Source organism: Lithobates pipiens, unplaced genomic scaffold (assembly GCF_037356315.1).
Source record: "Lithobates pipiens isolate NorthernLeopardFrog02 unplaced genomic scaffold, aLitPip1_a1.2 Scaffold_1, whole genome shotgun sequence".
In the NCBI taxonomy this organism is placed as follows: domain Eukaryota; kingdom Metazoa; phylum Chordata; class Amphibia; order Anura; family Ranidae; genus Lithobates; species Lithobates pipiens.
Genome location: NW_027507685.1, coordinates 209798289 through 209942467, shown reverse-complemented (window position 1 = coordinate 209942467; position 144179 = coordinate 209798289). Strand labels below are relative to the sequence as shown.

At 45.0% G+C, this 144179-nt stretch overlaps 1 pseudogene across 1 annotated transcript; it reads right to left on the bottom strand.

Moving 5' to 3' along the window:
• Positions 1–46300: 46300 nt before the first annotated feature.
• LOC143982523 (cytochrome P450 2G1-like) lies at positions 46301–140298 on the bottom strand (annotated as a pseudogene). Its single transcript, XR_013274477.1, has 9 exons — positions 140066–140298; positions 125444–125606; positions 113841–113993; positions 108168–108328; positions 86715–86891; positions 84711–84852; positions 71468–71655; positions 57426–57567; positions 46301–48828 (listed from the first exon to the last, which is right to left on the bottom strand). The product of XR_013274477.1 is annotated as a cytochrome P450 2G1-like (transcript).
• Between the last annotated feature and the right edge of the window lie 3881 nt (positions 140299–144179).

Genomic DNA, 144179 nt, shown 5'->3' with positions numbered 1-144179 from the left:
AGCAGTTTTTGCGATTCATCACTGCATCAATTTAACTGACAATTGCATGGTCGTGCGACGTGGCTCCCAAACAAAATTGATGTCCTTTTTTTTCCACAAATAGAGCTTTCTTTTGGTGGTATTTGATCACCCCTGCGGTTTTTATTTTTTGCGCTGTAAATAAAAAAAGAGCGACAATTTTGAAAAAAACACATTATTTTCTACATTTTGCTATAATAAATATCCCCCAAAAATATATAAAAAAAACATTTTTTTTCCCTCAGTTTAGGCCAATATGTATTCTTCTACATATTTTTGTTAAATAAAAAAATCGCAATAAGCGATTATTGATTGGTTTCCGCAAAAGTTATAGCGTTTACAAAATAGGGGATAGTTTTATGTCATTGTTAATAATATTTTTTTTTACTAGTAATGGCAGCAATCAGCAATTTTTATCATGAATACGATATTATGGCGGACATATCGGCCATTTTTGACACATTTTTGGGATCATTGTCATTTATACAGCAATCAGTGCTATACAAATGCACTGATTCCTGTGTAAATGACACTGGCAGTGAAGAGGTTAACCACTAGGTGGCAGTGTAGGGGTTAAGTGAGCCCTGGGGAGTGTTTCTAACTGTGGGGGGCATGGCTGTGTATGACATGTCACTGATCTCTGCTCTGATCACAGGGAGCAGAGATCAGTGTCACTAGGCAGAACAGGGAGATGCTAGTTTACATTAGCATCTCCCTGTTCTTCCTCCCCGCGAGACGATGGCGGGTATCCCCGCAGTGATCGAGCCCACGGGACCCGCGATCTGACTCATGGAGGTCCCGACCGGCGTGAATGTGATAGCACGGTGGCAAATTTAAAGAGACGTACCTATTTGTCTGTCTGTGCCATTCTGCTGACGTACATCGACATTCGCCGGTCGGCAAGTGGTTAACAGCATGCTTAACCACTTGCCGCCCGCCCTATAGGCAATTGACGGTGGCAAAGTGGTTGCATAATCCTGATTGGACGTCATATGACGTGATCAGGATTATGAGCTGCTGCGCGCCCCCGGGGGCGCGCATCGCGGCGATCGTTGTTGTGGGGTGTCAGTCTGACACCCGGCAACTACGATCTCGGTAAAGAGTCTCCGACGGAGACTCTTTACCACGTGATAAGCCGTGGCCAATCACGGCTGATCACAGTGTAAATAGGAAGAGCTGGTGATCGGCTTTTCCTCACTCGCGTCTGTCAGACGCAAGTAGAGGAGAGCTGATCAGCTGCTCCTCTGACAGGGGGGGGGTCTGTGCTGATCGATTATCAGCACAGCACCCCCGAGGATGCCCACACTGGACCACCAGGGAAGCCACCAGACCACCAGGGATGCCCAGCTAAAGGTAATCCTCCCTAGACCACCAGGGATGCCAGTCAGTGCCACAATGGATGCCAATCAGTGCCCATAATGCATGCCAATCAGTGCCCACAATGGGCATCACTGATTGGCATGCATTATTGTTTGGCACTGATTGGCATCCATTAGTACAGTATAACACCAGTGCCGCCTATGAGGGCCCACCTGTGCCACCTATCAGTGCCCACCTGTGCCGCCTATCAGTGCCCACCCATGCCCATCTGTGCTGCCTATCCATGCCCATCTGTGCCGCCCATCCATGCCAATCCATGCCAGCTATCAGTGCCAATTTGTGCCACCTATCAGTGCCCACCCGTGCCGCCCACCCGTGCCACCCATCAGTGCCGCCTATCAGTGCCCATCAGTGCCACCTATCAGTGCCACATATCAGTGTCCATCAATGCCACCTCATCAGTGCCACTTCATTGGTGCCACATCATTGGTGCCCATCAGTGCAGCCCCATCAGTGCCCATCAGTGAAGGAGAAAACGTACTTATTTACAAAGTTTTGAAACTGAAACAAAAAAACATTTTTTTTTTCAAAATTTTCTGTATTTTTTTATTTGTAGCGCAAAAAATAAAAACCATAGAGGTGATCAAATACCACCAAAAGAAAGCTCTATTTGTGGGAAAAAATGATAAAAATTTCATTTGGGTACAGCGTAGCATGACCGCGCAATTGTCATTCAAAGTGCGACAGTGCTGAAAGCTCAAAATTGGTCTGGGCAGGAAGGTGTTTAAGTACCTGGTATTGAAGTGGTTAAAGGGATTGTAAAGTCAGAGGGTTTTTAATCTTTTTTTTTTTTTTTTTTTTTTTTAACAGAAAATACGTTTTATTGCAAAAACAAGAAAAAATACAACAATTTGACAACTTCACCATGAATATTCTTTACATTACAATATTTCATGTAAGAGTAATTAGTAAGTCATTTAAACCACAGTTGTTAGGCAGCAAACAGTCAAATTAATCTTTTGACCTAAAAATAAAGTAATACATAATTCATGATTTTTTTGCGCCTCGTTCTATTCTCCAAATTGTCAAGATGTGTAGCATGTTGGGCAGCAAGCAGTGCATTATGTTTAACATCTCGGAGCAAGAGTTCCATGTCATCCTCCACCATACTAATACGCCCCTCTAGTGCAGACATTCTTTCCCGCAGCTTTTGCATATCCTGTCTGATAAAAGAGACCTCAGCCTTCACCCCTTTAACCACTTTCAGACCGGACCATTTTGCTGGTAAATGACCAGAGGTCTTTTTACACTTTGGCACTGCGCTGCTTTAACTGGTAATTGCGCGGTCATGCAATGTTGTACCCAAACAAAATTTGCGTCCTTTTCTTCCCACAAATAGAGCTTTCTTTTGATGGTATTTGATTGCCTCTGCGATTTTTATTTTTTGCGATATAAACGTAAAAAGACCGCAAATTTTGAAAAAAAATGATATTTTCTACTTTTTGTTATTAGAAAAATCCAATAAACTCAATTTTAGTCATACATTTAGGCCAAAATGTATTCAGCCACATGTCTTTGGTAAAAAAAAAGTCAATAATTGTATATTTATTGGTTTGCGCAAAAGTTGTCACATCTACAAACTAAGGTACGTTTTCTGGAATTTACGCAGCTTTTAGTTTACGACTGCCTATCTCATTTCTTGAGGTGCTAAAATGGCAGGGCAGTACAAAACCCCCCCAAATGACCCCATTTTGGAAAGTAGACCCCCTAAGGAAATTGATAAGAGGCATGTTGAGCCCATTGAATATTTTATTTTTTTGCCTCAAGCGATTGAATAATGACAAAAAAAATTTTTTTTTTTTTTTTACACAAAGTTGTCACTAAATGATATATTGCTCACACATGCTATGGGCGTATGTGAAATGACACCCCAAAATAAATTCTGCTGCTTCTCCTGAGTATGGGGATACCACATATGTGGGACTTTTTGGGAGCCTAGCCGCGTACGGGGCCCCGAAAACCAAGCACCGCCTTCAGGCTTTCTAAGGGCGTAAATTTTTGAGTTCACTTCTCACTACCTATTACAGTTTTGAAGGCCATAAAATGCCAAGATGGCACAAAACCCCCACAAATGACCCCATTTTAGAAAGTAGACACCCCAAGCTATTTGCTGAGAGGCATGTTGAGTTCATGGAATATTTTATATTTTGCCACAAGTTGCGGGAAAATTACAAACTTTTTTTTTTTTATTTTTTTTTTAACAAAGTTGTCACTAAATGATATATTGCTCATGCATGCCATGGGCATATGTGAAATGACACCCCAAAATAAATTCTGCTGCTTCTCCTGAGTACGGGGATACCACATATGTGGGACTTTTTGGGAGCCTAGCCGCGTACGGGGCCCCGAAAACCAAGCACCGCCTTCAGGCTTTCTAAGGGCGTAATTTTTTGATTTCACTCCTCACTACCTATTACAGTTTTGAAGGCCATAAAATGCCAAGATGGCACAAAACCCCCACAAATGACCCCATTTTAGAAAGTAGACACCCCAAGCTATTTGCTGAGAGGCATGTTGAGTCCATGGAATATTTTATATTTTGCCACAAGTTGCGGGAAAATTACAAACTTTTTTTTTTTTTTTTTTTTTTTCACAAAGTTGTCACTAAATGATATATTGCTCACGCATGCCATGGGCATATGTGAAATGACACCCCAAAATAAATTCTGCTGCTTCTCCTGAGTATGGGGATACCACATATGTGGGACTTTTTGGGAGCCTAGCCGCGTACGGGGCCCCGAAAACCAAGCACCGCCTTCAGGCTTTCTAAGGGCGTTACAGTTTTGAAGGCCATAAAATGCCAAGATGGCACAAACCCCCCCCAAATGACCCCATTTTGGAAAGTAGACACCCCTAAATTTAGGGGTACACTAGTGAGACTAGGTAATAAATGGCGGGTGCCCTGAAACTATAAAAAAATAACTAACCAACCAGCGTCACCTGTAACAGTTATATGGTGATCACTGGTGAAAGGGTTAACTAGGGGGCAATTAGGGGGCTTTATGCGGTAGTATATGGGGGTCCCTGGCGCTATAAAAAGCTGCAGCGAACCTAAATACCTACCTGCCTAACTAGCGTCACCTGTGACACTAATACAGCGATCAGAAAAACGATCGCTTATTAGGCTGGGTTCACACTGGAGCGATGCGGGAACGCCACGAATGCGCGGCGGGTTCCCGCATCGCATGCCTCCCGGCGGCAGTTCACACTGCCCTATGCGAACTGCTGGGAGTGTCAGTGAAATGTTACTGACACCCCCAGATCAGTTCGCATATCGCAGTGCGATCTGCAAACTCGGATCGCATGGTGTGAACACCCATGCGATCCGATTCTGCTGCGGGCCAAAAAAAGGGTCCCGTGCGAATTTGCGGCGGGTGCGGCGGGTGCGGCGAATGGCTGAACTCGAATCGCACAGAGATCGGATGTGATTTGCACTGCAGTGCGGTGCGAATCACATCCGTTCTCATAAACCGCTGCAATGTGAACCCAGCCTTAGTGACACTGGCGACGGGGGGTGATCACGGGGTTAAACCTTTATTGGGGGGGTTAGGGGGGTACCTTAGAACTAAAGGGGGCTAACCCTAACTGCCCTAACAGTTATTAGTCACAAATGACACCCGCCGGGTGATCAGGGGGTTAAACCTTTATTAGGTAATAAATGGCGGGTGCCCTGAAACTATAAAAAAATAACTAACCAACCAGCGTCACCTGTAACAGTTATATGGTGATCACTGGTGAAAGGGTTAACTAGGGGGCAATCAGGGGGCTTTATGCGGTAGTATATGGGGGTCCCTGGCGCTATAAAAAGCTGCGGCGAACCTAAATACCTACCTGCCTAACTAGCGTCACCTGTGACACTAATACGGCGATCAGAAAAATGATCGCTTATTAGGCTGGGTTCACACTGGAGCGATGCGGAAACGCCGCGAATCCGCGGCGGGTTCCCGCATCGCATGCCTCCCGGCGGCAGTTCACACTGCCCTATGCGAACTGCTGGGAGTGTCAGTGAAATGTTACTGACACCCCCAGATCAGTTCGCATATCGCAGTGCGATCTGCAAACTCGGATCGCATGGTGTGAACACCCATGCGATCCGATTCTGCTGCGGGCCAAAAAAAGGGTCCCGTGCGAATTTGCGGCGGGTGCGGCGGGTGTGGCGGGTGCGGCGGGTGCGGCGAATGGCTGAACTCGAATCGCACAGAGATCGGATGTGATTTGCACTGCAGTGCGGTGCGAATCACATTCGTTCTCATAAACCGCTGCAATGTGAACCCAGCCTTAGTGACACTGGCGACGGGGGGTGATCACGGGGTTAAACCTTTATTGGGGGGGTTAGGGGGGTACATTAGAACTAAAGGGGGCTAACTCTAACTGCCCTAACAGTTATTACAGTCACAAATGACACCAATGCAAAAAAAAAAAAAAAAAAAAAAAAAAATGACATTGGTGTCACTGTGACTGGGGGGCAGGGGTAATTGGGGGGGTGATCGGGGGGTAAAGGGGGGGTGTGAGTGTGCCTGGCATGTTCTACTGTGTGTGTGAGTGTTTGTGCAACTTACTGATCCGCTCTCCTCCGTGTCGGAACGAAAAATACCGACACGGAGGAGAGAATACATCACTTCCTCTCCTGTGTTTACATTACAGGAGAGGAAGTGATGTCACCGGGGATTTCTATTCGTCGGGAGCGATCGCGAGGGGGTGGCCATGAATGAATGGCCGTCCCCTCGTCCGGGATCGCTCCCGAACGAATACCGACCGCCGCAGGCACCGGGCGGGGGCCCGATCGGGCCCCCGACCCGCGGGAGGCAAGGGACGTACATGTATGTCCTTATGCCTGCCCGTGCCATTGTACCGACGTACATCGGCGTGCGGCGGTCGGCAACTGGTTAATCTCATCCGTGAGAACTGTAATCAGTGTAATGCAGTTAGCAACTGCCAGCCATAACACAATAGCTTTTTAGCTATGGAGAATAATGATCCGAGCCATCACAGATGTAGTACAATATTGTACACTTCCTCCGGTACGTAGATTAGGCAGAACGGGATCTATAGCTGGTCACCTTATGGATAAAACACGGGATCTTTGGCGGAGAGAGCAGTACGCATGTCTGTCTACATCCACTGCTCAGCCACGCCCCTAGGTTTTAATCTTAATGCATTCTATGTATTAGGATAAAAAGCCTTCTGTGTGTAGCATCCCCCCTCAATCCCCCTAATACTTACTGTACCTGAAGTCCCTCTCTGCCCAGCGATGTCCACGAGTGTCTCAGCTGTTCAAGATTCTCCCTCCAATCAGGAGAGGGAGGGGGCGGGGCTGGGTTGGGGCTCTGTGTCTGAATGGACACAGGGAGCTGCGACTCGGCTTGGGTGACCCCATAGCGAGCTGCTTGCTATGGGGGCACTGAACAGGAGGGAGGGGCCAGGATCACAGAAGAGCGACCCGAGAAGAGGAGGATCCACTTCACTGCAACAGAGCAGTTAAGTGTCAGGGCTGGCTTAGCCCTTCTCTCTCTGGCTGGCTGCTCAGCTGTCAGCTAATTGCCAGCTCCCATCTCTCTCCACAGTTACCAGCTGTTCCTTATCCAGCTCGTCTGACCTGCCTACTTAAAGCTATCCAGCTCACTTCATAGCTGCCTTCGCCTTGGTCACATCACAAGAAACCATCTCCTGCGGTACTGTTCAAGACTGGATTGCTGACATCCCTTCTGGCTCCTTATCCTGCTTGCTGTTGCTCTACTTGGATCCCTGACTTCTGGCCTGGCTGATTACCCGATTTTGTTATTGAAATCTGGACTGTCTGACTACTTGATCCGGTTACTGGACTCTGGCTATGCTTTGACTACGCTTTCTCTATTTACCTTTTTATTTTTATTTAATAAACAAGTGTGATTTAATTGTACTTCTGTCTCGGTCTGATTCATGGTTTCTGACAGTAAGTATAAGATGTTTGTTATTTTTATAGAAAGAAAAACTAGACTTTACGATGAATTTAACTTTTCCTATACCCAGAAACACAAGATCTCCACTCATTCCTATCTTATGGCAACTGTACACTTTTCTCTACCCCTCACATACCACAATGTCCGTCATTTCATCCCAAGAGCCATTTTACAAAAATTCAGGAGGAGAAGATTCTGATGCTAGTAGGGATGTCCAAATTCATCTTTTAGAAGTACACAGCAGTTAGATGCCATTAGGAGCCATTAACATTGTGGACCCTGACCTTATGAGCTTCATCTCAGCTGTACCCCTTGTAGTTATATTGTAGAACGCAATCCTTAGGAGGCATTAAGTAATAGGGAGATTTCAATATATGAAGAATAATGTTTGCAGTGTGCTTTCCCAAAAAGGGTTACTCTTTTTGTTAATTTAACTTCTCATGATGTTCCAGAGTTTACTATTGTGCAACATTTAATATTTTACAACTGTAATAGATTAAAATATATTGGCTAATTAGAGGTCGGGAACATTTAGTACTTTTCAGTCTTAATGATGTCTGACATGTGAAAGTGGAGTGCAATAAATCTAGTCTAGAAGCATTCATTTCACCATTGCAAGAATAATTATATGCCAGCAAAATGCACCAAGACTAGTCATATAAGGAACATAATAGTTCTACCTTAACCACTTAGGTTGGATTCACACCTATGGCAGTTTTAGTGCTTTTTGCATTTTGCAAATTTGCACTACAGAACGTGTTCCATAGGAAACCATATTAAATGGACTGTAGTCCAAATCTACAAAATGCAAAAAGCACTAAAACTGCATAGGTGTGAATCAGGCCTTAAGGACTGCCTCACGCCGATATACGTCAGCAGAATGGCACGGCTGTTCACAAGCACGTACAGGTACGCTGCCCTTGAAGGCTGGGTTCACATTGCAGCGGTTACGAGAACCGGATGTGATTCACACTGCAGTGCAAATCACATCCGATCTCTGTGCGATGCGAGTTCAGCAATACAGATAGTATGGCTGAATTCGCATCGCACCCGGCCCAAACTCGCACAGGACCCTTTGCAGATCGCACTGCGATATGCGAACTGATCTGGGGATGTCATTAACGTTTCATTGACACTCCCAGCAGTTCGCATAGGGCAGTGTGAACTGCCGCTGGGAAGTATGCGATGCGGGAACCCGCAGCGAATTTGCGGCGTTCCCGCATCGCTGCAATGTGAACCCAGCCTAAGGCTGGGTTCACACCGCTGTGGCTGGGAGACCCGGATGTGATTCGCACCGCACTGCAGTGCAAATCACATCCTATCTCTGTGCGATGCGAGTTCAGCCATACAGATAGTATGGCTGAATTCGCATCGAACCCGCCGCAAACTCGCACGGGACCCTTTTTTTGGTCCGCAGCAGAATCGGATCGCATGGGTGTTCACACCATGCGATACGATTCCTGTCCGAGTTTGCAGATCGCACTGCTATATGCAAACTGATCTGGGGGTGTCATTAAGGTTTCACTGACACTCCCAGCAGTCCGAATAGGGCAGTGTGAACTGCCGGCGGGAGGCATGCGATGCGGGAAAACGCTCCAGTGTGAACCCAGCCTAAGGCTCGATTCACATCTATGCATGTTGCTTTTGAGCGATTTTGCAGTGCTTATGGCGGTGCTTGCCGCGTTTTTGGACACACGTTTTTATCGCGATTTTGCCGCGTTTTGTGTTTTTTTTTCTTTCTTTTTTTTTACAGTGTGGTTGCTTAGCAACCAAATATATACAGTGAAAAAAAATGGAAAAAAAAAATACGCAAATTGCGGCAAAATCGCGGCATAAACGCGGTAAAAACGCGGTAAAAACGCGGTACTTGCATTTTTGATGCAGGTCCATTGACTTCTATTACATGCAAAACGCTGCATTTTGCATGAAAACCCCAACCCTTTCCAAAAACGCAGAGGCACAAAAATGCAATGATGTGAACATGTTCCATAGGAACCCATGTTAAAAAAATTTCTTTGCATTTCTGCAAAATGCAAAATGCATCAAAAAATGCGCTAGTGCAAATCGCGCCTAAGGCTGGGTTCACATTGCAGCGATGCAGGAACGCCGCAAATCCGTGGCGGGTTCCCGCATCGCATACCTCCCGGCGGCAGTTCACACTGCCCTATGCGAACTGCTGGGAGTGTCAATGAAACGTTAATGACACCCCCAGATCAGTTCGCATATCGCAGTGCGATCTGCAAACTCGGACAGGAATCGGATCGCATGGTGTGGACACCCATGCGATCCGATTCTGCTGCGGACCAAAAAAAGGGTCCCGTGCGAGTTTGGGCCGTGTGCGATGAACTCGTATCGCACAGAGATTGTATGTGATTTGCACTGCAGTGCGGTGCGAATCACATCCGTTCTCATAAATCGCTGCAGTGTGAGTCCAGCCGTGGGTCGCGCTCTCTAGACCCGGTCCTCAGCCCACGGACCCGATCGCCACCGATGTCCCGCGATCGGGTCACAGAACTGAAGGAACCGGGATAGGTAAGGGTAAACAAAGCTCTCCCTGTGCATCCTAGGTGCCTGTCACTGATCGTCTGTTCGTTGTCATAGGGAACAATGATCAGTGATGTCACACACCAGACCACGCCCCCCTACAGTAAGAAACACATATTAGGTCACATTTAACCCCTTCACTGCCAGTGACATTTTTACAGTAATCAATGCATTTTTAATCGCACCAATCGCTGTATTAATGCCAGTGGTCCCAAAAATGTGTCAAAATTGTCAGACGTGTCCGCCATAATGTCGTAGTCACAATAAAAATTGCTGATCACCGCCATTACTACTAAAAAAAAAAAAAATTGTAATAAAAATGCCATAAAACTATCCCCTATTTTGTAGACGCTATAACTTTTGCGCAAACAAATCAATAAACGCTTATTGCGATTCTTTTTACCAAAAATATGTAGAAGAATACGTATCAGCCGAAACTGAGGAAAAATGTTTTTTTATATATTTTTGGGGGATATTTATTATAGCAAAAAGTAAAAAATTGTCACTCTATTTTTGTTTATAGCGCAAAAAATAAAAACCACAGAAGTGATCAAATACCACCAAAAGAAAGCTCTATTTGTGGGAAAAAAAGGACGGCAATTTTGTTTGGGAGCCACGTCGCACGACTGCGCAATTGTCAGTTAAAGCGACGCAGTGCCGAATCGCAAAAAGGGGCCTGGTCCTTTAGCTGCAAAATGGTTTAGGGCTTAAGTGGTTAAAATAGAAGTATGAGTTCATTTTTTTGAACACCGCCTGAACACTTCAGCTTGCTCTCTGCTGAAAACGGGTCACAGGAGTGCAAAGCTAATTGCACTCATGTGATCCATAGGAGCAGTACAGCCAACAAGCTTTGGCTGGACTTCTCTTTTAATGTGTTCAGCTGAGGAGTTAATATTACTTTAACCAACTATGGACATTGGGCATGCTACACACATCAAAAAAAAAAAAAATTGTGTGCAAGTGTACCTAAAAGAATTGAAAGGGTATTCAAATATTGATTTACTTTAGATTATTCTTCTGTTTGTTCACTCTGCATTTTTTAAATTGATAAAGATAAATAAGTAAAAAATATATTTTTGAAAGCATTCTTAATTTACATTATTTATTCACACCTGCCTAAAATGTTTGCACAATACTGTACATAGAGACTAGGGATGAGCTTCATGTTCGAGTCGAACGTACGTTCGACTCGAACATTGGCTGTTCGTCCGTTCGGCGAAGTCCGAACATTTTGGTCTGTTCGCGCCAAATTCGTGTGGCGCTTACGGCCCACAATGCACTGCGATGGCGCAGTGCATTGCTGGCTCATGATTGCGGGGTCACAGTGCATGCTTGGCCAATCGCAGCGCCAGCAGCGAGGAGAGCCATGATTGGCCACAGGCAGGATGCCTGTGGCCAATCATAGCTCAGGCTGTGTAGTGCACGCCCCACACTATATAAGGCCGCCAGCGCGGCGGCCTTGTGTAGTGTGTTGGCGTCTGAAGCAGTGGGTGTTCTGTGTACCTTCAACACAGTACACACCGATCGTTTTCGGCTGATTTTCGATCTTGCTGTTGTGTAGTGGTTATTGTCTGCGTGCCCTGACCGCAGTATACACCGCTATATTCACCTCACCTATATAGCTAGTGATCTATCTTTTATAATAGAGCTTGCAGTCAGTAGTGTTAGGAGATAGTGCGTGCTGTCTGCGTGCTCTGTACCCAGTACATACCTCTATATCCACCTACATAGCTGTTCTCTATTTGAGCCCACTTGCCATCTGCAGGAGTTATTGGAAGTTGTGTGTGCCTCCAGCACAGCACAGTATACATCTGTATATACCCCTTTATCTCTGGTGTTCTCTGGTTATTGTCTGCGTGCCCTGACCGCAGTATACACCGCTATATTCACCTCACCTATATAGCTAGTGATCTATCTTTTATAATAGAGCTTGCAGTCAGTAGTGTTAGGAGATAGTGCGTGCTGTCTGCGTGCTCTGTACCCAGTACATACCGCTATATCCACCTACATAGCTGTTCTCTATTTGAGCCCACTTGCCATCTGCAGGAGTTATTGGAAGTTGTGTGTGCCTCCAGCACAGCACAGTATACATCTGTATATACCCCTTTATCTCTGGTGTTCTATAATAAAGGCATCTGTAGCAGTTAGTGGGTGTTGTGTGCCTCTAGCACAATATACACTACCCAACTGCTTTTTTACCCAACTCCCTTCAGGCCATTACCATGTCTGGAAGGCCAGCAAGGAGAGGCAGACAGGCGCGAGCCGATAAAAGAGGGCAAGCAGGCTCTGTGTCTAGAGACAACAGTGCTGGTCGTGGACGCGGTGCATTGTCATCAGCACGTGGCCATGGGACACGCTTGTCCTTCTTTTCGGCAGCTGGACATGTTGAACCGCAACATGCCAACGACTTGGTAGAGTGGATGACCAAGCCCTCTTCATCCTCCTCATCCTCTCTCACCCAGTCTCAGGGTACTAGCAAAGCAGCTGCCAACGCATCGTCTTCCCTCCTCTCAATGTCATCATCAGTGACTCCTTCCCTAGACCCACCAGGTCCTCCTGAGGAGTCTCCTGAACTCTTTGAGCACAGTGTTGGGTACATGCTCCAGGAGGATGCCCAGTGTTTTGTGGGCTCTGATGATGACACTCAGCTAGAGGAAGGCAGTAGCGTGAGCGCAGAGAGAGGGGATGCTCAAGAAGGACAGCAATCTGGCAGTCATGTTCCACAAGCTGCAGCATACTGCCAGGTTTGCTACAGCGATGAAGAGGGAGGGGATGATGAGGGCACTGACTCCACGTGGGTGCCTGGAAGGAGGGAGGAGGAGGAGGAGGAGGAGGAGGCACATGTCCAACGAGGCAGGATGCCCTCCGGGGGCCAGCTTAGGGGCAGCACACCGACTGAATCACACCGCAGAGCTCCGCCTGTGCAGAGCCTCTGCGCGTTATTCTAAAAGTTCTTTGGTGTGGGCCTTTTTTGAGACGAGTGCATCAGATCGCACCGCTGCTATTTGCAACATATGTCTCAAGCGTATCTCACGTGGCCAAAACATCAGCTGCTTGGGCACCACATGCTTGACCAGACATATGTTGACCTGCCATGCAGCTCGTTGGCAAGCGTACGTCAAAGACCCACACCAAAGAACAAAGCGGACCTCTCCTTGCTCCTCATCAGCTGGCATCTCCAACCCCACTAGACCTTCAGTCCTCTCTGAAACCTGCTCTGAGAGGAATGAAGGTGTAGAATTAGGTGTGTCACAGCCAAGTGCTTCCGGGAACTCTGCTAGCGGTACACCCACGTCCGATTATAGCAGGCAAATGTCCCTGCCCCAGCTGCTGGACCGGCGGAAGAAGTTCACTCCCAGCCATCCACATGCCCAGCGGTTGAATGCTAGCTTGGCTAAATTGCTAGCACTTCAACTGCTGCCTTTTCAGTTGGTAGACTCGGCCCCCTTCCGTGAGTTTGTACAATGTGCGGTTCCTCAGTGGCAGGTCCCCAAACGCCACTTTTTCTCACGGAAGGCGATTCCGGCTCTCTACCGGCATGTGGAAGGCAATGTCCTTGCCTCGCTGGACAGGGCGGTCAGCGGTAAGGTGCATATTACCGCTGACTCATGGTCCAGCAGGCATGAACAGGGACGTTACCTGTCTTTCACGGCCCATTGGGTCACTCTTCTGGCAGCTGGGAAGGATGCAGGACAAGGTGCAGTAGTGTTGGAGGTTGTTCCGCCACCACGCCTCCAAAATGCTACTATTGGTTGTGACACACCTCTCTCCTCCACCCCCTCCTCTTCTTCTTCCTCCATGGCCTCTTCCAGTGCTCTGTCCTCAGAACCAGCGGTGCTTCGTAGGCGTTCCAGGGGCTACGCAAGTAAGCAGGCAAAATGATGCCATGCCGTCCTTGCGCTGGTTTGTTTGGGGGACAGGAGCCACACTGGGGCGGATGTTTTGTCAGCTCTGCAGGGGCAGGCCGAGAGGTGGTTGACGCCACGCCAGCTTAAGCCAGGAATGGTGGTTTGTGACAATGGCACCAACCTCCTCTCCGCCCTCCGACAGGGACAACTGACCCATGTGCCCTGTGTAGCTCACGTCCTTAACCTGGTGGTGCAGCGGTTCTTGGGCAGGTACCCCGGCTTACAGGATGCCCTGAAGCAGGCCAGGAAAGTCTGTGTGCATTTCCGCTGATCATTTAATGCCTGTGCTCGGCTGGCTGAGCTCCAAAAGGAGTTGAACCTGCCCAAGAACCGCCTTATATGTGACATGCCCACCAGATGGAACTCAACATTGGCCATGCTGCAGCGGCTGCACACGCAGCAGAGGGCCATCAATGAGTACCTGTGCGACTACGGCACCAGGACAGGGTCAGGGGAGCTTGGTTTTTTCTCACCACGCCAGTGGGGCATGATCAGGGATGCATGCACTGTCCTGTCACCGTTTGAGGAGGCCACAAGGATGGTGAGCAGTGACAGTGAATGCATCAGTGACACTGTACCTCTTGTCCACCTCTTGGAGCATACGCTGCATGGAATAATGGACAGGGCACTTGAGGCAGAACAGAGGCAGGAAGAGGAGGACTTCCTTGCCTCTCAAGGCCCCCTTTATCCAGACAGTGTTCCTGCTGTGCCACCCATCACACAGGAAGAGGATGAGGAGGAGGAAGAGGAGGAGGAGGATGATTGTGTCAGCATGGAGGTGGAGGCTGGCACTCAGCATCAGCAGCAGCAGCAGTCTTGTAGGGATGATTTACAGTCCCAAGAAACACGTGGACTTGTACGTGGCTGGGAGGAGGTAGCTGCGGATCATGTTGTCCTTAGTGACCCAGAGGACTCCGGACCGAATGCCTCAGCTAACCTACGCTGCATGGCCTCCCTGATCCTGCAAAGCCTGCGGAAGGATCCTCATATTCTTCGGATCAAGGAGAGGGACCATTACTGGCTGGCCACTCTCCTTGATCCACGGTACAAGGGTAAGGTTGCCGACCTTATCTTGCCATCGCAGAGGGAGCAGAGGATGAGACATCTCCGGGAGGCCTTGCAGAAAGGTCTGTGCAACGCGTTCCCAGAGACTTGGAGGTTACAAACTCCTGGTCCTGGACAATGTGTTGCTGAGGCATCGGTCAGAAGGAGCGGTGGAGAAGGTGGCTGTCTGACTGATGCTTTCAGACAATTTTTTAGTCCGCAGCCCCAAGGTATGATCGGTTCCAGCACCCATCGCCAGCGTCTGATTTACATGGTGCAGGAATACCTAGGGGCAAGGTCAGACTTGGACACCTTTCCCACCGAAAATCCTCTGGCTTACTGGGTCTTGAGGATGGATCACTGGCCAGAGCTTGCACAGTATGCAATTGAGCTACTGGCCTGTCCTGCATCCAGCGTTCTTTCGGAACGCACCTTCAGTGCTGCTGGTGGCTTTGTTACAGATCACAGGGTGCGCCTGTCCACCGAATCAGTTGATCGACTGACCTTCATCAAGATGAATCAGTCTTGGATCACCCACAGCTACCAAGCACCTGAAGCTGATGTAACAGAATAATTTTTTTTGAAATATCACATCCCTTCAAGACTGCCTATGCTGATGCTGAGTGACTGTCCTGTTATGTTGATTGTCTATCCTCTTCCTCCTCCGCTGATATGTTGGAAGAACATTTCTGGTTCTGGTTGATGCCATCAGCCCAATTTTTCTGCCCCTGTTTAACAGGGGTGTTTAAGTACAATTTTTGATGCAATGCTTTGCAGCAGGGCTAATTCCTGCAATCAAACAAGAGTATATGGGAGAGGTTGCAGTGTGGTGGCACCAGCACCAGTGCCTAAGGCCCAATTTTTCTGCCCCTGTTTAACAGGGGCGTTTAATTACAATTTTTGATGCAATGCTTTGCAGCAGGGCTAATTCCTGCATTAAAACTAGAGTATATGGCAGAGGTTGCAGTGTGGTGGCACCAGCACCAGTGCCTAAGGCCCAATTTTTCTGCCCCGTTTAACAGGGGCGTTTAATTACAATTTTTGATGCAATGCTTTGCAGCAGGGCTAATTCCTGCAATAAAACTAGAGTATATGGCAGAGGTTGCAGTGTGGTGGCACCAGCACCAGTGCCTAAGGCCCAATTTTTCTGCCCCTGTTTTAAAGGGGCGTTTAAGTACAATTTTTGATGCAATGCTTTGCAGCAGGGCTAATTCCTGCAATAAAACTAGAGTATATGGAAGAGGTTGCAGTGTGGTGGCACCAGCAGCAGTGCCTAAGGCCAAATTTTTCTGCCCCTGTTTAACAGGGACATGTAATTACAATTCTTGATATAATATTTCACAGGAGGGCCCCTTCCTGTGCCCACCCAGAGTAACGGTGAGGACTTATAGTGTTGTGGCACCAGCAGCACAACCACCAAAGGTCAATTTTTCTACCACTGTTCAACAATGGCATGTAATTACAATTCTTGATATAATCGTTCACAGCAGGGCGCTCCAGCGCCCACCAAGAGTCACTTTGAGGGCTTACAATGTTGTGGCAAAACCAACACCTTGTTCCGCCATTTCTGCAGAGCATATAGGGCAGGCCCCTACTTTCAAACATCCAATTTACAAACATCTCCTACTTGCAAACGGAAGGAGACAAAAGCAAGTGAGATGAAAAAAGATGGACGACAAAACAAATTATACAGGGGTGATAACCCTTCCCTATGTTTTCCAAAAAGCTTAAAAATCGTTTTTTTGACTGGAGCTAGACTTTAAAAATGTACCAGTTGAAAATTACAAACAGATTCAACTTAACACAACAAACCTACACAGTCCCTGTCTTGTTTGCACCGCCTGTATACTGCTGTTCTGAGTATATAGGGCCTGGGGGCCACACGCATTTCCTTTTTTTAATATGGGTACAGGGTTCCCCTTAATATGCGTACAAGACCCAAATAGGCTGGTAATGGGCAGGGAGGGCTACCCATGCCATTTTTCTCAATGATTTTCAACCATATTGCAGGAACCAGATATAACATTAAAACCGCAAGCAGTTTTAAATGGTGTTATTTCCGTTTAATGTCATTTTGTGCAGGGACTGTTCTAAACACGGGAAACACGTGGCACTTCACAGGCATACTACAGACACCCCCCAGGCACCATATTTAAAGGAATATTTCACTTTTTTTTTTCACTTTAATCGTCATTAAAATCAGTGCTCCCGCCAAAACGGCCATTTTAAAAACATTTTAGGCATTGACCCATGTCCCCTGGGGCAGGAGCCAGTTTCCCAAACCCTTTTTAGGACAGTATCTTGCATATTAGCCGTTAAAAATAGCACTTTTCATTTCAAACGTTCGAGTCCCATAGACTTCAATGGGGTTCTAACGTTCGTACGAATTTGGGGTCCGTTCGAAAGTTCTGGTGCGAACCGAACCGGGGGATGTTCGGCTCATCCCTAATAGAGACAGCAAAATGTTGAAGTCAGATATGTATTTTATAAATTAGAGCACTTCACATATTGTGCATAAACCTTATTAATACAAAGAAAATTAACAACCTGCTCCACACTATCACTGGGAATTTCAGGGATGGGTTTTTCATTGTCCTGAGTCTCTTCTGGAGCAGGGCCATCTTTAGCGCTGGGCAAACGAGGCACCTGCCCTGGGCCCAATGTTTATAGGGGGGCCCGTGCTGCTACCCATGAATTGGGGCCCCGATTAAGGTTTTGCAGAGTGCACAGAGGACACGGGAATGCTAGCCATCTGAGAGGGGGCGGGGCCGGGAGCTCCACAGACGCTCCCACTCTGATCACTGGCTCTCACTACAGCTGCTTTCTTCCGAGCATTCAGGCTGCACGGGGGGGGGGGGGGTCAGAGCGTCAGTGGAGCTCCACCCCCTCTCACCTGACTAGCGTGGGACTACAACCTCCTGTGTCCTCTGTGCACTCTGCAAAATCTTCATCGGGGCCCCAATTCATGGGTAACGGGGCCCCCCTACAAAGCATCAGTGGAGCTCCCGGCTGTTGTAGTGAGAGCAGAGAATGGAAGCCCCGTCCACACACCTCTAAATGTATGTAGTGAGTTTGGCTGGCCAGGTATGTCCTTACACCCATAAAATTCCTGACTGCTTAAACCGTGAGCTGTGTTATTCAACTGTAAAGCTGTGCGTTGATGAAAGTTCTCTGACTATCACCTGTATAATGTCCGCAGTCTCTGATTGTCTCCTGTACTATGTCCGCTGTCCCTGATTGTCTCCTGTAGTATGTCCGCAGTCTCTGACTGTCTCTTGCAGTATGTCCGCAGTCTCTGATTGTCTCTTGTAGTATGTTTGCAGTCTCTGATTGTCTCCTGTAGTATGTCCACAGTCTCTGACTGTCTCTTGCAGTATGTCCGCAGTCTCTGATTGTCTCTTGCAGTATGTCCGCAGTCTCTGATTGTCTCCTGCAGTATATCCGCAGTCTCTGGTTGTCTCCTACAGTATGTCCGTAGTCTCTGGTTGTCTCCTGCAGTATGTCCCCAGTCTCTAGTAATCTCCTGCAGTATGTCCGCAGTCTTTTGTAATCTCCTGCATTATGTCCACAGTCTCTGGTAAGGATGAGCCAAACACCCCCCGGTTCAGTTCCCATCAGAACCTGCGAACAGACCTAAACTTTGTGTGAACTTTAGAACCCTATTAAAGTCTATGGGACTCGAACGTTCAAAGTCTAAAGTGCTAATTTTAAAGGCTAATATGCAAGTTATTGTCCTAAACAGTGTTTGGGGACCTGGGTCCTGCCCCAGGTGACATGTATCACTGCAAAAAAAAGTTTTAAAAACGGCTGTTTTTTTTGGGAGCACTGATTTTAATAATGCTTAAAGTGAAACAATAAAAGTGTAATATTCCTTTAAATTTTGTACCTGGGGGGTATCTATAGTACAAAGTGTCATTTCTGCAGGAAAAAAAGTAATTTAAAATCACTCGCTGCTATAATGAATTGTCGGCTCCCCATAATACAGAGAAGTCATTGAAAGTCATTGATAAAAAAAAAAGCGTGGGGTTCCCCCTAAATATCCATACCAAACTGAAGGGTCTGGTATGGATTTTAAGGGGAACTACACGCCAAATAAAAAAAAAAAAATGGCGTGGAGTTCCCCCTAAAAATTCATACCAGACCCTGTATCTGAGCACACAACCTGGCAGGCCGCAGGAAAAGAGGGAGGGACAAGAGAGCCCCCCCCCCCCTGAACCGTACCAGGCCACATGCCCTCAACATTGGGAGGATGCTTTGGGGGGTCACAGACCCCTCAAAGCACCTTGTCCCCATGTTGATGAGGACATGTTGATGAGGACAAGGGCCTCATCCCCACAACCCTGCTCGGGGGTTGTGGGGGTCTGCGGGCGGGGGGCTTATCACAATCTGGAAGCCTCCTTTAACAAGGGGACCCCCAAATCCCCCTGTTTGAAATGGTAAGGGGGTACAAAAGTACCCCTACCATTTCACAAAGAGAGTGTAAAAGAAAAGACAAACACACTTTTGAAAAAGTCCTTTATTAAAAATAAAAAAAAAATAAAAAAAGATTCCAGCGGTGGTAATCCACTCTTGCTATCCAGGATGATCATCTCTCCGGGGTCCAGCGATGGCTGATCTGATCCAGCGACGGGTGATCTCTCCCTCCAGTCCAGCACAGTCTATCCATCCTCTGTCTCCACTGGTGGAGACACTGTGGGGATCCCGGCAGCCTGACATTTCTTATATGAGGAGGGCGGGGCCATCTGTCACCTGACCCCGTCCCCTTTGACGCAGGGGGGAAAGCCTGGCTTCCCCAATGACGCATGGGTGACCCCGCCCCTTCTGATGTAACAGAAACCTGGATACACAGGGGAGGCAGGCTGGCAGCGGTGTGCCATGCTGTGCAAAACGATACCTATTATTTCACAGCCAGCAGGGAGGGGCAGGGCCAGAGTGCCAGTGATGCTCTGACCCCACCCCATGTAGCTTGAATGCTCGGGACTTGAAAGGCTGCGGGGTAGGAGCTGGAGTGGGAGATGCTGAGTGGGCAGCACTATGAACTCACCTGCGGAAATAGCATTGTGGATCGTGTCATGGTGAGCCCAGCTGACCGAAGTGCTTGGAATGCCCGGGGGATACTCCCTCCTCCGCTTCTCCTTCTGCCTTCTTGATTGGTATAGGTGAGTCCCATGCTGGAGGTGGGCACATAGACAAAAGTTTACATGCACTGTATCTCCACTGGAAAAGGGGGTACTACATGGATGTAATAATGGTGCTGGGGGATATCAAAGGTGTATGGGGGGAATGGCGAGGGGGGATCTGGGGTGTATAGGGGTAGCAATGCTTGGGTGACTATAGTGCTAGAGGTATCAGGGATGTAGAGAGGCCACAGTGTACGGGTATCAGGGATGTAGTAGGGTTACAATACAAAGGGTATCTTGGTATATGGTAACAGTCCTGGGAGGACTATCTAGGATGTAGAGGGGTCAGAGTGCTGGGGGATATCTGGGGTGTCGAGGGGTCAGAGTACTGGGGGGATATCTTGGATGTAGAGGGGTCAGAGTGTTAGGGGGATATCGGGGGTGTAGAAGGGTCAAGGAGCTAGCTGCCATAACCCCAGTATCCCCGTGTTTAGCCGGTGGTCCGGTACAAGATAAAAGTGGTCTCTGCGGCGGATTCGCCGCAAGATCCCTTTTATCGGAGGCGGAAGAGGGGCGTCCCTCTCGCCATGATCCGGTGCCCTCCGCCACTTGCCAAAGCCCTCAGCAGCGGCAGAAATGATCGTGTCTGTCCCTTGGGCTGACATGGAGACGAGTGAGGGGAAGATGGCCCCCACCCATCTCCATGACGCTGCGTCAAAACGTTGCTTCCTCCCATAGCTCTTAAAGGGTCAATTTATTTTGTTTCTTTTTTTTAAATGACAAAATTTTTTTTATTTTTATTGCATTTTAGTGTAAATATGAAATCTGAGGTCAATTTGACCCCAGATCTCATTTAAGAGGCCCTGTCATGCTTTTTTTCTGTTACAAGGGATGTTTACATTCCTTATATTAGGAATAAAAGTGACACATTCTATTTAATTTTTTTTAAAACTGTGTAAAAATAAAAAGTAAAAAGGTGAAATAAATAAGAATTTTTTTTTTTTAAAAGCACCCCGTCCCACCGAACTCACGTGCAGAAGTGAACGCATACGTGAGTAGCTCCCGCATATGAAAACAGTGTTCAAACCACACTTGTGAGGTATTGCCACGATCGGTAGAGCGAGAGCAATAATTCTTGTCCTAGACCTCCTCTGTAACGCAAAACATGCAACTGGTACAGTTTTTTAAATGTTGCCTATGGAGATATTTAAGGGTAAAAGTCGCCATTCCACGAGCAGGCGCAATTTTAAAGCGTGACATGTTGGGTATCAATTTACTCGGCGTATCATTATCTTTCACAATATCAAAAAAATTGGGCTAACTTTACTGTTGTCTTATTTTTTAATTTAAAAAGTGTATTTTTTTTTAAAAAGTGCGCTTGTAAGACCGCTGCACAAATACGGTGTGACAGAAAGTATTGCAATGCATTTTATTCTCTAGGATGTTAGAAAAAAAATGTATAATGTTTGGGGGTTCTAAGTAATTTTCTAGTAAAAAAAAAAGTTTTTAACTTGTAAACACCACATCTAAAAAAGAGGCCCGGTCTTAAAGTGGTTAAAACAGCCCTAGGTACCATAGGTTAAAATTTTGCAAGCCTGTGAAATGGCAGGAACATTTCACAGGCGTGCACAATTTTAAATGTTTGGTATTTATTTACTCAACCCCACATCATACTTGTATTTAACCAAAAAGGTTTGGTATTATATTGTGTTTGTATGCACTAAAATTCATTTAGGTCTATTTTTTTCTGAAAAATTGGGTAAACAGCTGCGCAAATATCACATGACATACACAATTGCAACAGCTACCATTTAATTCTCCAGGGCCTCTGCTTTCAGAAAATACACTATATTTTTGAGACGCCTGCCTTTACACACATGTGAAATTTAATGGCAACCCAGTCTTAGTTCGTAGGGTTCAATATTGAGTTGGCTCACACTTTGCAGCTATAGCAGCTTCAACTCTACTGGGAATGCTGTCCATAAAGTTTAGGAGTGTGTCTATGGGAGTGTTTGACCATTCTTCCAGAAGCGCATTTGTGAGGTCAGGTACTGATGTGGACGAGAAGTCCTTGCTCGCAGTCTCCACTACAATTCCCCCCAAAGGTGTTCTATCGTGTTGAGGTCTGGACTCTGTGCAGGCCATTAATTAAACTGTGATTGTAATCAAGTTATCCTCCCATTTCTGGACAGATCCCCATTTATTTCATCCTGAAACCAAACTAATCAATCACTTTCTCATCTCCTTTCTAACTATAAATTGATTCTTGGAGAGAAAACAACCAATCAAATTGACCACTTGTTTCTGATGGCAGGAATGTTGCCAGAAATAATTGCATCTAATATTATCCCTATCCCATGGTCTGACCCAGGGGCGTCGGTAGGGGGTGGCTAGGGGTGGCTGAAGCCCCGAATGTGACCCTGAAAAGCCCCGAATCTTGTAAAATCATTTTACAATTATTAGCCCAGAGTCCCCATGGCACCGCACTGCACATGAGCGAGAACTGGAGCGAGCGTCGATGGCGCCGCACTGCGCATGAGCACACCGCATGTATCAACTTCATGTCCCACCGGCCGAGTAAAAAGGAGCGAGCAGCGGCAGGACGTGCGTGACGTCGATACGCGTTGGGTCACACACGGCACGCATGGCATTTAAAAAAGGCAGGACTTGAGACAAAGCACGTGCATTCACACTAGGCAGCGTGTGAGCGCGCCGGGCGGGTGGGCTGAAGGGAGCTGGACTGCTGGAGGCCTGGAGCAACAACAAGTGACACTGACACAGACTGAGACAGCACAGCTGCAGCTGTTGCTGACATCGTGCATTGCTGACTACTAGACTCTCAGAGAGCACTCACTCTCACTCACTGGCAGTGGCCGCGGCGCCCGCAGGACTAAGGTAAGGAGCTGCTGGATCTGGCAAGATGACACTCTCTGTGGCTGTGGCAATCACATGTGACAATTGTACCTCAAAATGGCTTAATTAATCTGACTTCAACTGGGTAGCTGCTTGATTCTTAAATCATGGATCTGACTTTAGTACTTCTTGTACAATCACATGATTGTATAGTGTATGGTCCAGATCACCACATTACCTTAGATTGTACAGTCAGATTGCATAGCTTATGGTCAGCTTTCTTTAGGCTAGAAACTTTTGATTGAAAAGAGATTTGTCTGCAAGTGCAACATTTTTTTTAAGTCATATCAGTATAGAGGAGCCTAGAGCTCAAAAGATCTTCCTGTACCTGCATGTGGATTGTGGATGATTAACCACCTATTCCCAGTGTAAAGATCTAAAGGAAAATAAAAACACTTCTTTGAATGTCTGCAGGGTTGGTTCACGGGGCCACGCCACATTCAATCCAATTTTCTGCGTTAAACGCATCATAGATAGTAGGTTAAATGGTTTCCAATGGCATAGTTCACACGAGTGTGTTCCTGTCCAGAAAGAAAAGTAGAACATGCTGCATTTTTTCTGTACTGAACTGCCCGGGAAAAAAACACATCGGAGCGCACATGTCCTTATTTAGGGTGAAGAAAAAAAAGGGAAAAAAACGCACTGGAACACATCAAAAATGTACATGCAGAAACCTCTGTGAACTGCGTTTCTATGGTGTGAACTGGCCCTTAGGGCTCGGCTCGCGTTCCTGTGTGGTCCCACATATCCAGGTTTTGTACTGGAATGCAAAAACAATTGTGTGGTTTGAAGGCTGCACCGGAATGGGGTATTATTGGATTCCAAGATGTCTTTGGGGTTCCATTAACAGTTGGCACCCGCACGTTAGAGCTGCACGATTAATAGGTAAGAATCGAAAATCAAATCTTTTTCCCTTCCCGATCTTGAAAACAGCATGTCACGATTTTTTCTAACAAGTTCCTCTTCTCCAGGCCTGGCCGGGCGGGCCTTGTCTGGACTAGTCTCTCAGAGTCGTATCCTCAATCATACCTGCTGCTGTCAGGTGGTGGACACGGGACACGGTCATCATGCTTCATGAGATGGGCGCACTACAGGTAACTATATGCAATTGCATTGCATTCATGGAGAAAATGCTGATGTCTGATCAAATGTATGTTAAAACAAAATCCTATGTTATAGTCAAATTTAAATCTCAGACTGTGTTTATGAAATACCATAAAATATATTTTTTGATTGCTTTTGTCTTTTTCTAATAGTATTTTATGTGCAACATACAATCAACATCAAAGTGTTTTTTTTTTGGAATGACAGCTAAATGCATGTCAACAATGCATACGAATTTGCAACAACAAAACAGGTACAAATCATTCTTTCTCCTCTCTCTCACTCTTTTTCTCTCTTTCTCTCTTTCTCCTCTCTCTCTCTCTCTCTCTCTCCATTTCTCCCCTCTCTCTCTCCATTTCTCCCCTCTCTCCCCCTTTCTCCTCTCTCTCTCTCTCCCTCCCTTTCTCCTCTCTCTCTCTCTCCCTCCCTTTCTCCTCTCTCTCCCTCCCTTTCTCCTCTCTCTCTCTCTCTCTCTCTCTCTCTCTCTCCCTCCCTTTCTCCTCTCTCTCTCTCCCTTCCTCCCTTTCTCCTCTCTCTCTCCCTTTCTCCCTTTCTCCTCTCTCTCTCTCTCCCCTCTCTCTCTCTCTCTCCCCCTCTCTCCCTCTCCCTCCCCCTCTCTCCCTCCCTCTCTCTCCCTTTCTCATCTCTCTCTCTCCCCCTCCCTTTCTCCTCTCCCCCTCCCTTTCTCCTCTCTCTCTCCCTTTCTCATCTCTCTCCCCCTTTCTCCTCTCTCTCTCTCCCTTTCTCATCTCTTTCTCCCTTTCTCATCTCTTTCTCCCTTTCTCCTCTCTCTCTCTCCCTTTCTCATCTCTTTCTCCCTTTCTCCTCTCTCTCTCTCTCTCTCCTTCTCAATTAAAAAAAAACTCCAACCCTGTGTGTGGTTTGTACATTGCATAATGGTTTTTGTCCAAACACAATGCAGCTGTTGACAGCTTTCTGCTTTCCCTTTATCAGATGTTGATCAGGCTGAGTTGCTGGGCATTGATGAGGCTGAGCCTGAATGGAAGAGACACCAAAGAGTCAAAAAACCCCTACGACAAAGTGGTGTAACACCGTTAAAAAAAATCATGAATGTGCCTAAATAAAATAAACATTTGGAAAGCTTTGAATTGGGCCTTAAATAATGAATGCCTACATATCACAAAATTATATTCACCTTTTAAGAGCTCAAAGACCTGAAACAGTGTGGGCCAAGCAATTTTCAAATTTCTAGTGGGATGTTGGCAGCACACTCTTGCAACCACTGCAGCAGCCTGTAGTGAATAGTGGGGGTATACTTTTTATATACAAGAAGAAACTAATCTCACTAACAATAAATACACATATGAAGTTAAAAAAGACTATGTAAACATGGATAAAAAACATATACCAAGTTCAGGAAAGCAAACTCTAAATTCGAAATAATTTCTTCATAGGATATAGATATCAGACATTTTTTCAGCAAAAAAGGGTCTAACACAGCTGTCAGGACCTGGACTTTAACCCAGGACCCCCGCTGTGTCTGGCAAGTAATCTTCTCTCTGAACTATCTGAGATGCTGGACAGTGCCTTGTCAGATCCTTTAGACAACCCTGCCTTGTACCTTGATTTCAGCTGAACCTTGAACTCTTTGCTCCTCCCATGAACTTCCTGATATAAGCCATGTCTCTGCACTTCCTCCTTGCCAGAATATTGTGCTATCTCCAGCCTGTATCTCGCTCCCGTCTTCCCTGCTGCCGTTTATATTTGCTACTGCACGTTATTGACCCTTGGCTTGTTCCACGACTACGCTGCTGCCTGATCCCAACCTGCAACAACTCGTTACTGACCTTTTGGCTTGCTTACTGACCACGCTTCTGTTTGATCCTTACCGGCTCATCCGCTACTGAACCCCGGCTTGCTCACCTCCTGGTGGGGCGATCCTGAGGACCGCGACCTGGTACTAACACGCAGCTAAATCCATCTCCACCATCTGGAGCTCTGGTGAAAACCGGTTAGTATTTAGACTCCGCACCTCAGGTGAGCCTGTGTCATCTGCCAGGGTGACTGCCTGTGTTCCTATCCTGCTGGTTAGTGGTAGTCCTGCAACTGCTATAGCAATTGGTCTTCGAGCCTGACCCCTGATTGTGACAGAATATTCTGGCCCAAAACATGGAGGCCGCTATAGCAAATGCTGTGGCTCTGTTCAGGCAGCAAATTGCAGAGCTGCAGGAGTTCAGTGTCACTTACCAAGAAAAATTCTCCGTACTGGAAGGTGTGGTGAAGGAGCAGCACAAAGAGATCCGTGCGCTGAGAAAACAATTGCTGGATCTACGTTCCTGAGATGATACTAAAGCACATATGCCTCGCCCACCCAAGTTTAATGGCGACCGCCATCATTACAGAGGTTTTCTTAACCAGTGTCGCATCTATTTCCAATTGCGACCCACTGCATTCATTTCTGACAGACAGAAGGTAATGTTTGTTATCAACCTCCTGACTGGGGAAGCACTAGCCTGGGCCTCCCACTATATCGAACAAGACAGTGCCATGCAGAATAATTTCCAGACTTTTGAGGATGCAATGAATCAAGTTTTTGATGATCCCAACTGCTGCGCTATGGCTGAAGCAAAGTTGCATAGTTTATGGCAGGGTAAACGCTCTGTTGCTGAATACACAGCTGAATTCAGACGCTGAATGGCAGATACCACTTGGAACCCAGCAGCGCAAAAAAGTCACTTCCGCCAAGGGCTTTCTGAACAGGTAAAATATGAGCTTGCCAGAGTAGAGACTCCTAATGATCTTGAAGCCTTCATCCAACTATGTATCCGAGTTGATCAGAGGCTTACAGAAAGGAGGAAGGAGAGGCTGGGAATGTTTGGAAGTAATGGTGGCATGCATTTCCCTGCTAGTCAATTTGTTCAGAAGGATCCAAGAGTTTCTCCAGATTCTGACACAGCTGAACCTATGCAGGTTGATGCAATTAAGAGATCCATTTCTTTTTAGGAGAAAGAAAGAAGACTTTCGGAGAACCTCTGTCTACATTGTGGAGACTCTGGGCATTACGCAGTTAACTGTCCTAACAAGGTTAGAAGAACAATTGCGGCGACTGATGTGATCCTGCCTGAACAAATCAACTCTATTACCCAGTCTATCTCCCCATTGATTCTCGAAGAAAGTAAAGTAAATTCTCCACTGTCTCATTTTGTCATCCCTATTAAGCTTATTTCTGAAGGCCATGAAATCCCCTGCTCTGCTATGCTGGACTCTGGGGCTGGAGGAAACTTTATGGACATAGAGTTTGCCCACCGCAATAACATTCAAGCCAGAAATACATCTGCTCCTATTGAAATGGAGACGGTTGATGGTTCACCCTTATCCTCAGGACCTGTTACCCATAAAACAGTTCCTCTGGTAACCCAGTTTGAGGCTGACCATCGTGAGACCATCAGCTTTCAGTTGATCACATCACCAAAATTTCCCATCATTTTGGGCATTCCTTGGTTCTCCACTCACAATCCCTCTATCAACTGGGGAACACGGACCATAGATTTCACATCTTCCCACTGCAAGGAACACTGTAGGGAATCTTACCAAACAAGTTCTCCTCTGGTCAAGGAATTGCAAGTTGGTGTGTTAACTACCCAGTCATATCACAACTTGCCTCCACAATACCATGCGTTCTGGGATGTCTGTGATAAGAAAAATGCAGTTAAATTACCTCCTCACCGCCCATACGATTGCCCCATTGAGATGCTCCCAGGGGCTGAAATACCTTTTGGCCACCTTTTTAATCTGTCAGAACCTGAATTAAAAGTGTTCAGGGAGTGGCTTGATGAAAATTTAGATAAGGGTTTTATTAGACACTCAACATCTCCTGCAGGAGCAGCCCTATTCTTTGTTGAAAAGAGACTCCACCTTGCATCCATGCATTGATTACAGGCACATAAATAAGGTCACTATTAAAAACCGTTATCCACTGCCCTTTATCTCAGAAATGTTGGAAAGGCTTCGTTCTGCCAAAGTGTTTACAAAACTTGACCTACGGGGGGCATATAACCTGGTCCGTATTCGTCCAGGAGACGAATGGAAAACCGCCTTTAGAACCAGATATGGACATTTTGAGTCCTTGGTCATGCCTTTTGGTCTCTGCAATGCCCCTGCGACCTTTCAACACTTCATAAATTATGTTTTTTGAGATCTGTTGGACCAATTTGTCATTGCTTATCTGGATGACATCCTTATCTTTTCCGATAACCTGGAAGAGCACCGCAGGCATGTTTGCACTGTCTTTGAAAGATTAAGGCAGAATCGACTTTACATCAAACTGGAGAAGTGTGAGTTTGAACAAGCCCAGATCCAGTTCTTAGGGTATATTATTTCCCCAGATGGAGTGAGCATGGATCCCGAGAAGATTAAAGCAGTGTTAGATTGGCCTGCCCCTGGAAACATTAAGGAAATCCAACGATTTGTCATGTTTGCCAACTTTTACAGAAAATTCATAAGGAACTAAGGTGATAGCTCCAATTACCCAACTAAAAAAGAAAGGGGTGTCCTTTGTGTGGTCATCTGAGGCACAGGCTGCTTTTGGAAAGTTAAAAACTCTTTTTACTTATTCACCAGTATTGGTACATCCCAATCCTGAATTACCTTTTATAGTGGAAGTGGATGCTTCAGACTCTGCCATGGGCGCTATCCTCTCTCAACGACGTGGTGAAAAGATGCAGCTTCATCTTTGCACTTCTCTCGTTTAATGTTTTCAGCTGAAAGAAATTATGATATTGGGAATAAGGAGTTACTGGCAATTAAGGAAGCATTTTCTGAATGGAGGCATTTGCTGGAAGGCGCTAAGCATCCTGTGACCGTTCTCACAGATCATAAGAATCTGGAATTCATTCATTCTGTCAAGAGATTGTCTTCTAAACAAGCACGTTGGTCATTGTTGTTTTCCAGGTTCAATTTTATTATCTCATATCGACCTGGGTCAAGGAATGGTAAGGCTGATGCCTTATCACGAATGTTGTCTGGACCTCTCCAGGAAAACAACTCTGAATACAGAGTCCTTGTCACTACCGTGGTAGAGAGGCCGAGATGCTGAGAGGGCTCCCCTTGCGGCCGAGTGCAGTGCAACCCTGGAGATGGCACAGGGATGCAGTGCCCACAGTAGCACAGGTTGCCGGGTAGCAGCGGTAGATGGAAATGCTGAGCAGACCAGTCTCTGGAGGCAACTGTGCAAGAAGTCCAAGGCGGGGTCAGGGTCAAGCCGAAGGTCAAACACGGGAGGTCAATCCGGAGGTAAGGAGGATGGATACTGAACTGGATACCAGGAACGGAGGTCAGAACAAGCCGAGGTCGGGTGCCGGGAGCAGACAAGGAGTATCAGGGACAAGCCAGAAGTCGGAGCCAGGAGAGTAATCGGGAGCAGGTCAAACAAGCCGGGTCGGTAACAGGAGATCAGGTAGCAGATATCACAGGCACGGGTACACAGGAAGAGCTGAGGATAAACCAGCAATGTGATGCTGTCAGGTGAACGTTTAAATAGGCACAGCACTTGAATTACGTCGTGAGCGTGCCACCGCGTTCGTACGCCTACGACGTGTAACGTAATGCGTTCGTACTACCCGGCGCACACGTACTCGATCGGAGGCTCCATCAGGCGTTCGTCTGGGAATCATATTGCGTCTTCGTGGGCGCTGACGCGCGTTAACACGATCGCGTCCCACAAGGTAACTCCTATTTCCCTGACAGTGCCCCCCCCCAGGGGCAGCCTCCGGATGCCTAAACGAGCCCATTTTTCAGGATGAAGACATCGAAACCTGTGTATGAGTCTAGGTGCGTGTACAAAACTTGCAGGTTCCCAAGAATTTTCTTCAGCCGAATACCCCTTCCATTTAATTAGAAATTGAATTGTCCTACCTCTCCGACGACAATCAAGGATAGATTCGACTTCAAATTCGGTTTCATCACCAACCTGAACCGGAGGCGGGGGCACTTCTTCTCTACCTGAAAAAGGACTGGAGATGACACGTTTAAGAAGGGAGACATGGAAAACGGGATGAATTCTCATAGAATTAGGCAAAGCAAGTTCGAATGCTACAGGGTTAACTATACGTCTAATCTCAAAAGGGCCCAGGAACTTGGGTCCCAACTTCCGAGAAGGACATGATAGCTTTAAGTTCACAGCAGAGAGCCACACTTTGTCCCCTATCTTAAAGGCAGGGTTAATTCTCTTCTTCTTATCATAATGTCTTTTGTATTCCTCCTGAGCCTTCTTCATGGTATCCTGGAGCAACTGATAGTTCGTTTGGATGAGGTTTACTCTGTCCTGAACGGCTGGGACCGTAGATTCAGGAATGGTGTTGGGTAAGAACGAAGGGTGGAACCCGTAATTTTCCCAAAAGGGCGATTGGTTGGTCGAGGCATGCACTGAATTGTTGTACGCGAATTCCGCGCAAGGGAGCAGGGAAGCCGAAGTGAAGGCTACTTCTTTTTTGGACCAATCAATCCGAGGATTGTGTGCCTGAAGCCACGGGATTCCTAGAATGACAGGGAACATGGGAGAACACAGGACGTCGAACTTGATAAACTCCCGATGACCAGAATCTGTGATCGTTAGGATGGGTCTTGTTTCCCTGGTGACATGGCCAGAGCTAGGTAGGGAGCCGTCGGCCAGACGGACAGTCAGCTTTTGTTTCTTCAAGAGAAGCGGGAGAGCAAGATTTTTAGCCAGGGTTGAGTCCAGAAAGCAGCTGCAGGCCCCAGAGTCCAGTATCGCCTGTAAGTGGATCTCCTGACCTGACATCGTCAATGTGACAGGAAGGGCGATGTGGGTTGAAGCGGGTTTTGTTACCTGGAGATGACATGGAGTGCAGAGAGAGGATTTACTTGGCCTGATGGGACAGTGGTCAATACGATGTCCTGATTCCCCACAATAGAAGCAGAGATGAGCCTGACGGCGGCGAAGCCTCTCTTCAGGAGTCAAGGGAGAGCGGAACGGGCCATTCGGAACAGAGGATGCCGCTGGGCAGGCCGGAGGTGGAGCCTGGGTAGAGTTAAAGGTCCAAGTGGCTTCAGACCGGCGTTCGCGTAGGCGCCTATCAAGCTGTGTGGTAAGTTGGATGAGTTCCTCAAGTGTTGGGGGAACCTCCAGTCTGGCTAGCTCGTCCTTGAGGACCTCGGACAACCCCATCCGGTACTGATATTTCAAAGCTGCCTCATTCCAGCCGACATCTGCAGACCAAGTACGGAACTCTACTGTATAATCTTCTGCAGGCCGCTCGCCCTGGCGGAGGGAGTACAAGGTTGCTTCGGCTGTAGTTGTCCGAAAGGGATCATCATATAGGCGGGCCATAGCTTGAAAAAATTGATCCAAGGTACTAATGGAAGAGCTGCGTTGCTCTAGTAAGCCGTGAGCCCAGGTCTGGGGATCGTCCCTTAGTAGTGAGATGGTAAACCCCACTTTGGTCATTTCAGAAGTAAATGTCTGAGGCTGCAGAGAAAAGTACAAGTAGCATGAGTTCCTGAAGGTTCTAAATTTTCTTCGGTCCCCATGAAAATATTCTGGTGCAGGGACTCGTGGCTCAGGAGAGGTTGAGACTATAGCGCTAGGATCTTGGCCAGAGAGGACAGATGGCTCAGGAGGGTACTGCAGACGTGCTTCCAAACGAAGGTATTTCTCTTGGAGACCCTTAATCGCTGGGGTCAGGGCCATGACTTCCCGTAAGATGGCCTCTATCGGGGAGTTGCCTCTGTCGGCCTCTGACATTTGGCTGGTTTATACTGTCACTACCGTGGTAGAGAGGCCGAGATGCTGAGAGGGCTCCCCTTGCGGCCGAGTGCAGTGCAACCCTGGAGATGGCACAGGGATGCAGTGCCCACAGTAGCACAGGTTGCCGGGTAGCAGCGGTAGATGGAAATGCTGAGCAGACCAGTCTCTGGAGGCAACTGTGCAAGAAGTCCAAGGCGGGGTCAGGGTCAAGCCGAAGGTCAAACACGGGAGGTCAATCCGGAGGTAAGGAGGATGGATACTGAACTGGATACCAGGAACGGAGGTCAGAACAAGCCGAGGTCGGGTGCCGGGAGCAGACAAGGAGTATCAGGGACAAGCCAGAAGTCGGAGCCAGGAGAGTAATCGGGAGCAGGTCAAACAAGCCGGGTCGGTAACAGGAGATCAGGTAGCAGATATCACAGGCACGGGTACACAGGAAGAGCTGAGGATAAACCAGCAATGTGATGCTGTCAGGTGAACGTTTAAATAGGCACAGCACTTGAATTACGTCGTGAGCGTGCCACCGCGTTCGTACGCCTACGACGTGTAACGTAATGCGTTCGTACTACCCGGCGCACACGTACTCGATCGGAGGCTCCATCAGGCGTTCGTCTGGGAATCATATTGCGTCTTCGTGGGCGCTGACGCGCGTTAACACGATCGCGTCCCACAAGGTAACTCCTATTTCCCTGACAGTCCTGCCTCAAAAGAACTTTCTAGGTGCCACAAGTTCTAAAGCACTCTTGAGTCTCCTCAAGGAAGGGTATGAGAATGACCAACGCCTCAAAAATCCTCCTATGGACATCATCCTTGAGTACAAAAATGGCTTCAAGCACATCTCCTCTATGTACCTGAAGTTGCTCGGGTTGAAGTCCTCAAGTTGGTTCATGACTCCAAACTTGCTGGACGTTTTGGAGTTTCTAAGACAGAGGAACTTTTATTCCGTTCCTTTTGGTGGCCTGGGTACAAAAGAGATGTCAAAGGTTATGTAGCCTTGTGCCTGGTCTGTGCTCGCAATAAGACACCCCGAGCTTCTCCTTTGGGGTTGCTCCAGCCACTCCCTGTCCCATCAAGACCATGGGGATCAATTTCTATGGACTTTGTAGTCAATTTACCCCCCTCTAAAGAAATGACCACCATCTTGGTTGTTATTGACCGCTTCATGAAGATGGCTCACTTTATACCAGTCAAGGGGGTACCCTCTGCAGAACAAACTGCAGAGTTGATGGTTTGAGAAATCTTTAGACTACATGGAATTCCAGAAGATGTTTCTGACAGAGTACAATTCACTTCAAAATTTTGGAAAAGCTTTTGCTCAGCTCTAGGAGTAACAATTAATCTATCTTCTGCTTTTCATCCTCAGTCCAATGGTCAGACAGAGTGGACCAATCAAACATTAGAGCAGTACCTGCAATGTTTTGTTAATTACCTTCAGGATGACTGGGTGGACTATCTTCCTACAGCGGAGTTTGCTTATAACAATTCTAAACATAGCTCCACCTCTCAGACCCCTTTTTTCCTAAATACTGGGCATCATCCAGCTTTTATCCCTGATCTCCCTATCTCAACTCCGATTCCTGCTGTTACCAACAGATTAACTGCTTTACAGGAGATCCGGGATAAATTGATCGAGACTTTGAAGGAAACTCAGGAAAGTTACAAAAAGGCTGCAGATAGACATCGCAGAGCACTTCCTACCTTTCATGTGGGTGATAAAGTTTGGTTATCTACTAAAAATCTAAAGGTTCATGTTCCATCTGCAAAGTTGGGACAAAAGTTTGTGGGACCTTTCCAGATCTCGGCCCAGATCAACCCAGTCGCCTTTTGCCTAAAACTTCCAGCCAGTATGAAGATTCACCCTGTGTTTCACATATCGCTACTCAAACCTTTTCACGAAAATACTTTTTCGGGAAGAATTCTTCCACCCCCTCCACCTGTTAAGGTACAGGGAGAAGAAGAATATGTGCTGGAGACAATTCTTGATTCCAGGATCTATAGGAACAAATTGCAATATCTGGTTCAATGGGAAGGATATGGGCCAGAAGAAACTTCTTGGGAGCCTGAGCAGAATGTTCATGCTCCTAGATTAACAAGAGAATTCCACCAGAGGTTCCCTCACAAACCGGGCCCTAAGACATCCTGGGGGGAGGGGGAGTACTGTCAGGACCTGGTCTTGAACCAGGGACCTCAGCTGTGTCTGGCAATGAATCTTCTATCTAAGCTATCTGAGATGCTGGACAGTGCCTTGTCAGATCCTTTAGACAACCCTGCCTTGTACCTTGATTTCAGCTGAACCTTGAACTCTTTGCTCCTCCCATGAACTTCCTGATATAAGCCATGTCTCTGCACTTCCTCCTTGCCAGAATATTGTGCTATCTCCAGCCTGTATCTCGCTCCTATCTTCCCTGCTGCCGTTTATATTTGCTACTGCTCGTTATCGACCCTTGGCTTGTTTCACGACTATGCTTTTGCCTGATCCCAACCTGCAACAACTCATTACCGACCTTTTGGCTTGCTTACTGACCACACTTCTGTTTGATCCTTACTGGCTCATCCGCTACTGAACCTAGGCTTGCTCACCTCCTGGTGGGGGTGATCCTGAGGACCGCGACCTGGTACTAACATGCAGCTAAATCCATCTCCACCATCTGGAGCTCTGGTGAAAAACGGTTAGCACTTAGACTCCGCACCTCAGGTGAGCCTGTGTCATCTGCCAGGGTGACTGCCTGTGTTCCTATCCTGCTGGTTAGTGGTAGTCCTGCAACTGCTATATCAATTGGTCTTTGAGCCTGACCCCTGATTGCGACAACAGCAGAAGAAGCTGAGCCTGAGTCTCATGAGCCGTGAGCAAGGATCAAGTATCAGAATGTGATGACAGTATTTTACTTGCAGAGAAAGGTACTTCTAGTACCACAACAGATACAGAAGTGGGTGATGGATCCATTGATATGACTGCAGTTTGTGATGTTACTGATCTAGGAGATGTGGATATGTTTGTATTCAGCCTAAACTAAAGCAATATCCCTATGAGATGTTTGGTTCACAAAAGCAATCATTCCAATTTCAGTGGTTTGAGAAATATACTTGGCTAGAATATTCATGTAACAAAAATACTGCATTTTGTTTTGCTTGTAGAATTTTTGCCCCAAAATGCAAGAGGCACAATCTGAACGCATTATTAACCACACAAGTTTTTAAAAATTGGAAACGTGCTTTAGATTCCTTTAAGGAGCATGAAAGAAGTGCTCTTCACAGGTCTAGCATGTTGGCATGGGCAGCTTGTAAAGATTATAAACTGCGTGGAAATGTTGTAGAACAAATGGAAAAAGCTACCGAACTTCAAATTCGAGAAAGGCGAGAGTATCTAAAACGAATAGTTGCAACCACAGTGCTTCTTGCCAAGCAGGGTATATCATTTCGAGGTCATTTAGAAGGAGAAGGAAGCCTAAATAGAGGCAATTTCAAAGAGTGCTTATATTATTTACGTAAATTTGATCCTTTCCTTCTAAAGTACAAGCCTCCAGGCAATGCTACCTATACTTCACCTTCATCACAAAATGATCTCATGCAGTGCTGTTCAGAAGAAGTAACAAGTACAATTGTTTACGAGTTAAAGAAATCTGGAATGTATGCCATAATGGCAGATGAAGCAAGGGATAAAAGAAAAGAGCAACTTGCTGTCTGTGTACGCTATGTTGAACCTGACACAATTGCTGTAATCCTGGGATTTTCCACCACTACCACTTCTGCCTGTGATTCCGTTGCCGACCTCTGCCAGTTTTACCGACGCTTCCTTGCCTGCTGCTATCACCTGTCTGCTCGCCTACTGACCCGGACCGTCCGACCCTGCTCCAACCTGCTGCCTGTTCAGTGTTCTGCTGTGCCTGTGGTTCCTCTCATCGGCTCCTGTAGCTGCTGCTTGCATTCCTCAGCTCTTCTATCAACTTCCAGCCGTCCAGCCATCCAGAGGGATCTCTTCTCCGCTATCAGTCCCAGCGGCCCTATCCAGCAGGCACTCCTACCCACTGTGCTCTCGAGACCGCTGTTCCCATTCCAGTGGCTCCTGAACCAGCATTGTAAGAGAGGTCTCCTTCTACAAGTCGGGCTTCAACACCAGGTACCTAACAAAAAGAAACAGTACAGCTCTCAGAGACACGTTGGTCTTGCCAGATACGTTCGATTAATGCCCTAATACACAACTTTCCAGCTGTTGTCCAGTGTCTTAAAGAGGAGAAATCTGCCATAGCCACTGGCTTGTTGATTAAATTGCGTAAGTTATCAATGTGGTACTGCCTTTTTGCGTTTCAATTGTTACTGGCTACCACAGAAGGTTTCCATAAGTTTCTTCAGAAGGAAAACCTAGATTTGTCTACTGCGTTAGAGTATAAAAAAGATGTTTGTACTTCATTAAGATCTGTAAGAACCAATGCCAAATCTAGAGATATACTTCAAAAAGCTGTTTCTTTGTTTGACATTGACACTGAGAATCCACAAGCATCCAGGCAAATTAAAAAAAACAAAAATCTTGGAAGACTTTGTGTATGAAGCCAGACCAACACCACGTGATCATTTGGCAAGTGAAGATTATCTTAGAACAAATCTTTTACCCTTGCTTGGACCGAATGCGCTTTGAACTTGACCATCGTTTCTCTAGCATTAAAGAAAATTTGGTCAAGGGCATTGAGGCATGCAACCCACTTTCTTCATCTTTTCTGTCAGAAGACATAAAGACACTTGCAGAACATTACAAAATGTGTCTGCACTATGAAGAAATAGTTGTTGCTAAAAACTACTTTAAACGCAAAAAACAGGAAGGGGCGGTACTAACAGTACAGCACACTTGCAAACTTTTGGATCCTTTAATGTTTCCAACGGTTAAAAAAAAATCATGCAAGTTGTCCTAACAATTCCTGTGAGCAGCTTCTCTTGCGAAAGATTATTTAGTGCTTTGAGACGTCTTCATACGTGGCTCAGAGGTACAATGGGGCAGTCAAGGCTTCATCATCTTGCAGTTCTTTCAATTGAAAAAGGTGTTTTGGAATCTGAGTCTGATGAATGTGTAATTGATCATTTTGGTAACAAACAATCACAAAGGCATACTTTGGTTCTCTCAAGAGATTAGCCATTGCAAGCACACTTCAGCTGCCTCCGTAAATATAATTTGCTCATGAAACTGTAAGATTCTAAACTATACCTATAGGAGGGTAGTTCAAGAAAAAAAGTTAATGGTGGTTGGCTTTTTTGGATGCTATGTACAGTATCTCACAAAATAAGTACTCATACACTCATTTCAGGTGACAACACTGAAGAAATTTCACTTGGCTACAATGTAAAGTAAAAGTAGTGAGTGTACAGCTTGTATAACAGTTTACATTTGCTGTTACCTCAAAATAACTCTATATACAGGCAGCCATTAACGTCTAAACCGCTGGTGACAAAAATGACTTTATCCCCCCTAACTTAATGCAATTGTCAACATTGGGTCCAAAGTCCTACTTCTTTGTAACTTCTTTGGCCGACCATTGGCGAGGCCTGATCTGAGTGGAAAATCTGTCCTGCTAAACCGCTGTATGGTCTTGCCCACCTTGCTTCGGCTCAGTTTCAGGCTATTGGCAATCTTGGAGCCAAGGCCATCTTTATAGAGATCCTCAGTTATTTCCCAAGAGGTGCCACTATGGCATGTATTTACATCCCCAAGGTCCTAAACCTGAGACCTTGTTATAACACTAAGGACTAATGAATCACATGAAAAAGGGGGGGGGGGTGGCAAATTGGGCCCAATTTGGACATTTTCACTCTGGGGTACTCTTGACAGTGGTTTAGACTTTAATGGCTGTGTATTTGAGTTATTTAGAGGGGACAGCAAATGTACACTGTTATACAAGCTGTACACGCCCAAATTGTAGCAAAGTGACATTTCTTCAGTGTTGTCAGATGAAAAGATAGAATAAAAGATTTTCTAAAATGTGAGGGGGTGAACTTAATTTTATGAGATGCTATATGTACCCCTTTATTGCAAAATTATTTCCTACAGTAAAACAATGTCTGAACAAGTACAATTGTTAGTGAATTTAATCGAGAATGTATGCAATAGTAGCAGACAAAGCAAGGAAGGGATAAAAAGAAGGCAGCAATTTCGTATCTGTGCTGCACAAGCAATGTTCAACCTGACAGCACAAGTGCTGTCCCATCTTTCAGTTCACAAAATCCCAGGAAATGTGCAGATCCAATAACAGAATCTTCAAAAAAGATTCTCTGGTGAGTTATTTTTGTAGACAATCTCTTCTCTGTCTTGCTCAGACATTAAAAATTAGTTACTGAAAAAGGAATATTGTAATACTATACTACAGTTTAAAAATGATGGCACTTTACAGTACAGTTTTCTATATGGTTAACGAGTTGTAATTGTAGTTTAACTACAAAAAATTGTTTGCATTTTTATTAAGTTTTAAACTGGTGTATTTTCAACTCATAAAGCACCTTGCACTTTTTTTTTTTCGTTTTTCCAGAAACTCCAAATTGTAGTGAACCAAAATATAAATGGCAAAGACCAAGCTATGACTACTAGTACTACAGTCAAGTTGGAGAATTTATCCATATTGGTTATTTTTAATTCGATTTTGAGTTTTTATCTTTGCTATCGTTTGGAGTTTATTGATGTTATGTGTTAAATTAGTGTTATAACAAGTGTCTTAAATATCGATTGGTTTGGACTAATATAAACCCATGCCATGTTTAGGGTATTCTGTCCTTCCAGTATACCTCTGGGTCTGACCCTAAAAGTGGGATAGCTCTATCTACACTCTTTAAAGATATACTATAGGCACCAAAATAACTTTAGCTTAATGAACCATTTTTAGTGTATTAATCATGCCCCTGCAATCCTGCATTATGTATCAATGCTCAATTCTCTTCCATCCAGAGGAGGTGTAACTGGGGCTGCCTGCATCCATTCCATGGACAGAAACAAAAGTGTATGGGTGGTCTATACACAAATGGATTAAGCTAATTGTGTTGCCTCTTACCTATAGTATCCCTTTTATTAGTGAATTGATGTGTGTAAGCTGCCTCTTATGAATAGTTTTGGACTTTAATATTTTAAACTGATGTTTTTTTCACATCAGTGAGTACTTTGTACTTTTTTTGTTTTCGCTAAACTCCAAATTTTAGTGAACCAGAATCAAAAAGGCAAAGATGAAGCTACAATTGCTAAGCTATGGGCATGTCTACAAAGCGAGTTTGATAATGTCTCCTTATTAGCTATTTTTACCGGCATTTTGCTCTTTGCTATAGTTTGGCTTTTATTGAATAAACCAGTTATGTGTTAAATGAGTGTTGTATAACACGTCTCTTAAATATTGCCTAAGACACCCAGGCGGCATGGGTTCATTGAGCTAGACTGGAATGAGAGAATAACCTAAATATGGCACGTGCCATGCTATGTTTATAGTATTTTGTCCTTCCAGTCTACCTATATGACCCTTGGGCCTGGTTCACACCTATGGCATTTTTAGTGCTTTTTGCATTTTGCAGATTTAAACTACAGAACGGGTTCCATAGGAAACCATGTTAAATGGACTGTAGTGCAAAATGCAAAAAACACTAAAAATGGATAGGTGTGAATCAGGCCTAAAGGTGTATGGTCTATACACAAACTGATTAAGCTAGTTTTGTTGTCGATTACCTGTAGTAGCCCTTCTAGGCAGTGAATTGATGCGTGTAAGCTGCATTTTATGGGTAGTTTTGGTTGGAAGTTTATATTTAAACAGATGTGTATTTCACATCAGTGAGTAAATTGCACTTTTAACCACTTAACAACCGCCCATTGCCGATTAACGGCTTCAGGGCGGCCGTTTACCACGTGATCGCTCCATCAAATGACGGAGTGATCACTTGTAAACAAACCGGCGTCATGTTATGACGCCGGTTCCTCCCTCCCCCTCTCTGTACCAATCGGTACAGCGGAGGGGGAAGAGATCGGTGTCAGCAGCGATGTGGGCTGCATCTGCAGTGCCCACATCACTGCTCACCGAAAATTAACCCCTCAATTCCCTGCCAACACTCTGCAATACCCTGCAACACTCCGCAATGCCCTGCAACACTCCGCAATGCCCTGCAACACTCCGCAATGCCCTGCAACACTCCGCAATGCCCTGCAACACTCTGCAATACTCTGCAACACTCTGCAATACTCTGCAACACTCTGCAACACTCTGCAACACTCTGCAATGCTCTGCAATACCCTGCAACACTCTGCAATGCTCTGCAACACCCGCCAATACCCTGCAACACTCTGCAATGCTCTGCAACACCCGCCAATACCCTGCAATGCTCTGCAACGCAATACTCTGCAACGCCATACTCTGAGATACCCAGCCATAGTCGGTGATACCCTGCAATACCCATCCATAGACATTCCCCCTCCCGCCGCCCTCCGGTGCTTCTACCGAATCGCTAATACGATCAAAGCCAGAATCTTCTTTTTTTTTCAGGCTTCCCAGCTTAGGGGTGAGATGTGGGGCCTTATTGACGCCGGTTCCTCCCTCCCCCTCTCTGTACCGATCGGTACAGCGGAGGGGGAAGAGATCGGTGTCAGCAGCGATGTGGGCTGCATCTGCAGTGCCCACATCACTGCTCACCGAAAATTGACCCCTCAATTCCCTGCCAACACTCTGCAATACCCTGCAACACTCCGCAATGCCCTGCAACACTCCGCAATGCCCTGCAACACTCTGCAATACCCTGCAACACTCCGCAATACCCTGCAACACTCCGCAATGCCCTGCAACACTCCGCAATGCTCTGCAACACTCTGCAACACTCTGCAACACTCTGCAACACTCTGCAACGCTCTGCAATGCTCTGCAATACCCTGCAACACTCTGCAATGCTCTGCAACACCCGCCAATACCCTGCAACACTCTGCAATGCTCTGCAACACCCGCCAATACCCTGCAATGCTCTGCAACGCAATACTCTGCAACGCCATACTCTGAGATACCCAGCCATAGTCGGTGATACCCTGCAATACCCAGCCATAGACATTCCCCCTCCCGCCGCCCTCCGGTGCTTCTACCGAATCGCTAATACGATCAAAGCCAGAATCTTCTTTTTTTTTTTCAGGCTTCCCAGCTTAGAGGTGAGATGTCGGGCCTTATTGACGCCGGTTCCTCCCTCCCCCTCTCTGTACCGATCGGTACAGCGGAGGGGGAAGAGATCGGTGTCAGCAGCGATGTGGGCTGCATCTGCAGTGCCCACATCGCTGCTCACCGGAAATTAACCCCTCAATTCCCTGCCAACACTCTGCAATACCCTGCAACACTCTGCAATACCCTGCAACACTCTGCAATGCCCTGCAACACTCCGCAATGCCCTGCAACACTCCGCAATGCCCTGCAACACTCCGCAATGCCCTGCAACACTCCGCAATGCCCTGCAACACTCCGCAATACCCTGCAACACTCTGCAATACCCTGCAACACTCTGCAATGCTCTGCAACACCCACCAATACCCTGCAATGCTCTGCAACGCAATACTCTGCAACGCCATACTCTGAGATACCCAGCCATAGTCGGCGATACCCTGCAATACCCAGCCATAGACACTCCCCCTCCCGCTGCCCTCCGGTGCTTCTACCGAATCGCTAATACGATCAAAGCCAGAATCTTTTTTTTTTTTTCAGGCTTCCCAGCTTAGAGGTGAGATGTGGGGTCTTATTGACCCCACATCTCACTGTAAAGAGGACCTGTCATGCCATATTCCTATTACAAGGGATGTTTACATTCCTTGTAATAGGAATAAAAGTGATCAAAAAAATTATTTTTGGGGAAAAAAATGTCAAACTAAAATAAATAAAGTAAAATGAACAATAAAAAAAATGTTTTTTTTAAAGCGCCCCTGTCCCCATGTGCTCGCATGCAGAAGCGAACGCATACGTAAGTCCCGCCCACATATGAAAACGGTGTTCAAACCACACATGTGAGGTATCGCTGCGAACGTTAGAGCGAGAGCAATAATTCTAGCCCTGGACCTCCTCTGTATCTCAAAACCTATAACCAGTAAAAAAAAATTAAATCGTCGCCTATGGGGATTTTTAAGTAGCGACGTTTGGCGCCATTCCACGAGCGTGTGCAATTTTGAAGAGTGACATATTAGGTATCTATTTACTCAGCGTAACTTCATCTTTCACATTATGCAAAAATTGGGCTAACTTTACTGTGTGTTTTTTTTTTTTAAGCACAAAACTGTTTTTTTTCCAAAAAAAAGCATTCAAAAAATTACTGCGCAAATACCATGCGAGATAAAAAGTTGCAAAGACCACCATTGTATTCTCCAGGGTGTTTGCTAAAAAAACATATATAATGTTTTGGAGTTCTATGTAATTTTCTAGCAAATAAATGATGATTTTTACATGTAGGAGAGAAATGTCAGAATTGTCCTGGGTGCTCCAGAACACCTGATGGTGCTCCCTGCATGTTGGGCCTCTGTATGTGGCCACACTATGTAAAAGTCTCACACATGTGGTATCGCCGTACACGGGAGTAATAGCAGAATGTGTTTTGGGGTGTAATTTGTGGTATGCATATGCTGTGTGTGTGAGAAATAAACTGATAATATGACAATTTTGTGAAAAAAAAAAAAAAAGTTAAAAAGATCTTGATTTTGCAAAGACTTGTGGGAAAAAATAACAACTTCAAAAAACTCATCATGCTTCTTACTAAATACCTTGGAATGTCTTCTTTCCAAAAAGGGGTCATTTGGGGGTTATTTGTACTTTTCTGGCATGTTAGGGTCTCAAGAATTGATATAGGCCGTCAGTACTTCAGGTGTGATCAATTTTCAGATATTGGCACCATAGCTTGTGGACTCTATAACTTTCACAAAGACCAAATAATATCCACCAATTTGTACTTATTTTTACCAAAGATATGTAGTAATATAAATTTTGGCCAAAATTTATGATGAAAAAATTACTAATCTGCTAAATTTTCTAACAGAAACAAAGAAAAATTCATTTTTTTACAGAATTTTCGGTATTTTTTCTTTTATAGCACAAAAAATAAAAAACCGAGCGGTGATTAAATACCACCAAAAGAAAGCTCTATTTGTGTGAAAAAAAGGACAAAAATTTCATATAGGTCCAGTGTTGCATGACTGAGTAATTGTCATTCAAAATGCGAGAGCACCGAAAATTGGTCTGGTTATTAAGGGTGTTTAAGTGCCCAGTGGTCAAGTGGTTAAGTAGTGAATTGATGTGTGTAACCTGCATCTGTTTGTATTGGATGTTGATAACTTTGTTTTAAGTATAATAAAAATACAACTTATTAAGAAATTTTGTATGCATATTTTCTTACTTGAGTCTGAGTTTACTCTTCTGCCAATGTGTTTTGGTGTGTGCATTGCACAAAGGGAATATGTGTGTGCAATGCCCATGCATATATTCTATTTTTGCTCCCTGCATACGATTAATACTGACTTAAACATAGGTATATATAATACTCGTCGTAGGTGAGCTCAGTGTATGTCTGTTAGCCAGGTCATTGTAGTGTATGTATGTCAGGTAGCCGGTAAGGTGAGGTCAGTGTATGTATGCCTCTACTGTCCGTCAGTGTATGTATGTCAGGTGGGTGAGGTCAGTGTGTGTCAGATAGGTGAGTCATTGATGCATCATTGATTGTCAGCACTAGTAAGCCAGGCAGCAACCAGCAAGTTAGCTTACCCCCAGCCACATAACCCCACCGCTCTGCCAAAAACACCCGCGACACGACCACCCCGGGTCCCCCCACGGTGCCACTATCGGCCTTCGGGCTGAAGACCCTGGTCTTTTTGACACCTAGCAATGCCCCTGCAATAAGCGTATATTGATTTGTTTGCGCAAAAGTTATAGTGTCTACAAAATAGGGGATAAATTTATAGCATTTTTATTATTATTATTTTTTTACTAGTAATGGCGGCGATCTGTGATTTTTATCATGACTGTGACATTACGCCGGACACATCAGACAATTTTGACACATTTTTGGGACCATTGGAATTTATACAATGATCAGTGCTATAAAAATGCATTGATTACTGTAAAAATGTCACTGGCAGTGAATGGGGTTAACACTAGGGGACAATGAAGGGGTTAACTGTGTTCCCTGGGAGGTGATTCTAACTGAAGAGGGACTGGGCTAACTAGAGGAAGTGACAGATTGTGATTCCTAGCTAATAGGGACACATGATCTGTCATTCTTCTCAAAACAAAACACGTATTTATGTGTTTACACACACACTTCCGTGTTTTGTCCCTCATGCTCGCGATTGCTCGTGGCCGGCGGTCATCGTGACCGTCTGCCACGAGCATCAGCACCCCCACTGTGCAGAGGGCATGGGCCTGCTATATCGATCCCACAAGCCGACATATAGCAGTTCACGGGATCGTGCTGACCTGCCGCAGTATAATGATGGCGGCTGGTCGGAGAGAGGGTAACCACCTCAATACTGGACACTTTCATCTGCTTCCTGCCCAGGTCAATTTTCAGCTTTCAGCGCTGTCGCAGTTTGAATGATAATTACTTAGTCATGCAACAATGTACCCATATGACATGTTTTAGAATATTTAAGATAAATAGAGCTTTCTTTTGGTGGTATTTAATCACCACTGGGTTCTTTATTTTTTGTGCCATAAATGAAAAAAATACGAATTGGAAAAAAAATAGTTTTTCTTAATTTCTGTTATAAAATTTTGCAATTAAGTAATTTTTTTTTTTTTTTTTTTACCAACATGTATACTGCTACATTTATTTGGTAAAAAATACCAAAATCAGTGTATATTATTTGGTCTATGTGAAAGTTATAGAGTCTGTAATCTAAGGTACCAACCATTGCAAATTGATCACACCTGATGTACTCACTGCTTATCTTATTTCTTGATGTCCTAACATGCCAGGACAGTATAAATACCTCCAAAATTACCCTTTTTGGAAAGTAGACAGTCCAAGGTATTTAGTAAGAGGCATTGTGAGTTATTTTAAGCTGTTATTTTTCCCCACAATTTTTTGGAACATGAATAAATTAAATAAAAAATTTTTTTTCATAAAAATTTCATATTAACAAGTTATTTTTTACACCTGGCACAGACAGACATACTTGCAACTACACCCCAAAACATATTTTGCTACTCCTCCTGAGTATGGTGATACCACACGTGTGAGACTTTTTCACTGCCTAGCCACATAAAGGAGCCCAACATTCAAGGAGCACCATCCATGTTAAGACCAAGCCTTCTTATGACACTTTTTGTTTACAAGTAAAAATCTCTATTTTTACTAGAAAATTAGTTAGATCCCCCAAACATTATAAATATTTATTTTTTATCTTTTATCAGAGGCACTAGAGAATAAAATGGTGGGTTTTGCAATTTTTGTCCCACGGCATTTGTTCAGCAGTTTTTCTAATGTAGTTTTACACATTAATGCAATAATATACTTTAATGAATTTTAATGCACATAAACCCAATATAATACCCAACTTTTTGGTCAAATATAATTTTTTGGGGAAAAAATATTTTGGATTTTTTTGTTGGGGGGAAAAATGGAAAAAAATAAAAATCAGTGTGGAGTAATTGTCCAAATTGAAAGTCATGGGAAGGTGAAAGGCAGTGTATATAAAAGTATTATGCTTGAAATAAAAGAACAGCTCATTGTAAATGGACAAAAATGGACTGTATATGTTAAGAACATTTCACCTATACATTAAAACAGGTGACCACCCCTTTCCCTAGTAACAATATAAAAGCTTCTCGCCAAAATATGCATTTTCAGTTATTGACCATGCTGATTCAGAAGCATATTATGTATATATTAACAAGCATAATATATACCGTATATACTCGAGTATAGGCCGACCCGAATATAAGCCGAGGCCCCCAATTTACCCCCAAAAAAACTGGCAAACTTATTGACTCGTGTATAAGCCGAGGGTGAGACATGCCTGTCCATCCCTGTGTGTGTGTCCGTCCATCCCTGTGTGTCCGTCCGTCCCTGTGTGTCCGTCCATCCCTGTGTGTCCGTCCATCCATCCCTGTGTGTGTCCATCCATCCATCCATCCCTGTGTGTGTGTGTCTCCATCCATCCATCCATCCATCCCTGTGTGTGTGTGTCTCCATCCATCCATCCATCCATCCCTGTGTGTGTGTGTCTCCATCCATCCATCCATCCATCCCTGTGTGTGTGTGTCTCCATCCATCCATCCATCCATCCCTGTGTGTGTGTGTATCCATCCATCCATCCATCCGTGTGTGTGTGTGTGTGTGTGTGTGTGTGTGTGTGTGTGTGTGTGTGTGTGTGTGTGTCCAGCCTACCTGTGTCCCGAGCCTTTGTCCCGAGCCTCCGTCCCGTGTCGTGCCTTGCCTTCGTTCCGTCCCGTCCCGTCCCGTCCCGTCCCGTGCCTTGCCTTGCCTCCGTCCCGTGCCCTCTTCGTCGGCGGCCATTGTAAAATTCAAAAGCCGCGCCTCCTCCTTCGCCTGTGATAGGCGGAACACTGAATTTCCCAGCAGCCTGTGTTCCGCCTATCACAGACGTCGTATCATCCTCGTCCGTAGTACGAGGATGATACGACGTCCGTGATAGGCGGAACACAGGCTGCTGGGAAATTCAGTGTTCCGCCTATCACAGGCGAAGGCGGAGCCGGAGGCGCGGCTTTTGAATCAGAATGGCCGCTGTCTGTCTGCTCGACACGCTGATCGAGCGGGCAGACAGCGATGACTCGAGTATAAGCCGAGGGGGGCACTTTCAGCCTCAAAAAAGAGGCTGAAAATCTCGGCTTATACTCGAGTATATACGGTATATATATATATCTATATATATATAGATATATATATAGATATATTGTACTTGCAAGAGCTTGATTCATGTTCTCCTTATTTTCAGGTGTAATTTTATCGATAAATGAAGGTATTGTGTATTTTTGGGAGCCTGTGGTTTACAGCACTTCCTTACTTGAAGATGCTGCTGGTGAAGAAACACATTTTTGATGATTCAGAAGCAGCAAAAATAATGTTTTTTGAAGGAGAACTCTGGAGAGAAAAGTTACTTGCACTTTCATTATGGTCCTCATCATTTCATTCTGTAAAGTATTTGTTATTATCTTAATGGCACCTCTGGCATGCAAAGATGTGTTTTGTCATCCTTGTAGTATTTGGAAAATAATATTTCATAGTTACATAGTAGGTGAGGTTGAAAAAAGACACAAGTCCATCAAGTCCAACCTATGTGTGTGATTGTGTCAGTATTACATTGTATATCCCTGTATGTTGTGGTCATAGTTTTTTTAAACTATCGATGCCCCTGCCTGTGGAAGGGAATTCCACATCTTTGACACTCTCAGGCCGCGTACACACGGGCGGACTGTTCGCCCAACCTTGTCCGCTGAACAGTGTTTGGGCGGACAGTCCGCTCGTGTGTGGGGCTTCAGCGGACAGTTTCAGCGGACAGTTGGACGAACAAGGTCTTACGGAAATTCCGAAAAACTGTCCGCTGAAACAAGGTTTCAGCGGACTGTTCGCTCGTGTGTAGGCTTGTTCGGCCAACTAAGTCTCGCGCATGCTCAGAAAGGATTTCCACGTCAGAAGGTTGCATTGCAGTGTATTGGACGTCGAAATTTTCGATCCGTCGTGCGTGCCGAAACGTCATCGCGCACGGTTTCAGCAAACTGTTCGTCCGTCGTGTGTGGCCATGTCCGTCCATGCTAAGTTTGAGCGGACTGTTTGCCGAAACTGTTGGACGGACAAAGTTGGGCGAACAGTCCGCGCGTGTGTACGCGGCCTTACAGTGAAGAACCCTCTATGCAGTTTAAGGTTAAACCTAATTTCTTCAAATTTTAATGAGTGGCCATGTGTCTTAATAAACTCCCTTCTGCAAAAAAGATGTATCCCTATTGTAGGGTCACCAGTATGGTATTTGTTATGTGAAATATTTCTTCTCACAATATTTTTAAATTGCAGCTTTGCTCTCAGCAGAAATTTCACTGTGGAAATGTTTCCAAACTCTAGATGTTGGTCTCACCATCTTACTGAAAGGAGGAACAAACGATTTACTGCATCTTCGTGCTGCACTCAGTGCGCCTGCGTGCCTGTGTCTACGGCGCATGCGCCGTAGACAGCGGTGCCTGACCGTGTAGGTTTAGGAGATATTTCTTGGACCTACAGGTAAGCCTTAATCTAGGCTTACCTGTAGGTCAAAGTGTGTTGTAAGGGTTTACAACCACTTTAATAGGAATCATTTAAAAGGGATAAATTAATTTGTCAGACAAATTTACTTTCTTACCTGTCAGTTAGGACCTAAGAGGACAGAAACTATCATCTACTGTATCAACCAACAACCACCCAAATGTAGGAGGTACAAGATTGTGCCCACAAGTAAACTAAACTGGAGCCTTATTCTTGCAGTGTTACTTGAATTGTGTTCCATGATTTTCTTGTATTCAGCTGAAAGAACTTGCAATAATTTAAGATGAGGAAAATCCTGTCTAAACTGCCCTGGTAGGGGACCATCCTGTGTCTGAGCAGGAATGGGTTGAAGAGTGCATGTGTTCCCCCACCACTTGCCTCCCAATATACAACTCAACTGTTACATATACAGAATAAACAAAGTTCATTTTTAGAAGCATAGTTAAGCCCCATACACACTGTCAGATTGTCTGCCGATTTTTGTAATCAGATTTACCAAAATCATGTAGTAGAAGGGCCTGTCTGATTGCATACAAATTGAAACTCCTAATGTTTGACCTCATTTTACATGGTTTTGGTAATTCTGAAGGAAAAACTCAGCAGAAAATCTGATAGTGTGTATGGGGCTTTAGAGCACTGAAGAAAAAGTACATTTAATGTATTCCATCTGCTTTGGATATTTATGCCTCAGATGGATAGATGTCTTCATGTTCAGCACGTGATAGAGAAAGTTAATTGCTAGCGAGGAATGAAAGCCAACGTATACGATTTTGGTAGATTGCCAAATCCAGATACATGTGGACTGATATCCAGATCCTCCATAGGAAGTTCAGGCTTCAATACAAAGTTCTGCACGATTGTAACTATCAGAAGGAAAATCTCCATTCGGACTAGAGCTTCTCCCATACAGTTCCTCTTCCCTATGAGGGAATAAAGGCAGTTTATATTAGACATTACCTAAAGGCAAAATGAAAGGTTGAAATGCATTTAATAAAATCAGTCAGTCTGCTCAAGGTTTCTTTTTTCCACTTATAGTATAGTTGTAGAATACATGCATTATATAAAATGTGTTGGATAGCCTTGCTGACCAAAGAGGAGAGCAGATTGAGTTCTAGTGTGGACACTCTTTCTCCCTGTTTCAGTGTTGCTGTGTGGGCAGCTACAGGAGGCTTGTGAGCAGGTGCAGTTAGCTAGTCTGCCCCTAGGTGGCTCTGTCAAAGAATAGTGTATGGTAATAGAGATGGGCTGAACACCCCCCTCTTTGGTTTGCAGCAAAACTACCAAAAAGGGGAAAAGTTCTGCCCCGAACTGCAAACTCCATTAAAGTCAATGGGAGTCGAGCATGAGAACTCAAAATTGCCCATTGAAGGCTTTTATGCAAGTAATTGGCTATAGGATATGGGGGTCCGAGTACTGCCATGAGGGACATGTATCAATGCAAAAACATATTTTATAAACAATAGTTTTTTCAGGAGCAGTGATGTTAATGAGCTTAACCACTTGTCAACTGGCTCACGCACATATACATGGGTAAAGCGGTTAGTTCCCGCAAAACACCATGCCCGTATATTGGCTCCTTTAAGAGCCATGGCGGGGGATGCGATTTGTGTGGACGTGATCGCCGCCGGCCACCCACGCTTGTGGGCACGAGAGCATATGTAAACATTTTGGGTGATATTTATTATAGCAAAAAGTAAAAAATTGTTTTTTTTTTCAAAATTGCGCCGCTCTTTTTTTGTTTATAGCAGGCATGTCCAAAGTCTGGCCCGCGGGCCAATCGCGGCCCGCGGCTCGGTTTTGAACGGCCCGCCTGGTTATTTGGACATACATATCTTTTGTGGCCCCCGACGATCTCCCAGCGCCGGGGCCACAAAAGATATATATGCTTCGGAAGGTACAGGGAGGACAGGACCGAGCGCCGTACACAGGAGAATTTCCTGTTTACGGGCAGCCTCTGTAATAGGAAGTCCTTCTCCTGCATTGCCATTGGACGACTGTTCTGTCCGTGTAAACAGGAGATTCTCCTTTGGCGCTCGTCAGTGCATTCCTGGCAATGGTGCTGTGTTCCTGGCAATGGTGCTGTGTTCCTGGCAATGGTGATGCGTTCCTGGCAATGGTGCTGCGTTCCTGGCAATGGTGCTGCGTCCCTGGCAATGGTGCTGCGTCCCTGGCAATGGTGAGCCATTCCTGGCAATGGTGCTGCATTCCTGGCAATGGTGAGGCATTTGGGGAGGCATTCCTGGCAATGGTGCTGCGTCCCAGGCAATGGTGCTGCGTCCCTGGCAATTGTGCTGCGTCCCTGGCAATGGTGCTGCGTCCCTGGCAATGGTGCTGCGTCCCTGGCAATGGTGCTGCGTCCCTGGCAATGGTGCTGCATTCCTGGCTATGGTGCTGCGTCCCAGGCAATGGTGCTGCATTCCTGGCTATGGTGGGGGCATTCCTGGCTATGGTGGGGGCATTCCTGGCTATGGTGGGGGCATTCCTGGCTATGGTGGGGGCATTCCTGGCTGTGGTGGGTGTGTTCCTGGCAAAGGTGGGTCTGCAGATGTGCACTGATTAGGCTGCATTGGTGGGCACTGACCATTATTTTGCTTCACAGTTCTTTATTTAAACATTTTTTTTTCCTGAAACTTCCCTCTTAAAGTGAAGGTGCGTGTTATACGCCAATTAATACAGTATGTACAAATACGCCCAAGCTCATTTCTTCCCACACACAGCCACAAAGGCAAGAGAATTCTTGTTGGGCAGTGTATTAGAGCTCGAACGAACACACTTAGACCGAATTTTAACGATTCAAAGAATGTCAGGCAAAATGGTCGGCCCTCGCACATGTTCACTTCATCAAATCCGGCCCTCTTTGAAAAAAGTTTGGACACCCCTGGTTTATAGTGCAAAAAATAAAAACCGCAGAGCTGATCAAATACCACCAAATTGATATCCCGTGGGTGTTTTTTTCCAGTTAGTGCCACTATGGTGGATCAGTGTGGATGAGTGTGGACCCAACACCTACCTCATTGTCCTTTGGACACTGAGGCTGTTAATTTGCGATAGAAGTGCCGCCACTGCTCCAGCAGTGAAACCTTTATGGTGACCCTTTTGGGTATGTTCCTTCTATGTGATTATTATGCTGTATGTTCCATATTTGAAGCAACTGTTATGTACTATGTTACTTAATTAAATTAACATGTTTGATTTTGATTTCATTGTATAGTGTGTTCCTGTTCTATGACTTGCCCCTGACGAAGGGAGGTCTTTAAGTCCCAAAATGCGTCAGTCTGTCTGGATACCTTTATGGGAATCCTCACCATCAACACCATTGTTTTTAGTGGTTTTTGAATATTGTATTTATGTATACTGTTTTTGAATAAATTGTATCATATTTTATCTTGTTGCCGTAAAATACCTCTTTTATCTCTTAGGCCGCGTACACACGGGCGGACTGTCCGCCCAACTTTGTCCGCTGAACAGTGTTTCAGCGGACAGTCCGCTCGTGTGTGGGCTTCAGCGGACAGTTTCAGCGGACAGTCTGACGAACAAAGTTTTTCGGAATTTCCGTAAGACTGTCCGCTGAAACTTGGTTTGAGCGGACAGTCTGCTCGTGTGTAGGCTTGTTCGGCAAACTAAGTCTCGCGCATGCTCAGAAAGAATTTACACGGCGAAGGTTGCATTGCAGTGTATCGGACGCCGAATTTCTCGTCCCGTCGTACATGCCGTTCACGTCATCGCGCAAGTTTTCAGCGGACTGTTCGTTCGTCGTGTGTGGTCAAGTCCGTTCATGCTAATTTTGAACGGACTGTTTGTCAAACTGTTTGACGAACCTAGTTGGGCGGACAGTCCGCCCGTGTGTACGCGGCCTTACACTAGGGATGTTGGCAACCTCTTATGGTACAGTTGGATGTTCATCCTTTATATTTAAATACCACCAAAAGAAAGCTCTATTTGTGGGAAAAAAGGACTTAAATTTTGTTTGGGTACAACATGGCACGATTGCATAATTTTCAGTTAAAGCAACGCAGTGCTGTAACGCAAAAAACGGCCCTGTTCATTAAGGGGCAAAATCTTCCAGGGCTGAAGTGGTTAAAGTGCAAAAATAAACTTCAGCCCAAAAAGATTTACCCACTTCCTGACCAGGCCATTTTTTGCGATAAGGCACTGCGTAGCTTTAAATGACAATTGTGCGGTCGTGTAGCATTATACCCATGGATTTCCTTTTTTTTTTCCCAAAAAATTGAGCTTTCCTTTCGTAGTAATTGATAACCTCTATGGTTTTTATTTTTTGTGCTATAAACAAAAGTGCAACAATTTTGAAAAAAAATTAAAATATTTTTAACTTTTTGCTTTAATAATAAATATCCCCCCAAAAAACAAAAAAAAGATATATACACTTTTTTTGGGACCATTGACATTTATACAGCGATCAGAGCTAAAAAAAAGCCACTGATTACTATATAAATGACACTGTCAGGGAAGGGGTTAACACTAGGGGGCAATTAAGGGATTAAGTTTTTCCTAGGAAGGTGTTTATAACTGTGGGGGGGGGGGGATGGGACTGACTGGTGGTAGATAAAGATCGCTGTTTCTGAACACTAGGAACAGCAGATCTCTCTGTCTACATCTTGACAGAACGGGGATCTTTCTATTTACATTGACAGATCCCTATTCTGTCTCTCAGAGGAGAGGTCACGAGTTGCCGGCAGGCATCGCCACTGCTGGCCGCACGCATTGGCTCTGGCTTACCGCCACCTGCACGCCCGCGCCCCCTATAGCTCTTAACCACTTCAGTACTGCCCACTTTCACCCCCTTCCTTCCCAGGCCAATTTTCAGCTTTCAGCGCTGTTGCACTTTCAATAAGAATTTTCCGGTCATGCAACACAGTATTCAAATTAAATTTTTATCATTTCGTTCACACAAATAGAGATTTCTTTTGGTGGTATTTATTCACAAATCATTTTTTTATTTTTTGCGATATAAGCGAAAAAGGAACTACATTTTTGAAAAAAAATGTTTTCTACTTTCTGTTTTAAAAGAAATCCAATAAAATCGAATTTTGTCATAAATTTAAGCCAAAATGTATTCTAATGACACTGGAAAGGAGAGAGGGACTGTGCCAAAAAGGGTAAGATAGCTTAAAGTGATTGTAAGGTTTTTTTTTTTAAACAACAACTCCAGCACTGTAGGAGGTGATTTCACCATCACAGTTAAAAAGAAAATGGTGGATGTATGCCCATAATTAGAAGTGGGTGGATGAAGGGTGGTATTCTAGTGGTGGGCATACCCATTGATCAATCTCTTTTTTTTTTTTTTCAGCCCACAGGCTGCATGAAAAAAAGAAGATTACAATATATATCCAATGAGGACCAGCAACGTACTGGTATGTTGCTTGACCTTGAGTGGTTATACCAGAATGATGCCTGCAGGTTTAGGTATCATCTCGGTATCATTCTTTTCAGCCAGCGGTCAGCTTTCATGTAAAAGCAATCCTAGCAGCTAATTAGTCCCCAACTCCCTCCCCGCACAGTCTTCCATGGTTTTCTCTGGCACTTCTGTCCCAACGCGGAACCCAGGAATGCAGCCGGTGGTTCCGCCAGCTGACTATAGAGCTGATCAAAGACCAGAACAGCTCCAATCATCTTTATCACCTAAGAAACCAGAAGCTACGAGCATTTCATGACTTAGGTTTCACCGGTTATAAACAGCGCCATTGGGAAATAGGGAAAGCATTTAATCACATTGATCTTGGTGTTGTCAGATGCTTTGAGAGCAGAGAAGAGATCTAGGGTCTAATAGACCCCATTAAAAAAAAAAAAAAAAACTACCTATTACTATAATATTTACATTCATAGTTACATAGTAGGTGAGGTTGAAAAAAGACACAAAGTCCATCAAGTCCAACCTATGTGTGTGATTATATGTCAGTATTACATAGTATATCCCCGTATGCTGTGGTAGTTTAGGTGCTTATCTAATACTTTTTTGATACTGTCGATACTCCCCGCTGATACCACCTCCTGTGGAAGGGAATTTCACATCCTTGCTGCTCTTACAGTAAAGAACCCTCTATGTAGTTTAAGGGTTTAAGGTTAAACCTTTTTCTTATAATTTTAATGAGTGGCCACACGTCTTGTTAAACTCCCTCATGCAAAAAAGTGTTATCCCTATTGTGGGGTCACCGGTACGGAATTTGTAAATTGAAATCATATCCCCTTTCAAGAGTCTCTTCCCCAGAGAGAATACGTTCAGTGATCACAACCTTTCCTCATAACTAATATCCTCCAGACCCTTTATTAGATTTGTTGCCCTTCCTTGTGCTCGCTCAATTTCCAGTACATCCTTCCTGAGGACTGGTGCCCAGAACTGGACAGCATACTCCAGGTGCTGCTGGACCAGAGTCTTGTAGAGATGGAGAATTATTATTTTATCTCTGGAGTTGATCCCCTTTTAATGCATGCCAATATTCTGTTTGCTTTGTTAGCAGCAGCTTGGCATTGCATGCAATTGCTGTGCCTTTCATCTACTAGGATCCCTAGGTCATTTTCTATCCTAGATTTCCCCAGAGGTTCTCTCCCCAGTGTATAGATTGCATTCATATTTTTGCCACCCAAATGCATTATTTGACATTTTTCTACATTAAACCTCATTTGCCATGTAGTTGCCCACCCCATTCATTTGTTCAGATCTTTTTGCAAGGTTTCCACATCCTGCGGAAAACTTATTGCCCTACTTAGCTTAGTATCATCCGCAAATACAGAGATTATACTGTTTACCCCATCCTCCAGGTCATTTATGAACAAATTAAACAGGATTGGTCCCAGCACAGAACCCCCCTACTCACCTCTGACCATTCCGAGTATTTCCCATTTATCACCACCCTCTGAACTCACCCCTGTAGCCAATTTTCAATCCATGTACTCACCCTATGGTCCATGCCAACGGACCTTATTTTGTACAGTAAACGTTTATGGGGAACTAAATCCAGATACACCACGTCTACGGGCCTTTCTTTATCTAGATGGCAACTCATCTCCTCATAGAAGGTTAATAGATTGGTTTGGCAAGAACGATTCGTTGTAAATCCATGCTGATTACTGCTAATGATACTGTTCTCATTACTAAAATCTCTTTATTCTTGACATAAAGGGTATCCATGAATGTTTGCCAGCCAGTCACGAGAGCTGTTGAACCAGGTCTTTCTAGGTCCGTCAGAATTTCTAGGTCGGTCAGAATTTTTGAAAAAAAAAAAAGGTCAGATGAGGCATACACACGATCAGAATATACGATGAAAAGCTTCCGTCTTTTTCTGTTGGATATTCTGCTCGTGTGTACACAGCATAAAACCTGCGTAAATTCCAGAAAATGTACCCTAGTGTGTAGACACTATAACCTTTGCGCAAACCAATAAATATACGCTTATTGACATTTTTTTTTTACTAAAGACATGTGGCTACATAAATTTTGGCCTAAATGTATGACTAAAATTTAGTTTATTGGATCTCTTTTTATAACTTAAAGTAGAAATTATAATTTTTTGCAAAAAAATAACAATTGCAGAGGCAATCAAATGCCATCTAAAGAAAGCTTTATTTGCGGGGAAAAAAAGGATGGGTAGAACATTGCATTACCAGTTAAAACAGCACAGTGTCAAAATGTAAAAGTGCTCCGGTAATTGAGCAGCCAAATCTTCTGGGGCTGAAGTGGTTAAAGTGTAATGAAAGTCTGCTGTGTGGTGGGTGGACTTTTGCTACAATGTGAGAGTATTCACAGCATACTTTAGCATTATGGCACATTTATCTCCCAAAGTGCTCTCATCTAGCGACGTGGGCCATCTTTAATATTGATTGGACCCTGGGCAAAAAATTTCTTGGGCCCCCCCCCCCCCCTTCCCATGCAATTTCACTCTCCACCTGCTGTGAGACATACAATAAATAGCAGCTAAACTTAAAAACAGTTTACTGTATCAGATCAGGCAGCAATTGTGATTGGTTCCCAGCAGTTACAGCATCATTACTGCTTACTGACTGGTTGCTAGAGGTTACAGCACACATTACTGCTCACTGATTAGTTGCTAGAGGTTACAGCACATCATCTCCTCACTGCAGGGGAGCATGATATACATATGAATACTGCCTTTATTTACATGTGAATGCCGCTGGCTGCAGCTATTTACTTAGTATTGCCGTCACTATTTACATATGAATGCCGGTTATTTACATGTAAATACAGGGTCTGCAGATGAGTCATCTGTACACAACAATAGGATAGAGCTGGGCAGCTTTAGTACCAGCACTTCACACTGAGATATCAGACACATCACAGGACTAAAACTTCAAGGGACAAGGGCATTTAAACCTGGATAGTTGGCAATTATGAGGCAGCTGTTTTGGGCCCCACAACAGAGACAGGGGCCAGGGCAGCTGCCCCTTTGCCCTGCCTTAAAGACAGCCCTGCAACAACGTAAAATCCGTAACCCCCCTGACATCTTTTCAGTGTTTTCTTCTGTCTTTGGCCATCTTGACTGAATGGCTCTGGATGACTAAACTTGATGATCTTGTGAGTAACTTAAGCCAGCCATAGATGGAGCGATTTTCTTTCCTGCTACTACAGTTTGCAGGAAATAAAATTGCTCTATTCTCTCATCATCAAAGTCAATGTTTATGGGAAATCCCACCCACAGAGCTATTGTGCTCTCCTGGCGGAGGGAGTCGGAAGAACACACAGTGATTTTTCAAAGTGGCTTAAACACCTGGCAATATTCAGATGAAAAATCAGACAGGACTGCCCATACACGATTTGAATCTCAGCCGGCTCCTGATGAACCAGCCAAGATTCAAACCATCTATGGCTTTAGCCCTAGCACCCAAGGTATGCCAAGATTGTACACTGGGTTGCACATGAAAAGTTCAGTGCACAAACTGAAATAAAATGCTGATAGGCAGAAGAGATATACAGTCTCCTCTGCAATTAAAGCCTACCTACCAGCCATTTTGTTTACAAAGTGTTTAGTTCTACTTTAAAGAGACACTTTCCGTTTACTCATTCAGGACAAAATGACAGTGTCTGTGTAAAGCCACCCCTCGACCACTAAAATTCACCTATCTAGCAATCCAGCGCCGATCCTTCCTTCATTGTAGCCAAAACAAAATACTCAGTGTTTCCAGTAAAGGGGAGCATGTGACCTTCTGCATGATGCAATGCTTGGGCACACATCTGAAAATGATCTGCCATTTTTGTCAAATGAATAAACTTTTCTAATGTCTATTTTTAAATCTTTGAATAATTGTACATAATATGCATATGCATTTATTATTATTGTCACGATTGTCTTCATTGTTGTTTTTTTTTTTTGTTTTTTTTTAGTAGAGTAAGTTCTTTTCTGTTTTCAGAACAGTCATATAGCACATAGGAAAAATCTATGTTTCGTATAGCATATCATGATGAATTTGAATTAAACCTGGCATGAAATGTTGATATTGAATTTAGTGTAAATGTGTACAGAGTTTATATATACTGTATTCTCACCTGCAGCAAGAGGCATAAAGCCATCGTTCTTTCTAAATTCTCCATTTTCATCAAGAAAATTCTTGGGGTTGAATTCATTAGGATATGGAAAACAGGCGGGGTCTTTTAACACTGTGGTGATCATCGGATAAATGTTGGTGTGCTGTAAAAGCAAAGATAAAAACTAAGATTCTGTAAAACAGGTTACAGGATTTAACTTAGAAAAACGTTTTTGTGTTTGATGTAAATAAAGGATCACCAATGATTCAATAACAGGTTTTTGGTTGCCAGTTTCACTCATATTTCATATTGGGGTAGTTTACTAAGATAAATGCGCTGTGTCGGCTCCTACCTTAATTTGTGCACCAGATAAATTATTAATTGAGCTTGTGAACCAGCGCACACATAAGCGCAACAGATGATATGCCGGCGCACATGATAATAATATGCCATTGTTAATAGCGCACGCCGTACCATTAACAGTCCATTCACACAGCGGCAACACGACTTCCAGCGCAACTTTGAGAGGCAACTTGGACACCACTTGAGTATGAATCACAACGTTACTTGAGGCGACTTACAATACGACTTGGGATGACTTACAACACCACTTTAAGTTGCCTCCAGGTCAGGTGACTTTAATGTTAAAGCGGGAGTCCGCCGGGAGTTCCGCCGTTTTTTTTTTTTAAAAGCCAGCAGCTACAAATACTGCAGCTGCTGACTTTTAAAATAGTGACACTTACCCGCCCAGCGCGCCCACGATGTCAGCACCCGAAGCCGATCTCTCGATCGTCTCTCGGGTGCTGCCGCCGCCATCTTGGATATGGGCATCAGGAAGTGGAGCCTTTCGGCTTCATTTCCCGGTTCCCTACTGCGCATGCGCGAGTTGCGCTGCTCAATAAGGATGGTCCCCGCTGTCTCTGGGATCCGTGTGTTTCCCAGCAGGCAGCGGGGGACTTTCGAAAAGGGGCATAGATTCTGCGGAAAGGGGCGTACCTTCTGCAGAATCTACGCCAGAAGTGGGTGCAGATACCTGTACTGTACAGGTATCTGCACCCCCCCCCCCCCCCCCCCGAAAGGTGCCAATTGTGGTGCCGGAGGGGGGGAGGATTCCAATGAGTGGAAGGTCCACTTTAAATAAAAAAACTGGCATGGATTCCCCTCCAAGAGCATACCAGGCCCTTCAGGTCTGGTATGGATTTAAAGGGGAACCCCACGCCCAAAAAAAGGCATGGGGTCCCCCTCAAAATCCATTCCAGACCCTTATCCGAGCACACAACCTTGCAGGCCGCAGGAAAAGGGGGGGGGGGGGCAAAAGAGGGCCCCCTCCTGTACCGTACCGTACCAGGCCACATGCCCTCAACATTGGAAGGGTGCTTTGGGGTACCCCCCAAAGCACCTTGTCCCCATGTTGATGAGGACAAGGGCCTCATCCCCACAACCCTGGCTGGTGGTTGTGGGGCTCTGCGGGCGGGGGGCTTATCGGAATTTGGAAGCCCCCTTTAACAAGGGGACCCCCAGATCCCGCCCTCCCTGTGTGAAATGGTAAGGGGGTACAAAAGTACCCCTACCATTTCACAAAAACAGTGACAAAAATGTTAAAAATTACAAGAGACAGTTTTGACAAGTCCTTTATTAAAGTCTTCTTTTTTCCATCTTCTTCAGGTCTTCTTCCTTCTTCCTTTCTTCATCCTTCAGTTTCTTCCTCCATCTTCTTCTTCCTCCAGGTTTAGGGCTCATTCACATCATTGCACTACATTGGCATAGTTCCCAACTGTCCCTGATTTTGAGGTACTGTCCCTCATTCCGAACAAAGTCCCTCTTCCCTTCTCATTTGTCCCTCATTTTGCTCTGATCTATATAAAATGCACTACTTATATATCAAAAAAAGTTTTACAGTGCTAATCCTTTCATCCAATTTCTAAATTGCTGTAATTGTAACTTCTGAAAGCCAATATAAAGAAATAGAAGTGGTAAAAAAAAGGACTTGTGGGTTTAACCAATCATTTGTTTTTGTACAATTCTCCAAGGAGGGGGTCTATGCCTACACACTTTTGCTAATAGGTGTCCCTCATTCCCATCTCAAAATGTTGGAACTGGGAGGTATGCGTTAATGTACATTATGGTTCACATCAAACCAAAACTACACTGCATCTGAGCACCACAAATCAAAAACACTATTTAATTCAGTTTTAATATTCAAAGCAAGCCCATCCATCCATTCATGTCTGCATGCTTTATTTTGCTGAGAAATCACTTTGAAAAACATCCCCTTAAGCATTTATGGCTGTGGCCATCTTGAGTAAGGGCAGCTTATAGCATTTGCCTCATGCTCAGGCATGCAGGAAGACACACAGCATGTATGACATAATTTGCCAAGGCTTGGAAACCAGAAAGTAACTGAACAAACGTAAAAAAAATGTTTAAAATAAGAAAACATGATTTTCTTTCCTATCTATTTACTAATGCTAGCAGCATAAGGGTTAAACATAGTCAGTGTTGATTGAGAAAATTGAGAGAATGAAGTTCCACTTTAACATGCATTGCATTAAGGTAATAAGGTTGAATGGCAAGACCAAGATGCATTAAAAAGGTACTTGTAGCATGACTGCTGAGGCGCAAAGGTCTAGGCATAAAGCCAACCATTAACATTAGCACAACCCCTTGCCCCCCATATAGGAAACCACACTTACAACTGTTAAGTTGGAAAAAAGGGACAAGGCCACAGCTTTAATTAATTTTCCAACACAGAACACGAAAACACTTAAGCCAGTGCCACTCACAGTTGTACTGAGAGTACGCTTTAACATTAACCAAAATTTCTAGAACTGAGGTGGAGCATTAACATTAACCAGTTAAATTCCAAAGGGGGCCTGTCCTTACCATAAATGCTGGACAGACGGCCTAATTCCAATTACCCCTTAAGGGCATAGCCCATTAGAGCGACTTTTAATGCTGGCAAGGTAAAAAATTGCCACCAGTGTGTCAGTATTTAACTGATGAGCGCCCCACCGCAGCCAGGGCCTGTTCCACACCATGTTGAAGACCAATGTTGAAAATATCCAAGCCAATATTATTAAGGTGAACACCATCTGGTTTCAACAGATCATCATTTGCACCCTCCAAATCCTTGTGCTGGAACACGACCCCCCCCCCCCCCCCCCCGATTTGTCAAACTTGGATACCACAGCAAGCGAGGTACGATCTCGGACCAAACAAGAACTGAGTTGAAGACCGCATAACAATGGGCCATATCCTGTTTGATAGCAGCTCTGAGAACGTCGTTCCCCCCAACATGAAGGATCTGAATGATGGGGCCGGAAACAAGTGAATGAAGACCAAGGCACTCAGGGAGGACCTGCGACCATCATAAACCACAGAGCCCACGCCAGCGGACTCTTGATATGGAAAGCCCATGTTCGACCCATAGCTCCAAAAATCTGACCGACAAAAAGCCCAGCAAATAAAGGAATCCCTGATGATTCAGATTAAGGCCGGTTGGAAACCTGCAATCAAAATAACAAGTTTGGGAAAACATACAGTACAAAAAAAAAATAGAGGATTCCCACCTACCCAAACGCTGAAGCTCTGTATCGGAAAAACCAATGCCAGAGGCCACGGGAGCAGCGCTGATGCGGAAAGAGTGCGTTGGAAAATCTTGAGATGGAAGGCCCAATTTGTCGAGGCAACAACGAAAAACCCGCAAGAACTGAAAGCTACTCAGGGAGGAAGAGTCAGCGTGAACTAGAAAAGTTGTGAATGGAGGACGAGCAGATCTAAATGCGAGGCCAACAAGACCAGGCAAAAGGGGCCTGTGCAAGAAAGAAAAAATACACATCTACCCCTACCACAAGTGTCTGTTTTTGAGGTATGCAGAAACACCGATACACAGTGCTCAGAAAAAAATTACGTCCTCGGTTCTAACACCATCCCACTGAGGATCTGGATCGCAAAACCAGCTCGCTGATATGAAAGTCACCAAAACACGCCCAGGAGAAAACCACTCGGAACAGTAGGGTCTCAAAAACCAAGGAACACACTGACGGCAACAGGGAAAATATAGAGGAGAGAATATGGGGCGAAACCAGGCGCCGCAAATTAGGAGAATGAGTCAAGCGTCTCCACACCTGCAACACCCTCCGAACAGGAAATTCCTTTATGATGTCTGCCCAAACGAGGAGACGAAACCAACAAGACAAAGCAGACATGGACAAACTGACCATGGAGCCAGAAGAGTCTTTTTGGAGTAAAAACACAAGGTAGGAAAACAAAGCAAGGCTTCTATCATGATGTGACGTAAGTAAAAACAGCTCCAACAAGGTGAGGTTGCGCAAAAAATCCATGTGGCCCATGAGGCAGGCCATGTGGCCCATGAGGCAGGCCATTTCTTGGCAGACCATTCCCCCGGGAAAAAGGCACCAAAGCCAAAGGAGCCAGTCGCATCCGTGTAAACCTCCAACTGCAAGTTCGGCACCTCCCCCAGCAACCAACATGAATGGCCATTGTATGACCGGAGAAAGGATAGCCAGACATCCCAGTCGTAACGCATCGACCTGGTTATATGGACATAATGATGGGGGGCAGCACATCTTTCATAGCCCATGATAAGCATCTACAAAAGGCTCTCCCCATGGGCAAAGACTAGATGACCCAAAAGGGACTGAAGCTGCTTTAACTGAAGTTTCCTAGACCCTTTAGCCAAACGGACCAGGGAGATAAGTCTAACCAATTTATCATTGGGCAAATGAAAAACCATGGCCACCATGTCTATTTCTATGCCCAAAAAAGGATAACTGTCACAGGACCCTCCGTTTTTTCAGCCGGGATGGCAAACCGCTTGCAGATATCCTGAAAAACGGAAAGGAGCTGCTGAGACTGGCCGCTTTCGGCCGAGCCTATAAAGAGAAAGTCATCCAAGTAATGTAACAGGGAATGCAGGCCAGCCAAATGGACAACCACCTATTTAAGGAAGCTACTGAAGAGTTCAAAGTAATAACATGAAATCCCGCAGCCCATAGGAAGGCACATGTCAAAAAAGTAGCTTCCATGAAAGTAGCAGCCCAGCAGGTGAAAGCATTCTGGGTAAACTGGGAGGAAGTGGAAGGCGGACTCAATGTCTGCCTTAGCCAGCAAAGCTGACTGGCCAGCGGACCTAATCAAAGTCAATCTTCTTTTTTTGGTCTGCTCCAGACCACCTGTTGATTGCAGTTGGTTACCTGCAACCACTTTCCAACATAGACCCCTCAGACCAGTACAGATCTGGGCATCCTTCTATCCCCTCTCCAACACATGCACAAAGAGTGCCTTACAATAAAGTGGATAAACGGCCGAACTAACCAACTGGGAGCCATTATTGAAAGACAGCACTCTTATGCCTTGTACACACGGTTGAAAATTCCGATGGAAAAGGTCCGATCAGATTATATTGTCAGAAAATCCGATTGTGTGTGGGCTCTATCGGACTTCAAGGATCTCAAATTTTCCCAAAAAAAATCTGATCTGACTTTTTCCGATCATTTGCAGAGAATTTCAATCGGACAAAGTGCCACGCATGCTCAGATCAAATTATGAGACCAAAGCTATTGGCTACTAGCCTGAACGTAGTTCCCGTCATAACGAATGAACATCATCACGTTCCGAACTATCGGATTTTCCGACAACTTTGTCCGACCGTGTGTATGCAACACTAGTTTAGGACAAAATCGAACGGATTTTGTGGTCGGAATGTCCGATCGTGTGTACAAGGCATTAAGGATACCATCCCTGGTTACCACACTCAGGAGGGCTCTTCATTAGAAAAATCTTAGTGGTGTTTTTTACCCACTTGGAGGAAAGCGCATAGTGAGCACTGAGTGGGGCACACGAAGAGTACACAGTGGATGTCACTAGCACGTTTTGCACTATTTTTCACATTTATTGTTTACTTATGAACTTTATATTGGTATCACTATCCGTAGGACTTTATCGGACTTTATCGGTATATCTACACAGGTGTACACAAAAGACTATTTGATATCTAGCACTTTATGATAATTTGCACTATTTTGCACTATATCAATTGTCTGCTCAGTAACAATTTGCACAGAAGTAGCAACTTCATTTATTTCATAAATTTTTGTATAATTTGTGTATATTTTGTTTATGTATTTTTTGCGTATTTGCACAGTAGCTAATCAGCATTTTGCATACAAGAATTAATCGCATTGATTTTTAAATAGTTGTTTGCACAGTAGTTATTTGCACAAGGGTTCACTATCATTATTTGCACAATTATTTATATTGATTATTTGCACTTTATATATGTGCGTGGTAGCATTTACATACATTTTAGACAGGGAATTACACCCCTGTATTAAAATGTGGTATATAGGTAGCGCTGATCACCATTTTTATATTTCAAAGCTTTTATTTTCATAAGAGAAAAGAGAGAGTATTACATAAACACAGCATATACACATTGCACATCGGTTCAAATAACAAACACAGGTTTATGAATTCTTATAAAACTGAATAGGTAGAGCTTTGATATTCAGTAAAAGCTTAAAACTGTATAAATGCAACCTTCAGTAACTCCCTGAGGGCTGAGACAGGGCTAGAATGAGATATGCCCAACCCGGCACCCCATATAGGAGCAAGCTGTGCCGGGCCAACATACCCCACCCTATACCAGAAGCTCCAGCTCCCCCCCCCCAGGGAAGATCTTACTAGATCAACTGGTCTGAAGCCACCTGGGTGGCATAGTACAAACGTCAAACAAACCGATACAGCTTTACTTAAACTTATAACCATAAACCTCTAAAATAGAGAGGCCTGGAAGGTAAAGGGGAATAGAGAGTGAGTAAAGAGAGAAAAGAAAAGCTCAAAGAGAGCGGAAAAAGGAGGAGGAGGAGAGCATCACCTAAAGCTCTATAGTCAGATTAACCTGGCCTTGAGAGAGGCCCCGAGGAAAGCCCCATCATATGGGCCCAGGGTCCCCAAATCTTGTCGAACTTATCAGATGTGTTTAGAAGTATACTAGTGAGTTTTTCCTGTGCCATTATCCATGAAATCTTCCTTTTGGCCGCAGAGAAGGACACCATCTGTTGTATCCAAGCTCTGGCTATAGTGAGCTTGGCTCCTAGAAGGATGAAGTGAATTCATCTCTGGAGGGGTTTGATCACCAAGGCAATATGATCATTCAATAGGGCCACCATAGGAGTTCTGGGAATCTGACCGTCCACCAGCTTGTCAATTAGATTAAAGATGTGTTTCCAGAAGGAACGGATTCTCGGACGTTCCCACCAAATGTGTACCATTACGGCAAGTCTGGATGGGGTGTAGTACCACCTTGAGATTACCTTCAAGCTGGCTTCAGTTAGGGTAGTATTCAGAATACCCCTAAAAGATTTAAAGGAGGCCGACTGCCATTTATCTAGGTCCCACTGGAATTGAAGGTCAGATTCCCATGCGCACATATATGCCTCTTTGGAGGACGCTGAGGTCAGGGACGAATAGATCACAGAGATACCCCCCCGCTGGATCACGGCCTGTCCACACCATAATTCATAGTCAGTGAATTTCGGGAGGAGGGTTGGATCCCTCCAAAGGGATTTAAGGAAGTGGGTAATTTGCTGAAACCAGAATCGCTCCGAAACTGGCATGTCTAATTTTTTGATACAATACTGAAGAGTGAGGGGACCAGCTGCGGTAAAGAAGTGTCCAATTCGGTACAGTCCCTTCTCCAACACAACCACCATTTGAAAGCTGATATCTCCAATCCAGGGTAAAATTTCGGGTTATTAAAGAGGTGAGATAAAGGTCTACATTCCGAGACCAATTCTGGGGAGGAGCGTAGTTTATCCCATAGAGCGAAAGAGTGGGAAAAGGTAGGTGCTAAAATTGGGGGCCGCTCTTTCTGAGGGGTCCATAACAGGAAATCTAGTGTGTGTCTTGGGGTGGCTAGTTTTTCTATGTGTACCCAGTCAGGTTTTTCATACTTAGAATATATAACTGATAATTGTGCTAACCTGGCTGCCTGGTAGTATTTGTAGAGGGGGGGAAGGCCAAGGCCTCCTCGTCTCCTATGGAGGTATAGCATCCTTTGTGGTATTCTGTAGCCCGCATCCCCCCAAGTAAATTTCAGCACCTTACTTTGAACGGATTTTAAATGGTCGTACCATAATGAAGTGGGTAAAGCCCTGAAGAGATATAAGAGTCTAGGGAGCAAGGTCATTTTTATTGAGTTAACCCTCCCTAACCAAGATAAATTACTCTTAGACCAAGAGGTTAAGTCCGCCTCCAGTTTCCTATACATGGGGGGATAATTGGCTGCGTAGAGAGACTCAATTCTAGGGGTCAGATTGAAGCCCAAATATCTAAGTGAAGTGTCATTCCAGGTGAATTTGAACGATTGTTTCAGGAGGGAGACCGTGTCTGCCGGAAGCGATATATTAAGCGCTTGAGATTTAGCGTAGTTTACTTTCAGACCCGATATTTGAGCAAAGTTTTCCAGGGTCTTACATATGTTCGGTAGGGAGGTGACGGGGGAGGTGATAAAGAGGAGGATATCATCAGCGAATAAGCCGCATTTATGTGATTGGGGACCACACAAGACCCCTTTTATGTCCGGGTTTTGACGAAAGGAAATGACCAAGGTCTCAATTGCTATAGCAAATATGAGTGGGGAAGGAGGGCACCCCTGCCTGGTGCCTTTCTGTATGGGGATGGAATTTGAGTAACACCCCTGCAGTCTTACATGCGCCGTTGGATTAGAGTATAGGGCCCGCATCAGGCCCATAAAGCGAGAGCCAAACCCCCATCGTTCTAATATAGCAAAAAGGTAATGCCATGACACGGAGTCGAAGGCTTTATGGAGGTCCAGAGACAGGAGCATTCCCTGTTGTCTGGATCCCCCAAGCCAATTTGATTGGAGGATGGAGACAATGTCTATCGCCCGCCTAATTTTGTCCGGGCCCTGTCTACCCGGGATAAACCCCACTTGATCTTTATGTATATAAGCGCCAATAAAGGCCGCCAATCAATTCGCTAGCATTTTAGTAAGGATTTTCAGATCACTGTTTATGAGTGAGATGGGGTGATAGTTACTCACTTCTTCCGGGTTTTTGTCTGGCTTGAGGATTACAGCAATGTAAGCTGTGTTAAGTTGGGGATCAAGAGGATTTCCCTTGGTTTTAGAGTTTAAAAACTTAGTAAGAGGGAGAGCGAGGGTATCCGCAAATGCCTTACAGTACGGGTTTGAAAGCCCGTCAGGGCCCGGGGCAGATCCTGATTTTAAGTCCTTGATTACTCCCAGAACTTCCTCCTCAGTAAACGGGGCTTCTAATTCTGCTCTGTGGGCTGGGGAGAGAACCGGAATGGGGAGGTTATCTAATACTTTCTGTAGGGAAGTCTCCTTCCCCGAAGCATGGGAACTGTAAAGGTTCGTGTAAAACTACTGAAAGGCATCCATTATTTTAGAAGGGGTAGAAGTAGCACCCTGTCCCGGGATGTTAATTTTGGGCATTACGAAGGACTGAGCACGGGGGGTGAGTTTAGAGGCCAGCAAGGTTCCCAGCCTGTCACCGTGAGTATAAAATTTGTTTTTACAACATCAAATTTGTTTGTCCGCTTTGGCTGTTAGGGCTAAATTAAGTTCAAGCCTAGCATTATCCAGTTGTTCAACCGTGTTGGGGGAGGGATTCCGTTTATGCAGGCCTTTCAGACGTGCAAACCGTTCCTCCAACTTCTGCAGGTCAATCTCCCGTTCTCTCTTTATCAGAGCTGATATACGAATTATTTCACCTCTGATAAAGGGTTTGTGGGCCGCCCAAAGGGTTTCCGCAGATATCCCTTCCACATTATTGAGGAGAAAATATTCTTTCAAGGCTAGGTTGAGCTGAGAGACTCTGGACGGATCAGACAGGAGAGATTCGTTGAGTCTCAAATGTCTCTGACCTGGCCTGGGCCCCATAAACTGGATGGACATAAGAACTATGGAGTGGTCTGACAGAACCGTATCCTTAATATGAGAACTGACCACAAGATGAATGGATTGGCTAGGCACCAAAAGGTGATCGATATGTGAGTAGGCATTATGTGGGTGGGAAAAGTGAGTGTAATCACGTTTCGTTGAGTTCATTTCCCACCATACGTCAGACATACCCTGAGTATGGATTAGTTTCGCCAACTTCAAGCTCTCCCTAGTGGGTTGTGTAAGTTGTACCGACTGGGGTTTGGTTTTGTCCTGACCTTGATCAAAAGCCGTATTGGAGTCCCCAAGCTGATCACCATTTTTATTCATTATCACTTGAGTGCATGGTATACACTTTAGGTCTAGTTTCAATCTAACCGACATACCACATTCAGACATTATTTCACTTTGATAGCGCAAGGGAGCCCCATTTTTTCTATAAAGTTGAGAAGGAGGCGGGTGATGAATCCATCGCGCAGGTGGGTAGTAGATGAAGGTTCCCGGCTCTTTCAAGCTGTCTTTCACGTAGGTGACGGTCAATCTGTATATTGAGATGGATTAAATCATTCTGGGAGGTAGGCATTTCCACTCTGGTGAGCTCATCCTTGATGGCTTCTGACAGACCAAGACAAAATTGGAAATGTAAAGCTGAATCATTCCATTCAGTATCGGTGCTCCGTAAACGAATGTCCAAGACATAGTCCTCTACTTGCCTGGAGCCTTGTTGTAAATGACTCAGTGAAGTCTCTGCCGTCTGGCGTCAGAAAAGGGTCGGCATATAATTGAGCCATGACAGTAAAAAAGGAATTGACCGAAGCCAAGATAGGGTCATGTTGTTCCCGAAGCTGAAATGCCCAAGCCTGAGGTTCCTCCAGAAATAAGGAGATGAGGAATCCCACCTTCACTTCCTCGATAGGGAATGCACGAGGCAACAACGAAAAATATAGTTCACAGGCATTCTAAAAAGTTCTTTATCTTTTACGGTCCCCAAAAAACGTTCAGGTAGGGGTACCCTGGGTTCGGGAAGGTAAAGCAGGCCGGTTTGAGTTAAGCTGGATGCATACTGCAGTTGGTTATGGATGCAGGTCAAGTCCATGCGCAACCCTTTCACTACAAGGGAGAGTACGATAACAGTCTGGCTGAGGGTTGACAGCAGAGAGGCCTCCTTTTCCGACTCCATTACTGGCTGACTGGTACTGTCACGTACCTGAGAGGGACTTAAATGACGAGGTCAGACCCTCTTATCTCCAGCCCAGGTCCCACTGAGAGTGAGACAGAAGGAGCCAAGGGACAGGAGGCACATGAGTGCCTGCAGATGGATGCCCAGGATCCTGTAGCAGGAAGTCGCAGCTGGTCGCAGGACTGTGGTTGCAAAGCAGGAAGTCGCAGCTGGTCGCAGGACTGTAGTTGCAGAGCAGGAAGTCACAGCCGGTTGCAGGACTGTGGTTGCAGAGCAGGAAGTTGCAGCTGGTTGCAAGACTTTGGTTGCAGAGCAGGAAGTCGCAGCTGGTCGTAGGACTGCAGTTGCAAATACTCGGGCAGTAACGCTGGGCCGAGCAGGGCACCTGAGCAAGGTCACAGGAATAGCCGGGTTCGTCAACAGGCGGGCAGCAGGGTACCGGAACATCAGGCAGAGACTGATCAGATGGGAAGCCGGGATCAGGAGCGAAAGATCAAGTATAGCAGAGTTCAGAGCAGGGTCAACGGGAGCCAAAGTCAGCAACAGGTAACATACAGTGCAGCGTTCAGGGTAACAGGAACAAAGCTGAAAGATCAGTCAGCACTGATCTGCTGCTGGAGCCCCCCTTAAATAGGCTAACTGGCGCCAACTAGCGCTAATGCACCTGTGGTCCCCTGTGCGTGCACACACACGCTCTAGCCTGGCGATCTCTGTTGGTTCTTTTAGTCCCATGCTGGCTGCACAGTTCCCTTACAGTGCACCTCCTCCACATAGAATGCGTGCTTACCAAAAGGCAAGCTTTTATGAGCCTGCGGCTAAATAGCCAGCAAGGGCCTCTATTCAGAAGACTGCTGAATATCCACAGGTATTGATTGGGAAGGGTCTTGAACTAAGCACCAAAGACCAGGGAGGCTCTAACATCAAACCGCTAGGGGAATAGGACAAGCATTACCCAAAAAGGTAAATAGACTCACCATAGTGTAAAACGTGCCATATAGGTTTATTATAGCTAAAAAAAGCACACTTACAGAAATGCTGTTAAAAATGGTCAAGAAAACAGCTGGCTAGCTTGCGAACACCCGTCCACTGAGTTGCAGCGCAATGACATCAGCACGTCAACCTCCCTACGCACGTTTCGTCACTCTCTGACGTCGTCTCGGGGAACAGGTGAAGCACTATATAGTAAATAAAAGGAACGATCTGAGTCTTGGGAGGCGGGGACCCAGTCCTCCAAACGGGGAGGTGTTGAAAATAGAAAAAACTTTATTCAAGATTACAAAAAAACTGTATATCTAAAGGTTTGAAAGGCACAGAGAAAATGAAGATAAAAACATTGTGTGTGTTTGTTTAGGACTATATTCAAACCCTTTTTAATTTTTTTCATTTTCTGTTTCATTTACAGTGCTGCTTTATTGAACTTTATATTTGTACATGTGTGTATCTCATGTTATCAACAGCTGCCTTATTTTTTATTGTTTTTTCTTTTTGGCATTTAGCATGGTATTTTCTATTTTTAGATCCTTGTAAATGTCCTTTGCAAGCAGGGAACTTGGGCCCCTTTTGGTGTAGCAAAAATAGAGGTCTTTGGAGCTAGTTGTCCTTTCCTGTGGCTACTGCTCCCAGTACCACCTCTTTGGGCACTGCCAGCCCACCTGGCTGCAGCTGCCCATTTCATTAGCCCCCTTGGCTATCTTCCTCCCTTGAGATTTGCCCGGCAGTGCCCTCTCCGGCTGTCCTCTCCTTGCTCCCATGCCTCCTTGTCAGGAACCCTCTGTGTGTCATGAAGAGGGGTCCCTTCCGCACCAAAACCCAGGCCTGAGTTCACCCCCCGCCAGACTGAGGAGCTACTCTTAAAAAGCCCCTACAGCCTAACACTCCATCTACATCTTCCAACCAATCTCCACACTGCCCCTGCTGGGCTGACTCTGAGTATTTGAGGGGGTCTGCCCCTGCCAATCCTTCCGTTGTGGATTGAATAGGGCATTTAGAACACTTCAGTTAGCTCCTCCTGGACTCCTCCCAGCTGCTTCTGGAATCTTTCTAAGTTTCCAGCTGGCAGGCAGAGTCACCAGAAATGCTGCTGATGAGTCATCCAGCCTACCACCTGAGTCAATCACCTGACCCAGAAAAAAAACACACAGGCCAGCTAAGCCTGAAAATGTACCTACACTTACACAAAGCATCCTACTCTAGCACTATGCTAGATATACAGTATGTATATTATAATAGCTTTGCTTCCTCATGTCAAAGCTGCCCCCTAGATAGTTGGTGAACTCATAATTAGTGAATGAATGATGGATGGTGGAGAAATGATGAATGAAAGAAGCAGCAGAACAGGTGGTGGTGCATGGAGATCCTTCCAATAAAGTTCTTCAGGTACAGCTTCATGTTCAGCAGAGAGGCGATTCAGTTCACATTGTGCGCTATACAAGTATTTCATTCAACCCAAAGAAAGGATATGAAGAAGGATGAAGTAGGAGCAGATGCCTTTGAACAATGCTACCCAAGGTGTTTATTTCTATATCATGGCACCTATTTGGTATCACTGAACCACTATAGCCAAGCTACAATATGTTGGGGTCAGGCAAAAATCCAACAAGGATACCAGATTCCAGGGAGGAGTTCCAAGTACAAGAATGCTTTTTTTTTTTTTTTTCATGACAACTTTCTTAGCACTGACACTAGTCAAGATTTTTTGCTTTCTTTAATGGGCTACCAGATTAAAAGTTTCCCAGAATGCCAAGAGAATTTAAGGATAGTAGATCATAACGTATTGTTGTTGCTCTTGTTGTAGCCTGTAAAACCTGATCAGATAATACCAGAGAGAAAAAAAAAAACTCACAGCCATATAGTAGTAGGGTCTCTAGCTGCTCAAATCTAAAAAAATCTCTAACTGGATGATAATGTAAATATGCTAAAGCAAAGGATATTTACCTTGGGTAGATAGTACTCTCTAAACTCAACATCCCTTGTAGTTTTCCGAGGCACACCCATTGGAATTAGGTCAATGAATCGTTGAATTTCATGGATCACAGCATCTGTAAATGGCATGCGATTTCTGTCTTCCATTTGGGGGCTTCGGTCTTGACCAATGATGCAATCAATCTCTTCGAAAACCTTGCCTAATGAAGAGAATTGATAATGACACTTGTGCTACATTTTCAGGACTACACACGCACACCATCACTTGTGTAATTGTTTAGCTAATTTTTGTACTGTTACCACATCCTTCTTAAGCGTCATACACACAATCGGATTCTCCGCAGACAAAGTGCCAGACTTTTGCCCGAAGGGCGTGTGCCTGGATTTTGTCTTGCATACTAACGGCACACAATTGTCGCCCAACAAACACAAATGTAGTGACGTACTACATGGAATTTCAGCTCTTGAGTGCCACCCTTTGAGCACCTTCTGCTAATGTCGTGTTTGGTGAGCATTGATTCCAAGCATGCGTGTTTTTACTTTGGACTTTTGTGTGATGGACTTGTGTACACACGATAGGAAAATCTGACAACAGACCGTTGTCCGCCGAAACTTTACTAGCCTGCCATCCAAAATTTGTTGGCGGAAAGTTGACCTAAAATTGTCTGATGGAGCGTACTAGCGGTCGGATTTTAGGCAGTCTGTCATCACACAATTCCCTGACGAAAATCTGATCGTGTGTACGAGGCTTTATACTGCAAAAAAGGCCTGTTATTAGGCGGCCATAATAATCCCCATTCCCATTACACAGCTTCTTACCCATTAATATGTGCAGCCTATTGCATTAGGGTGTGCACCCCAGAGCACAAACACGCATGTGTGTATATCAGCAGAGCAGTGGACAGTGTCAGTAGAGCAGAGATTGGTGTCAGCAGGGCAGTGGACAATGCCAGTAGTTTTTATTTTTATTATTTTATAAAAAAATATATATATATATTTTAGTTTTTTTTTAAAGAACCCCATTGGGGGGCTTTAGTGAAATTTCAGAGGTCTAAACCCCTGATGTCTCCTTTTTGAGACAGAGAATGAGACTGAGGACATAAATTCCCCAGTCCCTTTCTCTGCAGCCTCTGCTGCACTGAAGCATGCTTAACATAGTTTACTAAGCTTCTGTTGAGAATGAACACAGGAGCAATCTATACAGATTACTCACTACGTTCATTCAGAAAAGGAAGGGGCCAGTAAATTTAATATTTACCGGCCCCTTCCCCTATCCTCCACACCGAAACATCCCCAGCAGTAGCCAAGGGGAGAGGAGGGGAGCTGGAAGCACTGCAGGGGGAACCAGAAAGCAGAGGGAATCTGCACTGCACGGGGTAATTAAGGTGTGCCCAGGCACATCCGGCACACCCTGTGCGCACGCCTATGTTCTTCAACTTAGGATGTTTTAATTATTGTACACGATGATGCAACATCTCTAAGCCATGGGGCTGTCTTTTGTTCATACTGACACAGGAAAGAAAGTTCTTCAACACAGAGGGGGTTATTTACTAAAGGCAAATCCACTTTGGACTACAAGTGCACTTGAAAGTAAAGTTGATGTAAAGCCAAGGGCTACAGGAAAATAAAAAACAGCATTTTAGCTTGCACATGATTGGATGATAAATTCAGCAGAATGTCCCCTCATTTCAGATCTACCCCTTAGATTTAGAGCGACTGCACTTCCAAGTGCACTTTCAGTGCACTTTCAAGTGCACTTGTAGTGAAAAGTGGATTTGCCTTTCATAAATAACCCCCACAGTGTTATAAGATGCTCCTTTGCAGCCTATGAAATGCTGGGCAAATAGATGTCTTAAATCATGGGTGCTCAACCTGTGGCCCTCCAGCTGTTGCGGAACTACAAGTCCCATCTTGCCTCATCCTTGGGAAGTCATGCTTGTAACTGCCAGCCTTGCAATGCCTCATGGGACTTGTAATTCCGCAACAGCTGGAAGGCCACAGGTTAAGCACTCATGTCTTAAGAGATAGTTGATAAACGTGCCTAAATATTAAAAATAAATAATAGTAATATAGTCGGTATCCTCATCCTCATAAATCGTATTTAGGGAGCAAATATAGGGAAGGGGCCTATGCATGGAACACTCTAACCATGAACTAGCCAAACATCCCCCAGTGGAGTTAAGGACTATCTTGATACCCAAAAAGAAATAACAGAATTAAAAAAAAAATATTTTTATTTGAAAAAATAAAAAATGTAAATTTAAAAACAATTGTTGACAAACAACATGATTACAACACATAGTAATACAGTTAAATGGTACCTATCCTTCTCGTATAGAGAAGTTCAGGGTGGAATGACTAATGTCCAAGTTGGTCGTGTATTTCAACTAGTTTCGCGACTTAATGTCGCTTCTTCAGGAAAATCTTGGTACAGATCTATAATTAAATACATATCGTCAACATTATTGATATAGTATAGTAAACATCTCAAAATCTCATTGTACAGGGTATTTTTATAAACATAAACACCTTAAATACTACAGAGCAAATGGCTCACCACCGGAAAAACCGAAATGCGGACCAAGAATAGAGCACGGGTGGCTTCCACCATCTGGGCTTAACCACCCTCGTGGGCGGACACGGGAGGTTTGAATAAACAGAGTCAACTAAAAAGAAGGATAACAATGCCAATGTCATTATTCTCGTTATACTATGTTGCCATTAGTCAGTTGTAACATAGTCAGGGGTAGGGATGAGCCGAACACCCCCCGGTTCGGTTCGCACCAAAACTTTCGAACGGACCCCAAATTCGTACGAACGTTAGAACCCCATTGAAGTCTATGGGACTCGAACGTTCGAAATTAAAAGTGCTAATTTTAACGGCTAATATGCAAGATACTGTCCTAAAAAGGGTTTGGGGACCTGGCTCCTGCCCCAGGGGACATGGGTCAATGCCTAAAATGTTTTTAAAAATGGCCGTTTTGGAGGGAGCACAGATTTTAATGACGATTAAAGTGAAAAAAAAAGTGAAATATTCCTTTAAATATGGTGCCTGGGGGGTGTCTGTAGTATGCCTGTGAAGTGCCACGTGTTTCCCGTGTTTAGAACAGTCCCTGCACAAAATGACATTAAACGGAAATAACACCATTTAAAACTGCTTGCGGTTTTAATGTTATATCTGGTTCCTGCAATATGGTTGAAAATCATTGAGAAAAATGGCATGGGTAGCCCTCCCTGCCCATTACCAGCCTATTTGGGTCTTGTACGCATATTAAGGGGAACCCTGTACCCATATTAAAAAAAGGAAATGCGTGTGGCCCCCAGGCCTTATATACTCAGAACAGCAGTATACAGGCGGTGCAAACAAGACAGGGACTGTGTAGGTTTGTTGTGTTAAGTTGAATCTGTTTGTAATTTTCAACTGGTACATTTTTAAAGTGTAGCTCCAGTCAAAAAAACTATTTTTAAGCTTTTTGGAAAACATAGGGAAGGGTTATCACCCCTGTATAATTTGTTTTGTCGTCCATCTTTTTTCATCTCACTTGCTGTTGTCTCCTTCCGTTTGCAAGTAGGAGATGTTTGTAAGTTGGATGTTTGAAAGTAGGGGCCTGCCCTATATGCTCTGCAGAAATGGCGGAACAAGGTGTTGGTTTTGCCACAACATTGTAAGCCCTCAAAGTGACTCTTGGTGGGCGCTGGAGCGCCCTGCTGTGAACGATTATATCAAGAATTGTAATTACATGCCATTGTTGAACAGTGGTAGAAAAATGTACCTTTGGTGGTTGTGCTGCTGGTGCCACAACACTATAAGTCCTCACCGTTACTCTGGGTGGGCACAGAAAGGGGCCCTCCTGTGAAATATTATATCAAGAATTGTAATTACATGTCCCTGTTAAACAGGGGCAGAAAAATTGGGCGTTAGGCACTGGTGCTGGTGCCACCACACTGCAACCTCTCCCATATACTCTAGTTTTATTGCAGGAATTAGCCCTGCTGCGAAGCATTGCATCAAAAATTGTACTTAAAAGCCCCTGTTAAACAGGGGCAGAAAAATTGGGCCTTAGGCATCACCCAGAACCAGAAATGTTCTTCCAACATATCAGCGGAGGAGGAAGAGGATAGACAATCAACATAACAGGACAGTCACTCAGCATCAGCATAGGCAGTCTTGAAGGGATGTGATATTTCAAAAAAAAAAAAATTATTCGGTTACATCAGCTTCAGGTACTTGGTAGCTGTGGGTGATCCAAGACTGATTCATCTTGATGAAGGTCAGTCGATCAACTGATTCGGTGGACAGGCGCACCCTGTGATCGGTAACAAAGCCACCAGCAGCACTGAAGGTGCGTTCCGAAAGAACGCTGGATGCAGGACAGGCCAGTAGCTCAATTGCATACTGTGCAAGCTCTGGCCAGTGATCCATCCTCAAGACCCAGTAAGCCAGAGGATTTTCGGTGGGAAAGGTGTCCAAGTCTGACCTTGCCCCTAGGTATTCCTGCACCATGTAAATCAGACGCTGGCGATGGGTGCTGGAACCGATCATACCTTGGGGCTGCGGACTAAAAAATTGTCTGAAAGCATCAGTCAGACGGCCACCTTCTCCACCGCTCCTTCTGACCGATGCCTCAGCAACACGTTGTCCAGGACCAGGAGTTTGTAACCTCCCAGTTTATGGGAACGCGTTGCACAGACCTTTCTGCAAGGCCTCCCGGAGATGTCTCATCCTCTGCTCCCTCTGCGATGGCAAGATAAGGTCGGCAACCTTACCCTTGTACCGTGGATCAAGGAGAGTGGCCAGCCAGTAATGGTCCCTCTCCTTGATCCGAAGAATACGAGGATCCTTCCGCAGGCTTTGCAGGATCAGGGAGGCCATGCAGCATAGGTTAGCTGAGGCATTCGGTCCGGAGTCCTCTGGGTCACTAAGGACAACATGATCCGCAGCTACCTCCTCCCAGCCACATACAAGTCCACATGTTTCTTGGGACTGTAAATCATCCCTACAAGACTGCTGCTGCTGCTGCTGATGCTGAGTGCCAGCCTCCACCTCCATGCTGACACAATCATCCTCCTCCTCCTCTTCCTCCTCCTCATCCTCTTCCTGTGTGATGGGTGGCACAGCAAGAACACTGTCTGGATAAAGGGGGCCTTGAGAGGCAAAGAAGTCCTCCTCTTCCTGCCTCTGTTCTGCCTCAAGTGCCCTGTCCATTATTCCACGCAGCGTATGCTCCAAGAGGTGGACAAGAGGTACAGTGTTACTGATGCATGCACTGTCACTGCTCACCATCCTTGTGGCCTCCTCAAACGGTGACAGGACAGTGCATGCATCCCTGATCATGCCCCACTGGCGTGGTGAGAAAAAACCGAGCTCCCCTGACCCTGTCCTGGTGTCGTAGTCGCACAGGTACTCATTGATGGCCCTCTGCTGCGTGTGCAGCCGCTGCAGCATGGCCAACGTTGAGTTCCATCTGGTGGGCATGTCACATATAAGGCGGTTCTTGGGCAGGTTCAACTCCTTTTGGAGCTCAGCCAGCCGAGCACAGGCATTAAATGATCGGCAGAAATGCACACAGACTTTCCTGGCCTGCTTCAGGACATCCTGTAAGCCGAGGTACCTGCCCAAGAACCGCTGCACCACCAGGTTAAGGACGTGAGCTACACAGGGCACATGGGTCAGTTGTCCCTGTCGGAGGGCAGAGAGGAGGTTGGTGCCATTGTCACAAACCACCATTCCTGGCTTAAGCTGGCGTGGCGTCAACCACCTCTCGGCCTGCCCCTGCAGAGCTGACAAAACATCCACCCCAGTGTGGCTCCTGTCCCCCAAACAAACCAGCGCAAGCACAGCATGGCATTGTTTTGCCTGCGTACTTGCGTAGCCCCTGGAACGCCTATGAAGCACCGCTGGTTCTGAGGACAGAGCACTGGAAGAGGCCATGGAGGAAGAAGAAGAGGAGGGGGTGGAGGAAAGAGGTGTGTCACAACCAATAGTAGCATTTTGGAGGCGTGGTGGCGGAACAACCTCCAACACTACTGCACCTTGTCCTGCATCCTTCCCAGCTGCCAGAAGAGTGACCCAATGGGCCCTGAAAGACAGGTAACGTCCCTGTCCACGCCTGCTGGACCATGAGTCAGCGGTAATATGCACCTTACCGCTGACCGCTGACCTCCCTGCGAGGCAAGGACATTGCCTTCCACATGCCGGTAGAGAGCCGGAATCGCCTTCCGTGAGAAAAAGTGGCGTTTGGGGACCTGCCACTGAGGAACCGCACATTGTACAAACTCACGGAAGGGGGCCGAGTCTACCAACTGAAAAGGCAGCAGTTGAAGTGCTAGCAATTTAGCCAAGCTAGCATTCAACCGCTGGGCATGTGGGTGGCTGGGAGTGAACTTCTTTCGCCGGTCCAGCAGCTGGGGCAGGGACATTTGTCTGCTATAATCGGACGTGGGTGTACCGCTAGCAGAGTTCCCGGAAGCACTTGGCTGTGACACAGCTAATTCTACACCACAACACAACACCCACTAACTCCTGCAGATGCCTTTATTATAGAACACCAGAGATAAAGGGGTATATACAGATGTATACTGTGCTGTGCTGGAGGCACACACAACTTCCAATAACTCCTGCAGATGGCAAGTGGTCTCAAATAGAGAAGAGCTATGTAGGTGGATATAGCGGTATGTACTGGGTACAGAGCACGCAGACAGCACGCACAAGCTCCTAACACTACTGACTGCAAGCTCTATTATAAAAGATAGATCACTAGCTATATAGGTGAGGTGAATATAGCTGTGTATACTGCGGTCAGGGCACGCAGACAACAACCACTACACAACAGCAAGATCGAAAATCATCCGAAAATGATCGGTGTGTACTGTGTTGAAGGTACACAGAACACCCACTAACTCCTGCAGATGCCTTTATTATAGAACACCAGAGATAAAGGGGTATATAAAGATGTATACTGTGCTGTGCTGGAGGCACACACAACTTCCAATAACTCCTGCAGATGGCAAGTGGGCTCAAATAGAGAACAGCTATGTAGGTGGATATAGCGGTATGTACTGGGTACAGAGCACGCAGACAGCACGCACAAGCTCCTAACACTACTGACTGCAAGCTCTATTATAAAAGATAGATCACTAGCTATATAGGTGAGGTGAATATAGCGGTGTATACTGCGGTCAGGGCACGCAGACAACAACCACTACACAACAGCAAGATCGAAAATCGGCCGAAAACGATCGGTGTGTACTGTGTTGAAGGTACACAGAACACCCACTGCTTCAGACGCCAACACACTACACAAGGCGGCCTTATATAGTGTGGGGCGTGCACTACACAGCCTGAGCTATGATTGGCCACAGGCATCCTGCCTGTGGCCAATCATGGCTCTCCTCACTGCTGGCGCTGCGATTGGCCAAGCATGCGGGGTCACAGTGCATGCTTGGCCAATCATGAGCCAGCAATGCACTGCGCCATCGCAGTGCATTGTGGGCCGTGAGCGCCACACGAATTTGGCGCGAACGGACCAAAATGTTCGGACTTCGCCGAACGGACAAACAGCCGATGTTCGAGTCGAACGTATGTTCGACTCGAACACGAAGCTCATCCCTAGTCAGGGGTAGTCTCAATGGACAATTAACATACCAATGTGATCATCAACATATGTCAGGTTAAAATCCACATCCAGGATGGCTGCATTAATCACAGACAGCTCTGGTAGAGACGGCTTATTTTAAGTCACCATGGAAACTTCCACGTGATCGGGAGCAACAGACCAGGCCCTCCTCCGTAAGGGGGAGGAGCCCGAGTCTGCTGGAGTCTGTTGCTCCCGATCACGATCACCATGGTGACGAGAATAATGACATTGGCATTGTTATCCTTCTTTTTAGTTGACTCTGTTTATTCAAACCTCCCGTGTCCACCCCGAGGGTGGTTAAGCCCAGACGGTGGAAGCCATCCGTGCTCTATTCTTGGTCCGCATTTCGGTTTTTCTGATGGTGAGCCATTTGCTCTGTAGTATTAAAGGTGTTTATGTTTATAAAAATACTCTGTACAATGAGATTCTGAGATGTTTACTGTACTATATCAATAATGTTGACGATATGTATTTAATTGTAGATCTGTACCAAGATTTTCCTGAAGAAGCGACATTAAAGGGGTTGTAAAGTAAAAAATTTTATTTTTTTAAAATAACAAACATGTCATACTTACCTCCACTGTGCAGCTCGTTTTGCACAGAGTGGCCCCGAACCTGCTCTTCTGGGGTCCCTCGGCGGCTGTCTCTGCTTCCTCCCGCAGGTGCTTCTCACGTTAATGCGAGCTCCCTCGCATTGGTGAGAAGCACTGCGGGCGCGCTCCCGTGATACAGCCGGCGGCTATAGCCGCTCGCTGTATCACAAGGCCCCGCCCCCCGGCGCGCTGCGTCATTGGATGTGATTGACAGCAGCGCGAGCCAATGGCTGCGCTGCTTTCAATCCATCCACTCCAGCCAATCAGCGGCCAGGCTGAGCGGCGAAGAGGACGGCGGGGGCGAGCGCGGGATTTTCGAGGGGTCAGGTAAGTAAAACGGGGGGACTGGGGGCGCGGGCAGTGTGAGATGTTTTTTCACCTTAATGCATAGAATGCATTAAGGTGAAAAAACATTTACCTTTACAACCCCTTTAAGTCACGAAACTAGTTGAAATACACGACCAACTTGGACATCAGTCATTCCACCCTGAACTTCTCTATACGAGAAGGATGGGTACCATTTAACTGTATTACTATGTGTTGTAATCATGTTGTTTGTCAACAATTGTTTGTCAACAATTGTTTTTAAATTTAAATTTTTTCTTTTTTCAAATAAAAATCCTTTTTATTGTATCTTTTTGGGTATCAAGATAGTCCTTAACTCCACTGGGGGATGTTTGGCTAGTTCATGGTTAGAGTATTCCATGCATAGGCCCCTTCCCTATATTTGCTCCCTAAACACTCATGTCTTAAATAGACAATCCATTCATCTGGGACCCCCATGACGTCATAAGATTTTCTTATTCTCAGACTTCTTGCCCACTTTTTTTCTCTCCATTTGGTTTGTAAATTACAAAATTAGATGATCCTAATCCCAGTCTTTTTCTTCTATAACTGAACAGTCTGACAGTTTCTGATGCATTATATATAACAGTGTTTCATGTATGGACTCATTTTTCTTCCAATATGTCCTATTCCATCATATTACAAGCTGTCATGGAAGTGAACAGTCAATGCTTCACAAAAAACACATTTGTTTCATTACTGAGCTATAGCCTTGACTTAAGGGGAGATGGTTCTGAAGTCCCCTGGACACAGCCAATCACAGATCGTGCTAAATGGCCAATCTCATCAGCCATTTAGTACTCGATTGGCGTGTCCAATGAGAGGTGATTTCATATGTAAACATATGAGATCATATCTCATCGCTGGCTCTTCCGCCTCACACAGAGATAGCGTGTGAGGAGCGAGAGCTTCCGTGCTGCAGCTGCAGCATCAGTGAAACGTGAGTGAACACTAACACAGTGCCACACACACAACACACATGCCCACCTGTCCCCAGTGCCACCTGTCAGTACCATCTGTCTCCAGTGCCACCTGTAAGTGCCATCTGTCCCCAGTGCCACATATCAGTGCCATCTGTCCCCAGTGCCACCCGTCAGTGGCATCTGTCCCCAGTGCCATCTGTCTCCAGTGCCACCTATCAGTGCCATCTGTCCCCAGTGCCACCTGTCAGTGGCATCTGTCCCCAGTGCCATCTGTCTCCAGTGCCACCTATCAGTGCCATCTGTCCCCAGTGCCACCTGTCTCCAGTGCCACCTGTCAGTGTCACGTGCCATCTGTTATCAGTGTCACGTGTCATCAGTGCCACGTATCTGTGCCATCTGTTATCAGTGTCATGTGTCATCAGTGCAACGTATTAGTGCCATCTGTCATCAGTGCCACGTATTAGTGACAACTGTCATCAGTGCCACATATTAGTGACAGCTGTCATCAGTGCCACATCAGTGTCACATGTCATCAGTGCCACATATTAGTGCGATCTGTTATCAGTGTCACCTATTAGTGGCACCTGTCATCAGTGTCACATCAGTGCCACATCGGTGTCACGTGTCATTGTCCTGGTGCTGCAGGGCCTTCAAAAGTGTAATAGGTAGTCAATAAGTTAGATGTGTACTTCATGCTCCTAGAACACGTGATGGCGCTCCCTGCATGTGGAGCCTCTCTAAGTGGCTAGGCTGTAAAAAAGTCACACACATGTGGTATTGTAATACTCAGGAGGAGTAGCAGAATGTATTTTAGGGTGTTATTTGTAGTATACACATGCCATGTGAGAGAAATAACCTATTACAATGACAATTTTGTGGGGGGAAAAAAAATCTTCATTTTGCAAAGAATTGTGGGAAAAAATTACAACATCAAAAACCTCACCATGCATCTTACTAAATACCTTGGAATGTCTACTTTCCAAAAAGGGGTCATTTGGGGGGTATTTGGACTGTCCTGGCTTGTTAGGGTCGCAAGAAATGAGATCGGCCACCAGAACATCAGATGTGATAAATTTTTTATGATTTGCACCACAGATTGTAGACTCTCTATGACCCCTTTCACACTGGGGCGTTTTTCAGGCGTTTTTCAGGCTTTTTTCATGCGCTTTAGCATTAAAAAAAGCGCCTGAAAGAAGCTGCAACTGCAATCCCAATGTAAAAGCCCGAATGCTTTCACACTGAGGCGCTGCGCTGGCAGGGCATCAAAAAAAGTCCTGCAAGCAGCTTCTTTGCAGCGCTTTTGGAGCGGTGAATACAACGCTCCTAAAGCGCCCCTTCCCATTGAAATCAATGGGAAGCGCCTGTAAAACGTCTGAAAAACGCTATTGGCAGCAGCGTTTTGTGGGCGCTTTTAACCCTTTATTTGGCCACTAGCAGGGGTTAAAAGCGCCCCAATAACGCTCGAAAAACGCTGGTAAAGCGCTGCTAGTTTAAGCGGTGCTTTACGAGTGTTTTTCGGGCGCTGACATTGTGAAAAGGCTCTTAAAGCACTTGGGCTTTCACATTGGGACTGCAGATGAGGCTTCTTTCAAGCGCTTTACAGGCGCTTTTTTTAACGCTAAAGCACCTGAAAAACGCCTGAAAAACGCCCCAGTGTGAAAGGGGTCTAACTTTCATAAAGACCAAATAATATCCACTAATTTGCGTTATTTTTACCAAAGATATGTAGCAGTATAAATTGAGGCCAAAATGTATGAAGAAAAATTCATAATTTGAAAAATGTTATCACAGAAACAAAGAAATTTTTTTTTTTCGAAATTGTCGGTCTTTTTTCATTCATAGCGCAAAAACTAAAAAACCCAGAGGTGATCGAAAGAAAGCTCGATTTGTATGAAAAAAAGGCCAAAAAATCATTTGGGTACAGTGTTACATGACTGAGTCATTCAAAGTGTGAGAGCACCGAAAGCTGAAAATTGGTCGGGGCAGGAAGGGTGTTTAAGTGTCTAGTAGGCAAGTGGTTAAAGGGTGCCTTGACTAAATAAAGATTTAGAAACAGTGGCCTAGGCTACTAGGTAAAGTTTTGCAAATTGCATAGGGAGGCTAGGCACTGCCCTAGGGCGCACGTACCAAAAAAAAAAAAAGAAAACATTTTTTTTTTTTATTCTATTTTGAGGGGAGAAGCAATTTTACTAACACTTTAATAGTACAATGCAAAGTTCAGTTAAATAACATGCCTGGATGATGCCCTTAACTTAGCATATTGCCCTGCCCTAGACTGGATACATTTTGGTTTTGATTCTGCTGTACTTTACTGCATTTTTCTGGCCTGGTCAGGTCTCTCTCTAAGCTTATTGGTTGATTGCTTTCGCCTCCATCTGGAAGAAGCTTCCAGAAATTGAGTTGTAGGGTTAGCCACTAGGTTAGGAATATGTATCTGACCTCAGCCAATCCCTGGGGGGCTGTCCCAGAAGGTATGCCAGGGCATAAGATAAATGTTTTGGAAGGTTGGTTTACTTTGCTTGAGAATCTGTCTTCCTGTGTCTGTTTTTGGACCACCCTGCACCCTCTACCCACCTGTGTCCAAGTACAGCAATAATTCTTTAAAAAGAAATCCCTAGACTGAGCTAGAAATGTGTTGGTGTGCTCTGGAACTGGTACCTGGGCCGACAGGTAAAGATCTGGGTTATTTTCAGCGGCCTCTTTGGGAGTTAAGTGCTATATCTGTATAATGTATACAATCTACTACAGAAAATTTGACATTTCCAAAGAAAAAATGCCATTACACTGACATCAACAGCCACTTTACTTCTGTTTCTAAACAAATGACTGGGGATTATTTTCATCTATACCAAACCCTCATCCTATATGAGGGTCTGGTGTACAAGTTAGAAGTTAACCACTTCAGCCCCAGAAGGTTTTACCCCCTTAATGACCAGGCCATTTTTTGTGATACGGCACTGCGTTACTTTAACTGACAATTGCACGCTCGTGCAACGTTGTACCCAAATAAAATTGCTGTCCTTTTTTTTCCCACAAATAGAGCTTTCTTTTGGTGAACCTCTTTTATTTTTTGTGCTATAAACAAAAAAAAAAGAGCAACAATTTAAAAAAAATATACATTTACATATTTTTTTTTTACTTTCTGCTATAAAACATATCCAATATTTTTTTAAAAAAAATCTAATTTCTTCATCAGTTTAGGCCAATATGTATTCTGCTACATATTTTTGGTAAAAAAAAAAACAACCAATGAGCGTATATTGATTGGTTTTCACAAAAGTTATAGCATCTACAAATGAAATTATGGCATCGATTTAGAGACTTTTTTTTTTTTCAGTAATGGCAGTGATCAGCGATTTTTAGTGGGACTGCAACATTGCGGCGGACTAAGTGACACTTTGTGGGGACCAGTGACACAACACATTGGTCAGTGCTAAAAAAATGCACTGTCACTCTAGAAATGACACTGACAGGGAAGGGGTTAACATAAGGGGCAATCAAAGGGTTAAGTGTGCTCCTAGGGAGTGATTTCTAACTGTCGGGGATGGACGGACTGGAGGAAGAGAGAGATTTGTGTTCTTGATTAGCAAGAAGACAGGATCTCTCTCTTCCTCTCTGACAGAACAGCGGTCTGCCTTGTTTACATAGGAGGTGGCTTAAACACCAGGTGCAAACATAGGGAAAAAAGCCTAAAAAAGGAAAATAATGCAGTCACCTTATCTATAGAAGAGAACCATGGTAATAATATCATACACACCGAGGACATCTGGGTTTTTCATTAAAATAAGAATAGCATAGGTTAGTGTTGAGCCTGTGGTCTCTACGCCAGCAAAAAAGATCTGCAGAGTGCTGGTCACCAGGTCTTCAATGTTATAGACAGTGTTGGGGTTATTCTTCTCCTAGAGAAAATACAAGGAAATATATCAATTTATATTTTCTATTCATACATTTGAAATTCCATTTGGTCCAAACTAATACACTCACTAGTCCCCTCCCCTACTAGAAACCAAATTATCAGCTGTGGGTTAACTGAACTTAAATAGACACCCATGTAGCACATCCCTCTAGCGTTCCCTTCTACCTTCTCGCTATTCAGCAGGTGAATAGTAAATCCAAAATGTTATAGTTGCTACCAGAACAAAAAATTAGGAAAAACCTTTTAACTGGGACACCTGCATGAATGACACATATTTGGGTTGGGATTTCCTTTCACTTTGGAAATATATCCTTGATTTTTCACACAGGAAGTGACAGGACATTTCTCCAATAGCCCATAGACATAGGGTTGCCACCTGTCCCGGATTCAACCGGACAGTTCGGCTTGGAATCACGCATCCAGGTTTCAGACTGCCTGAAACCCGGACATATTATTCAGACTGGACTATGGCTTCCATATGCATCCGGATGAGAGGTGCTGATTGTCAAGGGGTGAGTGAGCATACCATCCATCCCTGTCTATGACTGAAGTCTCCCACCTCCTCTCTCCTGCCTCTGAGTGAGTACACTAAGGTAATTCAGGATTCTCAGAGCACCCCTTACATCGGAGTTTCCCTTTACACCAGAGGCCACAGTATCCCCCCTTACATCAGAGTCCTCTCTGTACATCAGCGTTCTCAGTATCCTACCTTAAATCAGGGTTCCCAGAGCATCAATTATGTTAGAGGCCCCAGAGTTCTACCTTACATCAGAGTCTGCAGAGTCCCCCCTTACAGTGTAAAGGGAACTCTGCTAGTTCAGATGTAAAAGGGGAACTCTGTGAACTGATGTAAAGGGGGACTCTTGTTATTAACTTCATATGATTAGAAATTTTATTTAATAGCAAAATATATGTATAATTTATACTATAAAAAAATGAAATTGCTGTGCGCTGCTAAAGTGTTCGGGTTTGACTTGAAGAAAAGGTGGCAACCCTACATAGACAGCATCAAAAACACCTTTTTGAGGGTTTCAAACCATTGCTTATTGCACTAAACATTTAAAAAAAAAACTCTACATGTACACTTTATAAGGCTGCTTATTGTTTCTTTTTCCTGATTATCATATTTCAGCGACTCTTCCCTTCCACTGTATAGCTTTAGACCAGTATTGAGGACCCTCTATTTTGCGACCATCCCAGTGAAGATTCTGCACCTCAGAAGGTAAAACGTGGATTTAGGCTTTACATTGGAAAATTTAGCCATCTGCTCAATCCAGTGCTTTTTTTTTTTTTTTTTTTTTGTAAAGCATAGGTCTATTGTATTCCTGAAATACTGTTTAAAGTGGTTGTAAACTAAATGGTTTAGGAGATATTTGCCCGAAAACGGGCACCGCTGTCTACGGCGCATGCGCCGTAGACAGCAGCGTGCAGGCGCACTGAGCGCGGCATTTCCAAGAATGGAGCTGCCGCGCGTGTCGATTCCCGTGCGCATGCGCGGGAGTGACGTCATCGTGGCTTCCCCGAATTACAGCGGCGGAGCTGCGAGACACCACCAACAAGATGGATGCGGCGGACTACAGGGGACAGCGGCGACTTCGCTGGCTCCTGTGTCAGGTAAGTGACACATAATGGGCTACTATGCGATGCATAGTAGTCCATTATGCTTTGCCTTTGCAGGGAATGAAAGAGGAAGTAAACCCATCAGGGTTTCCTTCCTCTTTAAAGCTGCAAGGGATGTAGAGAGTGGGTAATCACTACTGCAATCCACTATACACATGGCTGGATGGTTGTGTGACTAATCATTTTGCTGGTAATTTTTTGCTGAATTTAGTATTCCTTATTCACCTTCTCCATTTTATTTAGAAAAGTATCCACATAATCTCTGGGGTTATTTGGATCCAGAGTCTCTTTGTTCTTCTCCACTCTCTTCCTGATATACTGCAGGAGCTCCTTCAAATTAGATAAAAATTGTTGGTGTTTCCCTGGGATGAACGTCATGATTCTGGGGAACATTTCAAACACCTGAAAGAAGCAAATTGGATATACCATGGTAAATTACATATAATGAGTAGCCATGATTAAAATGCATATTCAGTATTTTTGTACCTGTTTTCCTATCTATAAAAATATTAAATATTCTATATGAATATTTCAAATTGACCTTGTTTACCCAGCAGGCAAGATCCAGAATTTGTTGACTGTTTTCTAAAGTACTTTCATTCTGTAAAAAGAGTGTAATTTAATCCTCTGTTAACCACTAATGGACCAGAAGGATTCGCCCCCTTAATGACCAGAGCACATTTTACAATTTGGCACTGCGTTGCTTTAACTGCTAATTGCGCAGTAATGCAATGCTATACCCAAAAATAGAGCTTTCTTTTGGTGGTATTTGATCACCTCTGGGATTTTGATTTTTTGTGATATAAACGAAAATATATTTTTTTGTCAATTTTCAATCACTTGAGTCAAAAAAAAATTCAATGGGCTCAACATGCCTGCCTCTCAGCAATTTCCTTGGAGTGTCTACTTTCCAAAATGGGGTAATTTGCGGGGGGGGGGGGGGGGTTGTACTGCCCTGCCATTTAGCACCTCAAGAAATGAGATAGGCATTGAAAGCTGTATAAATTCCAGAAAATGTACCCTAGTTTGTAGACGCTATAACTTTTACGCAAACCAATAAATATACGTTTATTGAAATTTTTGTGGCTGAATACATTTTGGCCTAAATGTATGACTAAAATTTAGTTTATTGGATTTTTTTTATAACAAAAATTAGAAAATATGATTTTTTACACAGAGTTGTCACTGAAATTATATATTGCTCACACATGTGATAGGTATATGTGGAATTATACCCAAAAAGACATTCTGCTGCTTCTCCTGAGTACAGGGATGCCGCATGTGTGAGACTTTTTGGGAGTCAACTGCGTACAGAACCCCGAAAACCAATCACTGCCTTCGGGATTTCCAAGGGCCTAAAATTATTGATTTCACTCCTCACTGCCAATCACAGTTTCGGAGGGCATGAAATGCCAAGATAGCAAGGCACATGTGCGGCGGCTCCCAACATGGCCGCTTGAAGCCCTCCAACTTACTGAGGCTTCCCGTGGGCGCTATAATCCAGTGATCACGGTGCCAACGGTAGTCAGAGCAAGGGGAGAAACCATCGGTCTCCCCTGTGATAGCGAGGACGGCACGCCAAGAGCTTTTGGGACAATTCTCCATGAGTGAGTGCTGGGCTGCGGGTCCCAAGATGGCAGACAGCATTCAGATGCAAGCACAAGCTCTCCTGAAGCCGCCACAGATGATGTCTCTGGTGACCTGCCCAGGCAATACACAGTATGTTAGTAATTCTCTCATGGGCCCTGTGTCCCCTGCATCTACCAAGTCCCTCATTGAGCACACCATGGAGGAACTGTCTTGTTCCTCTATGTACCCAAGCCCCTCCCAGTCCCATTTTCCGGCCCAATAGCCAGGACCTTTACCTGACAATTCAGATCAGGTTTCTGCAATGTTCGGCAAATTTGCAGATCTGCTGGATAGTGGGCTTACTAATACCGCCTCCAAGATCACAGCCGATATTAAAGCTGACCTTCAACACTTGGGGTCAAGCTTGGAAGCTATAGAACAAAAACTTGATCACACTGTAGCAAGAACCAATCAAAATTTTGACTGCATGCAAGATCTTAAAAACCAATTAGAATCTGCCCTCCTGAAAGTTGATAAAAACTGTCTTGAAAACAGGAGCAGGAGATACAACTTCAGAATCAGGGGTATACCTGAATCGATTAAAAATGTTCCTGATGCTGTTCGCTCTTTCATCAAGGAACGTATCTCAGACATATAACCACACAGGCTTGAGCGCAAGGCCTTAAACCTCCACGCACAGACGATCTACCACTAGATGTGATTGTTAAACCACAATTTTATGCAGTTAAGAAGAAAGTAATGGGGAAAGCTCAATTAATGCCTCAACTATTGTTTCAAGGTTGGCCTATCCAGATTTTCATGAACCTGTCCCCTGCCATGATCCAGAGAAGGAAATCCTTCAAACCTTTACTGGCTACACTTATGCAGAAGGAAATAAAATACTGGTGTCTCTTCCTGTTCAGCTTGAAATTTGAATTCAAACAGAAGTTCTACACCTTCGCTACAGGGGGAGAATGTATGTATTATGTATATAAGAGACTTGGTTTGGTCAGACCACTCCCCAGTATTCCTGCTCCTCCAATACCCCTCTGGCGAAAGAGGTGACTTTAGATGGAGGTTGAATGAATCCACCCTTAGTGACCCTGATAGAGTACTTGAAATTGAGAAGGCCATACAAGAGTACTTTCTTCTCGATAAGCCCCCTGCCCACAGACCCCCACAACCACCGGGCAAGGGTTGTGGGGATGAGGCCCTTGTCCCCATGAACATGGGGACATCCTCCCCATATTGAGGGCATGTGGCCTGGTACAGTTCAGGAGGAAGGGGGGCGCTCTCTCGTTCCCCCCCCCCCCCCCTTTTCCTGCGGCCTGCTAGGTTGCGTGCTCAGATAAAGGTCTGGTATGGATTTTTTTTTTCATTGTGATTTTTTTTTGAAAAAAAAATCCCATACAAACAAAAACGCGTGAGAACAGTCAAGTTATGTATACAACATATATCAAATCTGGAAAAAAATTGTATCAATACAGCCACAATGCTACCGACATAACGAAAATATAGGCTTTAGCTAGGAGATAAGGGGCTATAAAAGCAAATGATGAGGACACGATAAAAGAAAAGCAAGCAATAAAAATAGGACAAGAGAACATCAGGCTAACAAATGGAAACCCAATGAATGGGCATTTCTAAACAATATATTTTAAGTCATGGATAAGCAAAGTGTTACTAATTTGGTTAAATGTCAGTGAGGCCCCCAGGGCGCCCAATCAAAGAACGAGGCATCCCGTAAGGTCTCACCTAGTAATAAAAAAAAACAAAAAAAACAAAAAAACAAGAGGGGTCAAGGTTATGAGCTAACAAACCATTGAAGAAAAAACGTTAGGAACAGTGGTCAAGGGAGTGGCACAGCAGCTTGGGGTCTGAGTGATCCCATAAACCCCAGATTTTTGAAAATTGCGGGAGGGTGTCATGCACTATTGCAGTGAGCCATTCCATTCTATAGATCTGCTCCAACATTTGTAGGACCTGTGGGAGAGAAGGCTGGGAGGAGCAAATCCACCACAATGGTATAGCCCTTTTTGCAGCAAGTAGAATAAAGGTGGCCAATTTTTGGGCGTACTTGAAGAGGCCAGGGATCGGCAGACTCAACAGAATGTGGACAGGATCCAGTGGGAGGGAGACACTAAACAAGTCCTGTATAAAAGTCTGAATGGACATCCAAAATGGCCGGATCAGGGGACAGTCCCAAAAAATGTGGAAATGAGAGCCAATGTCTCCCCGGCATCTCCAACACATCTGAGGAGTCTTGGAATCCTATCTATGTAAAATTTCAGGGGTTCTATATAAAAAAAAAAGTATTTTGTAAGCTGTTTCCTTTTGTTCCACACATTGTGATGATTTGGAAACAGCCTCCCAAATCTTCTGCCATTGAGGGAGAGGGATGGGGCGATTTACTAACTGGGACCATTTTTGCATATAAGAATGGGACATGTCAGTGATAGAGGCTGCGTTATGTAAAAACCTGTAGATATCGGTAACGAGATGAGTCTGATACGGTCCTTGAGCACATAGGAGTTCAAACGGAGTAGGTTTATATTTATTACCAGGGTAGAGGATTTAGAGGCAAAATAGTGTTTAATCTGAAGGTAGAAGTAGAATAGTTGTTTAGGGATCTGATATTTCCTTTGCAATTCATCATAGGGTAGAAGTGTACGGGTGAGGGGGATGTACAATGTTTTGAAGCTGGAAAATGCCTGCCTGTGTCCATGGAAGCATTCGATTGTATGATAGGCTGTCAGGGATATCAGGATTGAACAGCACATTTAGCAGCAGGGGACACGGGGATGTGAGAGGGAACTGATGGGAACATTTCTTCCATATGGAAAGGGAGAATAACATTGTGCCTAGGCATATATTTCTAAGTTGGCTTATGGAGGAGTTTAGGTCTGCCCAGATCATGGCACAGGGATGTACCAGTCTAGTGATGCTCATTTCAATTTCTGCCCATATACTGGGTGCCATTCTGAGGACCAAGTGATAATTGTTTTAAGATGTGTGGCAAAATAATATTTAATAAGGTCTGGGGCTCCCAGCCCACCCCATGACTTGAGGGCAAACATTACTGAGCTTGCGATCCTGTGTGCATTATAGTGCCAGATGAAGTTAAGAAATGTTCTCTGCGTGACTTTAAGTTATGACATGGGAATGGAAATCGGAAGGGTGTCAAATAGGTAAAGGAGTCTTGGCTTTATAGACATCTTCAGGACACTGATACAGCCCAAGAGAAAAATGGGATAAGCATCCCATTGTCGCAAGAGTCGGTCAATGTCCCGAAATAGCAGGGGGTAGTTTTCCTGATACAAAGTTGAGTACGAGGAGGTTAGGTTTACACCTAGATATTTAAGGGAGTCTGGGCACCAATGGAAATAGTAGTTTTGTTTGAGAACTGTGAGATCTGAGGGCAAGATGTGTAATGGTAGAGCTTCTGTTTTACTTGTGTTGATTTAATATCCAGATATAGAGCTGAAGTCTTTCAACAAAGCTATAAGATTAGGGAGAGAGATATGGGGCCTAAGTCAGAAGAACATCGCCTGCAAACAGGGACAGTTTATACTCTTTTTGGCGTAACAAAACTCCACGTATATTGGGATGGATTCGAATAGCTGCAGCTAGGGGTTCCAGACAAAGAATGAAAAGGAGAGGGGATAAAGGGCAGCCCTGTCTGTTCCCATTACTTAACAAGAAAGATTACGATAAGTAAGAAGCTAATTGAACTTGGGAGTAAGGACAGGAATATAGGGCACATAGGGCTGCTATGAAAGCACCTCCAAATAAATAGTTGGAGAGGGTAGCAAACAAATAAGGCCAGCTAAGCCGGTCAAAGGCTTTTTGTGCACCAAGACTTAAAATTAGGGCTGGACGGGATGTCTTGTTAAATAGATCTATGAGGTCAACCGCACGTCTCGTGTTGTCCCCTGCATGTCTGGCTCGTACAAAGCCAACCTGATCCTTATCTATAAGTGTGGGAATTATATGGGATAGTCGATTAGCCAGCACTTTAGTAAATATCTTGTAGTCTGAGTTAAGTAATGCAATGGGCCTATAGTTATCAGGGATGGAGGGATCTTTGCCAGGTTTCGGGATCACAGAAATATGGGCATGGAGAAATTTAGGGTGTGGTACAGTCCCTTTAAACAATGAAGCAAATAGAGAAATCATATGGGGGCTTAAAATCGGTAGGAAGGTTTTATAATAAGAATAAGGTAAACCGTCTGGACCAGGAGATTTCTGGACGGGGAGATGTTTAATTACTTCTTCCAACTCTTCGGGCATAATTGCTGAATTCAGGGATGTAAGGTGTTTTGGTAACTGTAGGGATTCAAAGAATAGATCAAATTTTTCTTATGTAAAACTATAGTTCGGGTCTGTCTATAGACAATTGTATACTTGGTGGGAAAATTCTCCAAAGAGTTTTGACATAGTGAAGGGACAATAGGTGGGAGTTTCCGTCACTTTGTCTGAGAGAGTCAGAGAAGGACAGGGGCGAGGTTTCAACTTGTTTACCAAAATTTTATGGGGTTTATTTGAATATTCGTAGAATTTCTGTTTGGACCATAAAAGAGATTTATCAATTTTGCTCATCGTCAGGGATCAAAGTTTGTTTCGTAATGACACCACATTCTAGACATGTGCATTCGTTTTCGTCCGAATGCATTTTCGTCCGAATTTCAGCAATTTTCGTTTTCGTTTTGACAAACGATAACGAAAGCACAAAATCCGAAAAACGAAAGATCCGACATAAATAAATGCTTTATTTTCGTTTTCATTGTTACAACAGTTCGATATAGAATAGGAGATTCGACATGACTCTGACAATAACAATCTGTCTATAGAACCTGTGGTCGAATGTGCCTAACCTTACCTCTATAAGTCCAAGATTATATAGAGAAAATATTCGACAGAGAGAAAAGATTCTGCAAGTTACTGTCCTAAAAAGTGTTTGGGGACCCGGGTCCTGCCCCAGGGGACATGGATCAATGCAAAAAAAAAGTTTTAAAAACTGCCGTTTTTTCGGGAACAGTGATTTTAATAATGATTAAAGTGAAACAATAAAAGTGTAATATTCCTTTAAATTTCGTAGGGGGGGGGTGTCTATAGTATGCCTGTGAAGGGGCGCATGTTTCTGGTGCTTAGAACTGTCCCTGCACAAAGTGTCATTTATGCAGGAAAAAAAAGTCCTTTAAAATCACTCGCAGCTATTATGAATTGTCGGCTTCGTAATACAGAGAACACTCATTGAAAGTCATTGATAAAAAAATAAATAAATAAATAAATAAAAAAGCGTGGGGGTCCCCCAAATTCAATTACCAGGCCCTTCAGGTCTGGTATGGATATTAAGGGGAACCCTGCCTCAAATTTAAGAAAAAATTTGACGTGGGGTTCCCCCTAAATATCCATAACCAGACCCTTCAGGTCTGGTATGGATATTAAGGGGAACCCCGCATCAAATTTAAAAAAAATTGACGTGGGGGTCCCCCTAAAAATCCATACCAGACCCTTTATCCGAGCACGCAACCTGTCAGGCCGCAGGAAAAGAGGGGGGGGACGAGAGAGCAGCCCCCCTCCCTCCTAAACCGTACCAGGCCACATGCCCTCAACATTGGGAGGATGCTTTGGGGGTCTGTGACCCCTCAAAGCACCTTGTCCTCATGTTGATGAGGACAAGGGCCTCATCCCCACAACCCTGGCCGGTGGTTGTGGAGGTCTGCGGGCGGGGGGCTTATCAGAATCTGGAAGCCCCCTTTAACAAGGGGACCCCCAGATCCCGCCCCCCCCCTGTTTGAAATGGTAAGGGGGTACAAAAGTACCCCTACCATTTCACAAAGAAAGTGTAAAAAATAGTTAAATAAAACAAACACACTTTTGAAAAATTCCTTTATTAAAAATAAAAAAAATAAAAAAAAGATTCCAGCGGCGGTAATCCACTCTTGCTATCCAGCGACGGACGGTCATCTCTCCAGCGATGGCTCATCTCATCCAGCGCAGCGAATACATCCTTCTTCTGTCTCCGCAGAGGAGACACTGCAAGGATTCCGGCGGCCTGACGTTTCTTATATACGGAGGGCGGGGCCACCCGTCACCTGACCCCGCCCCCTCTGACGCAAGGGGAAACCCGGGGTTCCCTGTGACGTATGGGTGACCCCCACACCCCTCTGATGTAACACAAGCAGGTTTCCATTACATCAGAGGGGCGGGGTCACCCATACGTCACAGGGAACCCCGGGTTTCCCCTTGCGTCAGAGGGGGGCGGGGTTAGGTGATGGGTGGCTCTGCGGAGACAGAAGAAGGATGTATTCGCTGCGCTGGATGAGATGAGCCATCGCTGGAGAGATGACCGTCCGTCGCTGGATAGCAAGAGTGGATTACCGCCGCTGGAATCTTTTTTTAATTTTTTTTATTTTTAATAAAGGAATTTTTCAAAAGTGTGTTTGTTTTATTTAACTATGTTTTACACTTTCTTTGTGAAATGGTAGGGGTACTTTTGTACCCCCTTACCATTTCAAACAGGGGGGGGGGTGGGATCTGGGGGTCCCCTTGTTAAAGGGGGCTTCCAGATTCTGATAAGCCCCCAGCCCGCAGACCTCCACAACCACCGGCCAGGGTTGTGGGGATGAGGCCCTTGTCCTCATCAACATGGGGACAAGGTGCTTTGAGGGGTCACAGACCCCCAAAGCATCCTCCCAATGTTGAGGGCATGTGGCCTGGTACGGTTCAGGAGGGAGGGGGGCCGCTCTCGTCTCCCCCTCTTTTCCTGTGGCCTGACAGGTTGCGTGCTCGGATAAAGGGTCTGGTATGGATTTTTAGGGGGACCCCCACGTCAATTTTTTTTTTAATTTGATGCGGGGTTCCCCTTAATATCCATACCAGACCTGAAGGGTCTGGTTATGGATATTTAGGGGGAACCCCACGTCAATTTTTTTCTTAAATTTGAGGCAGGGTTCCCCTTAATATCCATACCAGACCTGAAGGGCCTGGTAATTGAATTTGGGGGACCCCCACGCTTTTTTTATTTTTTATTTATTTATTTATTTTTTATCAATGACTTTCAATGAGTGTTCTCTGTATTACGGAGCCGACAATTCTTAATAGCTGCGAGTGATTTTAAAGGACTTTTTTTCCTGCATAAATGACACTTTGTGCAGGGACAGTTCTAAGCACCAGAAACATGCGCCCCTTCACAGGCATACTATAGACACCCCCCCCACTACGAAATTTAAAGGAATATTACACTTTTATTGTTTCACTTTAATCATTATTAAAATCACTGCTCCTGAAAAAACGTCCGTTTTTAAAACTTTTTTTTGCATTGATACATGTCCCCTGGGGCAGGACCCGGGTCCCCAAACACTTTTTAGGACAGTAACTTGCAAATTAGTCTTTAAAATTAGCACTTTAGATTTTTAATGTTGGAGTCCCATAGACTTTAACAGGGGTTCTAAAGTATGCTATATACTAGCTCCGTCGAATCTTCTTTATACATTCGACAGACACCATAAGCCTTCAAAGACAGATTCGACCGTAATTCATGTGGATTTTCGGATTAATGCAATTTTTGAACGAAAAACGAAATAAATAAAAACGAATTTCGGGAGTAACTAAATAAATTAAGTTTTCGGACGAAAACGAAATTCCGAAACAAAATATTTTACTCTGCACATGTCTACCACATTCTGGAGTCCAGCCACTGTGGGGGAAGATAGAAAAAGTTTCTCAGCCAATCAGAGTTTAAACATGATACATGAATATTGGAATGCTGCATCTTTTTTTAGATGGGAACCTAGCTATACATTGTCCCTGAAAGACGGCTTTATGCTCATCCCACAAAGTGGAGGGCTCCGAGACTGTGCCTGTGTTAAGTTGAAAGTATTCCATCAGTCCGTTAGATAGGAGGTCTCTGGGTTCGGGGGTGCGAAGAAACATCTCATTGAGTCTCCAATGACAGGTTTTAGGGGAAGCAGAGAAAAGGTGGACGGAGGAATGATCCGACCATGTTATGGGGTTGATTTCAGAAGAAACCGCAGATGTCAGGAGAGGTGTAGAGATAAAAAAATGATCCAGTCTAGAATAGAGTTTGTGGAAGTGCGAATAAAACGTATATTGTTTGAGGGTGGGGTGTTTAATCCTCCAGATGTCCAAAAGATTTTTGGCTCTTATTAGTTTACAAAATGATTTAGAGAGGCGGTCAGTTTTGGAAGGTAAACTCGATGGAAACAATGCACGTCTATCCTCGCCAGGGGACATAGTCACATTGAAATCCCCACCGATAACCATGAAGGGTTGGGAATCCAAGCATTCCAGGATAAATCTGCCATGGGGGTCCAGGTGGGAAGATTTAACTAGTAGAGAACAAGATCAGTTAATCAAAATGCTTGTTAGCGAATTTGAGGGATCCCCCAGGGCAGAAATGAGTCTCCTGGACTAGGATTATGTCTGCTTTGGAAGTTTTAAACTCCTTCAAAGCCAGCCATCTTTTTTGAATAGAGTTTAAACCTTTAACATTATATGTCAGGAATTTAAGTGTCATAACCACTTAGTCAAAAGAAAAAGCATTAAATACATTATGCAACACACACTGGGGGAAAGATTCCCTGGTACACTGCAAATGAAATACATAGTAAATATCATAAAAACATGTAAAACCATGGTAGCAAAGTAACTGGGTAGTAATAATTCTATGAAAATTAGCAGCCCCAGGTTAATAAAATAAAAGAACCTGGGGAAAGAAAGAAATTGCAAAGAAAAGAAGAAAAAAAAGGAAAAAAGGTCAAAAAGAAGAAAAAATTCTCAACGTCATCTAAGTAGAAACCTGGGAGACTGAAATCCACCAGGAAACCCAGGTCTGAGCCATGGGTCAGGAGAAGGAGCATGGGGACTTCCGAACATAGGGATGGGGGGGTTTCCCATCCGCATGGGGACTTCCGAACATAGGGATGGGGGGTTTCCCACCCCTCTCCGGATCAAAAATTGCCTGGGCAGCTGTAGAATAACAAGCCGCACACCCCCCGGGCCAGGGGATGTGTGAACCCACTAAAGGGTTGTTGACCACTCAAAAAACACAGAAACTGAGGGTCAAGTAAAATGGTATATACGTCTTCAGTCAATGGAAAGGGTATTCAGGTTGGAAATCTTGAGGCATAGCGTTTCTGGGGTGTGAAATTTGACTTGGATGATTTTTGTCTCAACGGGGTCCAAATGTGATTCGGAGCCATCTGTGGTTTAGGAGTAGCTGGAAGAAGCGGAGGATCCTCATCAGGAAGGGGTGGTATACCCAGGTTGCTCAGGAAGGTGTCACTCTCCTGCAGATCATATAAGGAGTATTGTATGCCATCCCGGGATGCAGAAAGGCGAAAGGGGAAACCCATCGATATATGACTTTGTGGGATTGGAGATGCAGGGTTAGAGGGCGAAGATTTCTCCTTCTAGCTAATGTAATAGGTGAGAGATTGCTAAATATTTGGATCTTGGAGCCCTTGAACTCAATTCTGGATTGGTTGCAGGTTGCTAAGGTCAGAGCTTTCTTGCTATCATAGTAATGGAACCTGACAATCACATCCCTTGGGTTAGCACCTGCTGGAGGTTTAGGGGCAAGTGATCTGTGAGCCCTGTCCAAACGCCAGTCTATGTCAGAGATATTGGGGGCAACCACATTGAATAGGCTTAAAAGGTAGGAGGTAGGAGCGGAGTTCTCTGTTATCTACAGCTTCAGGAATACCTCTGAATCTCAGGTTTTGCCTGCGTTCTCTGTTTTCCAGGCCTTCCTGCTGGGCTTGGAGCTGGGTGATTGTGTTTTTTATGGTAGAATTGTCCTCTTCCAACACCTGTACATACTGCACCATCTCATCAAATTTATATTCTAGGGAATCGGTGCGTTCTCCAAGTTGGTCGATTTCCCCTCTCAATTCTTTGGCTACCTTTCCCACTTCCTGTGTGATGTTGTGGGTAATGGCCTGGAGCAGGGAGTGTAGTTTAGCATCTAAAACCTCCGCTGTCAGCGAGAGGGAAGCTCCCGAAGTAGGATCATGGGCAATGTCAAAAAGAGTACTTGTGTTTAGTTCTGGCTGCTCCGATGTGATCTGTGTGCCTTCGAGGGTACCCGAAGCTGTGGGTGCCGGTCTGTTCAGATAGTGATCCATCGTGGAAGAGGCCTGAGGCTTGAGGTTTGCAGAGTAATTGTGTCTTTGATCCCCAATTTTGCCTATGGGGCACGTGGCTGACTCCCGTGTATATTGAAGCTATAGGCCAGTCAGCGGGAGAGGCGGTGGGAGACGGAGCCCCAGTCTCACATGTCCGTCACGATCAGAAGCCTCACATGTCCAGTATTTTGCTCCTTGAGGTCATGAGTAGGAGTCTTTGAATCTAATTGTGGGGGGGGGGGGGGTTGAATGTGCTTTTAAAAGCCTGCTGCAGGTACAATAGAAAGTGTGTTGCAGGGCCGACAAGTACCTGAGACTTTGCAATAGCTGTGAGGGGTGAGTAGTAAGCCAGGTGGTTCACCTAGCTTTGTGGGAAGGAGGCTAGCTGAGCATCAGGAGAAGTGGAAAGGGATGAGTCCGGGTGTCCATGGAGTAGCAAGATGGCCGCCGTCCTCCAGTAGTAAGCCGAAGTCGCGATCTCTCCTAAGAGATGGCCGCCAGACGAGTGAGTTCCGCTCTGTTGAGGCAAAAAAAAACACAAAACCCCTCCAAGGACAGGGATAGTATCCCAGATGAACAGACACCTCTGGGGGTATTGGCTGTGGGAGGGTATGTACAGTTTGCTACTCTCTGCGTCCCAGAGGAATGTCCGTAGCCGAGTCTGTAGGCCTCAATAGACGGCAGGCCACGGGATGCCAGAGCCTGTTGTCAGGGGACCTCCGGTGCAGACTCTTTTTAATAACAGCCTCCGATGACAGTCTTTCAAGCTTGCTAACTCAGGTTGTGATGTAGGGAGCAGCAGGTCTGAAGAGGAGTAAGAAACCTCTGTAACACTTTTGTCAGGTGTAGCAATATGGCCGCCACACGTGACTATGGGAGCAAGGCCGCTTCTACTGTATGCTCCACAAATGGGGGTTGAATCCTTTTCCAATTCTCCACAGGTGTCTTCTTATGACTGATCGGGGTGCTTCGGTGGTGGGATGGGGCCTGGATTGAGCTCTGAGGGGGAGGGAAGGCCTTGGGAGTCTGGTGAGGAGCACCAAGATGGCCGCTGTATCCCTGCTTGGCCTCAAGGGGTTCCCCTAGAAAGCGTGGTGGTAGTACTGCTGGATCCCTAGGCAGCGGATGTCCAGCTGAAGAGCCCTTTTTGCCCTGTGAGGAGGGCTGTGAGGGGGAGAAGGCACAGTCGGCGGGTGGAGCAAGATGGCCGCCGATCCAATGAGTATAGGCCGGAGCCGTGGGCCTCGAGTGGTTGGAGCAAGGTGGGCACCTTGCCGACGGCCTCGGGTGGTAATCTCAGTGCCTGGGGAGTCTCAGTGGGCGGCGGTTATGCCCGTTGTAGGCAGTTGGTGAGGAACAAAATGGCTGTCTTGCCTAATAACGGCCGGAGCTCCTCACCTACATGTCCTTTGAGTCCGGTTTCTGGCCACGCCTCCCTGGTATGGATTTTTAGGGAGACCCCCACGCCATTTTTTTTATTTTGGTTCGGGGTTCCCCTTAATATTCATACCAGACCCAAAGGGCCTGGTAATGCATGGTGGGGAAATCCCAGGCCATTTTTTTCAATTACTTTTATGTGTATTGCAGAGACCCAACAATTTATTATAGCCGCGAGTACTTTTAAATTACTTTTTTTTCCTTTAGAAATGTCATTTTGCTCTCGGACTGTTGTAAACACTGGAAACATGCGTCACTTTACAGACATATTATAGACACCCCCAGGTATGCAAATTTATAGGAATATTTCACTTTTATTGTTTCACTTTAAGCATTATTAAAATCACTGCTCCCGAAAAAACGGCTGTTTTTAAAACCTTTTTTTGCATTGATACATGTCCCCTGGTGCAGGACCCGGGTCCCCAAACACTTTTTTATGACAAGAGTTTGCATATAAGCCTTTAAAATTAGCACTTCTGATTTTTCATGTTCGTGTCCCATAGACTTTAATGGTATGAGAAAGGTATTTTTTACTTTTTATCATTCATCATAACGAACGTACATAATTCATATTTTCGTACGAATCCAAATTTAATTTCGGACATGAACTACGAAATATGAATTAACGGCTAATACGAAACAGAATGGAACTAAACAAAACTAATTCATTGGCGCATTCACAGACACATGTCTACCAGGCAGGGCAGCTCCAGTGGGCCATCTTTAAAACCAAGGACCAATGGAGTTGGTGTGTATTGATTTCTTGTGTTTGGAACCTGACCTGAGTGGATGAAGTAATGTCCTGGTTGTGATAGATCATTTTACCCAGCAATGATGCTCAAGCTTTCCCCACTAGGGACCAACAAGCCAGTACTGTAGCAAAAACTCTGATGGGGATGTTCTTTGTTCATGAAGGGTTTCCTCAGCACCTACATTCGGATCAAGGTCGGAATTTTGAGAGCAAGCTTTTCAGAAGATTATGTGAACTCTTAAGTATAAAAAAATCCAGAACTACTCCCTACCATCCTCAAGGGGATCCACAACCTAAGCGTTTCTACCGTACCCTGTTGAACATGTTGGGAACCATACCTTTGGAGAAGAAACAGCATTTGGGGACCATATAGCTGCAGAGGTTCATGCTTACAATAGCACCTTGAATGATTCTACTGGGTACTCCCCATACAGGTTAATGTTCGGAAGAGAAGCTTGTTTACCAGTGGATCTGGCCTTTGGAACATTATTAGATCACACCTCTTAGGTCAAGTGTTGACAGACTTCAAAAGAATCTAAAAGTGGCTTATGAGAAAGCCAAAGAAGCCTCTACCATCAAAGAACAGAGGAACAAGAAAAAATTTGATCTCAGAGTGATGGTTCAGGATTTCCAACCTGGAGATCAAGTGTTCTTGTGCAATCTAGGGATGCCTGGGAAACATAAGCTGTTTGATCAATGGCGTTCTCAACCCTACATTGTCTGTAATCGACTACCTGGGCTCCCTGTGTACCAGATTAGGCCTGAAGGGAAGACTGACCCTCTGAAGGCTTGGCGTCAAAACCATTTGCTGCCCATATCTGAGGCTGCCCGAGTACCCCCATCCTCTTGCTTAGAGGCCTATCAGTCCCATACATTGAGGCCTAGGACCGGGAAAACTTGCACACCCATTTTCCCTGAAGAGGAGAGCAATGACAAGGAATTAACTCTTGATTGGTTGTGGGTTTCTCCTTGGAAGACAATACCATCACCCCTGGGACTGAGGAAGAAGACAGTCAGGGGACACCCTTTAGGAGGAAGACATGTCTCCCTTTGCAGGAAATTGAAACACCATATCTTCACTCACTGAGGGGAGACGAGGAAGTCAAGATGGAATCCAATAACGTATCTAGTGTGATGGAGATTCCCACTCCTCATACTAATACAGCAGAGAGAGAGAGAGACTGTTCCTGAACCAGAAGCTGAACCTGGAGCCGGATGTCGTTTTTGGGAACAGAACGGGACTGAAGCCCCTAGAAATAATCTACTCCAGATTGAGATGGAAGATATTCCCTTCAAAAAGACTGATGTCTGATACATTTGGAGAAAATTCTGATGAACTTATACCTACCGCTCAAAGTTTCAGTCAAGTCTTGCCTCCTTTATTGAACCTTTAGTAAAGGATGACTTTGATCCAGCTCCTGATACTACTGGGAGGACCACTGACTTGTTATTGGCCTGTCACAAAATTAATATGACTTTACCTGATAATGCTTATAATTTACTGTTAGGCCGCGTACACACGGGCGGACTGTTCGCCCAACCTTGTCCGCTGAACAGTGTTTGGGCGGACAGTCCGCTCGTGTGTGGGCTTTCAGCGGACAGTTTCAGCGGACAGTTGGACGGACAAAGTCTTTCGGAAATTCCGAAAAACTGTCCGCTGAAACTGTGTTTGAGCGAACAGTCCGCCCGTGTGTGGGCCTGTCCGCTGTACTTTCGAAATGAGTGGACTGTTCCCGCTCGGAAAGTCCGCCCATTTCGAGCGCGTGTACAGGTAGGCGGGGCCCGCGAAGGAGACGTCGCGGGCTCCGCCGCCTGGAATGGGCTTAAAGGGGAACCCCAACGCCGAAAAAAATCGGCGTGGGGGTTCCCCCAAAGTCCACACCAGACCCTTGTCCGAGCACGCTACCCGGCCGGCCAGGAAAGGGGGGCGAGCGAGCGGCCCCCCCACCCCAAAGCACCTTGTCCCCATGTTGATGAGGACAAGGGCCTCTTCCCGACAACCCTGGCCGTTGGTTGTCGGGGTCTGCGGGCGGGGGGCTTATCGGAATCCGGGAGCCCCCTTTAAGAAGGGGGCCCCCGGATACCGGCCCCCCACCCTATGTGAATGAGTATGGGGTACAATGTACCCCTACCCATTCACCTGTGAAATAAAGTACAAAAAAAACACAACACAGGGGAAAAAATATTTTATTGCACAGCTCCGGGGGTCTTCCGTCTTCGGGGGTCTTCTCGCCGGACTCCTCCGCTATGTGTGTGTAGCTCTTTTACTAGCGGAGGAGTCCAGCTTTCTTCCTCCCCGCCGCCGGCCTCTTCTCCCGACTTCGGGGGTCTTGTCCCCCTCTTCGGTTCTTCTGCCGGGCCACCGCGCCTTCTTGTAGCTCTTTTACAGGCGGTGGCCCGGTCTTCTGTCGCCGCTGCCTTCCGTTCTTCTGTCGCCGCCTTCGGTTCTTCTGCCGGGCCACCGCGCCTTCTTGTAGCTCTTTTACAGGCGGTGGCCCGGTCTTCTGTCGCCGCTGTCGCCGCCTTCCGTTCTTGTTCTTCTTCTTGTTCTTCTTCTTCTTCTCCAGGCGATGTTGACACGTCGCTCCCTCCGGCCGGAATGCCAGAGCCGCGCTGTGCGGTCACTTATATAGTGACAATGGGGCGGGGTCACATGGTATATGTCACATGGGTTGGTCACATGGGTTGATGTCACATGGGGACTATGACATCGTAAGGGGGCGGGGTCACCATGTGACCAACCCATGTGACATATACCATGTGACACCGCCCCATTGTCACTATATAAGTGGCAGCGGAGCGTGTCCCTGGCATTCCGGCCGGAGAGAGCGACGTGTCAACATCGCCTGGAGAAGAAGAAGAAGAACAAGAAGAAGAACAAGAACGGAAGGCGGCGACAGCGGCGACAGAAGACCGGGCCACCGCCTGTAAAAGAGCTACAAGAAGGCGCGGTGGCCCGGCAGAAGAACCGAAGGCGGCGACAGAAGAACGGAAGGCAGCGGCGACAGAAGACCGGGCCACCGCCTTTAAAAGAGCTACAAGAAGGCGCGGTGGCCCGGCAGAAGAACCGAAGAGGGGGACAAGACCCCCGAAGTCGGGAGAAGAGGCCGGCGGCGGGGAGGAAGAAAGCCGGACTCCTCCGCTAGTAAAAGAGCTACACACACATAGCGGAGGAGTCCGGCGAGAAGACCCCCGAAGACGGAAGACCCCCGGAGCTGTGCAATAAAATATTTTTTCCCCTGTGTTGTGTTTTTTTTTGTACTTTATTTCACAGGTGAATGGGTAGGGGTACATTGTACCCCATACTCATTCACATAGGGTGGGGGGCCGGTATCCGGGGGCCCCCTTCTTAAAGGGGGCTCCCAGATTCCGATAAGCCCCCCGCCCGCAGACCCCGACAACCAACGGCCAGGGTTGTCGGGAAGAGGCCCTTGTCCTCATCAACATGGGGACAAGGTGCTTTGGGGTGGGGGGGCCGCGCGGCCCCCCCTTCCCCAAGGCACCCCCCCATGTTGAGGGAACGCGGCCTGGTACGGCTCAGGAGGGGGGGCGCGCTCGCTCGCCCCCCTTTCCTGGCCGGCCGGGTAGCGTGCTCGGACAAGGGTCTGGTGTGGACTTTGGGGGAACCCCCACGCCGATTTTTTTCGGCGTTGGGGTTCCCCTTTAAGCCCATTCCAGGCGGCGGAGCCCGCGACGTCTCCTTCGCGGGCCCCGCCTACCTGTACACGCGCTCGAAATGGGCGGATTTGCCTCCGCCTTACGTGGGCGAGTCCGTTCATTTCAAAAGTTGAGCGGACTGTTTGGCAAACAGTTCGTTGAAACAGTCCGCTCGTGTGTGGGCAAGTCCGCTCATGCAAATTTTGAGCGGACTGTTTGCCGAAACTGTTTGACGAACAAGGTTGGGCAAACAGTCCGCGCGTGTGTACGCGGCCTTAGACGATCCTTCTTTGGGTCAGTTGTTGGCTGTTGCAACTTCTAGTTTGTCAGATGATTAATCATTCATTTTCTTATGATACAGTAAGGTGATCCCACAGGTTGTGTTCTGTCTTCAGGGACCAAAGTGGGGGGAGGATGTAGCCATGTGGACTACAATTGCAAAGTACAGTGAATGTCTGGTATTTCTTTATTTTGCATGTCCCTCTAGTGCCCAGCGTTACTAACTGACATCATATTTGTGAGCCAAACTAAAGGGATTGTGGGGTTAGTAGTTCCTCGGAATGGCAATTGCTCCACGTGACTATACACCTGGACTACATAACCCAGGGATCTTTGTTACCCTCAGGGAGATTACTGGGAGGAGCTATAAAAAAGCCAGAAACCTGCCCCATGCTCTCTTCCTCCTGAGCCTGATGCGTGACGAACCTCTCTGTGCATGGAGAGTGGGGTCATGGCCTACCACGTGGGGTACAACATTCCAACCCAGATGAGAAGGGCCTAGCACTGCTTGCTGTTCATCAGACATCCATCCAGCAACACCTCGTCAGCTGACAACCCGTGCTTCCAGCTTCGCTTTGGGAGATCATCACACCAGATCCACTGCACAAGCATCGCTCCAGGAGCTGCATTTCTGAAGCCTGGTCATTGATGAGAGGGCAATTGCCCACCTTTGCAAACCTTTCCTTATTACTTCACTGGGACACCGTGTACAGGCAGCTTTACCTTGGAAATACTTTACTGCACCTAACTTTAAACACTGTACATAGACATTTTTATCTTCTTCCATTTCAAGAAATCTCATTGCTTGTTACTGCACCTTACTGGATATAATTGATGAGCTCCGACTGCCCTTGAAAACCATCAGGTCTGCAACAGGGACTTTGCTGTCATTACCATTTAAAAGGCCATCATACCATTTCTATTAACCCTGGTCTCTCATTAGGATCAAAGGTTAATAGGTTGGTCTAGATTCCTCCTTTAGACATTTGCCACTATAAATACTTAAACTTTGCTTATCCTTTCAGGTCCAAGTAGTATTCTACTGTACATATGTGTATATAATATACTGTTATCTACAAACTATCTTGGCTTGTGTTATTGTATGGGGATTCCTCTACTGAGCTAGGACTGTTACCCAAAGCTCAGTAGATCTATTGCCTCATCTGTGTAACGATATCCTCTTTGAATTTTTCCAGTAAACGTTAATAGAACATAAACGCACACGTTTTTTGCCTTATTACTTAACCCTTTAACGTTCTGCTCCACTGTTTGGTAGCGCACATTTTGAGTCACGCTAACTCATTGAAAAATGTGGACTTTAAAGGGTTAAGGTGGTGCAAAGATGTCTTAACCCAGAGTGTCAGGTGGGTTGGAATGTTCACAAGATCATGGCTGTGCAGATGAGCAGGTAAATCCAAGCAGTCCCCAAGGAGGTTGTGCTACATGTTTACATATTTTTGTAACTATTTCTCATGACAAATTGATCGAGATGGGTCATACACATATGGGAGGCATGAGGATGGTCATAACTCAATCTTAATTATACCAATACCTCACCCCTTTTGATTATTTTGATGTTGGCTTTGATTTGCTATATGATTTTTTTTTACTATATAGTTTTACAAAAAAAAAACACACTATCAAGGATTAGATTATACTGTACTGCAAGGTTGAAAAAGGGTTTTGATGGAAAATGTCTCACTTTGCTATGGTTACCAGATGAGTATGTACCATGCCTTAATTAAAGCTTGTACATCCATATTGCAGCTATATGTAAAATATGCCCCAATGGTTCACAGAGTGGGACATGCTGCTTATGCATAAATCTGAAGTAGCACTAACCCTAAACTACCCAAAGTGTGACTCTCTATTCTTATAGGAGTTGCTCAAGCAGGAGTTGCTTAAGCATCTCATGGAGTATGCCCGAGATCTAGATATACAGCCAGGACTGTACAGGGCACCAGACTGTATTTCCATGGCTATACCACAAAGTGCAATTCTATATCTTCATTGAGGACCTTCAGGGCAAGGGACCCCAAGGTGAAGATTCAAAAGGCTTCTCCCATACAGAGCCTTTGGTGTCTCTTTCCACTGTCTAGATGGAAAGCCAAGACACCAGCTGAAATCTATCAGAAATTAGAAAACATTCCTGCCCCTTGTCAGTGCAAATTAATATCAGCTAGTTCCGTCTCAAATGATAAAAAGGTGATTACCAAGGTGTCACACAAGAAACATCTCATTATGGGTAAAAAGGAAAGAGGTCTCTCAAGACCTTCACAACGTTATTGTTGTAAAACATACTGATGACATTGGCTACAGAAGAATTTCTAAACTTCTGAATTTTCTAGTGAGCACTGTTGGGGCCATAATCTGTAAGTAGAAAGAACATCATATCACCATAAACCAGCCACGGCCCAGTGCTCCTCACAAGATTTCAGACAGAGGAATGAAAACAATTATCAAAAGAGTTGTCAAAGAGCCAAGGATCACTTGTGGAGAGCTTCAGAAAGACCTGGAATTAGCAGGTACAATTATTTCAAAGAAAAAAATAAGTATTGCACTCAAACGACATGCTCTGTATGCATGCTCGCCACGCAAGACTCCACTGTTGAAGAAAAAGCATGCTGACGTTTGTTTAAAGCTTGCTGCACAACATTTAGACAAGGCTGTGAAATACTGAGAAAATATAGTCTGGTCAGATGAGACCAAAATTGAACTCTTTGGATACCATAATATGTTTGGAGGTCAGATGGCACTGCACATCACCCCAAAAACACCCACATAACAACAGTGAAGTTTGGAGGTGGGAACATCATGGTTTGGTGCTGTTTTTCATCATACGGTACTGGCAAACTTCGTATTATTGAAGGCAGGATGAATAGAAAAATGTTTCAACACAAATAAAAATCTGCTGCCATCTACCAGGATGATGAAGATGAAAACAAGGGTGGACATTTTAGCAAGACAATGATCCCAAACACAAAGCCAAGGAAACTCTCAACTGGTTTCAAAAAAAGAAAATTAAAGCTACTAAAATTGCCCAGTCTATCATCTGGCTTGAATCCAATAGAAAATCTATGGAAAGAACTAAAGATCGCAGTTCATAGAAGAATGTGGAAGAATGGGCCACAATCACACCTGAGCACTGCATGTGACTAGTTTCTCCATACAGGAGCCATTTTGAAGCTGTCATTATCAACAAAGGATTTTGTATGAAGTATTAAATACATTTCAGATGGTGTATTCAATATTATTTCACTGTATCATTCTATTTTATCACACATAACTACATTTCTGAACATATTTGTTTTGGTTTCTTTGTATGTATGGATTGCATGGGTTGTTACCAAAATGTGGTGAAAATTTCATGTCAATAGCACCTTTACAATTATATATACCTAGAAAAATGGTGACGTGTTCAATACTTATTTTACCCGTTGTATGTGCACTGAGAGGAATTGTTGGTCAGTCACTACTTTGGCGCTAATGAAGAGGGTTTGCCATTGAAACACGTCAGCCACCACATTCTTCTCACACTTTTGGTAGATTACAGCAGATCTGAAGATTGGTCACACTTGCTATGATATGCATACTCAAGTTATGCGTATGTGAATAGAACAATTGTTTTTATCTTCAAATAAAATGTATTGTGGTAATGCGCTAGGTTGTTGTGCCCTTCTCTTGATGTTCCTTTGCAGTCCATAATATTATCCTATTGTCCTGAGGGGGCAGCAAGGCCACTGACGCTGAGGAAGAATCCAGGTAATATATCTAGAGGCTCCTACGGGGGTAGCGCTACAGTAAAATCTCAGTACACTTGTCATTGGCTCTTACCTGCCCCCAGCCTGAACTGATGATGTGGAAAGTTTCACTTATGGTGTTTACGACATCAAGAAGCTCATTGTCCTCATAATCATGGCGATGCACAAACATGATGGAAAATATTATATTGCAAGCAAATTTGTTGAAGACTTGTTGAGGATCAAGAAATGATCCTAGAATATGAGAGAGAAAAAAAATGAGCAAACACACAAATTACAACATGACTCTATACACATATTGGTGTGTTGGAAAGGATTTAAAGAGAAAATCTAGAACATAAAGTAAAACCGTGATCGCTTTAAGGGCCTGCGTCAATGAGCCTTTCTTTTAAAACTGAAGATATCGACCAAAGCCTGTTGACACAGGGCTTATCTTGAGCTTCAGTTTGGAGGCGTTTGCCTGTTTGTGTATTCTATATGTCTATGAAGAGCAGGATTCAGCAAGTGTCATTGATTTTTTTCCTTTTTTTCTGCTTATATAATTTAATTGGATTATATAAATCACATATGGACAATCCACTGGCTGGTCTTAGTGAAGCTCACACATGTGCAGCTTATACTATTACAACAACTTCCCAATTTCATATAATAAGTGGATATATATTATGATGGTCCCATGTATATAGGAAAAAACTAAATTAGAGAATATTTAAGGTGTAAATCTCAGGAACAAACCAGGCGTTGAATATAAAAGCATCACATTTTTTCAATACAAATGTTAAAGGTACCTAGTATAAAAGAAACATTGATGTGTCAATATCAGACACCATTTCACATCCAGTAGTATCTCATAGGTATATAACATATCCTATGTTCTTTATATATAGTAGATGGAACCTTGTTCACATTTGCTTCTGTAGGTGTAAGTCCGGGTGCAATATGCTACAGTCAGTCTGCAGATACAATACACACTGGTATGGATGCAAACTGACTTTTCTATACATGGGCATTCTGTCCTGTTAGATGTACCAGTGTTCTTAAAGTGATTTTTACCCCCCCCCAAAAAAAAATCATGCTCCTGCCCCTTTAAGCTACAAGGTGTAGTATAGTGCTTTTGCCTTTTTCTCTTTTGCTTTTTCTACCATCTACAGTGCCTGGTTGATCTTGCCTGGTCCTGGTTCTCTGTGAGCTGACCGTGTTTATCATGGCTGCTTAGCCATGAAAGCATAGTCAGTTTACATGCCTCTGTCATAACAGCTCTCCCCTGTGCATATCTGCATCTTCCCCCTCCTCCCCCCTCTCTCTATCGGTTCCATTGTCAGCAGTGAGAACATGATCTCCTCCACTCCTTCCCTCCCTGCCCCCTCCTTCTCCTCTTCTCCCCACCCCTCCCCTCTCATCACCCTTCCCCTCTTCTCTTCCCCCCGCCCCTCCCCTCCTGCCGTTATTTCACCTGTAAAAAGAAGCTGCCAATTCCTTCCAGCCCGTCTGCAATAAGAATATGTACTAGACAGTGTGTTTTTTTTTCCAATTCTGCAGCTAAAGCCTTTGTTCACAACTCCTTCTATTTCCAGATGGAACCATGGAGCCTGTCTCACTCGATCAATCTTGGAAAGCCCAGAGGCAAAGATCCCGCAGACACAGGGCGGATCCGCCCACATCGAATTCCTGCTCATCTCACCGAGACTTATACCAACGCAGTCCGGGATCCCCATCCTCTCCATCTCTGAGGAGGAACCGCCTGGAGACCTAAAAGTACATGCCTCCATCCAGCCATATACACTAAGTGTTTCTGGCATCAGTCTCTCTTGTTTTTGGTCTTCTTTTCTTTGTTTTTTTTCTCTTCTCTCCCTTTTTGTCTTCCTCCTCCCCTCCTGATGGATTCAACATAACATTAAGTTAACCTCCACAACTATTCTACCTGATATCAGCTTCTCCTGGGACACTCTCTACTATTCCATTCAACCCTCCAGAGGTTTTGGCAGATGTGGACTGGACTGCGTGTTAGTGGTCGCTAACAGACGATTGAACCCATGCTACCGAGAGAGGTAAAGTATGCTGATACCAATACAAAACCATGGTACCTCGTCACTCTGTGTGCTTAGGTGGACACAGTGCCTGATGACCTGCTAAACTGGATACCCCGAAGAGCATGCCGAACACTGTGACATTGGCCCCTTCAACCCTGAAATAAGTTGGTCTTTTTCTGAGCCACGAACTAGCCACAATACCCCATTGATAAGTATGCAATTCTCAATGGTAATATGCCTTTACTGCTAAGTTCAACAGACATTGCAGGGGGAACTGAAGGAGGTGGCCGGTGCCCAGCTTGGAGAGACCAGGAACACATAGGAACTGATCTAGACAAACCTTCTTCTTGCCTCTGTGTGCTTCATATTTTACCCTCCCTTCAACCCACTGCTCCAAAGTGCAATGGTCAGTCCTGCTCTCTCTAACCCTGGACCCGAGCTACCCCCACCAGGGAATTGGTCTTTAGTTTTTCCACATGGGGATGCCAATGACCCTGGGGCTGGGGTGGAGTCCCCCCTTGCTCCTGGATTCACATGGGGAGCGACTCCACTGCCCCACTGGGGATATTACACTGGTGTGTTGATGCTCCAACAAATCTCCCCATTACTGTTTAGCCACACATACTTGCATGTATCACATGTGGGGAATAAGCGGGGGGCATATAATGTTTCATGTGCATCTCCCGTTGCGCATTATCCCTCACACAAAATGTAGTCTGCCCCTTTTAGAGCCCTACTGACACCAGTCGGCGGCCTCACTTATACTTGTTCTTACTCACAAGAGCTGCAAGGAGCCTTGCGGCCCCTTAAATGATCATCCCCCCACTTGCACTCTCTTGAGTCCCAGAATACAGAGTCTCAAACCCCATGATACGATATACGCCAGGGGAGCATGCAAATCGACACATATCCAAAGCCACTTCTATCGCATTTCTGCCATAACTTGAGTAGAATAAGTTATTCTGCATTAGCTGAGGGTAAACGTGTTGTGCTGAGAGCCAGAAACTGTCTTCCGCGCAAATTGTGAACCCTACTGAGCCTGGTGCTATTATTGCTGCATTACGCTGCAATGATATTTTGCTACACATTATTACACATTATGCATATGATTGTGCGGCTGAACACCCTACCGAAATGGAGACAAAACAGGTACTCAGCTTACTCTTGACACTCCGGACTCTTGTGCAACACATGTAATCCATAAAACGGTAGATGTAATGATATGATTATAACCAGCTATTTGTAGTATACTAGGTTTTAGCTCTGTGTCAAATAGAGGCTCTCTTTTCCTCTCCCTTTTTTCCCTTTTTTTTCGCCCCTGAAGGGCTGCTCCCCCTTTTTATTTTATTTTTCTAACTACCTTTTTTTTTTTAATTTAGCAGCAAAACCATGGGAAACCCTTCCCTGGCACCTGCAGGACAACTACAAACTTGCAAACTCAAATAAATGCCATGATAAATGAATATCACAAGGCGGTATATGGCTGAACCAAATGTTTTGTTATATGTTTATATCTCTCTGGTTTTATGCCCCTTTGCTCTGTTTAACTCCCCAATACCATATTATATATTACACCTCAATACATCACCATCTCCAATCCCCAGTTCACAAAAGCCCTGTGTTTTCTGTCCTTCCTTGCACCCCACTACAGCGGTCCTTCTGGACCTTTGCTGATTACCTAGCTCATTCTTTACTAGGTGGAATAGCTTGTCTACTCCCACCTCTGGTATACCCCCATACTCTTCGTCCTTTTCTCTCATCCCTCCTGCTTTTTCTTGTTGCCCTTAACTGCCTCCCTTCCATTCCCACTACATATTCCTCCCCTCCCCCTTCCCCTCCTTTTTGATTTTTGTCTTCTCCTCGGATGGTCCCGCTCCCCGCTTGACGCTTCCTTCCACCCACCTAGTCTCCCCTCTTCCAAGCTCAAGTAGCATCTTCACTGGCCCAACACCTTCATTCTGAAATGGCAGAAAAGCCAACCTAAGCCAACTAAACCACCCTTGTCATTGAAATGTGTATCGCTTAATGCGAAAGGCCTAAACTTTCCAGAAAAAAGATCTCAAGTCCTGTCCTCCCTCACTAGGCACAAAGCGCACTTTATCTTTCTCCAGGAAACGCACTTCTGCTCTGACTCCATTTCTAAGTTGTCCAACCACGTATATCGAACAGTGCTACATGCCACCAATCCTGATGCTAAGACAAAAGGACTATCTATACTGATCTCCAAACATGCAAACTTTCACTTGTCTTATTCCCTCATAGACACAGAAGGCAGATTTATCCTCATCAAAGGTAAATTTTTTTCATAATTTTTTTCATAGGCAATTCTTTCTTTTACATTCAGCTGTCAGCGGGGAACCCCGCTGACAGCTGATGACTCATCGGTTGTTAACCTCCCTGGCGGTATGATTCAGTCTGGAATTAGGTGCTGAAAGCGGTACAATTATTTTGCATGGAAATCTGGCGTTTTATTTTGTAGTCCTGTAATTCTTAGGAATAACGCTCTTAAATCTCTTCAAACCAGAGTCTAGCAGACATCCCGGGTATGATAAAGTTTATAATATAATAAAGAATAATAAAAATTATTCAATAATGTAATCAAATCCTAAAACACTGAAAAAGGGACACTTTTCGGTTGCTATGGACAATCTCCGAATTCCAGGCAGAAAAAACAGTATTTATAATATAAAAGTGCATGCAGGGCACTGCACAGACCACTAGGGACAAAGGGGGTGTGTCATTTTTTAATACAGCACTGTAATCTGTAAGATTACAGTACTGTGTGTGTTTTGTGTCTTTTTACTTTTTTTGAATTTGCCGCCGTTCTCCGCTCCCATGCGCCGTAACGTCGCAGGGAACGGAGCTCGGCGGCATTCGGCACTGTGAATCTCCCTGTGTCCTCCCCTGCATCCAGCGAAGCCATCCCGAGTTTGGCTCGGGGGTTACCGTTCCTGCTAGAAAATTCCCAACCCGAGCCAGACTCGGGATTACCGCTAGGGGGGTTAAGGATGCAGAGGTCAGCTTCCCAGCCTGCTTCTTAGCAATCAGCTATATACAGTGTTTTTAAAGGGGAAAAAAATGCAAAACGCCTCACAAATGCATTGAAGTCTATTATGCGAAAACGCAATCTGCTGTGGAAAAAAAAAGTCCCCGACCCTTCCCAAAAAGCATCGGCTGAAAAACGCATAGATGTAATTTTGTACTAAAGGAAGCCATAGTGTGAATGTATGGTAAGTCCGTGTGACTAAAGACTGTTTCATTCTGGGTGACAGTCAGGCGCCTGGGCAGCTCTAGGCTGTTCCAGGACAAGTAGTTAGGTTCCTGTGTTTGTAGATAGACACCGAAGGTGGCAAGAGTTTGTTTTCTGATTTGTTTTATTTTTTCTGTTTCGATACCTGCACTTTGTAAACACAGACTTTCTAAATAACTCACAGTTGTTTCTCCCCAATGTCCTGCTGTCTTGCTGTGCTTTTTTCAACCACGCTGTGACTCATTCATGGGGTCATGCACAACCCGCTACTGAGCTAATTCCTCGCAATACAGACCGGTATTAACAAAATAGTTTTTTTTGGTTTGTTTTTTACAATATTTTTTACAAAGCTTGCTTTTCCAGCCTTCTTTGTTTATCCCATGGCACAGCTATAAAATCCTGACAAGGGTTCCAACCCCTTACTGCTTTATACAAAACTTTGGCTTTAGATGTGCTTTTTCCTTACCTTTGGTCTGCTTTAATTCGGTCACCAAACACTGAGACTCCTCTATAATAACGCTTTCTATACTCTTCTTCCCCAAGCCAAAATCCCGCATTACTGACAGAGAAAATCGGCGAAGCTCTCTCCACCTGTTTACGTCACTAGTAAAGGCCAATCCTGATCAGGGAAATAAGGACAAGTTATATATCGACAGATCTATAGTGAAGTTTTATAAATCCATAGTTTATAAATGCAGCCAAATGTTCATGTCTGAAATTATACATAAAGAAAACAATACAGTAAGGCCGCGTACACACGTAAACTAAGTTCGTCAAACAGTCCGCTCAAACTTTTGAATGAACGAACACGCCCACACACGGCACTTTTTGAGCGGACAAATACGGCAAACTTTGTTCGTCGTACTAAGTCCGCGCAACTTTTGAAATGAACGGACTCGCCCACACACGAGGCAACAGTCCGCTCATTTCGAGCGCGTGTGCAGGTAGGCGGGCTCCGCCGCCTGGAATGTACTTAAAGGGGAACCCCAACGCCGAAAAAAATCGGCGTGGGGGTCCCCCCAAAGTCCACAACAGACCCTTGTCCGAGCATGCTACCCGGCCGGCCAGGAAAGTGGGGCGAGCGAGCGCGCCCCCCCTCCCGAGCCGTACCAGGCCGCGTGCCCTCAACATGGGGGGTGCCTTGGGGAAGGGGGGGCCGCGTGGCCCCCCCACCCCAAAGCACCTTGTCCCCATGTTGATGAGGACAAGGGCCTCTTCCCGACAACCCTGGCCGTTGGTTGTCGGGGTCTGCGGGCGGGGGGCTTATCGGAATCCGGGAGCCCCCTTTAATAAGGGGGCCCCCGGATACCGGCCCCCCACCCTATGTGACCCCACCCTATGTGAATGAGTATGGGGTACAATGTACCCCTACCCATTCACCTGTAAAATAAAAGTACCCAAAAAAAAAAACACAACACACGAAATAAAATATTTTATTGCACAGCTCCGGGGCTCTTCCGTCTTCGGGGGTCTTCTCGCCGGACTCCTCCGCTATCTTCTTGTAGCTCTTTTGCTAGCGGAGGAGTCCGGCTTTCTTCCTCCCCGCCGCCGGCCTCTTCTCCCGACTTCGGGGGTCTTGTCCCCCTCTTCGGTTCTTCTGCCGGGCCACCGCGCCTTCTTATAGCTCTTTTACAGGCGGTGGCCCGGTCTTCTGTCGCCGCTGTCGCCTTCCGTTCTTCTTCTTGTTCTTCTTCTTCTTCTTCTCCAGGAGATGTTGACACGTCGCTCTCTCCGGCCGGAATGCCAGAGCCGCGCTGTGCGGCCACTTATATAGTGACAATGGGGCGGTGTCACATGGTATATGTCACATGGGTTGGCCACATGGTGACCCCGCCCCCTTACGATGTCATAGTCCCCATGTGACATCAACCCATGTGACCAACCCATGTGACATATACCATGTGACACCGCCCCATTGTCACTATATAAGTGGCCGCGCAGAGCGGCTCTGGCATTCCGGCCGGAGAGAGCGACGTGTCAACATCTCCTGGAGAAGAAGAAGAAGAAGAAAAAGAAGAAGAACGGAAGGCGACCGGAAGGCGACAGCGGCGACAGAAGACCGGGCCACCGCCTGTAAAAGAGCTATAAGAAGGCGCGGTGGCCCGGCAGAAGAACCGAAGAGGGGGACAAGACCCCCGAAGTCGGGAGAAGAGGCCGGCGGCGGGGAGGAAGAAAGCCGGACTCCTCCGCTAGCAAAAGAGCTACAAGAAGATAGCGGAGGAGTCCGGCGAGAAGACCCCCGAAGACGGAAGACCCCCGGAGCTGTGCAATAAAATATTTTATCTCGTGTGTTGTGTTTTTTTTTGGGTACTTTTATTTTACAGGTGAATGGGTAGGGGTACATTGTACCCCATACTCATTCACATAGGGTGGGGGGCCGGTATCCGGGGGCCCCCTTATTAAAGGGGGCTCCCGGATTCCGATAAGCCCCCCGCCCGCAGACCCCGACAACCAACGGCCAGGGTTGTCGGGAAGAGGCCCTTGTCCTCATCAACATGGGGACAAGGTGCTTTGGGGTGGGGGGGCCGCGCGGCCCCCCCTTCCCCAAGGCACCCCCCATGTTGAGGGCACGCGGCCTGGTACGGCTCGGGAGGGGGGGCACGCTCGCTCGCCCCCCTTTCCTGGCCGGCCGGGTAGCGTGCTCGGACAAGGGTCTGTTGTGGACTTTGGGGGGACCCCCACGCCAATTTTTTTCGGCGTTGGGGTTCCCCTTTAAGTCCATACCAGGCGGCGGGGCCCGCGACGTCTCCTTCGCGGGCCCCGCCTACCTGGAGACGCGCTCGAAATGAGCAGACTTTCCTCCGAGCGGGAACAGTTTGCTCATTTCGAAAGTGGCCTACACACGGGCGGACTGTCCGCTCAAACCAAGTTTCAGCGGACAGTTTTTCGGAATTTCCGAAAAACTTTGTTCGTCAAACTGTCCGCTGAAGCCCCACACACGAGCGGACTGTCCGCTGAAACACTGTTCAGCGGACAAAGTTGAGCGAACAGTCCGCCCGTGTGTACGCGGCCTAAGGGCTCATTTACACTTGCTTCAACACACATTACTAGATAGTTTACACTTGCTTCAAAACAAGGCTTCGGACACGCTTTGTTAAAGCCCTCTGAACGCCAGTCAAAGCCCATGTCGCTAAATAAAATGGTTAGATTACAGTCCTGTTTACACCTGTTGGAATCATCTACATTGGAACAAAGACAGCTTAATCAACCAACCTCCATCCTATATTGTTTTTTATTGTTTCCTTATCATACTAGATTCCATCAGTGTTGGTTACAATATCCCTACATGGAGTTTGTTTGATACATGGACTAGAACACTTTTTGTTGTATTATTTTATTAGTTACAGGAATATATAGATCACATTTATTTATTCAATTGACACCTTTTCAATAATATATGGTTTATTAAAGCGGTTGTAAACCCTTATGCCACGTACACACGATCAGACTTTTCGACGGACTATCTGACGGACTTTGCAGTGGAGGTCTGCTGGATTTTCAAACAAACGGACTTGCCCACACACTATCACTCCAAAAGTCAGACGAATTTGAACATGATGACGTACGACCAGACTAGAATAAGGACGTTCATAGGCAGTATCCAATAGCTACCCTAGCGTCGGTTTTCGTCCGTCAGACTAGCACACAGACGAGCAGATTTTTCGACCGGACTCCAGTCTGTCGGAAATATATAAAACATGTTTTATTTCTAGGTCAGTCAGACTTTTGGGAAAGAAAAGTCCGCTGGAACCCACACACGATAGAATTGTGAGACGGATTCCGGTGTGCCGGACCTAGTCCGTCAAAAAGTCTGATGGTGTGTACGCGGCATTACAGACCACTTTTACCTACAGGTAAGCCTACATTAAGGCTTACCTTTAGGTGCAAGAAATATCTCCTAAACCTACACGGTTTAGGAGATATTTGCAAAAGAGAAGCACGTATGCGCCGTAGACAGCGGCGCGTAGGCGCACTGAGCATTCCACTGCTAACGACATCATTGTGGCTCCTGCCAATCACATCGCCGGAGCCACGATACCTGGAAGGAAGATGGATGCTTCGTGGAAGAGGGGACAGGGATGACATTGCTGACTCCTATGTCAGGTAAGTGACACATAAAGGGCAACTATGTGATGCATAGTAGTCCATTATGCTTTACATTTGCAGGGAAACAAAGAGGAAGTAAAACCCATCAGGGTTTACTTCCTCTTTAAAATGATCACAGTATAATAGGATTGCATCCAAAATAATAAGCGCTGTTTAGTCACAGAATCCCTGTCTTAAATTCTGGATAGTCCAGGATAAGAAATTAGGTCATCGCAAATTAGATCTAGATAAGAAGATCTTACACATGGAAGCTAGATGGATATCTAGAGTCAATTCCAAGATACCTAATGGACTGAATGTCCTTTAAAAATTAAATATGAAATTGTAAAAAATATAGATCTCTAGTGTAAAACTTTGTTGAGTTTGATTATTATTCTTTAAAGAGGAGCTCCACTCAAAAGGGGAAGTTCTGCTTGTTTGCTCCGTCCACTGTCACGTTTACCATTCTTTGGGGGGAGCGGGTACCTGGTTTTGACAGTTATGAGCTCCCACTCCTGGCTCAGATCTCCATGCTAAACTGAGCTGGAAGTTTGCTCCCTCCTCCTTCCCCTGCAGTCTTCTTGGACATACATTATATTGTCAAAAGTATTGGGACACCTGCGTTTACACACATTAACTTTAATGGTCTTAGTCTGTAGGGTTCAATATTGAGTTGGCTCACCATTTGCAGCTATAACAGCTTCAACTCTTCTGGGAAGGCTGTCCACAAGGTTTAGGAGTGTGTCTATGGAAATGTTTGACCATTCTTCCAGAAGCACTTTGTGAGGTTAGGCACAGATATTGGATGAGAAGACCTAGCTTGTAGTCTCCACTCTTATTCATCCCAAAGGTGTTCTATCGGGGTGAGGTCAGGGAAATCCAGTACCTCCACCTCAAACTCACTCATCCATATCCTAATGGACCTTGTGTGGGGCCCCAAGAATGCAATAAGTTAATTACCATAAGTATATAATAAAACCAAACTAGGGGACACAGGATACTAGAAGTCCTGGTCCCAAGGTACTAGATGAACCATACAATAACCTGTATCAAAAGGTGTCCACCAGCACAACCCAGCATGTAGAGTCCTGAAAACTGCTCAAAAGTGGTTTGTAACAGACCACTATTTGAGCTCCCCAACCCTTCCGGCGTCAGCACACGCCACCAAGCGGCGGTGTCCGCTCGCCCGCAACACACATGTGCATAGTTCCACGCTGCCGCGCATGTGCAAAGATCATTAGATCATCGTGTACACTCTATTGGAGTCTGAAGGGTCAGCAATAAATTCAGCCTCTAGATGACCTACCAGCTGGGCAGCCTGCCCCCTTTGGAAACTAGTGGACTTTATAATATTTGTTATTTCTGCAATGAACACTCCATGTAGGAACGCCTTAAATGCATCCCACACTTCATGAACACTATTGCTATCTGAGTGGATGCGCCAAAATTCTGCAATTTGGGTTTCCATGGTGATATGTGAGGGTATGAGATGCAGTCAAAAAGCATTTAGCTTCCAAGGAGCTCTCGGCAAAATTGTAAGGGGTTGTGCATTCATGTAAACCAATAGAGGATAATGATTCCAAGACACCTCTTGCGGCATACATGATATCATGAATTATATTAAAGGCATCTGGGGTGCATAAACAAAAATCTGTCCTTGATAATGAACCATGTTTTTTAGAAAAGCAGGAAATTGTTTCTGCAAGGAGTGTTTACAATGCCATGGGTCTATCCGGCCCACTTTTTTGTTAAATTTTTAAAAGGTTGTGTGGCGAACACCGCCCCTTTGTGAGTTGGCAGGTGTTTATCTAAATTGCTGTCTAAACAACAGTTAAAGTCTCCAGCCACAAACATAGGGATCCCAGGGTAGCCCAGCTGATAAGTCAGTATATGCCTTAGGACTGTAGAATTATAAGGAGGAGGTATGTACACAAAGGCTAAATTGTATTTCACAAGAAAAATACAGCATACCAACAGTATATAAAGTCCTTCAGGGTCAATTTGTTTATCCTCAACCTGAAACTCTAGATCCCTGTGAACCAGTACACTCCACCCCTTGAGTAGAAAGTGTGAGTGGAGTGGAACACCCATCTAACCCAAGAGTAACCCAGACATGACAACATCTCTGGTGTGAGATGCATCTCCTGGAAGATGCAAATTAGCAGGTAGATGTTTTCTGAGCATCGTAGAGATCATGGTATGCTTAAGTGGCTTGTGGAGTCCCCTAACGTTCCATGAAATAATTGGCACTGCTGTCATATTGAATTAATACGTATATGGTTAGCAAAATGATAATGACATAGTAAGTGTGGGGTACAGGTTTCTCAATGCCCTTAAACACTGTTACTCATTGAGGGTTAGTAGTTGAGTTACTCAGGTAGGCCCCTTGCAGCGTTAGTCATGGTAGCATTCTCTGGCATAGTATCAACAGGCAATGTGGAGTAGTATCTTCATCTCTGGAACAGCAGTCAAAGTAAGGGCAAACCAAACCACTTGTTTGCCAAAGTTTGGTAGTGTGGTCAACAGCAGCACCAGTAAGTAGAATCCACTGGGAAACTCGCTGTCCTGTATTAAGGGCCCTTAGTTCACACCCTTTGGGAAGCAACAAGACCACCACCACCATCTCTAACGTAAACTGTATGTCAAACAGGTAGGGCAATAGGTTACTCCATAATAAAACCCTGAGGCCATGTGCCAACAGGGCCCAATTGAAACACATGTAAGAATGAAGACTTCTTTGAAGTCTTTGCACTTTGTACAGCTCATTCTATCAAAAGGGTGAGAGATTCTCCCAGCTATAAGATCATTCCCTTCAGAAACTTGTGTGTAAATGCCAGCTTACTGTTAAGTCTCAGTGGTGACAATTGATGTGTCAATCAGCTTCAGCAGTGTTTCACCCTGCCTGGCATATAGCATTTTCATTAGCATCCAACCAATCAATGGCTGAAAAAATGTGATTTCCCCCCAGCAGTAATGCAAAGCCTGGCCGGAAAAAGCATAGCATAAGTAACTTGCAGACGGTGGAGACTTTTTTTTAACATCATTGAAGTGAGCCCTGCTACACTGGACCTCTGCTGAAAAATCGGAATAAACAGATATGCGTACTCTATTGTGTTGGATATTACATTGTTCTCTAGCCTTCTGGAGAACAATTTCTTTATCCTTGTCGTTTAGTGGGCGGGCCAGAATAGTGTGTGGCGGGTGACCAGGAAGTAGGGGTCGCGGTGGTACTCTGTGGAAAGGGCGCACAGAGTACCACCACGAGTGAAGGACTCCTTGCCAAACACTTCTAGGAGCCATTGTTCCACAAACTCTGTAGGATATCTTCCTTCCACCTTCTCAGGGAACCCCACTATTCTCATGTTATGCCTTAGGTGGTTCTCAGTGTCCTCAGCTCTCAGCTCCATAGCTTTTGCCAGCTGCACTGTGGATTGGGAATCCCTAATAAGTGGGCCCATTTTGTCTTCCACATCACTTATCCTCCTTTCTGCTGCTGTTGTGTGCTCCGTGATCTTTTGGATATCCTGGTGGATCAAACCAACCTCCTCTTTCAGGCCTCCCAGGCGTTCTTTTAATGTATCTACTGAAGCTGTACATTTGTGCACTGCCCTGAGTATCTCAACCAGGGTTGGTTGCTCTCCTTCCCCCTCCTCTGCCTCAATAGAGTGTTGATCCATGCTGGCCTACCCTGACTGGTCTGCAGTAGACCCCATGTGAAAAATGGCTGGAGTGGCTGTGAGATCCTCCCCTGTATCCTACCTGGTAGAACTCGCAAGCTCTTGGGCAAAATAATAGAGCATGTCTTTGGGGGGATCTTTCCCTGCTGCCTTGGGTAACTTGAAAGGTTTACTCAGTGTGTCTTTCTCTTTGTCCACGCCACAAGGGCCGTGCTGTGAGAGGGCTGCTGTCTCAAGTTGGATGACCTGTTGCATGCCATCATCCTTGCCCCTCCTGGCCAGCATAACGGGCATGTACGATTTCTTTAGATGCCTTATATTCCGCTGGAGGTACCGGTAGGCAAGTGGGTCAGGCAGGTCGATCCAGTGAGCTGGGAGCAGGATCGTTGCAGGATGATAACCAGGAGCCCTGTTAGATGCGACTGTTTACATGCCGCTCTTGACCATGCCCTGGCAAAATAAACTTTGTTTGAATTGTGTAGAAGCCAACCATTATGTACGCGCATGTCCTGCAAATATGCGTAAGTGTCTGTCTATTTCTTCTGCCAATATGCCACCATTATCTGCCAGTGCAACTAATTTATCGCTCCAGATCTTGTTTCGGCTACCAGAAGGAGCAATCCTAGTCACTGCAATTTTTGACTCTGGGGCATGCAGTTGCTTTATTCACTTGGCTTTCTCAGCACAACAAGGCATTCCATTAAAACCAGACTCAAGGACTTTGTGTATACCTGGCAGATGGTTCTTGTAATAAATCAGGACTTGTAACTCACCTCCTTTACCTTTTGTTACTCCCACCAATCATAAAGAACTGATGAGGCTTGATTCCATCTCATCTCCTCTATTACCTATTATTCTGGGCCTACCATGGCTACAGGCGCATAATACACAAGTTGACTGGAATACAGGAGAAATCAGCTTCCGATCTACCTACTGTCAGGAGCACTGTCTGCCAGAATCCCCAATCACCCCCATAAACCTGTTATGTATGGATTCTGATAAGGAGACATGTCAATCGGTACCTGAAACCTACCATGAATACCTTGATGCCCTTCCTGCACGCTGGCCATACGACTGCACATTTGAACTACTTGCGAGGGCCGAGATTTCCTTTGGGTGAGTTTGTTCCACTTTCTGAGCGGAAAAAGGAGGCTTTGAAATAATAAGTTGATGAAAATTTGGGAAAAGGCTTCATCCTCCCCTCCACTTCTCCAGCAGGGACCGTAATTTTCTTTGTGCAGAAGGAGGATCACTCTCTATGTCCATGCGTAGATTACCGAGAACTTTGCAACCATGTTCACCAAATGCGAGGGGGCTACAACTTGATTTGAATCTGTGAAGGGGATGAGTGGAAGATGGGCTTCTGTACTAGATTTGCCCACTTTGAATACCTGGTGATGTCCTTCGGTCTAGGCAATGCCCCTGCCACCTTCCAGCATTTTATTAATCATGTATTCAGAGATTTCCTGGACATTTTCGTGATGGTATACTTAGATGACATCTTGATTTTTTCGGTGTCCCTTGACCTACATCGGGGACATGTCAAGAGTGTTTTGTACTGGCTCCGTCAACATGGACTATATGCCAAGCTTGAGAAATGTGAATTTGAGCGGCAGAACATCCAATTCTTGGGCTTGATTATCTCAAAAGAAGGGGTGAAGATGGATTCCCCAAAAGGTCTTTGCTATTTTAGAGTGGCCTGCACCTACAGACAAGAAGGGAGTTCAGCGCTTTATGGGGTTTGCCAACTTCTACAGGAGATTTATCAAAGTATTCTCCGCCATTATCACTCCCATCATGCAACTTACCAGGCAAAGCTTCTGATTCCATTGGACTCCTAAGGCACAGGTTGCATTTGAAACATTAAAGAGATTCTTAAGTCACCCAGACCCATCCCTGCCATATGTAGTAGAAATTGATGCTTCAGAAAATGCTGTAGGGGCAGTTGTGTCACAACGCCAAGGACTCATGGACTTAATGCACCACGTGGCTTTTTTCTCACAGCGGAGAGGAATTATGATGTCAGGGATTGAGAGTTACTTGCCATCAAAGCTAGAAGAATGGACTTATCTACTGGAAGGGGCAGCACACCTGATACTGATCTATACTGATCAAAAAAATTTAGGAACTCATTGTCTCATATGTACGACGATCCTACAGAACCATCTATGCTAGACACCATGCTGTCTGCAGGTAATTTCTTATTATTACAAACTTATCTCCTCTCACAAATTAAACAAGCCTCTGTGGATATTCCCAGTCCTTATGCAGTTAAACTGGTGCCTAAAGAAGGATTGCTGTGCCAGGAAGATAAAATATTTGTACCAGAAAGAGTATTGCCCCGTACTCACGATCACAATTTCCATCAGAAAAAGTCAGAGGGGAGCTTTTCATCGTATATTCAGACTGTGTCTATGCCCCGTCGCACTTTTTACGTCAAAAATTCTGACGGACATAGAGAGAGAACATGTTCCATGTTTTTCAGATGGAACAAATTCCTAGCAGGAAAATCACTAGTCTGTATGCTGTTCCGCCGTACCAAATATAGTCTCCGATCGGGGTGGGGGGGGGGGGACAATTCACTTCACGCTTCTGGAAGGCCTTATGCAAAGTCTTGAAGATCAAATTATCCTTGTCCTCCGCTTATCATCCACAGACCAAAGGACAGACAGAAAGGACTAACCAGACGCTCGAACAATACATCCAATGTTTTACATCATTCATCCAGGGTGATTGGGCATCATTACCACCATTGGCAGAGTTTGCAAATAACAACGCCAGCCATTCTGCTACGAGGCAGTCCTCATTCTTTGCTAACAATGGCTTTCAACTGTCCCTTTTGCCTGACTTTGTTCCTGAATCCACAGTGCCAGCTGTTCAGAGTATGATAGACTTTGTCAACCGCAAAAACAAATTATTACAAGAAGCAATGTCTAAAGCACATGTGGATAACAAGAGAGCTTTTGACAGGAAGAGAAGAGAGAACTGAATCTCCAGGTGGGTGACCGAGTCTGGCTGTCTACAGCAAATCTCAAGTTGGCTTGTCCCTCGAAGAAACTTGCACCCAGGTTCGTGGGGCCATTTCCAGTGAAGAAGAATATAGCACTGTCAATTATACACAGTAACAACAGTTTGGAAGATGTTAAATTAGTGGATATTCCAGAGAAACTTATTTGTATTGACACATTTGCAAGTTTCAGTTGACTGATTGTTTGTTTTATTATACTGATAATAATGGAATAAATAATTGTATAAATTATAAGTGAAGAAAATTAAAAATACCACACGTAGTAACTAGATGACACTAAGTATAATTTCAAATGATACTTAGTGCCATCCAGTGACCAAATTCAATATTTTTTGTTTTAATTCAATGGAAAACATTTGTTCGTCACACAAAATGGTCTAATAACATTTGTTGTTTTTTTGTTGCCCCTTTGGAACAGAACAAATTTATATGCTCTTTCATTAGGCAAATTATTATGATTTGTTTTTTATACACCCCTAACTCAAATGTCTTACTCTGAGAATTTCCATCCACAGCGAATCTCACACTCAAGCTCCTTTCATTTAAAATTTAACTAAAGGCCTAAAATATTATCTTGCTCAAAGGCCTTCAGAAAACACCCCTCCTCCAAGTGTAGCACCCCTGTTGAATGGTAGCTAAATGTATTATATTAATGGCTGAGCTGTAACCATCTGAGCTGGAATCTATTTAAAAGGATTCTGAAGGTTCTCCCCTTTCATCTGGTGGTTGATTACTCTTGCCTATTGGTGAAAGAATGTTCCAGCAAACAACCTCTGGAGTTAGGAATATTTATTCAGCCATGCCATTGCCTGAGGGTCTATTTCAGAAGATATGTCTTAGAAGCAAATAAACATTCGGGGGAGCTAGTCAGAGTCTCTTACCCCTGTGGATGCCCTCCTGGGAGGGTCCAATATTTGAGAAGCTGCTATGATTTGTTGGGTCACAGCATGTGCTGTGGGCTGGTGGCCTTAAGAAGAGACATCTGGTAGTTTGGAGAATGAATCCCTCACTTAACAGTGCTGCTAGAGTGTAGGGGAGAAGCTACATGCCTATAGCTTGAGGTATTGTAGGACTTTTCTTGATGAAGGGACAAATGGCTGGTGGTGCTATAGCTGGACTTTGAATGCTCTTTCAGAGTCACAGGATTTAGAGCCATCACTAACTGATAGTGTTCCTACCGTACCATGACACTGGTCCCTGGGACAAAAAGTGATTGTGACACTCCCCAGCAGAGTAACAAAGAATTATATTTTTGCTATATATGTACAAATTACTCACCGTGGTTCTGGTAGGATGTGTCAAATGTTGCTGTATCCCCTCTGGCTAAGAAATCGTCAGCTCTATCCACATAGACTTCTTTGACTGCATTGTATCCATTAACCACCACGACTGGACGAGACCCCAGATAGATGGTAAACACATCCCCATATTTCTCTCTCATCTATGCGGAAATAGAATATATTAATGTTATAAATTGATGTATTCAGTCCAAGTGAGGACTTTCTGTCTTTCTAAGGTTGTTTCCATGAACACATCATGTGTATCTGACTATACACCGCAATGTTTTATTATTTTAAAGCGTGTTTAGCCTTAGATATACATTATTTTTCATGTTTTGTGTTTTTTCATGCGTATGTATACAAGAAGTGCATGTAGGCAGGTGCAGGTTTTCCACCAACCAGTAGGTGCTACTATGCCATTATGTAGTTTAATTTAGTATAGTGTAGTTTAGTTTAGTATAGTCTTTATTGGGAATTGTACCCTCATGGACTCGGGAAGTGTCTCAAAACTGCTGCACAGAGCAGGTAAGTTTAATTTATATATATATATATATATATATATATATATAAGAGACTTTAATATCACTAAGGATAGTGAGTGTGATCTCTTGCAGACTGGGAACCCCAGTCCTAGGCCCTGCCTATAAGCAGGTATTCATTTCTCTCATAAAGATCACAGTACCCTCCTTGACAGTGACTTAGGTGATCACTGCTGTGGAACTTATTCCTGCTGCTGCTGTATAATCTTTCTGCAGTGCAGACAAGGTTAAACTGAATATTCAATAATGCAGAAGTGCAGCAGCCATTTTTAAGATGACCAGTTTGCAATGTTCATCTATAGAGTGTCTCCAGTGTAGGGGCAGCTATCTAGGCTGGGTCTGGAAAGAATGGAGAACAGTGATTGGCTGATGCAACATAGCAAGGGGAAGTGTGTCTTCAGGCTGGGAGGGAGAAAGAGGAGAGGAGGGGCTGGAAGCAAGCAGGTGTGTGGGAAAAAGACTGAGCTGCTGCTTCAAATGGATGAATGGATACCTGCCATAGCTGACCACAATTAGGTGAGGCCTCGGTGAAGCAAAGAAATTTAGAACCTTCTGCCTGTGAGGGTGTGATTTGGATGCCTGGTGAAATCAGACTGTACAAGAGAGTAGGGATGAGCCGAACTGTCAGGGATCCACCAGCACGGGATGTGCGACTATGCGTGCGCGCCGCTGGGCGATCTGCTCATCGGCGCGCATGTGTGCACATGCGTGACTGGTGTGGGTGAACAAGCAATGGGGGCGCAGGCATTCGTGCTAGTGCCGTTTTGCACCAATGGCCCTTTAACCACTTGCCGACCAGCGCACGACCATGTACGTCGACAGAATGGCACGGGCAGGCAAATGGGCGTACATGTACGTCCCTTTAAATTTGCCGCCCTGCCATCGGGAGCGTGCCCCCACGGCGCGCTGGTCGGGACCCCCGTGAGTCCGGTCGCGGGACCCACGGACTCGATCGCCGCGGGCATCCCCGCGATCGTCTCACGGAGCGGCTGAATGGAGAAGTGCCGTTGTAAACAACATTTCTCCATTCTGCCTAGCAACTAGTGACGCTGATCTCTGCTCCATGTGATTGGAGCAGAGATCAGTGTTCACTAAATGAAAGCCCAACCCCCCACAGTTAGTAACACACTCCTAGGAACACTTAACCCATAAACTGCCACCCACTGGTTAACCCCTTCACTGCCAGTGTCATTTACACAGGAATCACTGCATTTATATAGCAGTGATTACTGTATAAATGACAATGGTCCCAAAAATGTGTCAAAAATGTCCGATGGGTCCCCCACAATGTCGCAGTCACAATAAAAATCGCTGATCGCCGCCATTACTAGTAAAAAAAAAAAAAATGCTATAAAACTATCCCTATTTTGTAAACGCTATAACTTTTGCGCAAACCAATCAATAATCGCTCTATTACCAAAAATATGTAGAAGAATACATATCGGCCTAAACTGAGGGAAAAAAATGTTTTTTTATATATTTTTGGGGGATATTTATTATAACAAAAAGTAAAAAATAATGCGTTTTTTTCAAAATTGTCGCTCTATTTTTGTTTATAGCGCAAAAAATAAAAACAGCAGGGGTGATCAAATACCACCAAAAGAAAGCTCTATTTGTGGGAAAAAAAGGACAACAATTTTGTTTGGGAGCCACGTCGCACAACCGCGCAATTGTCAGTTAAAGCGACGCAGTGCCGAATCGCAAAAAGTGGTCTGGTCTTTGACCAGCAAAATGGTCCGGTCTGAAAGTGGTTAAGAGAATTACCTCTGTCAAGATGTCCATTCTCCCTAAGCTTTTATATTTGTTCCAAATGTTGCCTATACCTATAACTTATGAACATCTGAAAAAATTACAAGCTGATTTATTGCAATATGTTTAGAACTATAAACGGCATAAGATACCCCGTTCGGTGCTCTGGTAGTGGCTTGGCATTCCCCAACTTCATAAAATACTATCAAGCGGCCCAACTATGTTCAATTGCCTCATGGTTTACCCAGCATTCTTTTAATAAATGGACGGAAATAAAAAAAATTGGGTTAGCTCCTCTAATAATCTACATTGAAGCACGAATGTGGAGGTGGACCCCAGCCGACTTTTGGGGGCTATGTCCCAGCTCAGGACACTGACGTACATTGTCCCTCCAGTGTGCCCTAGCCTCGGAAAAGTCACTGATGACTTCCTTTCTGTATAATCCCAAGATACTGACAGCCTCACTCCCCTTATGTCCTTCCTTGGGCATCAAGAAATATGTTTCATTTTGGCCATATAGTAAACCCTAGATCTCACAAACTGCTGCCATTTTCTGAGCTTCAGGAATTTGACCTACCTCGCCAGCGTTTTATTGATATCTGCAGGTATGCAGCCATTATGCCCAAACTATTACCTCCAGTTTGCAATTTTCCACTCCATCCCCCTTTGAACACATTATCTTAGAAGGCTTAGCACGAAGGGGAATGATCTCGGACATTTACAAGCTATTGAATGTCTACTCCTTTCAAGCTCAAGGTAAATACAAAATACTCATATATGCTTCGTTGGGAGAGGGCACTCAATGAAGTGATCTCTTTAGAGAAGTGGCGGGTGATCTGGTCACAGCCTGCTAAAAGTCCCTTTGTACACTCTATAAGCAAAATGTATATAAAATTATCTACTTTTGGTACCTGACTCCGGATGTTCTGCACGCCATCTACCCCACTAGTTTGGATCGCTGTTGGTGTTGCCACAGGGACAAAGGCATCCTTCTCTATATATTCTTGACTTGTCCACTAATTACCCTTTTTTGGGACTCTGTACATCAAATGTTCTTGTTGAGCCTCTCCCCGCTTAAAATTTCAGAAACCTATAAAAAATTGCTCCGCCATATTCTTACGGCTGCACGGTGTCCTATTGCCCTCCATTGGAAACAACACTCCCCTCCCTCCTGTGATGCCAGGGGCGGGCTGGGCTAGGGGGTAATTGCCCCCCTGGCAGCTCTGATTCCCCATAAAAAGGCAGATGTGCTGCCAGCTGGAAACTAAGCAAGTGCAGTTCGCAGTGGCCTCAGTGTTACTGCTCGGGGCGACTCTGGAGGGAGGCTGACTGGGCTGGATAACAGCCCAGAAGTGTGCAGGAACATTTGTGCTGTGAGCGGACATGTCTTGTCACAGTGCTGTCCCCTTCTTCTGAGCTGACAGTCTGTGTCCATTCCATTCAGAGCACTGCCTCCTCTAGCCCCTTCTCTCACTGTGCCCGCCCACAATCCGGGCAGCCCCTGTGCTGTGTCTGTGAATAGGACGTGAATAGGACGTGAATAGGACGTGTGAATGTTTAAACTGAGATCAGACGGTGTTCTGTATGGGCCGCTCTGGAAGCTGATGACTGAGTCAGCGAGCCTCATGTTGGGTCTTTCATTCCAAGTGAATGAGCTGTGACTCCCCCCCCATCTCTCCCTTCCTGCTCTCTGCCAAATTCCCCCCCCCCATCTCAGATAAGGAGGTTTATTTCAGCATCCTGTGCAGTACCTGGTCCTACTGTATGTACTATGATGTGGGCTCACACTGGTGTGCTGCAGTTTGACTGCAGTGTTGGTGATCTCACTGTCTTCCTGCATGTTACCCCCTCCCCAGTCCCATAGACTCCAATTAGTTTGCACATTTTTGCTGCATTTTCTGAAAGTGCACAACAACTGCTGCATGCTGCATCTTTGGTGCACTATAAAAAAAACTGCAGCAAAAACGCACAACATAAAAGAAGCCAAAGGGACTGTGGCTAAGGAAAATTGTACATAAGCACTGTGGCCAAACTGCAGCACAACAGTGTGTGCCCAAAGGCTTGTAAACACTTGCAGCAGGCACTACCTCTTTGCTGAAAAGTGATCCATGCTCTGGTCACTTGCTCATGCTCAGCAGCTCCAACCAGAGCTGTAAGTTTTTGTTTTTTTTCATTCAACTCGCTGGATTGAGCAAAAAAAATAAAATAAATGGTGGCTTTACTATTAGGGATGGGCGAATGGTTCGGCCCGAGCATAAGTTTAGGCCGAACTGTGGTTGTTCGGATGATCTGCGAATACCGAACAATATGTGGTGTTCGGTGCAGATTCTGAAAAAACGCCGGAATACCCTTAAAGTCTATAGGACACTAACATGAAAAATCAAAAGTGCGCATTTTAAAGGCTTATATGCAAGTTATTGTCATAAAAAGTTTGGGGACCCGGATCCTGCTCCAGGGTGCATGTATCAATGCAATTTTTTAGTTTTTTAAACGGGCGTTTTTTGAGAGCAGTGATTTTTTTTAATGCTTAAAGTGAAACAATTAAAAATGAAATATTCCCCAGTAGGAGAAACTAATTCGGGGATCAGGGTCATAGGGGTATCGTGGTGAGACATCATTGCCAGTAGCCTACCATTTCTATCACCCTGCTCAAAAAACCTTTGTTTAGTGTGAAATACCTCCAAACGGGTGACCTCAGAGAGGTGGAGGTGAAGATTCCTTTTGGTGGACTGTAGCCACTCAAAATTGGAAATCGAGGGGTCAGACCCATAAACAGCGGATGCCTCCTTGATCTCCTCCTCCAACTGGGTTGTAGTGGCCTGTTGATTCACCTTTACTGCCTTAATTTCTGACATATAGTGCCCTCTAGTGAATGCCTTGAAGGCATCCCAAACTGTGGGAGGAGAGGATGACCCCGCGTTATGTTCCCAATATTCTCGCAGTATTTGTGGGATTCGCCCCGCTATCTCTTCATGGGAGATCCAATGGACCCCGAGGCGCCACAGGGAGCCGCTGCGCCTCTCCGTCGTCCGCATAGTAATCTTGAGGGGGGAATGGTCAGACAGCCCACTAGGCAGGTATGTCGCCTCTACTACGTCTGATAACATAAGTTGATTTGCAAACGCATAATCAATTCTAGAGGAGGTTTTATAGGACGTAGAGAAGCATGAGTAAGCTTTAGTGTGTGTCACAGGTGCTATCTGTAATACAAGAAGTGGTGGGAATAGATGTAGCCCAAACCCCGCGGATATGCCTTCTGGGATTAGTAGAGGGGTTGGCCCCCAGGATAGCGGACAGAACTTTGATAGGACTCCTACTTTTTTATGCCAGGAAAATGATCACTTTATGCTGGAAAAAGCAGGCCCCGCCGTCAATGCTGTTGTGGAAAACTCATGTCAATAAAGTACTACCACATTATAAGGACACATACCAGAATAGGGGATGTCCCAAAAAATACATGAGAGTGTGGGCCAGATGGCTGGCTGAGGCCTCCACAGCGACCACAGATTGAACATGTAAGTGTTGCCATTCTATGGGTGGATGGGATTCTTGTTGTAGGGGGTGCCTAGTATTGCTCTACTTCTTTGTATACTTTTATATGGTATAGCCATTACTGTGGGTCTAGATCACTTTTTCTACTGTCCCTTGCGGAATTTGGTCCTTAATTATCTTCATCGAGTGGGAGCCAACCAAGCACTAAGTTAGTTGTTGTTTGTTTGTGGACGTGCTACAGCGGTAGATTTATTATGTTGAAACTAGCTGGCCCCTGCGTGGGTCTAGTCCTAATAATGTGGCATGTCACTGTTACCTGTTGAATGTCTGTTTGTCTGTCTTGAAATCAATAAAAATATTTTCAAAAAAAAAAAAAATGAAATATTCCTTTAAATATCGTGCCTGGGGGTGTCTATAGTATGCTTGTAAAGTGGCGCATTTTTCCTGTGTTCAGAACAGTACCAGAGCAAAATGACATTTCTAAAGGAAAAATTGTCATTTAAAACTGATCGCGGTTGTAATAAATTGTAGGGTCTCGGCAATATAGATGCAGATAATTGAAAAAAGAGCAATGGGATCCCTCCCCCCCATTACCAGGCCCTTTGGGTCTGATATGGAAATTAAGGGGAACCCTGCACCAATACCAGACCCTTCAGGTGGTTGCCCTGTGGTTTTGGGAGTCTGCAGGCGGGGGGCTTATCGGAATCTGGAAGCCCCCTTTAACAAGGGGACCCCCAGATCTCAGCCTCCCCCATGTGAAATGGTAATGGGTACAAATGTACCTCTACTATTTCACAAAAAAAGTGTCAAAATATTAAAAACGACAAAACATAGCTTGGGACAAGTCCTTTATTAAAAAATAAATAAATAAATGCCCCACGATGTCCATTCATCTTCTTCTAACACACCAAGGTGGACTGAAAAATAAAAAAAAAGGGTATAGGCTTGTGGATGAAGTTGATCACACAGGCGAGAATCTTACCACAACCCTTTCAAGGGGGGCCGGGGGTGCTAGTGCCTCCATGCCATCGGCCATAAATCGCAAGGGGTACTGCTGGCGGTTCAATGATAGTACGTGCAAATGTGGGGTTTTGTGCCGGTTTCATCACAAATGTTCCGGATGCGGAGGTTCACACCCATTGTCCAAATGCTTCCAGCAGGGTAAAGCGAAGCCGACCGACGCTGGAAAAAGGGAGAACCCCAGTGAAGGTGGAAAAAATGGTCCCATTCCTCAGTTGGTATCCGGATAGGGCTGCAGCGCAGTTTTTATTCCGAGGGTTTTCTGAGGGTTTTACGATTCCTTGTATGTTGTCTACCATGCCTTCCAAGGGCGATAATTTACGCTCAGCAAGATTACATCCGGAGATTGTTTCGGACAAATTGGCCAAAGAGGTGTCCTTCGGAAGGATGGCGGGGCTGTTTTCTTCCCCCATTTTGGCGGATTTGGTGGTGTCGCCGCTTGGGATAGTTCCCAAGAAAGAACACAAAAAATGTTGCCTTATCCACCACCTGACACACCCATGGGATGGTTCGGTCAATGATGCTATTGATCCCCAATTGTGCACAGTGTCTTACGCCTTGTTTGCTGATGCCATCAAATAGGTGCGTGCATTTGGACAGGGAGCGCTGTTAGCGAAGACTGACATTGAATCGGCTTTTTGCTTACTTCCCGTCCGCCCGCAGAGCTTTCGGTATTTGGGCTGCGTTTGGGAGGGATCACTGTTTACCCATGGGCTGCTCTATTTCCTGTTCCTTTTTTGAGACTTTCAGTCCCTTTTTGGAATGGGTGGTGCATGACGTTTCTGGTTGGCAATCTGTCGTCCATTACTTGGACGATTTTCTGGTGTTGGGTCCTCCTGGGACTAGGATATGCCAGATTTTGTTGTCAACGTTGCAGCATGTGTTCCAAAAATGTGGGGTGCTGTTGGTACCCGAAAAGACGGAAGGTCCAGTTGAGGAATTGAAATTCTTGAGTATCATTATAGATACGTGGTGGATGGAGTGCAGGCTTCCTGTGGATAAATTGGAGGATCTTTGAGAGATTGATCTGGCGTGTGGTTGTAAGAAATTGCAATTGCGTGCCCTACAGTCTCTTTTGGGCAAGCTTAATTGTGCTTGCCGCATTATGCCCATGGGGCGGGTTTTTTGCCGGTGGTTAGCAGCTGCTAACGCTGGGGTAACGGCTCCCCATCATTATATATGGCTCCTTCAGGCACATCGTGAGGATTTATGGGCCTGGAAAAAGTTTCTCGACCAGTATAATGGGAGATCATTGTGGATGGAAACGGCGGTGTCCAATTTTGACTTGGACCTTTATACTGATGCGGCTGGGTCAGTCGGGTATGCGGCTTATTTTAGTGGTAGGTGGAGCGTGGAACGTTGGCCGGAGACGTGGAGGTGTTCAGAATTCATACGCAACCTGGTGCTTTTGGAACTTTTTCCAATAGTTTTGGCGGTGGAAATTTGGGGGCAAGAATTTTCGAAATAATCGCGTGCGGTTTCACTGTGACAATTTAGGTGTCGTGCAAGCGATTAACTCTGTTAGTTCTTCCGTCGTGTGTTTGCTTAGGCATTTGGTTTTTCAGTGTTTGAGTTTAAGTGCTTTTGTGTTTGCTGTACATTTGCGGGGGGGAATAACACAGTGACGGATGCCCTTTCTCATCCACAGTTGGAGAAATTCCGTTAGTTGTCACCGGAAGCGGAGCGGCTCGGAATTCCATGCCCGGATTATTTGTGGTAGGTAGTTTCGCCACCATAGCAGGTTTGATTCGGAGGTCAGTTTGCTCCAGTACCTGGACAGCTTATGAACGGGTTTGGGAGGAATGGCAGAGGCTGGTAAGTTCGGTGGGTGGGAGTTTTCAGGAGGAGGATAGGTTACATGTGTTGCTGTATTATATTGGAAAAAACTTTGAGGAGGGGGTTTCAATCTCATCTTTGAATAAGAAGATGGCAGGTTTGGCGTTCCTTTTCCAGCTCTCAGGGTTGGGAGATGTCACAAAATCTTTTCTGGTTAAAAAAGCGTTGAGGGGTTACAGAAAAGGGTGACGGGTGCCCAATTCAAGATGTCCGGTGTCTTCCGGGATGCTTGGGGTACTATTGGATGAGTTGCCAGTAGTCTGTTTGACACCTTTTGAAGCGGTTCTTTTTAAAACTGCCTTTGTTCTGGCTTTTTTCGGGGCTCTGCGGATTGGGGAATTGGTAAGCCCTTTGACTAAAGTTGGGGGAGGTCTGGGGGTGTCTGAAGTCACAGTGCAAGGGGGCAAGTTGTACTTGTACGTTAGAAAATCAAAAACGGACCAGTTGGGCCGTCGGTCCACGATGTTGCTCGGCTTGTTCTTGATTCCCCCGGTCTGCACGGTTGCATCCGTGGTTCATTGGTTAAGGGTTCGAAAAGCGGGGCCGGGACCGTTGTTGATGCATTCTGATGGTTTGGCGTTGTCTGGTTTCCAGTTTGTATCAGTTTTTCTGAAATGTTTGCGGGCAGGTGGTTTTGATCCGGGGGCTTATGCTTCCCATTCATTTCACATTGGGGCAGCCACCGAGGCTGCTAGGTGGGGTTTAGATGACTGAATCTTACAGCGGATTGGTCATTGGGAATCCAGGCATTTCAGATTATATGTTCATCCGCATCTCCTGTGATGTGTCTTTGTATTTGTCATAACCTAGTGTATGTTGGTTGTGACAGTGTTTCTGGCATTTTGTGTGCCTTCATGTGTTTGTTGGGGCTTTTTTGTTATTTTGTTATGCTGTTCTTGTATTTTATGTTTTTCAGATAAAGAATGTTTGGTGTGGATTATCGGCAAAACGGGCTGCGATTCGTCCGGATGGCCGCCAATTAGGCTTCCCAAGGAACTCGGCAAGAGTAAGAAGGATCGGAGTCCCGAGCATGGTGTGGTCATGGGTGTTGCCTGAAGTACACATATATGCTAGATTGGATAGACCTCCATATATTTTATCGGTGCGCGCTGGGGGTAACAATCTGGGGCTCCGTTCTGCTAGGGAATTAATTAGGGATATTAAGTTCGATTTTTTACGTTTACGTTCCTTTTTCCCAGATGTTATCCTTGTCTGGTCAGATATTGTGGGCAGAGCCTCCTGGCTTCTCGCTCGATCAGTGGAGAAGCTCAATAAAGCAAGGATTAAGTTGAACAAGGAGGTGGCACGATTTTTTTGTCCGAAATTGTGACCTTGGTGCGCCATACGGAATTAGAGGGTGACAACTGGCTCTACCTGCGAAGAGATGGTGTTCATTTGAACGCTATTGGGATAGATATGTGGTGCTTGGGCCTGCAGGATGGGATTCAGAGGGCATTGAGTGTGTGGCGGGCCATGCAAGTGTGAGGTTTCACACTTGTGGCATTGGTGGCAGGGGTCTCAGGGTTTTTGAAGGTGGGCATGGTCAAAAGGTTATGTGGAGTATGGTGGGAGGGGCTCATCTTTGGTATGGGTACCTTCCCAAATTAAGTGACGTCATTATGACAAGATTGGTATTGGGGCTGTATCAGGTTAGTAAGGTTTTACAAAATTGTCCTCGAGCTGGGGTATTCATGGCTGTGGGCCGTGGTATGAAAATGGTAGCCTAATACAGCAGATGTTGTAGACCATGCTCGCCCACAAAATACCTGCTTTAAGAGCCAGTTAGTTTAAAATGATACAGTATGGTTGATATTTTTCAATATGTTTAATAAAAGGCTGCTATGGTCATTTAAAACCCATAAAGTCTGGTGTTTCGATTTATTTGTAGGTTGGTGAGGTTAGGAGTGAGTGGCCACGGCAGCCGGTAAGTCTGCAATACACCAGTCATGTGATAACTTTGTTTTTTCTTAAGTGTTGAACACAATACAGGAAGTGACTGCTGTTTTGTTTAGAAGGTTGACCCTTTTACCCAGGAGGCTTGATGACCTACCCCTGAACACTTTGTCTAGCAGTGCAGACTGGTAGGACATAAAAGGAACCAGGAGCGGCCATTTTAGGTCTCTTAGGATTGCGTAGCCAGCCTGTGATGATCTGTGCTGAGGCCTCCCATTAGAAGCCATCACAGATCGCAACTTCTACAGTTTGTGTCCTGGCGGTGCAGGAGACACAGAGATTGAAGACATCCAGAGACACTCATTTGAGCATCGGAAGATCAGGTTCACCCAGCATAGCGAAGCGGAGTAACGGACCCAGTTGAGGGAAGAGCAAGCTACGGTCACCGGACTGAAGCTACTACACGGAGTTCCAATCCAGTTGGTGAGCGGGTCAAAACCCACAGTTTGTTAACTTTTACACGCAGATAGACTCATACACAGGCCTCACCTGGGATTTATATTTCCACAAAGGAGGAGCCGAGTAACTGACACTGAGCAGGTTTGAGGCCTATCTACTCTGACATTTCTAAGTTTTGTAACATAGTTTACTGAAGCTACACCAGGAGCACCTTTACCTCAACTTAACTTACTTTAACTTGTGGATTACAAAGAGTTACTTTAGCTAGCGAAGACACGAAGATCAAAGACTAAGTACTTTAAGTGAGATCTCACGCATAGCTTTAAAAATAGGGGGAGCTCCCAGGTATAAATATTGTTTGCAATTGTTTATTTTGAAATTCATTGTACTGTCGTCCTATGTTGGGATGACAGCACAATTATTGTAATCACCTCTGAAACATATTTACAGTAAAATATATCTGGTTAAGTATCCAGCTTGTGTGGAGTGTTGTTTTCTCCCAGCAGGTGGAGCCAGAGGATCCTGAAACTGTTTTAGGGGTTGTTCGGCTAGTACCCTTTTTCCTTCAATGTGTTTACTGTTTGCTCCAATTTTGGGAATGTCTTCTTCAGTACAATTACTTAATACGTTGTGTGTTGTAACACTATGGGGGGCATTTACTAAAGGAAAATCCACTTTGCACTGCAAGTACACTTGAAAGTGCAATGAAAGTGCATTTGGAAATAAAGTCGCTGTAGATCCAAGGGCGACATGCAAGGAAAATAAAAAAAAAGGCATTTTAGCTTGCACATGATTGGATGATAAAATCAGCAGAGCTTCCCCTCATTTCAGATCCCCTCAGATTTACAGCGACTGCACTTCCAAGTGCACTTGCAGTGCAAAGTGGATTTGCCTTTCGTAAATAACCCCCTATGGGAAATTGCATTTATTTGCAAAAATCTTTCTGTATCCTTTTCACAAATTAACCACTTAAGGACCATTCTCGTTTTACCCTTAAAAATCTCCATAGGTGACGTTGAAAAAATTCTACAGGTTGCATGTTTTATGTTACAGAGGAGGTCTAGGGCTAGAATTATTGCTCTCACTCTAATGATCATGGAGATACCTCACATGGGTGGTTTGAACACCGTTTTCATATGCGGGCGCTACTCACGCATGCGTGTTCAATTCTGCACGTGAGCTCGTTGGGACGGGCGTGTTTGAAACATTTTTTCTTTATATTATTATTTATTTTACCTTTTTATTTTTTGTTTTTACAGTTTTTAAAAAAATAAATAAAATGTCACTTTTATTCTTATTACAAGGAATGTAAACATCGCTTGTAATAGAAAAAAGCATGACAGCACCTTTTAAATATGAGATCTATGAGATCTGGGGTCAAAAAGTCCTAAGATTTCATATTTAGACTAAAATGCAATAATAAAAAAAAAAATTGTAATTTAAAAAAATAGTTTTAATAAAATGGCCTTTTAAGAGTTGTGGGTGGAAGTGAAGTTTTGATGTCGCTTCCGCACAGCAATTGTATGGAGACGAGTGGGGGCCATCTTCCCCTCACTCGTCTCCATACCTGACAGGCTTTCTTTTTTCTATTTTCATCTGTTGATCCAGCCAGTATGTCTGTTGTGAATGTATCAGTTACAGGGATAAGACAAACCATTTAACACTAGCAGGGGTGCTTACAATGATAAAAGAGTAGTGCACTGTACAAGGAGATGTTTAAACTACCAGACGGGTAACAAACAGTAATCCATAGCAGTAGTTACACTGATATCAAACAAGAATATCAGATGACGTAACCCAATAAATATATTAATAAAACTTAAAAAAGATTCCAGAAACATAGCATAACATAGCATAACGTGTAATAAGGTGCTTAGTTGGAAAGGAGCCAAATTGGCTAAGAAGTATATATATATTTCGAAAATGAAAATCAAAGTAGCAAAAGTAGTGACACTGAATGATATTGCACCTGCATGCTAAAAAGAAAATATATATACTGTGATATTAGTCTCCTAATGTGAAGACACATAAAAAACAGATAAATAGAACTCAATATATCAGAGCAACAAAAATAGATAAGAGATGTCCATAGATAAGATGTGCAAAGTGTAGCGATTTTATCCCAAAAAAACATAAAGTGCCGGTGCTTGTAAACAAGATTCGGTGTAAAGTGCTGATGGTGGTGGGTATCCCGTGTAGTCCTGTGTGGTATTTTTATGGGTGTCCCCTTACCTTACTTCTGTAAGGTAACAGCATTAAAGTAGTGTATCTTTAGGGTCCTTGGTGACCTTTCCCTTTAAGGTCCTGGCTGGCGTTCCTATCCTGCCTATTCGCAGCGGTGTGTGGCCCCTTTAAGGGTGGCTTTAGGGTATTCAGCAAGGAGGGTCTCAACCAAGTATCATGTATAAGGGATTAAAGCATAGAGGAAGGATGCCCCATAGTGTAGTAATTTTTACAGCATTTATTTCGATTCAGGATTAAAATAAAACAGGTACTCACAAACATATAATTCACAGAGCGTTATATAAACGAGCAGCAAGCTCGATGTGCATCACTTCAGGTAGCAGCAGTCCCGACACGTGTTCGTCACGAATCACGTGACTTCATCAGGGGTGCTTACAATGCTTTTATTTATTTATAAAACCTTTATCCCAAAAGGAAAAAAATCTGTTGCTGTAACTTTTATGACCCGTACACACAACCAGACTTTTCAATTGACTTGGTGCGGCGAACAATCCAACGGACTTTGCAGCTGAGGTCCACGGGACTTTCAAACGAATGGACTTGGCCACACACGATCACTCCAAAAGTCCAACGGATTCGAACGTGATGATGTAGAATAAGGAAGTTCATAGCCAGTAGCCAATAGCTGCCCCAGTGTCGGTTTTAGTCTGTCGGACTAGCATACAGACGAACAAATTGTCCTCTAAAAGCTGAGTCCGGTGGACAAATTTGAAGCCAGTCTTATTTCTAGGACCGCCGGACTTTTGGAAAGAAAAAGTCCACTGGAGTCCACACACGATCGAATGGTCCACCGGAAAGTCCGATCCTGTATATGCGGCCGTAGTGTGAGTTGGAGTTTGGCTTAAATTTGTTAGTAGTGTATCTAGCATTCCCTTCCACCAGATTAACAATGTTGCTGTCCAAAGGTGCCCCTGCACTCTTACATCCATGGTGAGGGCACTCTAATACAAGAGGTGTGTTACTGACAGGATAACCGGGTAAAAACACAGGGAAAAAATCCTAAAATAGAAAATAAATGCAGCCACCACATCTAATGATTGGTAAACTGCAATACAATTTTTTTTTTTGTTTTGTGTTTAATACCGCAATAATATTAAAATTAAATCTGAGGGATGAAGTTCCTTTTTGAGATCTTTAAAACTTTTATGATGGATACATTTTTTAATTTACTAATTATATTTACAATTTTTCTTCTAATGACTAAAGAAAAGCTGCTACATTTGTATCTAGTAAATATAACAGAGCATGTCTGGTCTATTTGCTAATCCTTATCTTGAATGTTTCTATAAAAATTTCTGTGTTGTGACTATTTTGTTTGCCTTTATTTTCTGAGTCAACTGATAAATGCACAGATCTTGTAGGCTACTTAGAGCAAAACGTTCACTTACTTTTCCCAGAAAAGTCACAATGTCTCCTCCATGTAGCTGTAGAATGTTCCCCAGTAGAGGTAGGGGGGTCGGACCTGGTGGAAGTTTTCCTCTTTTCCAAAGCAGACTTAGGCTCATGAAACCGAAGCCCGGTGACTACTAGTGCAAGAAAGAGAGTGATATTTTCCGAGAAATACATGGCAGGTTCTGAGATCATCCACAATTACCAGCCTAGAAGCACTGCAGATCATTTCTATACAGACTGAACAGAACAGAATATCAAATGGGTGGGACTATTGCGTAGATATTGCAAATAGCATGTTGGATTTCGCTGGCAAGGGAACTCTGCAAATAGTCTTTCCTTCTGTCTAATGAAGACAAACTCCTGAAAACCGAAAGCCCAAAAAAAATCATTTGTTGCAGCTTACCCTTGATTTTTTTACTAGTAGAAGCTTATCTGTTTTTAGAGGTGATTGCTGCAATAGTTTTCTTTTTTTTTTCTTTTGTATTCAATTTTTTTTTTATTGTAATAAAAAGAGCTCTTCCTTCCACATCTATGATTCTATTTATATAAGTCCCACAATACTGTACAAACAGCAATCCATCAGCACCAGAAAGCTTAGCTGTCATGGTCATCCGTAGTTGCTGTCATAACTGTCTCTGTAGGAGCTTCCTCCTGAGCTATCCCCATAACCTCCTTGACTCCTGCCACTTCCATAATAATCCCAGGATCCACCACCATAGCCACCCCTGTTGTCAAATCGGCTGCTTCCATAACCACGGTCACTTCCACCACGGCCGCTACCTCCACCTTTTATTTTATTTTCAAAATATACAAAAAAGTAGCACTAAAAGGGACACCATATAGGTGTATGAAAACAAATGGTGATTAAGAGTCCATTCACACAGGGGCAACACGACTTCCAGCGCGACTTTGGGAGGCAACCTGGACACGACTTGAGTATGACTCACAGTGTGACTTGAGGCAATTTACAAGGCAAATTGAATTTGCATCCAGGACAGGGGACTTTGCCAGTGGCCAATCACATAATAATCAGCTCTGTGGGAGGGAGGGGTTTGCCTAGAAAACTATTTTAACTTCCTGGAAAGTTGCTTCAGTTAAGACAAGAAATCCGACTTGGAGGCAACTTCCATTGAAATCAATGGGTACAGAAGTTGGATTAAAGTCGCACAGGAACCTTTTCTGAGTGACTTCAGTAGTGTACATTAAGACGGCTCCATTCACTTCCACTGATTTTCTCAACCGCACGACTTGGGGCGACTTGAAGTCGGATCCCAGGTCGCCCCTGTGTGAAACCGGCTCTAAAATGCTGTGAACACAAATCAATGAACAAAACAATGATATATAATAGCTAGAGCATATGAAAGTCCAGTCACTGGGTGAAGAAGTAAACTTCATAGGGCATGTGTCCAATGCGAAGAGTATAGTTATGCCCCATACACACGACCAGACTTTTCAACATCAAAAGTCTGACGGAATGATTCCGGCAGACTATTCGAACGTGTGTGGGCTGCAGCGGACTTTTGATTTGCAAAAGTCTGACAGACTTTAGAAATGGAACATGTTTTAAATTTTTCCGACAGAACTCTGCCGGACCCAGAAATCCGCTCGTGTGTGTGCTAGTCTGACGGACTAAAACCGACGCGAGGGCAGCTATTGGCTACTGGCTATGAACTTCCTTATTCTAGTCCAGTCATACGTCATCACGTTCGAATCCGTTGGACTTTGGTGTGATTGTGTGTGGCCAAGTCCGTTCATTCGGAAAGTCCGTCAGAACTCTGTCAGAACTACGTCAGAACTCCGTCGAAAGTCTGCCGGACTTAAGTCCTGTCGTGTGTACGCGGCATAAGTTCCTCAGTAACAAATAATGGAATAGTGTAAAAAAATAAGTAGCTGTATGGCACATTCAGAACGGGATAGACATTCATCTGATGGAAAATTGTAGATACATTCTTATTTCCAGACAAGGTGGACCCACCTGAAATACGACAGTGGGTCAATCAGGCTTGTATTGGCACAGAGCCAAATGGTCAACGGAGGTACCAACTCTGATATGGATAAAACCTGTAGAAGAATCGCTCTGAATGCAGACATTCAATCTATCAACAGGAATAAATCACGGTGTGTCACAGCCAAATATCCGGAGCTCAAACGATCCTTAAAGCAGATGAACGTTGGATCTCAAAACTAGACACCTGAAACCAGCGACAAAGTGGTAGCTGGTTTCTGGTGCCTACATTTGAGATCCAATGTTCATCTGCTTTGAGGATACATTTGAGCTCCGGATATTTGGTTGTGCCACACCGTGATTTATTCTTGTTGATCGATTGAACGTCTGCATTCAGGGCGACATTTGATTGATATTGGTTTTGGGCTCTCTGCTTCCCCCTCTTCCACCCTCTCCTCCTCTCCCAAACCGTACAGCACAGATTGAATCTCTTACAGACAGCCTCTATCTGCCCACTGTGTAACTGCCTGCTATGCTGTAGTTCTGTGAAGTTGAAGTTCCCAGATAAAAATGGTTGTGCAGCATAGCAGGCAGCTGCACAGTTTGCAGATAGATACTGTCTATAAGAGAATTGATGTGAACTTTGTGCTGTGTGAGAGGAGGAGGGAAGTGGGGTAGGGGGAGCACAGGCTGTGCTGCCTGTGCTTAGATTGTGTAATTAAGGAAAAAAGGGTGGGAATAGGGCCCAAAGGTGTCCTTGCCCCCAATTAAGGAAAATGAACTGACAGAGGTTTAACCTGATATAATCTTTATTGTAAAAGTATATAGAAAAGTTATTTAACCACTTAAGGACCGGGAGGATTTTCCCCCTTAATGACCAGGCCATTTTATGGGATAAGGCACTGCGTCACTTTAACTGACAATTGCATGTGTGATGTTGTACCCAAACAAATAGATCTTTCTTGGTGGTATTTGATCACCTCAGCGTTTTTTATTTTTTGCGCTGTAAACAAAAAAAAGAGCTACTATTTTGAAAAAAGCCCAACATTTTTAACTTTTTGCTATAATAAATATCCCCCCCAAAATTGTAAAAAACAAAACAAATTTCTTCATCAGTTTAGGCCAATATGTATTCTTCTACATATTTTTGGAGAAAAAAAAATGCTATAAGCGTATATTGATTGGTTTGCTTAAAAGTTATAGCGTCTACAAAATAGGGGATAGATTTATGGCATTTTTATTATTATTATTTATTTATTTTTTTACTAGTAATGGTGGCGATCTGTTATTTTTAGCAGGACTGTGACATTGGGATGGACAGATCGAACACTTTTGACACATGTTTGGGACCACTGTCATTTATACAGCAATCATTGCTATAAAAATGCACTGATGTCTATGTAAATGTCACTGGCAGGGAAGGGGTTAACACTAGGGGGCGATAAAGGGGTTAAATGTGTTTCCTGGGAGGTGTTTCTAACTGTGGGGGGGTGGGACTGACTGGAGGAGGAGATAGATCGCTGTTCCTTATCACTAGGAACAGCAGATCTGTCTCCCCTTCCCTGTCAGAACGGGGATCTGTCTGTTTACATTGACAGATCCCCATTCTGTCTCTCTCTGGAGCGATCGCCAGTGGCCAGCCCCAGGAGAGCCAACCTGCCTCAGTACAACTGGTCTTAAAGCGGTTAAATCCAAAAAGACATAAACAATAAGGAATTGCACACAATAAAAGTGACAACGTTGTCAATTAAAAATGCATGCCCATGAGCTCAGCCATGCCAACCGTGTGTCAATCAAACCAACTCAGCAAGTGATGTGATATCTTGTAATGATGTATAGAAGTAGGACAAAGTGAGTCCTGAGAAATGCACTGGTATTCAGTTTTTGTTCTTCACCATGGACCTCCAGACTCCCTATGTGTCCTTAGTATGGTTACATAAGGTATCCACAATGACAGTTGCATATATTGGTTATAACATGCAAATTATTGCAGTTGCTGGGAACTATATAGAGGTAGGACAGTGTGAGTCCTTGGAAACCTCAGTGTTACGCACTGGTACTCAGTCTTGTGCTTCACCGTGGACCTCCAGGCTCCCTAGGTGTCCTTATTACAATCGCATAAAGTATCCACAATGAAGGCCTCTTGAGCCCCTATAGGGAAAGAG